The sequence below is a fragment of the Anomalospiza imberbis genome, chromosome 3, assembly GCF_031753505.1.
Source record: "Anomalospiza imberbis isolate Cuckoo-Finch-1a 21T00152 chromosome 3, ASM3175350v1, whole genome shotgun sequence".
In the NCBI taxonomy this organism is placed as follows: Eukaryota; Metazoa; Chordata; class Aves; order Passeriformes; family Viduidae; genus Anomalospiza; species Anomalospiza imberbis.
In genome coordinates, this window is record NC_089683.1 from 45,145,734 (window position 1) to 45,271,727 (window position 125,994).

Here is a 125,994-nt window from a genome sequence, read left to right on the forward strand (position 1 = left end):
TTTAGGGATCAGAAGTCAAGAGTGCAGCCCAACCCATCCAGAATGCTCTTATTATCAACTCTACCTCCTGACTCACCACTCTCCTACTTTTAACAACTGCAGACTTTCACTATGAGTTGTTCAGTCATCTTAGCATTCCCCTTGCCTACTTGCCTAAGGAAGAGTCATCAGACTCTTATCATTTCTCTCACCAGCACAGTATTTGGCTCAAAAGACTATGTACAACAACTAGGGGTTTTGTGTTGCTATTTCTCTGCTGTATCTTGCAAGTTAGAACTGAAGTTATAAGGCATCAAGTGTACAAGCCATTTAATTTAAACCTAGCCTTCATTCTCAAGTTTGAACACCTGACTCTGCTTATGGTTTACAAGTTTTTTCTGCACAACGTGCACTTCAGAAGTACTTTGAAAAATACCATAATCTCATTAGAACACCTTCAAATTTTATTTGCATCTATTGTAATTGCAAAGAATATAACAATATAAATTTTTATTGAAAGTGACAACCCTTTCTAACAAACAAGGTAGCAGATTAGTGTGCACCTATTCTGACTTTGGGCAATTTTTAAGTTTTCCTGCATGAAAATTTGTCACATTTTACAGCATTGTATTTTCATAGTTCAATACATAGGAACAGAAATGCATCTATTCCTACTTGCAGAACACTCATAAGTATTTCTGAAGTATAGAAATGCAACATTTAATTTATTGAGAGGAAGAAAAGGAAGAATCCACCCATGTTTTTTGTCAAGTCTCACAGAATACACTAACAGCCCTGATGCTCTCCTCCCTAAATTTATTCTCTAATTATTATGATTTTTTTTTCTTTAAAAGGGTAGGAACAGAATCACTACCTTGTTTACAACCTTGCAGAACACTAGGGTAGGAAAAAAAATCAAAACAACAAACCAACAACCTCAGACAAAGATGCACACTATTACAAATGCAAACAGCCATCAAATTGTCCAGTTTATTGATGGGAATTCAAAACTGATACAAAACATGCCCTCTCTGCATGTTGTACTTTACCCTTAAAATGTTTCTGATGGTGTCAGGTAGAATTAGAATTAAGAATATACTTCGGCTTTCAGCATCTACCTTTTATAAAGGTATTACACAAAAGCCACTAGCTTACATAACATGTGGTCCCAAAATTACTTACAGACATTCTGTTTATCAAAAGACTCAGATCTCCTGTTGATCTGATGAAATAAAGGCTTAAAAATGTTTTAAGCCATTAATAAGTATCCTATGGCAGAGTCAAGAAAGTTTGTGATTTCCATTATAATCTCGGGCATAAAAAGGCAAAAAGTCCTAAAAAAAGCAGCCCTCCGGAATATATGGAATGTGGCAATGGATATGATGCCAATTTGTAATGATCAAGTTAAGTAAAACAGATTCTTAAAGCTATGAATGATGTGAGCAGTATCACAGCAAAATAGTCAATGAATACCACAGAACCAATCAAGTTTGAAAGTTGAGCAAATGTTGCTTCAATCAACAGATATTTGTAATGTCAAATATACCAAAACATTTTCTAAAATAAATTCCTAATGCAGAAAAATTGATTGAAAGTTTGCTCCTAGCTAACAGTACTTTTTATTTAAATTGGACCCTAAACTGATCAGACAATACATAGCCCACACTTTTGGACATTTATAATAAAAAAGCTTTTATTTTCAATTGAAACAAATGCACCATCCTGCACTTTGAAGGCTATGAGCCATAAGCATATTCCAAGGTGTATCAATGGCAACAGATTTGTTTCACCTCCACTGAGAAGTTACATAATGCACTCTTAATTGGTAAAGAAAATTTAAACTCAGCCTTCTCAAAGCTTCTGTACTGTGTTTCTTGGTTAAGTGTACAAGTTCCACAGTCAGACCAAGAGCTTGCACTGTGTGCAGATATTGTAGTCAATCAACGGTATGTTTAATCATCATCTTCCTCTTCTTCCTCTTCCTCCTCAAAACTGTCTTCAAAGCCCTCACTGTCTTCCTGGTCCTCATCACCTTCTATTGCTGTATCCCACTGTGGATGATTTTCTGGCACTGGTTTTGCTTCGTGAACTTCTAGCTGTAATTGGATAAAGAAAGAGAAGAGAGGGAAAAAAAAAGTTACGGCAATTTGGGAAAACAAACAAATTCACACACACAAAACAAACAAGTAACCCTTAAAAGAACAGTTAAAAAAACTACTAAATAACAAAACAAATCCCATCCCACTCCCCAAACCAAAAACAAAACCAAGAACTGCTCCCAGAAGTAAGGCATGCCAGATTTTTCCCACTAACTGGATTAATCTAGGACTAAGGAAGGGCAGGGAAATTGCATGGCAAACCTCAAGGTATAAAAGGCCACAGCCAACCATACTGCAGAAACTGAATAAACACATGCATGGCAAAGCATCTTGAATTTTAGTCCTGTTTAATCCATCATAAAACTACCACTGTACATTAGGCAGAAACCATTTCCAAGTCCATCCTTCCCACTTGTTTAAAATTAGGACGGGTTGAATTCTTATAAACAGGACTTCTGGTGTTTTAATGACCATTAAGAAGTAGCTTTCAATGTAATACAAGTATATAACAAACATCACCTTCAATGGTTTAATCTGGTCCAATCCCATATATGAATCTGATCTTAAATAAACTGTGTACTGATAATTTCCAGGTTTGCCTGGTGCTGGGAACTTCAGCTCTACCTACAAAAGAGATTTCATACCATAAAGTTCTTACTGCTTTCAAATGACACATTGAAACAAGTACCTGAGTCCTCCAATGAACAATGAACATTACTACAGAATAAGAGAAAGTTTTAGTTTCTTACTAGGGACACTTCTTTGAATATATCTGTGTAATAACATACCTGCAGAAAAGAGCAACAATACCCAAATACAGTATCTGCCATGAAAGCTGAATCATCATTGAGTCACTCAAGCAGTGATTTTTTTCCGAATTAGGCCAAGTAACTACATTAAGTACACAATCTCACCCTGCTGTATGCTAACCCTCAAAAACCCAAACAGGTTAAAATATTTAGTCTGCTTAAAATTTTATCTTAACTCTGCTGTTATTTGAAATTGAATGTAACATCTAATTTGGAAGAACAAACACATTAGGTCTTCATTTTTCAGAAAAGCGTCACCAAGAACACAGCCAAAGGTTACAGGTTCATCAAAGTTTATATGAGCCAAAGCTAATTAATTTGTCACAGTCTCTGCTGTACAGAAAGAGAACACTTAATATTTCTAACAATTTGAATAAATTTAGGAATTTCACTGCATATGAATACTGCTTTTCATCATCTTTTGATATCAAGGAAAAAATAAACCCAACATATTCCAAAAGAAATTTCAAAGTCGTCTTAAATTACTTTTTCTTTCTCCACTATCAATTTTCATAGTTAAAAGGCACTTCTCCCCTTTTATCAAGAGACTAAAATTTGTTTTCCATCTTAAGAGATAAGTATAAAAAGATTGAAATCTACATGTATTTGCATACCACAGACACTTCAACAGAGTTTTGTAATACCCCAGAAAGAAAACTCTCCAAGTACTTTACCTCTTCTTTATCTTTTAGTGTACAAACGTGGTATGGCATACATATTAACATCTGCTCCTTCCGATCTGCAATATACAGCCACCACCATTCTTGTTTTTCCTTTCATAAAGGGGAAAAAAAATGAACAGTAAAAAACCACCAGCATTACAGAAGTCATAGAACAAGATGCCCCTACACTTTTAAACAGGCAATTAGGATTCACTGGTTTTTGTAATACAGACAGAAAGGAAAGTTTGTCTGGTGGCTTTTTTAAACTCTTGGATGAGCATGAATAAAATACATGGTGTACACTGCACACTGAAAGCAAACAGGTTATGACAAACTGCTGGTCTCCAAAGGCTTCATTCCATGTATTCAACTTCAGCTACCGTGTGAGACATAGAACCAGCCCAAAGAATTATGTCCACTGAGGATTAACAAGCAACTTCATGCAATATAAAACAACATTAGGTCCTTCAACAGAAATCCAATCTGGAGAAAAAGCTGAGCACACAAAGCTATGAAAATATAAAGACAGATAAAGAACACTTAGCAGAAAAGTCTTTTTTAGACAAGTGTGATCTGTCCCACTGCTTCCCCCTCCAAAAAGTGAAATGACATTTGAACACACTGAGATCTCCCTTTAACGAAATGACTCTGTATCAATCAATATTGAATGTATATTTGTAAAGGATGCCCAACAACTGCTCCCTATCACACACAGGTTTCCAAATAGCTGCAGGTCTCAAGGTTTTGCCATCACAGATGCTACAGCACAGTTCCCAAATTAAATTAAATTAGTGTGGTCCTTCCTACAAGACAGCAACACTGTACAAAAAATAGTGGGCTTTTCCTTCAACTGAAGTTATAATTTTAAGACTGTGGTGCAGTTCCACAGCACAGACACAACCATTCTCAAATGGTAAAGACAGTTCTTTAACATTAAGTGCTCTTCATTTAAACACTACACCTTTTAGGCTAAAGCTCTGGCACTTGTTTTGGGCAAAATCCACTTTGTTTGAATAGAAGCTGAAACCTTTTTATTGTTAAAAAAAAAAAAAAAGTTTAGTACTGCAAAGCAAGTTCCTGTTCCTATACCTCCTTAAGCCTTTGTTTAAAATATGCGAGAATAGTGAGGGACAAGGGGGAAGACTTCCACATGGGAATGAAGAAGTATTTTAGTAGACCGATAATAGTCACAACAGCATAATCTTATCCTTTAGGGGAAAAAAGGGGGAATACACACATTCTTTTTAGACAACCCAAATGTTGAACTGTCTTCCAAACCAACTTTTACCCACCCCTGACAGTTTAGTAACTCATCATGTTCATAACAGACTGGAGTCCTAAAAAGTGCACTTATTACAGTTACAAGTCCAAGCTCCAAACCAGGGAGCCAATTTTTATACATATACACCAAAAACAATCAGGCAGTTGCGTCAGTGTCCCATAAAAAGTGGTTGTTTTGTTTTCTTTTTAATCTAACAGCATTAGAAGGACTGAAAGAAAGGATGCAGTGGACGTTGAACACCACCAGTGAGCAACTTCTGAATTCCACACTTGGGAAGCAAATGCTGTTAATATGTAGAATTTGAAGAATTTTTGTCTCTACCAGAAGAGTTTAAAGTTCAGTACTTTTAGATTTTTTAACACTTCAAAAGCCAGTGTTTCGTGAGCTGAGATTTAAATCATGCATGTTGAAAAATTGCAAAAGCTAAATTAACTCGTTTTTTCTTTTGAAGTGACTAATTGTTATACTAACGATCACAATCTCACTGAAATATTCAACCATTTCCCACAGCAAGACACTCACACCAACAACTAAAAACACCTATTAGCACTCCTGAGTCCCAGAACAGAGAAATGTAAAATTAACTCAACATGTTAAATACCCATTTTGTAGTGTATAAAAGCAAAAGCATCACAGTGAAGCATCAGCACTCTCTCGTGTTTTTGGAACAGGCACAGAGAATAGGACAAAAACCTATTCATATGCTATTTAACGCCAGAATGTGTAGAATTCTAAATCCTTCTTATGACTATTCCAAGTGATTTTCTTTAGGAAAAACCATCCCACGTGATTACAAGGCATAAGTTATTTTATCTGTAAGTTTCAATAGTAAATATATTGTCAATCTTCTTGACAGCTGAAGAAGACAGCAAAGAAGACTCTTAGGCAGTCAAAGTGTTTATTTCCTAGCCAAGAGGCCTCTAGGAATAGAAATATGAACAGTATAAATAGTACAGATGAACAAGAGCTACAGAAGCAAGATCCATTACAGAAATGGCTAATCCATTTTGGGCCTATGAGGACTGTGACCATAACAAAAAGGACCTGCAGTTGTCTCAATGTTATTTTTGATTTTACCAAAACATTGTGCTTACTATACATTGTTCTTCAAAAAAAAAAAAAAATTTCCGTGCCATTGAGAGTGATGAAAACAGACAATGATCAAAACATCAAATGGCTTTTCACAAAAACTAGTAAAAATAACAGCCAAGTGAGGAAAAAATAGCCCAGTATAGAATATCCAGTGCAAATGGCAACCACTGATCTAAAGCTCAAAGGACTCTATAGAGTAAATTTTTTGGAAGTAAAGCTCCTGACCCTGAAGTGCCATCACTTTTTTACAGAAAGGACAACTGTGCAGGACTGTGATTTTCCTCTTGCTTATTGGGTGGAATTTAAAGTTTATGCCTGTGAGAATCTGGCAAACTAACAGGCAAGTGGGCAAAACGCCCTTTAACAGATGGGTGCAAGGTTTGGCATGCCAGGGAACCAGTATGTTCATAAAATTGGAACACCAAGGCCAGTTTCTACCTAAAAAATGTCAAAACTACAATCTGTGCAGTTTCTGGACCCATGGATGCAGAAGCAGAAGATAATTCTTTAGGAACCTGCATAGATTAAAGACACATCTCTGGCAGAGTAATCAACTGCCCCAAAGCTTGGATGAAACAGCATTAAGGCTGCCTCCTGAGAACAAGTATTATTATGCTCAGCTACTACTCAAGCATCTTTAAAATGTGGAACACAGCATTTTATCTCTAATTTTTTATCTCTGAACTGGCCATGACCACAGTACAAATAATACTCTAAATAACAGATGAGAAAAAAAAAAGCAGAGTATGATGGTTTTTGTTCTTCAGATGTTGCAGATCAACTCTATCTGAACCTGCTCCAACCGCAGCTACAGCACAAAGTACAGCTGCATTCAACCTTCATGAAATCAGTGAAGTTGGAAAATTTACAACTGCAGTACCATGAGAGGATATGTGTATATTTTTTAAGTTCAAGCATTCTGATCAGCCCTAGATTTCTTTATAGCAGCAAGCTGTATTTAGGTTTTTTAAATCACAAAACCCATATGTAACTCAGTTACACACAGCTGAAGCTTATGCAGCTCTATATAGAGTAAGCATAAGCAAAGTCTCTGAAAGGACCCTCACTTCAGTAAAAGAGAAACACAAACAGTCAGCACCCCTGAGGCACTGGGCATGACACTTAACTGTCTGTGAGCTTCAACTGATGACCAAAGCCAGCTGCCTTCACAGCAATGAGGTATTAAGACTCTGCAGCACATTTGACATGATCTAAGGCAGCCAGAAGAGCAGAATGCTAGTACACCTTTTTACATTATGCTGGTGTACTGGTGGAAGCTGTACTGAGAGATGGGAGTGCACCCACTGTCAGGAAAATACAGCTTCAAGTTCAGCCATTACAAAAGTAGGTGTCAGCTAAGGCCTTCAGGAAGACAATTTATTCACCTTATGTCCTCTCTGGGTCCTCAGCAACAAGTCTTGCTTCCCACAATTAGCTTTTTAATGCTGCTAGCAGGTAAAACCAGCAGAACAATGTGATCACAAGTATGTGGACAATGGCATATGCTTGCACATGCAACAAGCTGTACAGGGTACAGGCATAAAAAGCCCTGGGGACTGAGGAAAGGGAGCAAATATACACAGTGTCTTCCTTTTCATTCATGTTTTACTCTTCTTTCCCATCTTAGTTGTCTTCTTTAAACCAAAAGAGGAAGCATAAGCCCTGCATCCCACCCCCGTTATTTGAGATAGCACAACAAGAGAGAACAGATCCTAAATTAGTTCCTTAGTCAGACTGCAAGGAAGCAAAGGAAACCTCTGAACCACTGGTCAGGAAAGAAAATGTGGCCAAATACTCCCTCCTGGTTCCAATCAGGTCACCCCAAGGACCTAACTTATCTGCTCAGAACACAAACCCTCCATTTGGAAAAATGTCCTCTTTTTCAAGGTTCCACTGCTGTTAAGGGCTTCTCAAACAAATACTGAGTGGCTAGCTGTTAGTGCAAGTAACAACTGATATATCAAGTAATACTTTCAACACTAAAGGCTGCTGTAAACACATCTCAGGCTATACTGAGTCACCACTCTCAAATACATAATTTCCTCTAACACTCATCCACACTAGAACTTGTATTTTTGAGCTCTGTAGTAAAGATTGTTACATATTTGGTTTCTGCCGCTTCCAGACTACACTGTGGTGAAAAGAGGCAGCTTTGCCAACCAACCCCGTCTTCCATCACTGCACACTGTGCTGCCACTACATTGCTGCATTGAGACTTGAAGTCAACCAGTAAGCCAAAACTACCTGCTGATCCAAATGACCCCCAAACTCTCCTGTGATTAGTCATAACGTAGGAGGGGTCAGGACCACCCCAGGTACAGGCACTTGCAGTTAGATGTAGAGTTAAAAACACCCAAATGTTTCACCTTAAGTTTTATACAGGTTTGCAAGTCTCTGGGAACTGAGTAGAAAGAATAATGAAGAAAAATATTTTAGAAAAGTATCTGAAAGTGTTTAATTTTTTAAGTTAAGATTTTATAAAATTAATACTAATTAATTGGGCTTTTTAAAAAGCCCAATATTTACAGTAAAACATATGAATTAATCAATTCATTTATATGATTATTAATTTTCATGTTTCACAACTGTAATGTTTTTTATTACTGACCTCAGGAAAAAAAAGACTGTAAACAGGATGCGTTATCTTTGACTTCGTTTCAAGAAGGGCTCGCTCCTTTCTCTGTATACTTTGCTGTAATTCTTGCCACTCCTGCCAAAGATAAGGTTAAAGAATTACTGTGCCCTAATCATCTTTTTCATTAAAAAGACAGAAAATGGTACATGTGACTAGATCTCGTGCAATACTAAACATTATAAAGGGAAAAAGCAGATCTGTGGGGTTTGCACACATTCTTCAAAACTCAATTCTACAACACTACCTCTAAACACTCTCTACCTCAGCCATAGGAGTCCTGATTACAAGTTTGATGATTCCTTTCCCATTAGAAGCTTAATCTCGCCCTGTATGGGCCATTCACCTGTCACTCAAGTCTTTTATTTTAAGACCTCTGGTGCAGAAATCATCTACCACCACAATGTTTCACTCTCTATTACACTACTACAGTTTCAGACACATAACCTGGCAGTTACCAGAGTTTAGTGAGCACATGTACAAGTTTGTTCAACTACTGCATGCTTAATATGCACTTTGCAGCATGCAACAGCCACTACCTGTAAAGAACACATTTCAAAGGAGAGACTTTAAGTCACAAATCTGCAGCTGATAGTAATCAAATTAAGCTGAAAAATATTTTTTCTCCTGAAGTTAAGCCATGTTTCTCATGTCATTTCTATGTTTTCTGACCATGTTGAAAAGACTCTCTGATACTCACTCTGAAGAAAACTTGCAATGACAAAGTTCTTATACCAGAATGAGGTCTGAAAACCTCTGGAGAACCAGTATTACTCCTTCATCGTAGTGTTGCCTAGCCTGAGGGGATGCTAGAGGATTAAAATGCATTTTCTCTCAACCCCAGAGGCAACATTACCCTTCAAGAACAAGTAAAGCTTACAGCTTCATCATCTTTGTTTTGCTTCTCGTCTTGTTCTCTGTCAGAGTCTCTGTCACTTCCATCATCTTTTTCACTTTGAGAGTCCCTGTTTGTTTCTTCTTCTTCAGATTCACTTCCTTTATCAGAGACCTCCTCCTCCTCTTCCTTCACAATAACTTCCTAATGGGAAAGAAAAACAGAAACCCAACACCTCTAACTTAGTTTGCCTGCATTACTGTAGTACACAGAATTCACCGTGCCTGCCTTAAGTTGGGCCACACGATCTACACTCTTCTTGTGTCACAGAATTATGTCTACAGTGAAGATTAATCCTTTCCACCTCATTCGCTAAGAGAAGCATGGAAGCCATTTTCCTTCTCCATATGGCTCTCACAACAGGAATAGGAAAAAACAGTACTTGATTCCCAGACGGATGTCCCATCTCTGCAAGTGTTCAAGGCCAGACTGGAGGGGGCCCTGGGAAAACTCAGCTAGTGAGTGGCACCCCCACCCGTGGCAGAGGGGTTGGAACTAAATGCTCTTTAAGCCAAATGATCTTTCAACCCAAACCAATTTATGACTCCGGGACTGTATTTCATAAAGTCTTAAGAAAACTACAGAGAACTTAAAAAAGTACCTACAACATAGCCCATGAGGTGGAGAAAACACCATGCAGTGGGAGCATAAAGTTACTAAAGCTACTTAATCTACCAGAACAAAATCTCATTTCAGTTTTTATCTTTAAAGAAGAAGTTACAGAACAATTCACCTCCAAGAAGGCAGCATAACAAGAACAAGTAGTAAGAAGGGACTATGAAGCCCAGTTTTTAAAACAATTGAGCAGAACTTTCAGTGGCCACTGCAAACATTACCATGGTGGCTCCCTGATTACTTCACTAGTAATTGTTAAATGCAGAGAAAATAAATGCTATTTTAGAAGACACACTTCACAAAAGCATAAACTGAAACGTGAGAGACAGATACCAAACCTCCCATCAGATTACAAGTGATAAACTGAATAAAATTATAAATATAATTGAATCTATGAGCTACCCCATTAGCTTGTTTTTGCTTCTGCTGTTTCTGTGGTTGCAATGAAGGTGGCACAGGTTTCTTTTTCAATGGCTTCTTTTTCTTTGATTTTGAAGCTTTCTTGGTTCCTTTATTCTTTTGTTGCCATCCTTTGCTCTTAGCTTTGCTGGCATCTCCTTGCTGCAGGAAAGCAGTATTAAAATATTTATTCTGTTCATAAAATTTCAGTCATTCAACTGTATTTTAAACGTTTTAAGCTGAGATCCAAAATTACAAAGCACAGTTCAAAGGACACTTCCGTAGGCATTTCTGAAAAAAATGCTTGAGAAGTGCACAATTAGCAATTCAAGATCTGAAACAAAGTTCTCTTTAATTAGCAATAGGAACATTCACTCTTCACTTACCCCATCTTCTGTTGGTTGCTCTTCTGCTGCACATATAGACTGCTCCTTTTCAAACACTTCCTGGTTAGAGAAAAATGGGAAAACTACTAATGCCTCTCTGTACCAAGAGCAAATTATTATTTTATATTTGAACTTAAACTAGATCACCTTAATCAGGTCTGAATATTTTACTCATGGCAAATTCTTTTATCAGTGACAGACACGACAGGGGATTAACAGATCAAAATTAAACACAAGCTCAAACATTCAGTCTCAGATTTTTCCATCACTAGTATTATAAAGAAATTTAATGGCAACATGTCACCTTGTTCCTAAGAATCTACTTGTTTTATAAAGCACAGAAATCCCGTATCACAAAAGCAAGCAGTAGTAAAATGCTAATTCTGCTCCAGTTGTCAGAGCATTAAAAACTTCAACAGTTGCTCTGCTACTCAGGGACACAGAACAACAAATCAAACCAGAAATGTGAAATGTTAACACATAACACAATGTTTGTATGCTGTAGACTGGGACATCTCTCTGTAAATGGATTTTTTAATGTGTTTCTTTCTTCAAAATACACTATATGCCATTAAAAAAAAACACCACCCAAACAAAATAGTCACAAGGAGCTGTCATATATAAAGATGGCAAAGAAGAAATACCACCACAAAAAATATGCATCAGACAAAAAGCTAGCTCTTGTTTTAGAGTCATGTGTTTCTATGCCAGACTGCCTAGTGGAGGTTACACAGGAAATATCTTAAATGAATTTTCTATATGCTGTTAGACATTTTAGTTTCTAAGTACAGTTCAATGTCCTCATAATTTTCAGTTTCCTTTATTCTGCAATTCCAGTATAGTGATAGTGCTTTTACTTTCTACCTACTGCACCCTTGGCTACCACAGCATGAGTACATGGAGTTTATATATACAGACTTTCTCCTGAACTGGCTTCCATAGTCTGATCTCATCTGTAATACTCAGGCTTGTGTGCCTTACCTCAGAGGTGTAACTCAGACCTTCTGTTTACTTAGACAATTATGTCATTAGTACAGATGCAAAAATTGACACTGTATTCTTTGACAGTCAAAGCTTGTTTAGGTTCTGTGTATTATTTGTTAAAAGAAAGCCATTAATGCATTTTAAGCTAGAAAATAAGCACAAGTCAGAAGTTTTACTACTAAGGTATAGTATTGGTTTGGTTATGCTACACTGTTTCCTACACAGCAGTCCACACTCTTCATGTGACACTGGTTTACCTCCTTTATATTAAGTTCTGCATATTCTGCATTCTGCTAGATTGTGTTTCTTTCAAAAAAGTGTCTAAAACACCCAAGAGATTTGTAACATTATGAGCCCACATAAAACAAAAGCAAACACTATCCTGAGGACTTGAGTGAATATTTTATTTTAGTTCAAGAACCAAGTTTCTGAAAGTCTCTTTTCCTGTTGTTTACAAACCTCAGAGCAGTATTACTTGCCATATTATTTTACTGTTCCCTAGACAACTGCAATGGGTCAGACTGAACTTTGATTTTATTCCAGGAAAACTTTCTTATTCAGAAACAAGACCATAAGGATGGATTAAGAGCACAAGTTCTCAATTTCAAATCTTAACCTCACAGTTATGTTTACAAAACAACCAGAAACGCCTTTTTACTAGTGTACACCCACAGTTACCACGAAAAAACAGGAATTCTTAGTACTTACTGCCATGGTCTGTCTTGTTAGTGTGACCAGAACAGTTACAAGAGAACCTACTGTGATGTTGTTGCTGTCTTCATCATCCAAAACTAGTGCAAAAAGAAAAACAACACATCTATCAGACTTCTTTAAAGCCTTTTTCTCCATTAAACATTGCTTCTGCTACTTTTAAATGTAAGCATTCAAATTCCAGAATTTTTAACAAAAAATAATTTCAAAGTATTATTTAATAAGTCCCTTACAACTTCAAATATACTATCAGAATGAGAGCTGGCAATTCGGCAACCTATTAAACTGCAACAATGAGTTTGAAATTTTAATTGCATGAAAGTTAGAAAATTCGAGGTTATAGCTGCTGTGGGAACCATAACCCTGTAATATTGCACATTATATATTAAAGCATAAAACTTCAGAAACATGAAATATCACACATGACCAGAGGGACCCTGTTATATTTGTTCTGGGAATCATAATTTTCATTTTCCTGACTTTCATATTATTAACAACTCAATTTCAGTGCCACATTAACAATCATGCATTTAATTATTTTTTAAGGAGAAGGCAAAGGAAAATAAAAGAACAGCAATCATTAGTTTAACTGAAACATCAAACAAGCCCCCCAGGGGAGCCACTGAGGAGTTTATACCTCCAACCTATAAAATGGAGAATGTCTCACATAGGAGAGGAATAGAGTTTTATTCCAGCGTAGACATTTTATTTATTCCCCTCCAGTTCCTCCCTGTGAAAGCAGTTTTACTATTCACTTGTCTTACATATATATTTTATATAATGTCAATACCAAGCTAAACAGAAAAGCATCTGCATGGTTTAATCCTCCACACCACATTTGAGTGCAGCCGTGTGACAAATGAAGACTACAGGCAGGAAAACGTTTGTCAAAATATGGGCAGGTACTTCAAGACTGAATTTTAAGCAGATTAACAAGACTGCATACAATCCTAAGCTACAAGAACATAAAATTTTCTGTTTGTTTAAAAAAAAAAACACAACAAAACAACACAAAAAACATTCAAAAACACCAAAATTACCAGACATTTGCTTCCTTAACAAATATTTCTTCTAACATTTGCTTCTCACAGGGGATTACACATGAGCCAAATTACAATCAGGCTCCCCAAACAAAGCATATCACATTTTGAATGCGATCATTGCTATCACAATGAAAATATAAACTAGAAATAAGAATTAGAACAAACTTTCAAATATCACACATTTACTAGCACTGATCTTCTACAAAGAAAAGGAGACCACAGAACCAATTCAGTTCCCACTGCAAAGCTTTCTAACAGGAACTGCTTACAATATACCTAATCTTCAGAGAGGGAGAGCATTATACAGTCACTGAAATAGTGCACACAAAATGCAGCTAAGCATAGTTTGGACAAATTCTGCCAGATATAAACACTACACCAGGATTACCACAAAGGAGCCCCAAAGGAACCTCACAAATTACTCTGCATGCTGAAGAAAGCTGAGCATAAATTCTGGAGTAAGTGTAACTGTTTCAGATAGCTAATAAAAGTGGTATTTGAACCAAAATTCCACATTTCTCATGAAATATTAAAACTGAAAGATGAAACTTCAGGTAAGCTCATGTATGAGAAACTATTGCTGGCTTGGGAATACATGGAATGTTTCAATGTACTTTATCTCCTCAGACTGTAGCTCTCATGTACAAGAACCCACCACTCCAAAGTAATATGTAACTTCCAGGTCACATAGATAGCAGTAAATTGTGTTTCAGCATCCTCCAAAAGCTTACTGCCAGCAGACTATCAAGATGTCAGAAGAGAGACATACACAGAACAAAAGGACCTCCCACTCACCCTGTGGTTTTATATCCATAGTGACATGTGGAAAGCTGCCAAGGACAGCCATAACTTCTTCATATTTCTTATCTTCTAGGAAGTGCAGTAAATTGCGACGATCTGAGCCTTTCAAACTCACCAAATCCTGAATACTTTTGATTTTATACTGAAATAAAAAAAGAAGAAAGGAAGTCTCATGGTAGAACAGAACACAGTCCACAAATAAACTCTTCATAATACATAACTGGTGTCCCCACGATACTAATACATACACACCATTACATTTGTTCTTATAAAAAACCCCACACTTCAGGAAACTAGCAAGCATATATTTTGAGAAACAACAAACTAAAGAGGTTGCACTCAAACCTACTAAACAGAACTCCTTTGAACATTGATGTGTTCCATAGTATGTCACACCTTAGAAATGGCTCTTTATAGTTTCTTATAAAATTGTTATTTCAGCCAGGTTTTTCAGAAAGTTGAGCTAAGAAATCTTCTTAATAGGGGTTTTTATTTAGATAGAATACTTCGGTGCTTTCAGATTTACATTAGCAGAAACAACCAAGTACGAGTTTAGGGGTTTTTTGTACTGAACTACAAACAAATCTAAATCCCCTCCTTCTAAGATTTGCAGAACAGAGCTAAAAGGATAAAACAAAGACAGACTTGATTACCTCACCATTATAAAAACATATACTTTATTAAAAATTATTTCATGCATCCAGGTAGACTGATCATACTCCCAATCTAGAGCACTGTATCTCTGAAGAACTCAATGCATGTGATCCTGTGAAAATAGCCTAAAAAACTGGGTTTTTTTCCCCTCTTTTACAGCAAACAGAGGTGGGATTATAACATAACCAAATTATTTGGTTTTTTACTTTGTTAAAATCCACATGTCAAAAAAATACATCTAAAATTGCTTATTTTCTCATATGTTCCCTGTAGTTTAAGACTGGATTTAAGAAGTCAGTCTTTAATGATACCTGTAAGAGAATCTTTTACTTTATCCAAAGGATATGACTACTTGAATATTTCATGAACAAGCATCTTCAGAGAGGATTTAAAAAATGCAGTACCTAAGAATTCTTAGTCTTGACACTAACACATAAGCATTTAATCACCTCCTAAGGCTGTAGTTAAAGTGAAACAAAAATTCCATCAGATAAAAATAATATTTTCAAGATTCATCCAAATTAACCAACGTGATAAAATTATCAAAGTCAACAGCTTCTAGTAAAAGCAAAAGGCTGTTTCTAACCAGGCATTCCCAGAAGACACACGAGACTCAAACTAACAAGCAGGTTTAAATGCAGAGACGATTGGTGACACAGATGCAGGTATTCAGACAAGACTATTCTTTTTTATCCTTAAACTCTTCAAATCCCAACACTTACCCAACCACAGTTACACAGCAAAAGCTTTATAAGACACACTCTTTCACACAAAGGATCACAAAACCTGAAATGCTTCCCACAGTAACTGCTATTTTTTCTTTTACGAACTCCTCTGTGTAAGCTTCCAAACATATTTTCTATCAAAGTACATTAAGAACAATATAAAGCCAAACAAGCCCACCCACCCATCCCCAGAAAAAATGTCCCAGTATGATAGTACAGACACATTCTTTAAGAATATTAAATAGGAGATAGTACATTTTAATAAGAAAGAAACTGTTTCTGTTGTTTCTTAGGTCAGAACACAGACTGATCTTTCACACTTATTTACACTTAACAGACCTCTGATCTGAATTCCCACCCTTTTTTCCTTAAAAATAAATCTATTTTTATTCTCTTAGTTAATTCATCACCTTACTTCCTTAGCCACAAATAGGTAAAAGAAGTAGCAGATAGCATTTCAAGAGGTTACCAAGTATCATGTGTATTTTTATACCTTTTTATGATTGGAAACTCTCCTCAGATTGTCCTCTTCAATGTGAGGCAGCTGTAAAAGGGGAGACTTGAACTGCTGAAGTCCCTGGACTGTCATCTGGGAAAGCTTCATACAGTTTTCCAAAGATCCCAAAGATGGAGCACGGAACTCCCTTTCTTGGGGAGAATGAAACAAATGACATAGTTTTAAATTTTTTTCTTCTTATACTTTTCCAATGTACACTTGTATTACAGAAAAACCTTGTTTCCAGTCCACCAAGCAAAAGAAAGAGACATCTTAAAATGTTCAGTATAATTAACTAGGCAGACTTTTTACTCTCACTCCAGCCACACAGACCAGCAGACATTTTCCTCCCTCTACTTAGGATATCACAGCTGAACACTAACATTGTCTGAGGGAACAACTGCACAATGTATCTATGGAATTATTATAGACAAAAATTTCACCATTCAGTTAAAAAAAATGCAGCATCAAAACAAACTTATTTTATATTTGTATGTTTTACGCATGTGTGTGTATAACATGTCTACTGTATCATTTATTATAGTTTATCATGAAACATTAATATTTTACAATATAATACATTATTTATAATATTTCTATCTTGAGAAATGAACATATAGGTGGCAGCCTATCACATGCAAGAAGAAAACTATAATTGAAGCTAAGCAGAGCATATTATGTCAGAAGGCAGTAAGAAGAGCTGCAAAAATATCAAATGCATGACTTTTATAAATAAACTTACTGGTTAAAAGGGGTGTCTATTTGACTTTTCTTATAGAATTACCTATAATTGTTTTCATATTTTAATGTACAATAAGACCTACACTCAATTAAAATTATTATAAAGTAGACAAGGAGAAATGAGTCTTAGCGAGAACAGAGCAAAAGGAAAAAAAACCAAAAAAACACACTTAGCAATTATTAATCCTCATCACATCTGCAAAGAAATGAAAAAGCAAAGTAGACATAAACTGCAATATAACTTTGTTTGACAACCATTCATTCATAAATAAAACTTCTCATAAACCCTGTTTAGAGGACTCATTTCAGACCTCTTCTTATCTCGCTGCAAATTTCTAAGCAGCTATGAGGGCAGAGTAAGTGTACATGGAAGATCACTGTTCCCTCTGCTTCAGCTGCCCCCCTCCTCTTCAAATGGTCTCTTTCTTCACTAATTACAAAAATATCATCAGCTATCAAATAAAATTACATGGAAGGACATGTGACAATTATATGCAAAAAAGAACTATAACACACAAATGGAACTATCTGGCTAGACACACAGGTAACTAAGAAAGATGTAACTTCGACTTTTAAAACAACGTAGTAATGGAAAGATTAATGTCCCAACCAAGTAATACTATATTTACTTTCCATCTTGCTCAGCTTCTACCTCCCCTGTAATTTTTTTGGCTGCTGCTGCTAAGGAAAGTCACAGGATTTTTTTTTTTAAGTTAAAAAAACACACTGCAAACCAAGTCAATAAAAGAATCCTAAAAAATCTCTGACAAACTGTCTTTTGCAGGAAATTCACCTAGAGCTTTGAGACCACAGAGCACTAGTCAGAGCAGAAAATATTCTCTTTTTTAAAGGACTGACTCATCACCCATATGACAGCAAAAAAATATTTTAAAGTTGGAAAGTATGATCTTGGTTTCCTGAAAAGAACACAGGTCTTTATAGTCCCTGAGAGTGGACTTAAGGACAGCACAGCTTTTAACATCCCCCAAATGTCCCTACCATAAAATTAATGTTATTGGTGCACCTATTTTTACAGCTTCTGACTGTCAAATTGCACAATACAAGATGACCTTTAATGTTATTAAATTGACCAAAAATATAGAATCATAAAATAGTTTGTGCTCACCTCAGATATCCTCTGGTTCCAACTCCCTGCCTTGGGTAAGGACACCCTCCACTAGACCAAGTTGCTCAAAGTCTCATCCAAACTAGCCCTGAACACTTCCAAGGATGGGGCATCCACAGCTTCTCTGGCAACCCGTGCCAGTGCCTCCCCACCCTCACCAGCAAAGAATTTCTTATCTAAAACCACCCTCTTTCAGTTTAAACCCAACATATGACATTAAATTAGTCAAATCCAAATTTAAATGCAGATTTTAGTTGCTTGGCAAGGACCGGCATACACCTGGGTCAAGCCACAATCTCTTCATCACACTGCCAGCTTCCAACCTGAATTAAGGAATGTGCTTTGACTGGACAGCTGAATGCATGCCTAACTTCTGCAGGCACTTACTGGAGCACATCCCATGTTTTTGGCAGCAAACATCTCACTTGGCAAGGCAGCTATCTACTTATCATATTTAAGGATGATCTCAAGGAAGCCATGAAAATAATTTACACCTGCTGGTTCTCAGGTATCAGCTAAATAGCCACAGAACAATGGATGCAAGCAAGGGATGCCACAAAGCAAAGCTAAATGCCAAGATCGAGAAGACTCATATCAAGTGTCTTTCTCCAAAAGACCTGATTACAAGGTAAGCATAAATTGCTGCAGACATTTTTAAGCTTCTAATAGTAGCAAAAACATTTCAGAATATTTGAAAGACAGGAATGCAACACAAAATGAGACTTCTCATCCCACTATCAATTTAGGTTTCACAAAGTATGATTTGTCCTCAAAATATTTCTTTAGATATTAACACATGCCATTACCTCTGTACATTCATAGAGCCAGTACTGCTGAAAATCTATGACTAATTGTAGCACGTGATCCTTTTATGTACTGTGTCAGGGTTGATTTAAATGAAAATTAGAATTAGCCCAAAAACCAACTGCAGTTAAGTTTTAAGCCACTTAAAATTATGGTGACAAATACAAACTTAAACAAAGCACTCTCTTAAAAATTTCAATACCTAATTTCAATTTTATTCAACTTAAAAAAACACAAACAACACAAAACCAAACCAATGCCACCTTTACAATTTCCAGTTGTTTCCCAGGGCAACACAGTTCTCTCTACATGCAGAGTCATCAAAAACAGGGTCAATGCACTACATTTGCTAAATAAATAGTAAATAGTAAAACCAGTGACTTCACTTTAGACCAAAGACCAAAATTCTGAAACTATTTACCTTGAAATCTGCAATTTCATTACTCTTAATGGGCAACTGTTGGGTACCACCTTTTCTTTAACACCCTGTGCTGACAGCACTGGCATGGAAGCAAGAGGATATGTTTGGTTGTTTGGTACAAATTTCTGGCTACTGCCACTTCCAAACTTTGGAAATAATTTTAAGAAAAGCGGTTAGAGAAACACCAAACAAGTCCTCAACTATACCTATGATACATACCTACTTTTTTCCAAATCTAGGGAAGTCATACATAATGACAGCTATAAATTCTCTTCTGCTTTCACAAAATGATTGAGGCTGGAAAAGATAATGATAATTTCTGGAAATTGTTAGTGGTAGAGGTTGTTCAGATTTGGTTTATAAATAACCATTTCACAGGCTAATAGAAAATTAGCTTACACCACCATATTTCAAAATACTGTCTCCTTTTATTTTAATTTCAGTTAAAATCTAAAGCCCTGGGAACTTCAAAGCAATTTATTAAGAACAATGCATCTATAAATATTTATTTTACTGTCAAATTAAGAAAGTATCTCTGTATATTCAGAAGTAGAGGAAAAGAACATAGTTACCTGAAGGTCATGTAAGTTGCAAAGTATATCATGCACTCTGTTCAGTATCTTATTTCAGCTTTTACAAGAAGAACTATAGGTGTTTCTCATTTTTCAAAGACTTCCAGTTCTCTTGCATAAAAAAAGCTTCTGCCTATGTTATTTTGGTTTCATTTTGCACAAGAGAAAACAACTATTTGCTAGTTGACTATACATATACATAGGCCATCTAAAAATGTATTTTTCAGAGCCTTGAAGTACTTTACAGTATCTCAGAGGTTCAGGTATTTTTTAAAAAACACTATCCAAATTTAAAGGAAAAATAATCTTAGCTAGCACACATCCTTATCTGTTCACATCCCCTCTCACACTTTATTTTGTTATGGAGCACAATTTCCAGCACCACTTGTAATAGTTCTGGGAAATATCTTTCCCAAACCCATTCTTACCAGGAGGCTATCAGTGCTCATTAAAGGAGTTTTGGTCTAGTGAAGATCAACCAGTAAGTATTGTTTGACAGCAAAAAAATGGTGACCAGTTTGACATAAAAAAATGCCTTGACTATGTTTGGTGCAAAAAAGGAATGATAACCAAGTCTTTGCTTCCTTACACTGCAAGGAACCATCTTCTGAGTAATTGCCTGTTTACAGTGGAAAAAATACAACTTCAGAATAAAAGTACATAGCAGGCTAAAGAGCACAGAATTCTGATATGGAGAAATATGAGCAAAATACACGGAAATAATGGCAAAGAAATTATCTAAAACACAAGAGGCACTCATAACAGGAGAGAAAAAATTGTAGAAGTGCAAATGGAAAGAACACAAGTCTTATGCTAAATTCTTTGCTACTGAAAATAAACCATGCTTTCAAGAAAAGGTTTTCAATTGCAGTTAAGAAAAAACTTTATTGCAAAAATTACAAGCAGGACACTTATAGTCAGGATTTCAGAGCAGAGCTTAGCAGCAGCAGCATTTCAATCCTCAAAATAGAGAACTCTCTCATTACAGTAAAAAGTGTCAAAGTGCATTTAGGCATTTCTAAATATCACAGGTTAAGTTTACCACAAGAACCAAAGACTTCATGAAGTATCACAGTGAAGAAACATTTACTGGTTTTAATTATACAGTTTCTTTTCTTACCTTCCCTGCTTCGAGCCATTATTATTAGTTGGCAGATCACATTAATCATTTCTTGAAGTAGTGCAGGACTCTTCTTAAGGATAAACTGCTGATCTGCAAGATACAACTGGCTGCAATTATGCTGCACTACTTTTAGGAAAAACAGTCAGTTACATGAACGGGACCTTTAATGGCATGGTCTTTACTTCTATTCATTCTTGTATTACCAAAAATGCCACTTTATTCTCATCGACATATCCATCTGTAACATTTCTTAAATAAAACAGGAAAATGAAAGTGGTAAGAGGAAACAAATTTTGTATACCAGCTTCCACACCAAATGAAACAATATGTATTAGATCCATCTAAAAAGAAGCAACAGGATGGCACGGACAATTTACCAGTCATAATAAAATCATTAGGAATTCTTTAGGTAATCACAGGTTAAAACCAGGATTTTTAATCTTAAGTGAAACACCAGTTTTGCAAAAAACATTATTTGCAAGGTATCAACTTCTTTCAAATGCAGTTCTGTGAAGTTCTAAGCACAAACAGTAAAGGAAAGATGAGATATTTTTCATGACTTTTTAAAATTGACTATTTTTCTTGTGAAAGGAACTAAAAAAATTGAAGCAAAGCATTTTCCCTGGTTTGTGTTTGTTTTTTTTATTTCCATTAAAATGTAGAACTTTACTGGTCATTCTAAAACTTGGATTTCATGGCAGAAACTTAGGAAATGCATTTAGAAACATCTTGGTTTGAATATTTAAAAGTATTAAAAATTCCAAAACACACACCAAATTCACAGGTAACTGATATTTAAAGCTCTAATCTTGTCATCTTTACTTCACATAGTGGGCTAAAATCCTCCAAAAATAAATACACATGGAAATGCTATAGAGAGCAGCATTATGCTGACCTTGGATTTCTTTGCTCTGAAAAGCAAATATACTTCACGTTTAGCTTTTTATTCTATTACAAAAATCAAAAACAATTTATCTAGGCCATATTTACAGCCAAAAGCTTTAAAAAGTAAAATATCAGTATTGCAGGGCTGTCAGGAGATTGAGGAAATGCTAAGTAATTGCTCTAAAGGTTCATTAAAGTTGAAAAACTAAGCAGCTTGCATAGAGACTATTGAGCAGAGATCCATTCAACTCTTTATAAGACAAGAATCAGATGTACTGTAGCATGCAGCATCTTGCTCTGTTTCCAGTTAGGGGAGAAGCCATTACCTTCTTCAAGGACCTCAGGAACTTGCATCCGGGCAAGATGAGTCAACAGCAGAACTCTGGCTTTCAAACTGTAAGGGTAGGTGAGAGGAGGCTCATTCTTTTTTAAATTTATGCCACCAATTTCTCTGATTAGCTAAAAAAAAAAAAAAACCACAGTTAAGTAGCTATTTTATTGCAAAATACAAGTGAACACAGGAGAAGAGTTCACAAGGAAAAAAAAAAAAAGCATGTTCACAAAAACAAGAGTTTAAGTAACTTTTCCTTGGAAATTTCTGCAGAGATGAATAATTAGCCATTTTTATTCAAAACCCAACTCCAAAAAGTTAAAAAGTGTCTTTATATACCTTTTTTCAATATGTGAACGGGTGGGTTGCAAAGATTTGCATGCAAGAAACTTGTCTTATGGAGTGTTAAATAAATTTGTATTGACAGAGAAATATTTTTAATATCTGATTTTACTGCCAAGATTCACTAGATTCAACCATATTTCTAAGGCATTTACATTGAACTTAATATGCACAAGCAACAGCATCACCTTGAGACCTTTCACCCATCTAAGACACGGCAAACTTCCCTAGGAATAATATCAGGTAAAATAGGAAGGAGGTTTATAAGCCTGAAATCCCTGGTAGGCTGAAGATTTTAACTTCTTTATAAACCACACCAACTTGGAAAAAGCATGGTGTTCTTTACTCAGGATGACCTTTCCTGTTCCCCACCGGACCAAGACCTACAGTTCAAACAGGTCTGAGTAACAGTAGCTCAGATAAAGTAGCATTAGTACATGGCCCAGAAGCTTCACTTTTTAAGCTCAAAAATTCCAAAATCTTAAAAAGAAAAAGAGAACTTCGGGTATCAACAGCTAAGCTACACCAACCAGTCTTTCACCACACTTGAAAAAAGATCTTCTGACTCTGTGCTTATAAGAAACTTATAAGAAGTTTCTTATAAGAACATCCTGGTGCAACCCCAGATCAAGAGCAGTAAAACCTAGAAAAGAGAATTTTGTGAAAAATGGGAACATTGATCATGGCCCCAAAACCAGAATACACTAGCAGAAGTTATTAGCAATACCATTCTGTGTTGATGCTTCAGTTAATTGTTCTGCCATATAGTCAGAAAAAACCACAGATGACACTGAATAGTGGACCTTTAGAAAAGTAACAAAATCTGTTATAAAATGCAAAGTCATGCACTTGTATACTAACAAGAACAGCAGCTCAAAGATGGGAACCTCTTAGCTGGAAAACAGAGATATCTAAGATGGGGAAATTCTGAAAAGTTACTGATCCCACTCTAGTTGTACTAAACTCCCATATAAAACAGCTGTGGAAAAGAGTATGCTGAAAGTCATTCCCTGCAGAAATACAGGAACAGTAGTGCCACCAACTAAGGCACTGTTAAGACTTAACATAGAATACTGTGGACAATTCTAAGCAGATAAAAAAATAATGTAAAATTTAGAAATCTATTAACTGGGAACAGTACCCTGTTCAGCACACAGCAGGAGGAGCAAAATGAGCCTTTTGGAAAAGAGAGGAATGAAAGACAGCAGTTTTTCTAGTTTAGCAAAACAAAGACAAAAAGATGACTAATGGGTTATTGCTTCTGTCTACAGATACATAAGGATATACACAGCAAGAATAGTTTAGACCCCAGAATGGTGATGATAAAAACCAAGGAAATAAATTGGTCACAAACAAGACTCCTAATCACTAGAACAGCAAGTTCTGGAACAGCTTCTCAGCAGGATATGGTTACAGAAGGCTTGACTGCTTTTTAAATAATGAATGATTAAATGTAAAAGGCCTTGCAGAATGCCAATGCTGGCAGCAGCATGGGTAAAGAATCACTGATCAAAGTCTTTTCCAGCCTTTTGCTCCCATGGCTGAAAACCCCACTTTACTGCAATTCCATCTTCTACTCAAAGTCCACAACAAGATAAAGAATTTTTAAAAGAGACAAAGACAATTAAGTAAAAGAAAACAGTCTGAGATACCTCTTATTTTTACATCACGTTTAAAACATGAGAATTCAACTGTGTGCATGCAAAGGTTATATCTGTGAGACTATTTCCCCCTCTTTTTGCCAACTCACAACATTTTCATTGGAGCATTTTGTATACTGTGCTTTAAAACTTCTTAAATCAAAGCCTTAGTTTCTGATAAGTAAGATTTTCTAAAACTCTGCTAGTAAAAATTGTTTGCCACAGTACGCATTTACAGCATCTCTGATGCCATCGGAAACACTGAATGGAAATGAATATAAAAGGCAATCAGAGGGGAACAGATATTCATGGAGGAATCTTCATGATATTTAAAGACATTACTAATTCAGACATTGGACAGTAAATTTATTTTACTGGTAACGCACTCAACCAGATTTGTGTTAACAATTTAAAAGAACATCAAATGGTGATCACCCCCTTATGTAAATTCTCAAAATTTTAAAGAATTAACACTCTAATTTCCTATTTACTTTACCCCTCCCCAAAAGTCAAATACAGCAGCCTATATACTAAACCAATTCTATTTAAAATAAGCATTAGTACCATTAATGCTATATTTTCTTTTTAAAAAGTTTAAATCAAGTCTAGCTTCTAACTCCTATTTCTGAAGGGATACAGTTGCCTCACTACAAAGTTAATGCCTGAAGAACTTGAATTCTGTCAGCTGGTCACCCAGAAGCATCACCTCCCTCTTCCCTTGAAGGGGTCAATTAGAAAACCTTTGGACATGACTGACCTGAGGTATCTGGATGTTGTCTGCTGGTCTGCTCGTTGCATCTTTATTGTACTGAGGATCAAATTCAGATGCCCCTGCTAAAACCATGATAAGCCCTGCAAAGATAATAGGAGTCAGACAAAGAAAAGGTCAACATCCTAAGACACCAACTGATTTCTTCAGAACCTTCAGCCATAAAACTTATTCCCATTCCTCCCCCAACAACCATGAATATCCATGTCCTTTATTTAATGGATCAGTTACTACTGCCACAGGGCAAAGGAGGCAGGAATCAATGTTTGGCACAAAACAAAAGAGATGATTCAAGGCTCAATTTTGCATGGTATGAAGTCCAGCATTTGACACTTTATGTCTTGAAAAAAACATAATTGGACTTCGTTAGGACAAGCAGACATCACTGCACAGCAGTTTGACTACTTCTGCATGCTCACAGAACCATTCCTCTCAGCAACTCATGTGCCTGCAGCAGTACCACAATGTGTATGGAAGAGGGAGGCAGGATGGATAAAATTTCAGCTCCATTTTCTGCTCAGTCAGCATTGAAAATTCACCAAAAAAATTACTGTAATTATGACATAAGCAGTCTAATAAATAATCCTACAAACAAATTGCACAAAGATGATGGACCACTCTTTTCTTAATGTGATTAGGAAAATCCATATGACCACAAAACATTCTGAAGTGTAATTAAATTGAAAGCCCTAGACAACTGGATATTTTAGTCCCATTGTGAGCTTCCTGCTCATGAACATACCAGACCCCTCAGCCACAGACAATCAGAGAGAGCTCACACAATCATTTGCTCCAGTTAAAATAACTTTTTCAGCAGTAGTTACTCAAGCTTCCTCCTTATATTTTGAGCAAGTGCTCTTAGGAGCAAGTCGAAGTTATTTTTGCCTACCTGCAGTGTCCAGTGAATTCAAACTAGTAACAATGAGTCAAGTTCCCTGAGCATCAATTTCCATTTCCATGCTCAATTATCTATTCACTTCCTCAGCACAGCATATTGAAGACTTTCAGATGACTATAAATATCTTCCCATTATTTAAGATCAACAACTGAAAATCTCCAGGAAAGGAGATTCTGAAAGTTTGTTTGTCCTGAAGCTTGAAAAAATACCTTAAAACAAGGCAAGTCATGCAGATGTAGCTCATCATTTTCCTAGCCTGCTTTGATTACATTTGCTGACACTGATATACCACACTACAGTGGAATTCACAACCAAGCAAAAGCCTTACCTGATCACTGTGTGGTTGGTCTAAGCCACCTCAGCTGCACCTCAGTTTTCATTCAGACTGCACAACAGACCTCAGTATAAAAAACTGACCTGCCTCTGAACACTTTTAGGTAGTTCCAGGATAAGTCCTTAAATAAGGCCATTTAAACCTAGAGTTCACTTTTTAATCAATCTTTAGGTGAGACAAGGCAAGCTTCAAAGCTGGGTTCTGAGCTAGGTTCAATATGAAACAAATTACTGTAAAGAACAAGTCTGAAGAAAGAAAGTGATCTCCCTAAACTTCTGAAGTCTCACCTACTCTCTCTTTTCTCACCTAGCTGGAGATAGGAAAAAGCATAAGAGTATGACAAAAGAGTATAAAATGGCCTGAACTAATCCCACACACAACCCCATGTGTCCTGTGAATAAAAGGGTAACATCTTTCCATACTCTCATTCCCTACACCATTTGGATCATCTGTGAAACATTTCTGCTCTGTAGGAAAAGGATGGATCAAGAGCAGATTTCAGCAATCTTCCAGCAAATTTAAAGCTGAAAAACAGTGCAATTCAAAGGAGTAAGAAAATATATTTATGAATCCTTTTTTAGAAGGTTTTGGGGATTCTTCTATTCTGCTTTTCAATTAATCTGGGCATGCAATTTAGTTAAATCCAATCTAGAACTAAGTAGTACTGTGCCAATTCTTCAGTCTTATTCCATCCCCCAAACTGTAAGATACAATTTTGCACCACCAAAATACATCTACAGTTTTCCCCAGAAAAATTGGGGGGGGGGGGGGGGGAAGGGGGGGTGTTTCCTTTAAAATCAGGGAGTAAACAAGAAAAGTAAGTATATTGAAAGCTACAAATAAGTAATAAAATAACATAAAATTGATAGCAATTTTTAAACAGAAATTTAGCTCTCTATTCTAAAATCGAAAACCAAGAAATGCTATTTCATTCTTTATGCATACAAAAATTTTATGAAGCCCCTAAATTGTTTTTTTTATACCAACAGAAGAAAACACACAGAGGTTGGCTCCTACTGGCCACATAGATAGAGGTTGGCTCCTACTGGCAACTGAGGGCTACAGGCAGGTCAGCATGTTTTTCCCAAGACACAATACCCCTCTTTTTTTTTTTTTTTTTCATGTATAGATAGACAAATATAGAACTACACAATTCCCTCTCCCAAACATTTACTTCTTACAGAGTATTCTTCACCTGCAACGGAATTAAGTTTTAAAAACACTCTAAAGGAACCAGAAGCATTACTTTAATCTAATTAAGGCCTATAAAATAGAAGTGTTTTTATGTCAGCAGACTGAAACTTCCAGAGGAACACATCTACAGTTCAAGATGGCTTTTACTTACGTTTCATGTCCATGTTCCGGGTTTTATAGACAAAATATGTATATATTTGAGTTGTCCGAATGAGAATCTGATCTCCGCTGTATCGTATTGATCGATACCACCAGGAACCCTGAAATATTCAACAAGAACAGACTGAGGCCAGCTACAAGGAAGCATCAAAACAGCCATACTGCATGACCTCATGTCTGTCAACAACCAGGTAAACTCAGCCCAGCTGATATTATATATGTTGAGGTGAACTGAATTTCAGAAAGGAGAGGGAAACAAAAATGTATTTGCTGACACAAACTTTAAAAGCACACTGATAAATTCATCTGAGAGAATCTAATTTTAAACATTTTTAAATTACCTCTAGCCTAGAGAAATTTTCCCCAGCACATACACCTGCACACATATACATTGCTTGGTTTATTTCTGGTGTTGTTTTAATAAATCTACTAAACACTAAATTCACTAAATTTACCACTTGGTATATATGATGTGGTAACTCTTTACAGTGCAACTCAGCATTCAAATCTAGTTTAGGCAGGTCAAGACCAAACCAAGAACAGAGACTTCCTTCACTATGAGAAAATTTGCAAAATTGTGATTAAATCACCTGACCACAAAATGCTTTTCAGAAGAGGAATCTGGAGGTGGCATGGGGCCCTCGCTGTAAATTTTCAAAATCAAGCCATACACCTTCAGGTTGGCAGAAGAAGAGCAACACTCTCATAATTATCTAATTAGCATTACACCAGTCATTCAGATTACAGAACTCACTCTACAGTGGTTGTACTCTCCAATATATTTTCAGAAAAACAGTGTGCTGGGTTATAAACTGCAATCTGTTCATTAAACTCCTCCCTGTAAGCAAAGCTCATTTAACATAAGAAAACACATCAAGATACTCCTCAATCTACTGTGAAATTTACTATCAGTGAAGAGCATCAAGCAGTCAAGTAGTAAATGATGCTTACTACTATTAGTTTAATAATAGTGAATTCCCCCATTATGGAAAGAATTCTGCAATCTACTTAATTATTTGGGAAATACTCAAGGACTGGCTTCAACAAATTTTTTAATTAATTAGGTTTGATTCTTCCATGAATAGATGAATGCTGACACAAAATAGTACACAAATTTCTACAATGTTTTTCTGCATAAAAAAATTCATTATAGTCCCACAGCTATCAAATATTTGTACAAGTACAGGTATTGGAAGAAAAATGTACCTAGCCAGTCCAAATCTACATGAAAAAGGCTGCCCTAACTGCTTCTGCAGATACAGCTCCTGTCTCTTGCCTCATGTACAGGACATTACTTAGGTCAGTGGAAGTGTGGAATGAACTACTTATCAGTATTGTCCTTTTTCATTAATCTGGATTCAAAGGGTGGAAGTAGCCTTACTTTATTTTAGATACCCATCAAACATAGGATGACTACACTGCAGTTAAGTTTTCCTTCTTTATTGATTAATGAAAGAGAAACAGACCTATTAAAGGCATGAATTATCTTGTATGTCTACTTTCAAATGAAATGATAAAATAACTTGCTTCCATAAAAATGACTATTCCTCTTCACTGACTTAAAAAAAAAAATTTACAGTGACAAGTCTGAACATACAAGTCTACATTTGGTATGGGGCAAGAAGAGGCAGAACACTTTTTCTGTGCTCAGAAAATTTGTTTATACCAACAGCAAGATTGTTTTCCTTTCACTTGAGCTATGATAAACCTGGTGTAAATCACTAAAAGTATGTGTATACAAAAAAGCATCAACTGAATCCGAAAAGAAAAGGCATGAAAATTTTTTGCATCCTGGATTTTAGACTTTTTATTCAACCATTTGTTGAAGTCCACACATTTAATCTAAACTAAATTTTCATTTACACAGAAAGACTCAAAGGGAAGGAATAATGTCTCTCTGAGTCTCTGCACACACTGATGCAAGCAGCTGCCAAGACCTCAGGACACTTTTTCAAATTAAAATCTTCTTTTCAAGAACATAAGGGCCTTTTGGTGTCAGTTTTCTGAGTCTTGCTTCATGCCACACCCTAAATGCACAATCACTGGGTAAGAAAATTGTTCAAAAGCAACACTGTAGGGCAAACCCAAGCCCTGAAATAACACTCACCTACCAATTTATTCCTCACACAAAGCAATGTCAAGGGCAGACATCTCATGGTGTACAGAAGATCAATAAAAACTGAAGTTATTTAAACAAAGGCAGTCAGAAAAAACCAAATAACCACCTCCTTTACCTGCAGTATTCATTCTACCACCATCAGCTAGAGACATCTCAGTCTTTACTATTACACCACTGAACATCCTCTTGAGCTCATCACCTCAATAATTTTCTTGAGAAAGAAGCTACAAGACAAATTACATAACTTAATAATTCTTGTGGTATCCAGTGTTTTCCCCGGAGTCCTCTCTCTGTCATGGCACTGCATTTTTCTGGAAACTCTATAGCAGTTACACTTTTTTCACAACAAAAGAAAACACCACCTTTTAAAAAACACCTCACTTGCACTCTCTATGAAAGGTAAGAATGAAAACTCTAGGACAGCTTGGTTTACAACTTGGTTACAGAGAGTAGAATATCAGATACTACTTACCACAACAACTGGAAGAATAACCATAAATGCTAATCCATATACAAACAACACCTACAGAAAAAATACAAAACATACTTTATTAGATACTGTGGCTACTTAATACCACTTTTGTTTAATATTTATTCTAAAATAGTCAAGTAGTATTACCACAAGCTTACTAAAAATTGTCACAAGCTTATAACAGTGTCATTATTTCTGAGGAGCAACTTACAAGTAATATAACTAGGTATGGCTTAAATAAGGAGTGTCAGTTTAGTGTGATTCACATATGAATCAGTTTAAATGATTCACACACTGTCACAGGTCAGTTTCTTTAATAAATAAAAAGTTGGCAGCAAGACTGTGATGCAGCAGACAAACGATGAAAAGAAATCAAGTGGTTAAGAAAAAACACCTTGCAGCAACAAATACAACAGGAAGAACATTTAGATACATTTAGATTAGAGCATCACTAGCAAATCAAATGGAACTAGAGAAGCCCAGCATGCAGCTCTGTGTTTCCCTGCAAGAGGGAACACACACTTTGTAGCAAAGGTGACCACAGCAGAACCTCATTGGCATTGGAATGAGATCCACCCAAACATACTCACACTTTACTTTCAAAAGTTAGATTTAAGCTACTCTAACACTCACAACTCCAGAAATTTGCTTCAAAGATGTGCACTTGAACCAAAGTACTGCTGTGTTTTCACTAAAAATGTGCAGTAATAAGCAAATTTTTTTTTTCAAAATCACTTGAAAGTTCACCTTAATATCTTGAGCTAAGTAAGCTGACTCACCAAAATTGAATTTTTCTGATCTACAATCCAAGCTGGCAAAGCTATACCAAAGCTTGTAGCTGCAGGATGAAAGAAATAAGTTCACTATAAAATATTGAGAAACATTTTTGAAGTTACATTATGTCTAACAAAAAAACAAAACCACCAAACCACAAAAAACCCGCTTGTGTTTATTACTTCAATAAGCAAAATTTTAACAAATACAGCAAAATCAAGCAACAAATTAGAAATATGCCAAGTATGCAATAACAGGACTTAAATCCAACACCTGAAATACCAAATATTTTAGCTTAACATATTGCAGTGAAATAGATGGGCAAGACTTATTTTTATAAAAATTTGGAAGATTTGCGAGTTTTACATTGCAGAGATTTCAGCAGTTTAAATACATACTTTTAAGTAAGCAAATCAACTGCAGGAAAATGGTCTGAGCAAATTATTTCTATGGGATTATTTCTATTGGTTTGTCCCGCTAAGAAAATGTTCTAAGCTGTAAGCTGTAGGCACAAAACCCTCTGTCAGTTCAAATTTCTGTGTGATTGCTAAAAAAGAAAGAGGAACACTCTTCAATTCAAAAGAAGTTAGGCTACAGAAAACAGAAGATGTGGTTCTCTAACATCTCCACTATACAGATCTGAAGAGATAGTAGCATAAAATAGCTTTTCAGACACAGGTGGTAATAAATTAAATTTTGCAAACACTATCCATCCCAATACTAAGAGTTCCATGAAACCAACAGGGGAAAGAAAAGAAAGTAAGACTTTATAGATTTCTAGGGCCTGCTCAAAAGAAAAACAACAGGTTTTCCTTAGTACTAGCAGTACTTCTTTGTCTATACAGAACTAGAAGACTAGAGCACATAGCTTGGGTACATGTTTTTACACCACACATATATACATACAGAGAAGATGAATTTCACTACATTAGAAAGTCCCTCACACTTTAATGTGGAACAATGTTAGAGAACAGAAGAGAGAGAGAAAACTTCAGGGACTTCTCCCACTCTTCAGATGTCTCAAACAATAATGAGAGGTATAGAAATAAAGCAGAGAATTGTAATTCCACTGGAGACTGAGGCAGAGTTTCCAGAAGAGCAGCAGGCTTAAGGCTCACAGTGAAAACTGCCAGCCTGCCAAAAAATAATTTCATTTTCCCTTCTGGGAATCCAAAGTCCCTTAGGTTTGTGAATACAATCACTAAGCCAACCAAGGATCTTTGTGCCTTCTCAAGTTTTGGCTGAATTTCCTTTTGAAGTCACAGCTTCAGGTCCATTCAAGGACACTGACACAACTGCCTAACCTCAAATCCTATGCCTTGTCAACACTGAGTAGCTTATGGATGTGAAAAACAATTTAGCATCCAAAAAGGTCCTAGCAAAGCTATTAAAATTTACTATACCATTTTGCTGATATTGTGACAGCATTTCTGAAGAAAGATTTTATCTGTATTTTGTAGCAAGAGGGATAGAAACCTCTTACTTGCCAAGCATAGGAAGTACTAGAAGCTAGGAGCTGATAGAAATCTGTTATGCTATAAAACACAGCGATTAAAGAAGCTGATCCACCTCCTTAGTCCATCAGAAATGCCTTTGTCAGACTGCGATACAGTTGGCAAAGATGTTATTTTGAAGGAAGAGGGAAGATTTTTTTTATTTCTTTGAAACACCAGTTCAGGGCTGGGGTTGGTTTTTTTAACTTTAAAAATTAATGTCCTATTGGGTGGATATAATTCAGAAGAATTCACAGCACAGATGACAGAGTACCCTGATGTCATCCTGTAACTTCAGAATTAAGCTACAAATTCCATTTATTATTTCCAGTCTGGCTGTAACTCATTCTATATGGATATGTTGTATAACTTGCCTTAACAAATGGCAGGTTTCCATTTTGCCTGTAATGAGTATCAGCTAGAAACATGCAACATTTTTCCTTAGTAGGCCACTTAAACAATCACAAAGGTGTTTTACAAGCAATTCACACAACTGCAAGTAAGGAAAAAATATTAGCTTTCAGACTTAAATTCATTTACTTTGGATCACCTACTGTAAAACTTTAACACACCATCACCAGGATTATTTTCATGTAGCAACCTGCCCAGAAACAATATCCCCATGTGCATCCTTTCAAAGTGTGCTTATTGCACTATAGCTAGTTGTTAATTTTTCAATATATACATCTCTAGTATTTGATCATAAATACCAAGAAATGTTTAAAATTGACAAGTTTCTGATAAGCAGTATTCTATTTTTTGCTTATACCTCCATTAATATTGGCAAGTCTCCCTAGATACTTACTGAAGCTGACCAATTTAAAAAATTCTTCTCTTTTTACCATAATAAAAAGTTTGAGAAGCAAACTCTTTCTTGCCTTTCCCTGCCACCACCACCAGAGCCAGTTTCATGAGCAAAGAATTGGTCAGATGTGTTGCTTTAATCCCAGGAGAAAGTTATTATATAAGTGCTTCTTGACTGATCAGATATTACACATCTCAGTGTGCAGCAATTACAGAACCTGTGTCATACATAATTTTTACCTTGTGGTCCATCTGGATTACCAAATTCTTCCCAGTTTTTTCGTGACTCTTCATCAGTTAAGCTAGTTACAAGAAGAGATATTAAGTTAACACAGAAGACATTTCTCTAAACAATTAACAAACAAAAACTGTAAAATGTGGCAGTCACACTATCCTTTAGAGATGGTTTGGAAAGCTAAACAGCTTCTGGTGTTTTTTTTGTACAAAATCTAACAGGAAACAATACTGCTGTATTCCTCCTTGATACACAAGCAAATTCTTTAAGGACTCTGACAGGAAATCAGACACAGAAGATGCACATGCAGGAGATGGCAAAATCACATCTCCCTTTCATGACAGTGACTGCATACCCATCAGCTCACAATATTTCTTGATGCCAGGTTACAGCACAGAAAATTTTGAAAGAAAGAGTTTGAAATTTATCTTATTTTTTGGAAGGAAGGTAAATATGGAAGACTGATCAGAAGTAGTACATATGGGCCTTTATCTTATTCTAGACCTTTAGCCTTTGACAGCCTGTGTTTGGTTGTTGTTGGGTTTTTTCCCTGGAACTACCAAGTTTCATAATTTAATCCTCTCTTATTAAATAAGACACCACCTCCTAAATTATTAAATAAGGCACCTACTGTGCCTGTTCAGTAACAACAGTTTTTTGGCAGTTGTATGGAACCTTGACAGAATCCCTGTTACTAGAAGGAAGAATACTGCTTTAGAAAACAGAATACCTGGCTTTCGCTGTATGAAAGATTTTACCTCACGTAAGAAACCCAGTGTAGAAGTCGGGCCTCTCCTGATAATTTCTAAGTCTCCCATTTATTGACAAGCAGACTCGCCAAATGGACAGCTTTTATAATCTTTTAAGACAGCATGGCTAAGCAACTTCACCATCATTTACCTCACAATATACCTCTGCCACAGCCTGTGCACTAGTGTTTGAAGTATCAAACTGCAGCACCAAGCATTTGAGTACTGGCTTGCAAAGGAAATAATTTACATGTTTCAAGAGTTCAAAAAGGCATACCAGAATTTCCTACTGAAAAGATTTTCAAAGTGATATAGATGTGTTTAAGCAAAAAGTATGATTTCCAAACTGCTCAAGTGATCATGGTGTTGGTTCTCCTTCCCACCTCTTCCCAAACAGGACTCTCCCTCATTAAGGTTAACCGCACACACAACTGACTTCAAGGCAAAAATCACCAACTTCCTAGGTTCTCTGATGATGTGACTGACCCAATAAACCCAATAACTGATGAAGTCTCAGAGGCAATGGGCAAGAGTGACATGCTGTGACCACAGTGACTCAGCACAGCTGCTGCAGAGAAGCTGACTCCACCTCAACACAAAGAGGACACAAAGGTGGCCTTTGTTTTACATAAAAAACCTATCAACAGCTGAGGGGATCAACTGGTGTTATAAACATTTATTTTTGAGTGCATAAAAAACCTAAGAATGTCTCAAGTTTGAGACACCAGCATGGGGGGAGTAAATACCTGGCTCAGTCCACCACAGCATAAAAACCAGACAACTAGAATTTTGTAGAGAACAATGGGCTCCAGCTGGCATCAAGCCACACGTGCCATCCCATCAGCATCGTGACAGTGAGTGTATTAGAGACACCAGTAATGGGAATCCCACTGGTATTGTGATTGAACTGTGTTATCTAAATTCCTGTGTTTTGATTTCCTTTATACCAAATTCTCATATTAGACATCTCTCACATAGTAAAAAAATAAAATTGCTTTAAGAGATAAGACCAAAAATACTCTAGAGTAAAAGCAGATTCAAGGACTCAGCTTCTAAGAGCTATACAGGAATTCTGAAACAGTCACAAGGTAAAAAATCAGGACTACATGGCAAGCATAACTGGAAAGAGATAAGGGCAAGTTGAGAGAAAACAGATCCAGAATGAAAACATCCTTTTCACTGGATAGAACAGTTAAAGCACGGTCTTTTACTCTTTGGCTTTACCATCACGTGAAATGAACAGTAAATATATTTTCTAAGCATCACTTCAAAACTGCTGTAACAGAGTCAGTTGGTTAAAAACCACACCACCCATTTTGTTCTTTGTCATCTTTAAGATTTAATATGTGTTATACTGGAAACACTTTTCCTAGCTGACATGCAAGTTAACACAAAGAACTAACACCTTAGAGTATTCTGACAGGTACAAAACAAATTATCCTTCCTAACTTGTACAAAGCAAATACACATTGCAGGAAGACATATTTTGACTTTCGTTACATATCTGAACACGTTTCTTCCTGCCTGCTTAGGCCATCCTTGCTATTACTGTAAAGGCTGTTCTCCCCATAATATTATGATTCCCTTTTTTCATAGGCAAAAAAGAAACTTACGCTGCATAGGCCTTAGCAATCCTCATGAACATAACTTCATCTCCTCCTTTATCTGGATGGTATTTTAGGGATAGTGCACGGTACTGTTTCTTTATTTCCGATATACTTGCTCCCTTCAAAAGGAAAAGTTTGCATTTACTATTAAATACCTTACATAAAATTCATTCTCATATATAATCCTAATACACATTGTGTAGTATTTTTCTGAACCATTCACTGAAGAATTATAACATAGGATCATGAAACTATATTTCATTAAAACATTATTATTTTTCTGATAACATTCTTACAACCATTATGTTTTTAAATGAAGACAGAAATTCAGAGTCTAACTAAAAGACACTCATATGACTGAATACTGGGCTTTATCTGGATTATTTTGCTTATCTATCCATAGGAACAAAAAAAAAAAAAAAAAAGGAAGGATTTCTTATCTGTTTGGTGAAACTTAAACATATTCATGAATACTAGGAATTCTCACTTGCAATATTCTTCTATTTAACCATACTTCATAGATCAAGTATGATGGTCCACTTGCAGTTTGTATGCAGAAGTAAATCTGTCAGTCACCAGGAACAGCAGATTTCCCTGCCACTTAAAAACGTCTTTGACTAGAATCATCCTACCAATAAATTATTTCAAACTTCTTGAACAAAGGGAATACATTACCTATACCTGAGAAAGATTGATTTTTATTCTACTCCAGCATGTTGTTAAATGCCACCAACACAATTCCCTGTGCATTAACTTCCAGCTTGGACTGTGAACTTCACTATTCAAGAAAACCAACAAAACTTTATAGTAAGTTCAGCTAAAGTTTTTTCTATATGTTATCTGCTAAGTTTCACACAACAATTACCACAAGACTTTTCAATGTTTGTACCAGAGAAGCCTAGCATGCTGACTTTAACTGCATAATAAAAATAATTTAGTTATAGATGATGGTACTCTTTCAATAAATTTAAACCAGAAATTAAACTACCCTGAGACTTCACTTGCTGTTACCTTATCTTACTTTATACAGTATGTCATATTCCAAAACTGATTTCCAACAGCATGCCTCATTTAATGCACAGGATGGATTTACTCCATTATAAATTAGATTTCAACTAAAAGCAGGTGTTTCAAGACTAGATGAAGAATGTCAGACAGGGAGCAAAAACTAGAAAGTAGGGGGAAAAGAACAAAGGGAAGGGAAAAAAACCCCAAGCTGTTCGAATAGAGATGTGTTTTCATGGCTGACATGAATGCTGCCTGTAAAAAAACAAAACTAATTTTTTCTCTCTGACACAGAGGGTGCACCCAATCCCAGACAAGTTGACAAGTTTTCCATCTACATTAATTTCTTACTCCTCATTTTCCAAAGTTAGGCTACAGAGGTTAGGCCTGACTTACAGAAATGCTTAGTAGCCTTGGACAGCTGGTGTCAGTCTCCTTGGAACACAGAGCATGCCTGTATATAACCACTTCTGAGATTCATCTTTATGCCTTGGATCCCATCTTTAAAACTGCAGTACAGATACTTATTAAATAAATCATTAATAATTGAGCACCTTATACGTTAGTGAATTCCAGTGCTATGCTTCATAAAGAGCTATTCTGTGTTCAAAACACAGTGCTGATATTGCATATAAAATCTGGTGTAAGTCCATTATCTGGACTTTGTTGGTGCTGTGATTCCTATCTGGAGAAGAAAAGCCTCTTGTTATAAATTGATGTGCTAATATAAAATACAAAAATTATCTTGACTAGAGTGTGAATGCAAAGAAGAAGTGAATTACTGTGCATCAAAACTTTGAAGTGCTTGCATCTGCAACCATTTTATTTTTTTTAAGTGGGGGGGGGTGTTGCTGGTGTTTTAGGGTTTTTTTTTAACAACAATAACAGTTCCATTATCTAACTACACTTCAGTATCTGTATCACTTCATCAGCAGGACTGGCTACAACTCTCAAGGTTCCACTTGAATGGAAACAGAAGAAATCTGTTGATTCTTCACATAGTCCAAACTGAAAATCTTTCAAGAGATTTAACCGAAGTTGCCTGATAGCGAGAAACGCACTCAGATTTTGAGCCCTACTTCAACTATCTATCTTCACAACCATCTTTTTTATCTTCACATCCTCCTTTTAAAATCTCTGGCTTTCATCCAGCTTGTCCTTATAACAAACATGCTCCATCCCTCAGTTCTTGAGGCATTCCAGAACTGGTTTCTTTGCCTGGGTAAGTTGCACATGCCTTGAGCACGTGTACAAGTTTTCATCAATAAACACAAAGCTATAATTCACTACATGCATTCCTTTCTTTCTCCTCTGGGTTGCTACTTGTAGAAATTTCCCAAAGATAACAAAGGAAAATACTCTGCTGACCTAATCCCTAGCCTGATTTGTTTAATCAAGGTTAACCCAGTTATATGAACATTAAAACTGCATGGGTCCAATAGATACCATTTAACAGTAAAAACTTGTATTGCTCCTTCCTGTGCATCAGTGAGAGAACTCAAGTCAGCAATCAGCGAGTCACAGAGGAGCTGAGCAGCAGCTGAATTGCAGTAACTTGGCTCCAGACATGACAGGCAGGTGTTCTACCTGTCTAGCTAGAAACAGGCTAGAGACTTCTCACCTTTGCTGACAAGTCAACATCATTTAAAGGCAAGAGATGTGTTTGCTAAAGTTCACATACGTATTATGCTCTCTCACACTAACAACATACATCACATTTAATCAAAACAGGTACATTCAAAGCTCATTCATGTTCTTGTGCTGAGCTGGATCCACAGTGTATTTCTTCAGACTTGAGAGTGAAACATGCCTCAGACTCCAGAACTGGAAAGATGACTCTACTGTTATTCAAAAGAGGAGCCTTGGATCCAGAAATAATTAACATAAGCAGACAATCTGCTTGAGGTATTGTGGTTAAGATGAAGAGTTTAAAAGAAGTTGAGAAAGTCTATCCTTGGCATATGTAATTTTTTTCATCCATTTTTAATCAGTCCTTCAGTATAAACAAAGCACTGCACCTATTTTCTAGATAGGCACTATACCTTTTTTTTTAATCCCAGTTTAATAAAGCTATTGGCTGGGATCACTGTTTAGAATTTGTTGTTTGCATTCACAGATATTCACAAGATTCAAGCTAGCCTGCATTATGTCAAAATGTGCATCACCAACACTATTCAGTGAAACCTCTCATTTACAAATACTGCTCTGTACAGAAACGGTAAATCAAATGAATTCACATTCTTGTTTATACAGTTTCTTCAGCATTCCTAGAAGTTCCTATTGAGAAGATTTACACAGGACATACAAAATAGATTTTTTTTGTTGTTTTCCTGTACACAGAGAAGAAAACAACATCAGAATAGGATTTTAAAACACCCACATCACTACATTACTAGAATTTTGAAGGAGCTAGATATAGAAGTTAAAAATTGGTACAGACACAGGCAAAAAACACATAAACAACTGACTTTATAACATGCAGCAATAATTTTTACGTCAAAAAAAAAACCCAAAAACACTACACAGATTCACTAAACTTACTTGGTTTGAAAAACCAAGTCTAAGATTAGAAATCTACACACAGAATATACAGTTACAGTAGTACAGGCTAGTGAAAGATGTTATTACTTACAGGATCCAAATGTAGCACTTCATAAGGGTTGTATTCTTGATACTCTCTGTCTGTTTTGGAAACTTTGTATGCAAGGAACAAAAATAATGCCCAGCCAGCAAGGAGGACTATTTTCCTGTTTGTAAGAAAAATAATTTTTAAAATACACAAATACACTAGCTCAAGCACCATTCTAATAACATTAAAAGCCATCTCATATCACTCTTCAAGAAACAGTATTAAAAGAGCAAGAAACACTAAAGCAGGTATTAGTATTTCAGTTTTAATACCACTTTTTCTCCTAGTTTTTAACAATGACAATCCACTACTACCAAGTCTCCATTTTTAACTGTCTCTCCTCAGCAGATATACATTATTATTTCCTATTTTTAAAGGATGGTTTTAACTAGATCCTAGACAACGTGTTAAAAAAAAAAAAAAAAAAAAACAACACAAAAAGCTGACACAGATGCATAACAGACAGCAAAATATTTTGAGGGTGGGAGTAACAAGGAACTGATAAAGCATTCACCTTCAAACATACAAAGTTATTATTCTTTTATATTTGACTATGTTTCAGTATATGTTCATATACTAAATATTTAAATCAAAAGATTGCACTAGCACTACCAATTTCAGTGAGGGAGAATTAGTTTTTTCAACAAATAAATGCATTGTTTACTTTTTCTACAGCTGAGGCTCACTGGTCTCATTCCTCAGGTATTTTATATAGGACAAACAGCATGCATCTTGATTTCAAGCCCTACTAGACAATAATGATTACCTATTAATTATTCAAATATTGCAGATTGCAAATATCTTAGTGATGCAAAAGTCACTAATTCCTGCTTTGATTACAAACTGATGTATTTCTATATTAAAAAAATAAGAATTGCTTTAATGGAAAGCCATGCAAATGAAACGTACGTACTTCACTGTAGGAATTATGTTCTGCTGTGGTTTTAGCAGTCGCAAGCGGTACCACAAACACCTTCCATATACGTTCCTTATATTCTTTAATCGAATTTGTTCTATAAAAATAGAGAGATTGTGATTAACCAAGCTGACAAAACACAGAACAACAAACACACTCATCTCACCCGAGCAGGCAGTACAAGGTCAGCTGGAGGACTAACATAAGATTCAGCATTACCAGAGGAAAGAATGCTTTCTATCCATTTAAGTGATGCTGTACATGCATAAACATAAGTTGGTCAAATTACTCTCTCTACCTAAAAAGAATCCATTCTATTTCCTATATGCCACATAGTAACCATCACATGTGAACCCAGCCTTTGCCTAACATGCACCTGCAAACTTTGCTTCTGACACTCAACTCCAAAAGTTTCCCGTTTCAGTATGTCAGCCATCGCATGCAGGAAAAACAAACAGAATGCAACCCACAGGCAAACTGGTGTTTGTATACAACTAAAGAGTACAGCAGGAGCAACAGCTCCTTCCTCAATTCAAAATATGATGCATTTTCTTCCTCTTTGTGACATCTGCTTTTATAAGCTGCCTTCATTTATGTTTTTCTCCTGAAGGGTAAAAGGAAGGAAGATTAAGATAAAAAGTGACTTGTAAGCCATGCAGCTCAGCAATAGATGCCTTCAGCAAGGGAGTTTTCACATTAACAACAGTCAAGATTTCTTCCCATGGCCCTTTTAGGACAGGATGGGGCTGGAAGGAAATTGTACTTACACTGTCAAACTCACCATGATGAGGCATGGAAGCTCTGTTAAGAGAGTTTTAATTGTATTGCAGAGCTGATCAGGACTAACTTAGTCTTGGTCAAGGAATTCTTTTATACTATGAAAAGTACAGTGGAAAGCAAATAGCTGGTACAGAAATTTTATGTTATAATTAAACTCCTCTTTAAGTAACTTGTCCATAAACTATGCAGTCTGACCAGTAACACTTCTGAAGTTAGGATGTCACTGTCATTAACTTACTTGCAAAAGAGTAACATCACTCGGCCCTTTTCAGACTAAAGGAAAAAGAATCAAGACAAAACAAAATTTATCCTGTGTCAATACACTTAGATATTGCTGGTAAACAAAATTTAAAAGACAATCATGAATTATATAAACACAGGAATTGTACTAACAACTTTGATCCAAAGCACGTATCAGTCATATCCTCCTAAGTCTTAAATCTCAACTTAGCACTTTTGACCAGGTGATGCCCGCACAGAATCACAGGATGATTTAGGTTGGAAGGGACCTTAAATATCCTCCAGTTCCAACCACCCAGCTATGGGCAGGGATGCCACACACTAGACCAGGTTGCTCAGAGCCCCACCCAGCCTGGCACTGAACTCAATTAAAATAGCAGTTATGATACACGAAGACATTTTTATCTGGCTGATTTCTAAAAGGTAATAGTGGAAGACAGTGACAACCTCTGTTTAGTTATTCTAAGGTGTTGGAAGGTGGGATATGGTGTTGATCTACTCAAATTTCTAAGCAAGCACACAATTCAGATGAAACATGTAGAATACAATTAGCAATCACCAAACCCTTTGAGGCCAGAGAAACATGACCATTCGCTCCACATCAACCATGAGTTCAGATTTAAGGCAGATTAGATGTGAGCACTGGATGGTATTTCAAACTCTGGCTGATTTAGCAGAAATAGAGTGGGGACACATATGACATGTGGCCACCCATGAGCTAGTAAAGCAGACAACTATTAAAGCTTGCACAGACAAGGTACCAGTACCAGAAAAAAAGCCTATCAGCTTACTCTGAACTACCTAGTTCTATAGAGTATAGCTTACCCAAAACTGGATATGACATTAAACATTTTGATGCAATTCCTGTGAACATTATATTGGTAGTACCATCACCCCCAAAGACAGATAGGGACAACCAAGGATAATTCAATCCCCTGCATCTCATTCAACTCTTGCCATGCTTCAAAATAAGCTTCCATATGTCTGTTCTGTGCAACAGATAAACCACACAAGTATTTTGCAGCTCTCCTGATCAGCAAAGATTGTTCACATACCTAAAACACAAAACTTACTAAACAAAAAAGAATATGACTAAAACTTGGTTAAGCAAGCCCCCGCTTAGTTTTACTTATGTAAGGCTTGAGAAAGCACTGTGAAGGAAAAATTCAGCAGACAATGAAAACACTGAAAATGCAACACTCACTCCCTACCGGTAGAATATAAATTAATTTGGCATTTTGTCTTTGCTTTTTTATTTTAAGACAACAATTCTAGGAGATCTCTCTTGGTTCAAAACTGGATTCACTTCAACCAGAAGCTAACTGTTACTTAAAATTAAACTACAAACTTAAAGCAAACTAAAGAGACAGAACTAAACAAAGAATTGGCATTTCAAAAAAAAAAAAAAAAACAGAATCAAACTTGATGCCATTAAAGACTACACTGACAATGAGGTCATGAGGATGGAAAAGCTTTGCAACAGAAAGAGGGAAGAAAGTGTTCCAAAGGTTTTAAATGGTCACTGCACAGCTGTGAGCCATACTGTGATGCTTTTATGAAAAAGTTACTGAATATACTTGAATAAATCAGGCATCAGAAGACTCACAGAAGACACATGTGCTTAAGCCTAAATCACTTATTTAAAATACTGTCATCAATTCAGCTGTTTGGTGCTGAAGCAAGATGAAACCAACTGTTCATCAGTTCAACCACATCGACCCACATGAGCACCTGAGCCTCTTAGTGCTTTTGCTAGGATTTTGATTTTTAACAAGCTGCTGTGCCTTGACTTCAAAGACCTATGCCACAATGCCCCACTTCTCAAACCTGCCAACTGTCCAGCCCTCTAATGACCAGATGACACTCTCTTTTCCCTGCTCTGCATCCTCCCTGCAAGAATTGCCAGTACCTTCTACCTCACCATGCCAAAAACCTTCCAAAAATGCCTTAGAGGAGATAAGCTGAAGAGCTGGCAAAAAGTCAAATAAAAATTGACCACTAAATGTGGTTTACAATAATCACTGAATTGAGGTCTTGGAACAGCTTTCCAGTAACAGCTGCAGAAGACAAGTTTTGTGATCAGTCTAACAATAGCATCAAAAAAAAAAAAAACCACCAAAAAAAAAAAAAAACACACCAGCAACCTGTGCCATGCAGTGTGAGCAAAAATTAAGCTTTTTGAATACTTGGTAAATGGAGTCCTGGAACTGCTATGCTGCACAAGGGGGACCTCTTCACCCAAGCATCAAATTAAGGCGCAATGCTATGTAGCCACTGCATTTTTTACACATGCATCTGAACAACTCTGGATCAAATATAATTACAGCTGATTAAACAATATCAAAGCAAAAGCAAAAGCATCTTATTAATGTTCTCTCTGAACTTAGGATGGCAATGGTCTCATTTGACTAACAATCCCAAAAGGAAACAGGGCACTAAAAAGATGAATTATTATTTACAGTTATCTGTTCAGAACATACAAAATCAAATCCTACCCAAATTGAAGCTGAAGTCCAGACTACTCAAATTATTTAAATTATTTGGAGCTATCCTGAGGCACTTCCTGTGTCATATGTCATCATTAACACATGTTAATTTGTGGAATTCAAAAACAGGCACCTACTTGGGAAAAAGAAGGAGCAATACAGACAGCATAACTCCCAGTTTAGGCAGAAAGCCACTGGCAAAATACCATACTAAGAAAGCTATATTCCTACTGTATCCAGGAAAAGCAGGCTTCCTGTTTATTTACAGACAAAGCCTGCAATTTCACTAGAGAAAATACTTCTCATATTGGGAAGACAATGGTTGCAGGAAAAGGAAAAAAGAAAAAGAGAAGGGAAAAAAGGAGAGAGGAAAGGGAAAGGGAAACTTTTAAAGAAAATTACAGAATGAAGAAAATTTTAAAAAACAATAGGAAAGACAAACAAAAAAAAGGCTTGCAAAGGCCAGAATACCAGATAATTCTGGTGCTTAACAAAAGCAGCAACTTATTACTAATGAGCAAGTTGTGGATAAATCAATTTTTTTTTTGCTTTGCCTCTGTCTGACTAAAGGAGCTTCCTTTTTACACAAGTGAATTTACCATGCCACAGAACTGACACACTGCCCTGCAATATCCTGCAGACCCTGATCACACTGGAGTGAACACCTTACACAAGGTGTAAGGTAAAGCTTTGCAGTGAAATATGAATTGTACTTTCTCTGGAATCCATATTCTGTCAGGGAAAGCGGTTCAGAGTTTTAAAAGCAGACAAGTAGAGTTCTGCTGTTTCTTCTCAGTCCAGATTATGGCTTTTCATTACTGTGTAAGAGCACTTCAGACAACATCCTTTGATATGGGATTACAGGGAGACAAGTGTGTGGGGGGTGGGAGGAAATGCTTTTCCTCCAGTCAAAACCACTTCTCATTCGATGGGCAAAATCCTTCACAATAGTGAATCTCTCCTACGGTTTTAGGAATAGGTATTAAAGAGCCTTGGAAAGCAAAGACATAATGCACCCGTGGGCTTTTGAGTTAATCTCACTAACACTAACATCAAGATGCTGTTAAAGCACCCCCTCACAAGAGAATGTAGACTGCCACTTTATTTCTGTAAATAATCTGGGGAAGCATCCCATGCTTGCTTTCTTTTCCTCCACATTGTTCTCGATGCATCCAAAGTTCCTGAGATTCACAAGTAGATTTTCCCCAATACAAATCTTACTCACAATGGTTCTCACAAGTGCATATCATAGTAACTTTAAAAATGTATGTGAATATCCAGCCAAAACTACATCTTAACATAGTTTTCAAGTTCAAGAAATATAACTAGTACTGATACAAAAGAAAACCTGAGTGCCATCTCTTTTGTGACTTTGTCAGAGGCCTTACAGAAGTTTAGGTAGATGACACAGGTTGGTCTTCCCTTGATGACTGTTGCAGTCACTTCTATTGTATTCCGGGCATCAAAACAGGTACTAGTAGAGAGTGTTTAAGTAAACACTCTATTTCTCTTAACCAGAACTTGATCTTGACATCTCTTGATCAGAACTTCTACAAACCTCTTGAATATCCAATTCTTTAAGCCAGAGGCACCTGCTTCTTCTGCATGAGTAACACAGGCCCCACAGTTCTTGGGTAAAACAGAACAACCTAATGGGCTGGAAAGGGTGGAAAAGAAAGGGTGATCAGGAGATCACCTAATCCAACCCTGCTGCTAAGAGGAGAGTCAAAAAAGCAGCTGCTCAAGGTCTGGCTGTAGGCCTTTGGTGTGACTTCAAAGACAGAGCTCACTGTGCCTCTGAACAACCTATTCTACAGTTTGACCATCCTCATGGGGCAAAAATTTCTCATATCCATCTCAACCTTTGTTCTGATTTAGCAGTCACACAATGGGCGACGACACAGGACACACAGACACAGAAGAAAGCTAATTACAGGTTGGATTTCCAATTTTCAGAGATTACATTCAACCTGTGTTTACAATTCAGCCATGTCTGGCTTAAGTTTGGTTTTGTAGTTCACCCATCTTTACATACTTGTCTCCAAAGAAATAGGAGGATACACCCAATCCTCAGGAATGCTTGACAAATGATCCCTACCTAGACCTAATGTTTTTGTTTCAGGTTCTGGAGGTTCCAAAAAGTGCTTAAAAAAAAGAAAAAAGGGGGAGATTATTTTTCATCCTTCTGAGAAAAAAGAGATGATTGCACATTTATTGTTATTGAACACAGGCAATTCTAGGAGAGAGAAGGGAAAGAGGTACAGCTGCAATTATACTGAGAAGTTTTAATCTCCAGAATCTTGTTTCGGCTGCAACAAACAAAGGTCAGTTTTAGGAAAAAAAACCACAAGTAAGACTACTGGCATCAGTATTTACATCTAAAGCGTATAAAAGTTTCAAAGTATCAGTCAAATTTTACGACAGCCAAAAGCTAGCAAAAAGCTAATATCCAGTATATATGGAAGCCACCAGTTTTCCATTATTCTACCTCAAACTGCAGGAAAGGACAGAAATATGTCCCAGCCTCCTGTGTTCTTTCTACCTTCAGGCTGCTAGGAAAAGCAAAATCACATAGTCCAGAATACAGTTCCAGTGGACTCTGTCAGAAAAAGAAATAGGAGGTGCACATGAAATATTCTGCCCACCAGCTGCAGACAATTCATCCAAAGGAGAATGGTTTTGAAAGAAAATTACTTCTTTCAGTAAGGAACACAGAGCGACACAGTTCTGCAGCCCTAGGAAATGCCAAGATCACTTTAAAGCCAGACTTTCACTGCAAGTGAAAGAACTCATTTGTAGTGTGTCATCCTCTCCACACCTGAATGGAAAACCTGTACCCGTGGAAAGCATCAAGAGGTGCAAGTAATACACACAGCATGCAAGTCTTGAGTAAAGGTCACAGCGCAGGGGTACCATGGCTCTAAGCACTGTATCTGTTCTGTCAAAACTGAGGGCAACAGGCTCAGTCGAATCACCTGAGAGCTCCCAGGTTTCCTGGATTTTACTCAGAGTTCTACAGTTTTAATCCTCTAAACTGTACACTAAAGTAGGCTCCTATTTACTTTCAAAAGTTACATATATATGCAAAATCTGAACTCCTGGGCTTGTTTCTACTTCAATAGTAACAGAAATCAAATAATTGTATGAACAACTTACTTACTGAGGTCTTGAACTGACCTGTAAAAATTTCTCTGTAAAAATTTATTTTCTTAAGCACTTAACCATTCCTTAGATAACAGATGAAGTAGGAAAAGGCTACCCTACTGTTTCACTAGGCTATCTATGCTTAACTATGTTGACATTTTCCTTGATAATTATTACAGAAAAAAAGACTCCACATGGCTATAGTATGTTACCTGAGAATAATTTTAAAAGTCACAGGATGATGAAAAAAACCCACACACTTACTTTCAAAAAAGACAATGACAAACACTTTAAACTATGTTATAAAAGCAGTAGCCCATCTTTGCAAGCAACTAAGAGACAGGACTGAAACTCACAGCAAACTTACAAAGTCAGCAACTCCTCTTAAGTACTGAGCAATTTCAACTTTATTATAATAGGATTGACTCCTACTGTAAAATCCCAAATTAAGAGGCATGAAGCATATTAAATTGATTTTAAAGTGTTCTAAAACACTGTTGCTTAAATGCAAAAGTCTTCAAATAAGCACTAGTGTTCCCACTGGATTACTTTAAAAAAAATTAATTTAAAATGGAAAGCATGTTTCAGGACTTTGAATGGACCATAGCAGTCAAGAATTAAACCATCTGATAGACCCTTTCTAACTTTAATGTCTATCATTATAAGAATTGTCCTCATTACCCTCATTATTTATCTATAAAGAGGTCATGTCCAGGTCAGCCTCTTAACTAAAACATTTACAGCTGAATAATCTCACCCTAGTTGTTTTCAAAGACATTTTTCTCTCTAGTAAATATTCATAGAAATAAGCCCAAAAAATCATGTGTTTTGAGTAACATTTTAAGTATTAAAACCCCAAGCAGTTCATTAACTACAAAGAGACCTGCGAAATACTTACCAGCAAAGCTGCTTTTTTCCAGAGCATGTTTTGCAGCAGCTAGATAAAACCCAAAAGGAACAAAAAGTAACCTAACTTTCCATTCCCACAATTCCACACGTTTGCTGACCAAAAGATAGCATTTGTTACTAACAGCTTTAAACAACAGCAACATAAGATGATTCAATATCCTGAAAGTTAACTTCTTTTCAGAGTTTACTTACAGTCAGCTGGGCACAGTTCTACATTACACTATTTCTAATCAAGCCATTCCCAAACATTGCCCCTCCTATTAGTGCACTGTCTCATTTGCACTGACAAAACAGTCAGTGGAACTAACTATAATAACATTTAGGCTCTATCACCTAAATTATAAAATTTATAGCAGGGCTGGACCTACAGCTGCATTGCAAAACTTGAACAGAATCTGAGAGAAATCAGAAAACTGGACATTTTACTGTGGAACAACACCCTCATGAGTCAAGGTTAACAATTTTAGATGAAGCCAACAACAATGCTGGGCTCCAAGATTACACACTCTTAACTATTAGCTGAATTTTATCAGTTTGGTGTGGGGAGGAAACCAGAACACATTCAATCCAAAATAAATGTAAACAAAGTCACTTAACCTATCACCAATCATTAAAAATACTTGTAGTCAGTATTGTTCTGATGCAAACCCTGAAGAAACTCTAATAAAGGATAGAATTAGTGGACACAAGGATAAGTACTATACATCCATTTAGCATCAGCAGAGAATTTGGTAAAGTCCTCTCAAGGAAGTAAACATACAGAACTGATCCTGCTGGTACAGTGTGATTTCCAAAAGGCTTTTGAAAGGTTCTTTTTACAAGTCTTTCAGGACAACCATCTAACTATCACAAAAATAAATATGTGACTAGAAGATAGAGTGAATAGCCAATTCTCCCAACAGAAGGAAATCGCCAGGAGCTCTGCAGGAATCTGTATTGAAACTACACGACATTTCATTAATAAGTAATCTGACTAAAAGGGTGAGCAGTAAAATAAAGCTTCTGGATGATATGAACTTATTCTGGGTAACAAGGACAAGGGCATCCTGAAGAATCGTAAAGATCAAGCAAGTGCACTTCTGAATGGCACATGAAATTGAGGGTATGAAAACAAAGTCCAGTGGGGGTTATCCTAATTCTATGTATACAAGGATGAGCTCAAGGCTGATTATTACCTCTCAGATTGCAATCTTGGTGTTTTGAGAAACTGTTCTATGTAAAACTCAGCTGAATGCTTATTATTAATAAAAATCAGAGCATGTGTTAAGAGCATTCCTATGAGAAAAGGAAGGGATTATTACTCCACCACATAAGCTGGAGGTATGTCCAACCTTGAGGCTGTACATACCTCAAGTGTGATGCAGAGTCCTAGTTCCCACCTCTTAAAGAGGGGCAACCAGAAAACATTCAATTAAGGTGAACAAGGGCCATCAAATGTATAAGAAGACTTATGAGCAAAATATAATCTACAAATCTTCCAGCTAAGAGAGTAAAGTGCAAGGAGAGGCAATGGAAGGCTGTAAAAAACCTAAGTGACAGCCAGGACTGAACACTTACTTCTTCTTTCAGTAGAGCAAACAAGGATTGTTAAGCAATATCAGAAGCAGCTGCGAAACAAAGGCAATTATTTGTGGTGAGGGCAGCAGATATGGCACCCTCCCTCACATAGGATGGTACAGATGCTATAACAAAAGTTACTGTACTCAAAACCACTGGAAACAGAGAATATGCAAAGGAAGCACCATTTATGCTTGTCCTGTTATTCCTTCCTTAAGCATCCACTTCTGTAATACTACATAAAAAAACCCACTTGATCTGACCCAGTATGTCCATGCTTTTGTTTCTAAAGAAAAAAGGGTATTTGGAACTATATTGGCAAGGTAAGCCTTTGTAGAAGCCACAATGCTTACAAATATCCCAGTTTCAAACAGTTCATCCAGCCAACCATGATAAAGCAATCTTCTGAATTTAAAATGCCTGTAAGCAATTTCCTGTAAAAGAGAAATACTAGGTGAAAATCTGAAAATGCCTCTTAAATTTTTGTAATTGTATACTTATTTAAAAACTGGTGCACACTAATCTTTTTGCTCAGGAAAGAAATTAGGTACCTGTTTTGTGCTCTTGTACCTGTACCCTGCTCTTAATATTTCTAGCCAGCACAACCCTCCTCACCATGAAATAGAGATACATGTCAGGTCCTGGCTAGTAACTGAGGGAAAGGCCTATAAACCCCACAATGGGAGAAAGCAGCACCACAGGGGGCAAGGATGCAGCATCAGCCCCAGTCAAGACTTGCTCAAATTGCTGCAGATCTGAACCCTTCTTCACAAGCACGAATTTGAAACACAAATAAAAAAAAATCACAACCAACAAATCATAAAAAAAAAAAACAACCAAACTATGGAATCACTATTGATTCAATTTCCTGTCATTTACCTTGCTTCTCTCTCAAATTTCCTGCTCCTTCTCCAGAACAGTTTAGCTGCCCATGAAACCATAACTGAATCTAATTCTCTAATACATAGCCTGTATATCCTGGTAGTTTAGTGTCATCTCTGTGAGTAGCCAAGACAACCTTGCAGCAACTACTAAATGAACAAGGCGTGTAATAAAACCTTCAGTACAATGTTTTCATAAGCTTCCATAACATAGGATGAATTTTTAAAAATACTGAAGATAATAATAAAAATAATAAAGAAACTACTTTACTTTTATGTACACTTAATGAAAGATAAAGTTCTTGTAATGGCTTGATCTTTGACTTGCCACAAAATAGCTTTTCAGCATTTTGTATTCTGGACAGTCTTGAAGCTACTCAACTAATCTCTAATACAGTGCTATTAATTTTATTTTACTGCTAGGAAGCTATAGTGGTTATAGTAAGACTACAATACTTTTTGAAAATTCCATGTAAAGACTAGCATTTTTTTCCAAATAACAGAGTAATTTGGATAACTCTGTGCAAATGCTTTGTTTTGAAAAATATTTTTAGAGGTAATTTAGACATTACTAGTGGAATCTCATGATGTTTGCCCCTTCTTCAAAAGTTTCTCTAAAAAACCCTACTGTTTAAAACCAGCAAAATAGTGGAAAAAAATTAACAAAACAAATTTAAGTATCACCATTACATTATATTCTGCCTTTAAACAGTCACCTAAGAAACTGTATTTTTTGGAACTTGAAATGGTTACATCAACCATAGTATACTCAATCTCTCAAAAAGCTCAATTTCTAGGTAATAACAGTCCTTAGATGCATAACTGAGTTTCACTGACTCTCCACCCACTTCCTGACACAATGATGAAAGGTTATATTAACAGGAAAGGATAAGCACACACATATGGGCAAAAAATGTTTATATTCACAGATACCAAGTTTTCACACACATGCTTACCCACCACATTAGCAATGAGCATGGCATACTGTGGTTTTATCCTGTCCTTTACCAGCATCCTGTACTTTATCCTGCATAACCAAATACCAAAATGCTGTGAAATACTTTGGAGTAAGGTTAATGAGATTTCAGTGAGCTGTGGGCAAGGACAGGCATCACAGTTAACCCACTCCAACCAGTCTTATCTCACACCAGAGGATTAGGAGCATCACAGAAGATTTTTACCCAGAGTGGGGGCAGCAGCAATGCTGCTTCCTCTCCCTCAGTTTCTGTGAGGTACAAGTGCTCATTACTCCCTAACAGATAAAACTGAAAAAGTGCTGCCTGCAGTCTCTACACTGGCTTGAGTCACATCCAGGTTGTGCACTCACTGTCCTCAGACAAATAAACTTCACAGCCTCAGTTCCCCTACCTGCATCTTAAAGCAGGGGATTAATATGAGAATCTTAAGTCAGCCTCAACATACACAGATGAAAAACACAACAAAAAAAGTACAGAGAAACCTTCATTATTGACACTACTACACTGAAATATCCAGTATAGTGGGCAGATATACAGAGAAGTATGGTTCCTAAGACAGCAAACCTTTACAGAACAACTTTTTCGGGACTTCTGATCAAGGCTTTGAATGTGAGCGTGAACTACTACCTACAGAAGTATACAAAAAGCCCTACTGCTTCAAAGTAGCAGTAAAGTAAAAAATAAACAAAATAATATCAAGTATCAACATGGTATTACATTCTCCCTTTTAACAGTCACCAAGTAAGCAGTCATTTTTAAATATTTTTGTTTATTTGTCCAGCCTCAATTTAAAAAAGGCTGCAATAGTTTTAGGGTTCTCTAACTGCCTATGCTACTTCCTACAGGCATGGCAACTTCAAGGATTAGCAGGAAATTGCCTTCTTTAACCAGATATTTTAAAGTTTTTCTTTGCATTAGCCCAGTGTTCTTCAAGAAAGCTTTAGCTATATCTTACACAGAAACATTTGAGAGGGGAGGGTGCAAAGGAAAAGTGTTAGTACAGCCAGACTGGGGAGCAGCAACAAGAACAAAAAATACAAACAAACAAAAGCCAAACAAATTAAAAAAAAAACGCCACAGATTTTGTATGGATTTTTATTATAATGAAAGTTAATTAAATAGCTTTTATCTATTTCATATCAATACTTTTTTCTAGATACAAAATGCAGCCATTCATCTGGTTTTCTTCCCTTCCCTACAGAAGGTTTTTATGCTCTTAAACTTCAAGAAGGAAGATCTACAGTCCAAACAGAATAGTTCCTACAGCCTCTTTTCTCTCAGAGAAGAGACTGCTAACTTCTATTAGCATTATTTTTGCATTCACAGCTGTTATTCTTTGGGGTTTTTGAAATGTTTTCAACATCTTGTTTTGTTCAACTTACTGTAAAAAAAACTCAGGACAGATACTTCTATTCTTTCCAACAGCTTTGTAACAAATTATGAATACCCAATGCCCTAAAACAGGATAATTTATTTAATGTAGACCTAAATAAACTAAAAAAAGATGAAATAGCAAGCTTCCATACTACAAAGCACATCACAATCTATGACCATCTGTTTCAGCACAGCTTTATAATTGTGTGCCTCAATCCAGCAGCACAGGTATAAGTCAAAAAGTACACAAAGTTCAGCAAACACATCAGCATTGTGCAACAACTGCCATATTATCCAACTAAATTAATTTACCCCTTGCTCTCCATTTCCTTTCTAGATGCTGACGTTTAATCTACACACGCTTACACTGAAACTTCAAAGCAAGTCCAACAACGGGAAGATATCTTGATGGACACTCCTCCAACCCTAAATGCAGAGGAAAAATAAAGGAAAATCTTTTTCTTCAACTCTCACGATTAATTTTTTGAAAAATAACTTGAAAATTCCCATTGCAGAAAATATCTTTTTAGTTAAGAATGAATCTGCACCAGAATAACTTTTTAGCAAACACATTTTTTGTTCCAAGAGCAGTCCTTGCAATGGTTTTACTCACAGTAATTAGGCTAAATTAATACCAGTATTTCCCCAAAACAAGGTAACCTAGAAAAAGTATGACTTTTTTTAGTAATAAAACATATATACTCACATATGTTTTAAAGAAACAAGTCAAGGACAAACAACATAGCCTGAAGCCATATTCACCATCACCAACACTGAAGGAATCAGTCTTCTTTCCCTCAGTCACATCCTGTACTATCCCAGGCACACACAAATCTTACACAGAAACGAATACACATTAAAAGACAGAAGAAAGAAAAGGAAAAAAGGGATAAAAATTAATTTTAGCTGAAATTACTTTCTTCCACTCCCATACACTGGTACTCTATTTGGCACAAGGGATGGAGAGAAATACAAGACTTAACTCTGTTAGAACACTGCTACCTCAATGCAATTATGAACCTTCAGTCCAAGACACAAAGCTGAACACTTAAGCTTCTATGAAGGCTTTATTAGCTCTGGAGTGAACACCAAGGAGGTAAAGTCATTTGGACAAATCTGGTTTACCAAGTCAATTACCTGCTTGTTTGGTTTATCAAAGCTGAGGTAATGAAATTATGGGACAGTTCACAGGGTGTCTAGCATACCAGAGCAAAATCCTCACAAATGTTAGCATCAACCCCTACCACAGGCTGCAGCAACTCTTCATAGGGACTCTTTCAGAATGCCTGGAAAAAGCAGGTTTAGACACTCAGGAAAAAAAAAAAAAGCAGCTCAAATTTTTCTCAGTACTTTAGAGACATAAGTTACATCAAGCTGTTCTTCCAGACAGTAGTATTGAAAGGCTTTCCAAAAGCTTATTATAGGAAGAACTAAAACCAAAATGTTAATGGCTTGCCAATAAACTATTTTACTACAAATCTGACATTAGGTAACAAATTTTGAGTTTCCTTGAAGTAGTAAAGCAATATAGACCCAGTCTTACTTTCCAACCTTCACTATGGCAAAAAAACCACTGAGTTTTGAGGGGGTTTATTTAGTCTATGAGCATTTACTACACAACTACAGCACAGAACAAATCCTAAAATATTACAGGCCATCAGCAATTCCCAGATGTTTGCTGTACTTCTCCCTCCACTGGCACTCTGTACTGTATCACATACCAGCAATCCATGGCAGCACATCTGTAGATGGAAGCAGCAGGCACCAGTGGTGTGATCTTCCTGCAGTGAGCATTTCACCCTTGCGAAATGCTAGCTCTAGTCTGCTCTTACAACACAACGATGTGGCTGAAGCTCCTCTTCCAACGGTTTTTACAAAAAAAGGAATCTGCTCTGTGTCTTTTGGATGCTCTGGTTTGCATTGCAAAGGGGTCTTGAAGTGAGGAGGACAAGCACCTGATTTGCCTCAAAAGCTCCCCATGATCTGGTCTTCTTCACTCCTGCTGCTGGGGCTGAAAGAGCTTGCCAGTACAACTGTACCTCACCAAGTCCACTAGGGGTGACAAGGGCTGGGTTCTCTAACACAGGTAGGGCAAAACACAGCTCCAGAACAAAATAGCTACGTGGTCCTACACACAGAGGGCAGAGGTCTTGGCAGAGCTTATTCTCTTTGGCCCAATACTCCTCAGTACCGGAAACTCCACTCTAAACTAGCATCAAAATAACATCTCATATCAACATCCAGATATTTCTACTCATCAAAGGAAGCAGGAGTTAATAGTGCAGGAAGATTTCTCTTCTGAAGACACAGGCTTTCTCTTTGCTTCTGAAATAGGTGGTTTTACTGTTTCTTTTAAACTAGCGAATTACACTGAAAACAAGAAGCAAGGTGGCTAAACAAGTAGTATTTTTCATCATCACTAGGTTTTAATTTATTCCTGAAATCTTGTTCAAATGCTGGAACATGCATGGTTGAATACATACAAAAAACTGTGAGAAAAATACTGAGAGGATTTTGCTGGAAATTACTTGCCTAAGATCCATACACTTAAACAACTTGAACATCAAAATGTTCTACTACTTAGCAGATTTACTTCATAAGAACTTACTTAGTAGATTAGCATTAGTCCCAAATTTTGATCTGCATGACACCTCAACTATTTGTTTAAACAGTGCTTGCAGAACAGAACTTGATCAAGAGACTGCAGGCATGCCATTAGTGCATACGCTAAAAACTGGACTGCATTCACATTTTAAAATCCATTAAGACAATTATAAGGCAGAAATCATGCCTCCATCTCCCTTCATTTCCACTGGTGATTTTCACTTAGTTGACTCATTTCTTTGCACCAACAGCATGACAAAATCTACCTTTTGTTTTGGAAAATATGGTTTGACACAGCTTTGCAATAATCTAGCACTGAATGCAGAACAATATGCAGCAGGTCCTTTATATACTGGACAATGCTGGCCAGACAGACAGAAATTAGTAATAAATTTATTGGCAGGCCTATTTGGAAACTGGGTGAAATCCATACAGCCATATTCCAAAGTCGGGTTTTCATTTTCTGCCATCCTGTTAGGATAGCTGACAATCAACTATGTAAGGCTGGTAAAATGCTTCAAGTTTGATAGCATTTCTTCAGCTTTTCCTGTTTCTGTCAGCCCTCTGAAACTGATGCTAACATCAGAGTGTCCTTGTTGGCCATACCATTCTGCACAGCATCTCAGGCAAGTCACAATCATTTTCCCAAGAAGCAGCTTTTAAGAACTACGGAGGAAGTAAAGCATTATTCAAGAGAAAAAGTGATTTTCTCCCCCACTGCCTCCCACCCTTCACCAGAACAAAAATAAAACAAAATTCTGAGGTTTGGAAAAAGGTTACAGAAGTATTATTTTCTCTCCGATTCCCTGAACCCAAAGATTACAAAACATCTTCAGAAACAGTAACGCCTCCCTCTTCTCCCTCTTGCAACAGACAGGATGCAGAAAGAGGAGGCAGAGAAACCTTTCCTTTTAGCAGAGAGAACTAACTCCTCAGCTGTACAACAGACAGCAAGTACCTGGAGGGCAGAGACCAATCCTCCAAAGAGGCTCTCCAAACTGGGCCCTGCCAGTGGCCACCACCACGTCTGGCAGCAACCAAGACTGTGAACAGCTGTGATTTAGCACCAAAACAACGCTTGTTCCATCTTACTCCTTACTAGAAGGTACAGGATTAAGATTTCATTGCTAGGTATTTCTTTTACATATAAAACTAAGTTAAGCAGAACCTGGCAAGCCATTTAAAGTGGCATCAAAGCCACTAAGTAACCACCAGATACTGAATTTAAAAAGATGCAAGAAACAAAAGGGATTCTTATCGGATTGCAAAGCACAAGTGTTCTTAAGAGGGCAGCAAGTTTCTGCAATGGGAACAAGTATTAAGCATCCTTGTTTTACTAAGCACTTACCACTCAGCCTTTAAACATAATTTCTATAGCCTTTTTAATCTCAGAACTGCAGTTAAAAATGTGTTCCTGTGCAGCCTGTATACCAAAACGCCTTCTCCTTCCAAGAATAGAGTGATGCAGAAAAGACAAAGTGGAAAATTACTTAGGAAATGAGATTCTGAACTAGTCAAAGAAACTTTATAACACCGTTCAGGGACACAAAGCATCGCCCCGAAGAGTGAAACAGAAATGTAGCCCTTCGGATATTTAACTGTGATTTGCAATGGGGGAGAGGGGGGAATCCCCAATTTCGCACCCGCTGTGACCTTACAGCACATAAAAGCTGAACACGGCAACTTTTCCTCTTTGTCCCCAACTCAATAGCTTGTTCTTCCCCCACGATCAAAATTTAGGTCATCCACCCTGAAACGCTCCGTGAAGACAAGGGAAAACCCAAACCCCAAACAAAGCCCCGGACCCCGGCGCAGCGATGACTCTGCAGGAGCCGCGGCGCGGAGCCGGTCGCGCTCGGGGGGCGGCGGCCCCGGGACCCTTTCGCCGGCCCAGGTACCGCTAAATGGCCGCCGGCGAGCGCAGCGCGGCGCCGCCGCCCCTCCAGGCGGCCCCGGGGGCGCGGGCAGGGCCGGACGGGCGCCCCGAGCGCGGCGGCTCCGCGGCGGGCCCGGCCCGGCCCCGCTGTGTCGCGGCGCAGAAGCCGGCCGTGCCCGGCGTTGGGCCGCTCACCGGCGTGCTGGTCCCGCGGCCACAGGTAGTAGGTGGCGGGGATGACGATGAGCCCCACGAAGCTGGTGAGGAAGTAGAAGAACGTGTTGCCGCTGTCGTCGTACTGGAACTGCTGCCCCGCCATGGCCGCGCCGGCTGCCCGTCCCCGCTGCCGCCGGCGGCCCCCGGTACCGCCGCCCCGGGATCCCGCGAGATCGCAGGCTCGCCCGCCCGCCCCTCGCCAGGCAGGGAGACGTGTCACTACTCAGCCACCATAGCCCGAGTGGCGTCACGGGCGTGCCCGCCCACAGCGCCCCCCGGCCGCCGATTGGCTCGGGCCCAGGCCCCGCCCCTCAGGAATCACTAGACCCCGGGATCTGGGGGCCAGGGGATCGCGGCGTGGGCCGGGCTGGGCCGGGCCCGCGCGGTGTTCCCTCGCTGGTGTAGTTTCCCTGCTAAAGCAGGGTTGGGTCAGAGCACGCTAGAATCACCAGAGCGCAGAATCACAGGTTTTTTAAGGCTGAAAGAAATTTCTGGATCTCGTCCAAACCTCCCTGCCAAGGAGTAGGTGACAGCACCTAAAGCAGGGCACACAGGAACCCGCCCACGCGGGTTTGGAATATCTCCAGAGAGAGAATTCACGACCTGCCCGGGCAGCCTGTTCCAGTGCTCTGCGACCGTCCCATGTAAAGTTCTTCCTCATGTTGTGGAACTTCTTGTGTCTTAGTTTGTGGCTATCCTCACCCTGTCACGGTGCACCACCAAAAAGTGTCTGGCACCATCCTCTTGACAAATGCCCTCGAGTGATTTATATGCGTTGATGAGATCCACTCTCAGTCTTCTCTTCTCCAGACTAAACAAGCCCGGCTCCCTCAGCTTCTCATAAGAGAGATGCTCGACCCCTCATCATCTCTGCTGGACCATCTTCAGTAGCTCTTTGTCTCTCTGGTACTGAGAAACCCGAAACTGGACACAGCACTCCAGATGTGGCCTCACTAGGGATGAGTAGAGAGGAAGGACCACCTCCCTCGACTTGTTGGCCACACTCTTCCCAATGCACCCCAGGGTACCACTGGCCCTCCTGGCCACAGGGCGCTGCCAGCCATGGTCAGCTTGTCATCCACCAAGAGTCCCAGGTCCTTCTCCTGAGAGCTGCTCTCTAGCACATCTGTCCCAGCCTGTACTGGCACCTGAGGTTATTCCTCCCCAGGTGCAGTATCCTCCACTTGTCCTTGTTGAACCTCATTAGGTTTCTCTCCACCTAATTCTCCAGCCTATCAAGGTCCTGAATCCATTCAGCAGGATAGGATTGCATCCATATGGTTCTTGATGCATCTCCAGTGAGGGAAACTCCATGGCCTCTCTGGGCAACCTGTTCCGGTGCTCAGTCACCCGCACGTAAAGACGTTCTGACTCACGTATGCATGGAACTTCCTGTGCTTCAGTTTCTGCCTGTTGCCTCTTGTTCTGTTCTCATCTAGAAGAGCCTGGGAACAGGAAAGTATTTCAGACATAACAGAGTTCTCAGAATCTGGAGGGTGGACCCTCAGCAAACATGTGAGAGCAACAATTTAAAATGTGTCTAATTCCAAATTTAGCTGCAGACATGATCATGCTCTGCAAAGGGATGTGACCCTAAAGGTGTGAAATCAAAAGTAAGGTACTGTGATGATCCTATTCACACCATTAATGGCAACTTACCTCTTTGAGGGAGAAAATATTCTTAACCATGCCTATTTGTGGGAATATACTCATCTCTACAGATTCACATGTACAGCCACTCATAACCAATCCTATAAAAATCTCACATCTTGAGTTCTTATAAGTTCAGGTTATAGGAAACTGTGACACAGAAATGGTGATGGCATCCCATGCACGAGAAGCATTAGGAATACCTTAGAAAGAAGTTCTGTCCCAACATTAGTGAAGACTGATGTGGGAAGTGGAGAGAAAGGTAACATAATGCCGCAACCAGTGAGTTGAGCACTAAATGTCCTGCTGCCTTGATGTGGTAATCTGTGAATGGATGAAATCTCTGGCTTTCCTTGGAAATTATTTTATGTTAATTAATTTTTTAAATAAAATATTCTATTTTTTTCATTGATACACTCTGTAATTGCCTCTGGTTAGATCCTTGTAGGTTCATAGACAAAGTTTAAGGTATTTCCTTCTATGTCTTTTGCTATATACCCTGAGTGTTGTACATTCCCTGCAGCGATGGCAGCTCTTGCAGTAGATGTTTTGGAAGATCCCTGAATGCATTAAAATTCATCTCCCTCTGGGTTTTTAGTCCTTAATGTTTTACAGCGAGGCAGTGAAAAGCTGCTGAGCATAGTAAAGAAGACATGACAGGTAAAAACCTACACATGTAATCAGACCCGTTTTGTAAGCAGAGGAAATGCTTTTCCTCCAGCTGTGTTCATTTGCTGAGTTTGCTTATTGAGGCAGATAAAGGGACAGAGCTTTCACAGACAATTATGTTCCTGCAGGTTTTGTGAAAGCAGCCTCTTAGATGAGGAAGGCTTGTGCGGGCACCATCTTGAAGGATGAGCAGTGGGTGAGCCAAGATCTTACAAGGCACTGTAAAATCCACACTGGAAGCAGCATAAGTAAGTACCCTGTAGAAAATCTCTGGTCAATGTATTCAGCAGATCACAGGAGTCAGATCAGGAGGAAAGCAGGCACTGCTTCTGTTGCAGATCATCAGATAGTTTCTTAATGCCATAGCTTCGCTACCCAGTTACAGATTTTCTGTCTGTTGTTGGCAACATCACTCCTTTGCCCCGTTGGTGTGTGAGGGGATTGGTTGCCTGTGGCATTAACTGACCTAGTAAGGGAATCATAAGGGGCTGCTTTCAGCCTTATCCTCTTTCTGCTTTCTTCCTGCCAGCCTGTTCCAGGTATTAGCCAGGAGCCACTGGAAAATTGGGCCAGAGAAAAATAATTCCTACCATCAGCTCTGATATGCAGGTTTCCTCAGCCAGAAGGAGGGATGCTCCTTAACTGAACAGCAGTAAGCAGAGACCATTCTAACCTAAACCCCTATGATTTATTTGAGTGCCATTCCTTACATACTCAATTTCCCTATAAGTGACATGATCCCTTGCTTCCCAGGAAAAAGGAAAAAGCAATATTTTTTTTTTTCACTCATGGCCTGTCTGAAAGGTCGCCCGGGTGAAAACAACCCCACCTCCTTGGCTTTGAGAAGCAATGTGGTCCACTGCAGGTGAAGATACAATTATGGGATACCTTGATTAGATAACTATTTGTAACCTAGAGGAATCTGATCCTCCTAAAATGCTCTCAAATACTTTGAGGACCTGTTATGTCAATTCACCAAAGTGCCCCTTTTTTGCAACACAGCCCCGTCATGCTACTAGCAGTTGTCATGAGCCCTTCCACAGGGCTGCACAGGTGGATTCTGCAGCCGTGGGGGCTGCCCCCGGCATCTCACAGTGCACTTCTGCCATCCACCTGGCTTTCCTGCAGCACCCTACAGTAGGTGCAAATTACTCAGTGTTGCACATGTGGTCATTTGCACAGTGGTTTCACAGTCACTGGCACCTCTCCTGCATATCCCCTGCTGGTGTTTCTGATCTCGTGGGAGATTGTCAGCTGCTGGTTGCCTCTACCACACCTTCAGGCTTTTATCAGGCTTAGTTACAAAACTGCAGCTGACTGAGTTCAATCCTTCCTTAATCCCTAATCGTATGAGCCAGGGACCCAAATTACTGGCAGAAGAAAGTGTGCTTTGACAAGGTCCCCAGATCTCTGTGGAAGAAAAGCAGTGACAAACCTGGTATGGTGCCAAAGATGACAATTGGACTGGTTTAGTGAGTAGGAATGGTGAAACTTGGAACAATGCAGCTGTAACAGATACGTACTTTCCAAACAGAACAGAAGATTCTATGACTGTAAAATGGAAATTAAAACCTAGAAGATATGTTGTACACTGTGGGAATTTGTGAACCACATGTCACGACCGTCATGATCTGTGAGGTGATGGACTGCTTTCCCACAGCTGACAGTCTGGAGAGCAGGGATCTCAGGAGGTAATGCCTGGCCGGCAGATGGTGCTGTGGAAATTATGCATAGCAGACACCATAACAGGGTTCGGCTCAAGGCTTAGGCGGAATCAGTAAGTCGAAAATAGACTCTTCTATGAAGTCCTTTTTATTAGCAGTGCTCCAGATCAGACTAGGCACCTCCGAAGATGGTGATGGGAAACAAAGAAACCCCTTGGCAGCTGTACCTTTACAATCGAGTTCACCACTCATGTGACAGCTAGGACCAATGGTAATATTGGAGTCTGGGGTCTTCTTACTTTTTGTTGATTTTCTTGCTGTTTAGTTAGTAGACAGTTCTAAGTGGGCATCTCCTTAGACAATATACAGTGGTTCTGTATCCTGTTGCACATCCTCTTAGGTTGTTTTCTTCTGGTTCTGTAGTTAGCTACTCGGCATGCTGTAATATGGATGTCACAGCACATATACCACAATCTACAGGCTTTGCATAGTCTAGCTATTAATGTTTAAGCTGCAAATGCTAAGTTGAAACTAACATCCTCTACAACAGTCTTCCCTTTGTTTTTAAAAACATTGCTCTTACATGGGAGCAGAATACCCTAAGGTGTTGAGTAAAGCAAGTGTTATCACATTTAATACAAACAAACATTATTTCAAAGATCATAATAAAAATGAATAACCTATAAAGAATTCATTTTGCCCAAGCTCCTACTCTGGTACCCAGGAGGTGAGTCAATATTTTTTGCTGAAGTATTGGTGAATAAGTGAATTCATAAGTGAATTGGTGAATAAGTATGAATTCTATATTTCTTGGAATCCTGCTGAAATATTGTCCTATTATATTTTTTGCATTAATTTTATTTGTTCCCACAACTTTGGACATTGGCTGAATTCCTTCCACTCTGGTCAATGTACATGCAACAACTGGTATTACTAATTGTGCATGTCTCCCCTTGTGAATGTAAGAAAATTAGGCTGCTATCACTAGCGAGTGTTTATATCCACATGCTGCAGCCATGTCCGTATAATCTATTTGCAAGCTTTGGACTGGGAAAAAATGCTCACGGTTGATTTCACAAATCAATTTTTTAGGTAATAATTTATGACAGATGGGACAGGTATTAGTAACTCTTTTTGCAGCTGCTTAGAACCCAGATCTGCCCATACTTGTTGTACTTGATTAGCCACTGCTTCCATTTTTCCCTGAGCTTCATCATGGAACCACTCAGTTATCAGTTATTTCTTCAGTAAGACAGGTTTTCCCCCTATTGTTCATATTCCATCTTCAGTCTTGCACTGCTTCCAACTTTTTCCACAGTTCCTTTTCTTCACTTGTCACACCTGATTGGTCATAATCCTTCTGGATGGTCAACATCAGGCCATGAGCTCTTATCTGAAGTAACTGCCATGATGTTCGCTGCAGGTTGATGAACTGTGGCCTTTGCTGCTGCATCAGTTAGGACATTCTCTTGGCTGATTATGGTAGTGTCCCCTGTACAGAATGGACAGCAAACCACAGGAATTTCTTTGGGAAGTTGAATTGTGTCCAACAAGTCCCAAATTTCTGTTCCTTTAGCCACACCTTTTCCCGAGGAGGTGGGACACCCCCATTCTTTCCACAATATTGCATGGCATATGCCAAAAGCACACTTAGAATCTGTATAAATGCTCACTTTCTGCTTCCCAGACATTGCTGCTCAGGCTAAGGCAATTAACTCTGCCCCTTAAGCACTAACTGTTGCTGGAAGGGCTCTGGCATCTGCAACCTGCCGCTGTTCCACAACTGTGTAGCCAGGCTTTTGCTGCCTTTGCAAACAGTAGGATGATCCATCTGTGAATAAAACAAGACCTGGGTTTTGTCTGTCTGTGATCTGCTCATGCCTCACTCATAGTCTGGATTACATGTCATGTCAGTGGAGCTTTTCGCCTTCTCCTGGTACTGGTAATAGTGTTGCCAGGTAGAATCACACATTTACATTTAAAAGAGTTAGTGTGAATTTATGTGCACATTGGGAAGGCACGTACTTGTGAAGTAATTCAACTCCATGTGGCATGTAGATTGTAACTGGGTGCCCTAATACTAAAGATGGAGTTTTTTCCCTATTGCAGCTGCCATGGATCTAATGTATGTTGGAGCTCCAGCTGCCACCAGATCCAGTTAGACAAAATAAAATGTCTTAGGTCTTCGATGAGGTCCTAATTTCTGCATAAATACTCCACTACCCACTTTGTTTTTTTGGGTTTTTTTGTTTTGTTTTGTTTTGTTTTTTTTTTTTTTAATGTATATACAGACCAAAAGACTTTGTGTATTCTGGAAGTCATAAAGCTGGAGCCAAAACCAAGGGCCCTTTTATAGCTCTGAAGGCTTTTTCCCATTCTGGCCCCCATGTAATGGGTTCTATTTCTTCATTTTTTGTTGTTTCTGCCAGAGATTGCATTAGTTCCACTAATCCTGGTATCCACAGTTGGCAAAACCCAGCTGCACCTAAGAATCCTCATAGCTGGTTGTGGTTTTTTTTTTAAACTAGCCAAAGAATTTAAACTATAACCTTTACTCTTTCTGTATCTATTACTTGCTGTCCTTCCTTTAAAACAAATTGCAGATATTTTACTCCCATTTGACACAGCTGGAGCTTGGATAGAGATATGCCCTTGGTTGCTAAGGTAGTACATAAATGTTTAATATCTTTCAAACAGTCATTGCAATTTCTACTAGGTGTTAGAAATAAATTATCTACACATTGTACTAAAATTAATCCACCAGGTAACTCAATATCCTTTAAATCTTCTTTTAATATCTGAGAAAATATGGTGAAAGACCCATTAAACCCCTCTCAAAGACAAGATCACATCAGCTGAAGTCTCTTCCAAGTAAATGCAAACAAGGGATGGCTTTCTTCATCTGTGGGGCTACTGAAGAGCACTGCAGTCAGATCAGTCACAACAAAACATGTAGCCCAATGCATGAATTGCAAGAGTGCAGGAGAGGAATCTGGCACTGAGCGGTGGGAGACATGCTGGTTCGTTGCTCTCAAATCTGGAATAAATTGAAACTCAGGATGCCCATGTTAATCCAATCTGGTTTTTTCCAGCTGGTAACAGTGGGGTTTTATATGGGAATTCAGCCACTTCCAAGCTTCCCTGGACAGGATGCCGATCTTGGTTACTTTTCCTGCTTCCGGGGGATGGGATGCTGCTCACAGCAGAGGGCGCGCCTCCCTTTGTTTTCAGGCGTATTTCGGCAGTTCCCGACTGACTCCGCATTTCCTTGGGCACCGCTTCCAGGGGCTTAGGGATCCCCAGGACGGGCTCCTGAGCTTCAGATGTTACACATACCCCCGTGACTGTCAAATCAGGACTCCGAATGATAGCTGTAATTGTATATCTAGGGTTTGGGGGCGACCTCTTCCTAACAAAAAAGACAGGCACGCTTCTCCTAATAAAAATCTTCTCCACATCCCTTTATTCCTATTTCTTACAGTAATTTCCACATCCCATAAGCTCAGATTTCCAGTTCCAGCTATAATGAGTTCTTGCCTTCAGTCATTGCAGATTACTTCATGATTCCTGTCTTACATCTCCCATGACCACATGACCATCTCCCCCTGATGTCCCCTGTCATTTTCTTTGCCAGTGACCCAGTTTCCCACAGTAATGGGAATGGGAATGACACTTTCCCTCCCATTTCATTACAAATCTTCTCCTTTTTTTTTTTTTTTTTTTTTTTTTTTTTTTTTTTTTTTTTTCCCAAATATGCTATCTGTCCTACCTCTGCCCTCCCTTCAAGGGGGAAATCCTTTCCTTCACCCTCTTAGTTGTAAACTCTTTGCCAGTACTGCCACTAAAAGACTAGCCTCTTGTTGCTTTTCCTGTTGTTTTTCCTTTGCAAGTTCAGCTCTATGTGTGTTTCTTCCCATCCATCAAACATAAACATGTAACATAAACATAACCATAAAACTTGGGGGTTTATGTAATGTCCCTCCTTGCAACCCACCTATATGTTCTTTAAAATATTTCTGTATATCCAGGGTGATCAAAAAATACTCTTGCCACTAGCTCATTGTTCCGTGTGGTCATTCCTCTGTGTTTTGATAAATCCCACCATGATCATCCCCAATATCACTAAGGTGTTCCTGTACCCTCTGCCTTCATTCCTGTACTTTGGTCCAGTTCACTCCAGATCCTCCACAAGCTCTAATAGCTTCCACTAAATTATACCTCAGTTCAGGGTGTCCCTTTCACCATGCTGGGTACATTCCCCATACCTGTATGCCAAATTTGTGTGTCTTACTCTGATCAAACCATGCACACCTCTCCTACCATGCTTTTGAACCCAGTTGAAGCCAGAATATCCAGAATGTAGTGGTGGAATTTTAGCACTCATCAGTCAGTGTCTGCTGTCCCCAAGTTCTCATGTGATGCCAGCAGCTGGGCATTTGGAAACTAGAGCTTCCAACATCTAGGCTGGATGCCTAGAGTCCCACTGGGTCCCCAAACTGCTATGGAAATTACACACAGCAGCCACCACAGCAGGGTTCAACTCTGAGCTTTCACCAAATCAATAAACTGAAAAGAGATTTTTCTACACAGTCCTTTTTATTAATACTACTACAGCTCGAACTGGGTGCCTCTGAAGAGGGACCCTGAACAGAGAGATCCCTGGGCAATTATTTCCTTACAATCTAAATTCCCTATCCCTCATGCAACAATTCCATAATATTGAGGTCTAGGATCTGCTGGTATTGCATTGGTTTGACTTTCTTGCTGTTTCAGTACTAAATGGTCATCTTATCCAGTAAATGGTGCTTCTACATCCCATTTAACCTCCTCTTAAGGATGTTTTGGCCAATTCTGTAGTTTTGCCCAATTCTGTAGTTAGCTATTTGGCATGTTGTAATATGGTTGTCATAGTTCATGTGCCACAGTTTATAGGCTTTGTGCACTCTAGCTATTAATGTTTAAGCTGCTAGTGCTGTATTTCTACAAACTTCTTCTACAACAATGGCAATCCAACACAATGCTGGCATATTCTCCAGCTCATGCTGCTGCCAAACAAGTGTAATGAGAAGGTGATGAATTTTCAATTATTTTCCAGTTTTGTAGGTATACTAGTTCCCAGTAAAATGCAATGTGGCATTGAATAAGCCTAGCATATCTGGGCCATCAAAGCAACAAAAAAAGAAGGCTCTTAGTGTGTTTAAGTGAGAAAGAGAAAAGATAACAGGTTTACATGGCATATTTCATTGAAATGGGCATTACTAACAAAACAGCTCTTTGTGAGGGCTTCAGAAGAACCTGTCACCATGGAAAAGCTGCAGACACCAGAAAGGCACCAGGATCTGCCCTCTGTGTGTCTGGGATCCACCTCAGGCTGCCCCGCCATGTTGGGTGGGCTCACAGTCCCTGTTTTGGTTCTGCTCCTGATCCACACTGCAGGCAGTGTCGCACAGGAGTCTTTGTGTCTGGCCCAACTATTTTAGAAATATTCTTTCTCTGTGTCTATCCTGTGACACAAAATGGTCCATTCTTCCAATTACTTCCAGTCAAGAGTTTAGTGTGACCACCCTGAAGAGCCACGAACCCTGTTGTTTTTGATGGGAATAAAACTAGTGTTGTCCAGAGCCACAGAGGTGTTCTAACATGACCATACAAAGAAGAAAGGTCCCGTGTTTTAACCTCTTCTTGGACTGCCTACTGGAGTGTAGGTCCCTCTTGGCATTGCCCCATTCTTGCACACCTCAATGTCCAATTTGCTTCCCAACAGGGGTAAGAAAATATTTTTTTATTTCCTTGGCACACTTCCTAATGTTTTTGTGCAATTTCCACAAATATCCCCATAGATCCACTCCTGGCTAGGCACAAATATTGTGCCACATCAATAGGAAGGGGATGGGGAAAGTGAAGGAGAAGAGCTGAAGGGCAGGGGCATGGAAGTCTGTAGGATGGATGCCATGGTTTAACCTCAGCTGGCTGCTGAAGGACAAGGTGAATCTAATTGGTTTGCAGAGGGGAAAGATATGCACCTGGCTTTATGTATTGCACAGTGAGATTCCTTATATAAACTGAGGGGCACTGCCTGTGGTCTGGCTAGGCATCAGTCAGAAGGTGGTGAGCAATTGCTATATAATACTGTGTGTCATCACTGCTGTGGTTGCTCTGAGCATGTTAACCCCATTACTGTAAAAATTACCCAGGACAAGCACATCAGTGATGGAACAAGGGCTGGTTTCAGCTGGCAACTCTGTCCCATGCAGCTACTCCCTCACTCTCTCCTGGTACTATGGGGAGGAGAATCAAGAGAGTAGAAGGGAGAAAATCCATGGGATAAAGACAGTTTAACAGGTAAAGCAAAAGCCACACATGCAAGCAAAACAAAACAAGGAATTCATTCATAGTTTCCTATGGGCAGGCAAGTGTTCAGCCGCTCCCAGGAGAGCAGGGCTCCATCACACTTAACAGTGACTTGGGAAGACAAACACCATCACTTCAAATATCCTCTCCTTTCTCCTTCTTCCCAGCTTTATATGCTGAGTGTGACACATGGGCGATCCCTTGGACATGGGATCCCATATGACATGGGCAATCCCTTTGGTCAGTTGAGGTCAGTTGTCTGGGCTGTGTATTCTCCCAACTCCTTGTGCAGGCCCATCTTTGGTGGGTGACAGGCAGAAAAGGCTTTGACTGTACAAGTGCTGCTCAGCAGAACTAAAATATCCCTGAGTTATCAGCTCTGTTTCCAGCACAAATCGAATCATATCCTCCTCATACCAGCTACTGTGAAGAAAGTTAACTGTATTCAAGGGAAAACCATGACAATGGGAAAAGGGAGCTTTCTTGGGCAGTGTGCTGAATACTGCAGAACTTCATCCAGTGGGTAGTTTCAGAGGAGAGTAAATTGTGGTGTATTCCTGCTGAGAGGTATCAAATTCAGGAAAAAGGTCCTAGGGCAAAGTGCTGGCAGCTTGTATCTCAGTAGTGCAGAGGTTAGTGGCAACTCAAAACCCCACAGTGCTCCTGAATAAAGTGCAGTGCCGGAAGAGCCAGTTAAGGGGGAAGATAAGAGCTTAAGCACCTTATATGCTCATCTGTAACATTTGGGCTGTGACTTTCTGGAGTTTTACCCTTAGCAGAAATCCAGTGGTTGAGTTCCATCAGGAATCAATTTGGTTGGCATTTTGGCCTACTTTGTTCTTTGCTGTTGCTTGCTAGGGAGTAACTGTGAGGATGCAATACTGAAGCTGAGCAGTGCTTTAGAAGCTGAGGGTTTCCCACTGACCTAGGGCCAATACCCTCCCTCCCTCCCTTCCTTCCTTCCTTCCTTCCTTCCTTCCTTCCTTCCTTCCTTCCTTCCTTCCTTCCTTCCTTCCTTCCTTCCTTCCTTCCTTCCTTCCTTCCTTCCTTCCTTCTTTCCTTCTTTCCTTCTTTCCTTCTTTCCTTCTTCCCTCCCTCCCTCCCTCCCTCCCTCGAGGAGGTGCAGGCTTTGCCACAGGGCTTCACAGGGCGCTAATACCAGGAATATTAGCAATGAAAGCTGGAGCACGGCTGCTGCTTCTCTGGAAGTTAGTAAGTGTTACAGCTAAATCCAGCAACTGGGACTCAGGGGTATTATGAGGATAGGCACAACAAAGATGCAGTAAGTGGATTATCTGAAAAGTCTGCACACCCCCCCCCGCCTCCCTTTTCCCCCTCTGAGTTTCCCATTTTTGTTTAAATTAACTATTTTATGCCATATTGTTAAACATGACCTAAAAATGTTGCAATAGCACTGTCTTAGAAACAGAAAGTCATTTGTAAATTATGCCCACTGCTTGTGACTCAAAGGTCTCCAAACTATATCTGTTTTGATAGTTGACCTTGCAAACTCAGGAAGACAGAAGTAAGTCACAAAGATTCCTGTGGGTTAAACTATTTTCCAAGCTGATTATGAAGCTTAGAGCTCAAATGGTCTTTGCACAGAAACTCACAAAATACCTTTTCTTTTTCAAGGGTTATCACCACCTAATTCATTTTACCTCTGATTTCGCATTAGAGGTATTGCTTTCTCCTCTGCTGCTCAGAAATTGCTTGGGAAGTGTGATATTATGGTCCTCCCCCCAAGTCTGCTCCAATATACAGCAGCCATCTGTTCACCATGGCTGGGCTTTTTTAACAGATGTTGTTTGAATGTTTAAAAGAGGCTTTCCTTTACATTTTATTTATTATGATCACAATCGTGCTGCCAGTGTGATCAGTGCCAGTGATCAGGAAAAATTCACATTGACACCATTGCTTGGCTGCTACCTGTGCAAGATTTGTCCAAGAAATTGTTGTAAAACCTTGAACGTAATAAATCATAAATAGAACCAGACAATGTCCTGAGTTGGAGGGGACCCACAAGGATCATAGACTCCAGCTTGTGGCCCTGCACTGGACAGCCCCAAGAATCCCACCATGTGCCTGATAGGGTTGTCCAAACACTTCTTGAACTCTGTCAGGCTGGTGCTGTGATCACTTCCCTGGGGAGCCCATTCCAGTGCCTAGCCATCCTCTGGGTGAAGAACCTTTTCCTGATATCTAAACTAATCCTCCTCGACACAACTTCAGGCCATTCCCTCATGTCCTGTTACTGGTCACCAATACTATGCACAGAGGCTTGCACTGATTTCCAGAGAGTTTTTATCAGCTTTCATTTATGATTTTTAATTAACTACCATTCTCTGATTTACTTTGTTCATTGCTTTGTTTTAAGGGGCAACATTATCTGGGTTTAGATGAACATTTCAGAAGGCAAAGGATGAAAATTATTTTTCATCAAGATTGAATTCTATTAGATATCATGGCAAAAATAAAAAAGACTTTGAAAATTGTTCCTGCTGGCTGAACTAATCTACACTTTTCACTGGTGGCTGCAGCAGACGCCTATTGACATATACCCTTGTATATAGAACTAGAGGAAAAGGCAGCTGAAATGATCAAGGAGATCATCTGAAGATCATCTTACGGGGAGCAAGGAGGCAGGCTGGGGTTCTGCAGAGGACGTGGCTGAGAAAGGACATACAAAGGTTTACAAAGCTTTGGCAACAACAGCCAATGGAAGAGCGACTCACAAATATTGCATCAGCAAACATCAGTATGGGGGAGACTGGAGGAAAGAAGAAGGAGCTTGGTTTAGAAAAGACATTTGTTAGGCTGATGGCAGTGAACCTCTGTTGCTGGCAGCTGCATAAACCTGGGGGAGTCAAATGGTGTCAGCAAGTTAACTAAAGAATTAGATGGACAATAATAGATCCATGGGTGGATGCTAAAAGGGCTAGGCTAGGACATAGCCCTGAACATCCCTAGCACAGTAGCACTAGATAGATAACAGCAGAGAAAGGGCCAATGGACTGCAGAAGGTGGCAAGGCTCATGTGCTCTCTTCTAATAGCCTCTGCCCAGTGAAAGCACCAACGTGTGCTTATATTCATGTGTACCCACTGACTTCAGTCCACTTCTCATTGAGAGGTTTCTTTGCTTCAAAAAATTACTTTTTTTTTTTTTTTTTTTCCATGAACAGGCTTCTTGGCTGCAGTGTAATCAACAACTGCTTGAAGACACTTCGATTTTTCTGCTTCTGTATCAGAAATGTCCAGCCCCAGCCCCATCTTCCCCAGCCAAGGTAATTTCCACTTGGTCTCAACCATTCCAGATGAGATCTTTCATACAACAGGAATTTGCCGTGGGATCAGTCTGGCTACACAGTTCTGTGACACTCACTTCAATGCTGCCCATGGTAAAAGATGGGAAGTCTGCAATAAATGAAGGGGGTGAGGCCTCTTTTGTAAGGCCTTTCGTGCTGGACTCTGGTCCTCTGCTTGCCGAGCTAAAATAATGGTCATGGGCATTTCAGGCACAGGAGGCAGGGAGTGCAGGGAGAAGTTTGAATCAGAGGGATTTAGCCCATCCTTGCAGGGATGGGGACATGCACATCTTTGCTATGAATAAAACCAGGCCACCACTCCAGGTGGTCCTCACCACAGAGTGAGTCACATCAGGCCAGTAAATACACAGTGGCTCCAGCCCAGCCAAACACAGCTCTCTCAGGTGCAGCAGGGAAGGCATGCCCACAGTGGGCAGCCTTGCTGCTCAGTGGGAGGGGGCATTTAAAAGCTTTTTGGGTTTTCCACTATGACTCTGTCAATCTGTATGAAGCAAAAACTGATAAAAATACCATTATGTGTTTTTCATATTTATTTTTTCTTCACTGATTTCCATCTTTTTTCACTTTTTTTTTGTCCCCCTCTGTAGCTATTAGTCTGACAAAACCAGAGCTGTTTTGTATTCTCCATCTTATATGTCAGGCACCAGGTAATAAAGATCTGTAAACCAGATGCAAAGGCTGTGCAAGTATAATGAAAGGAATAATGCAATTCTGTAGAGCTTTTATTCTCGTTCCTCATGAAAGCACAGCTCTTTGTGACAAAAATCTGCCACCTCAACCTTTTCAAACATGGGCTGCTATAGAGTTATTACTTTGGTGAGGTGAGGATGGTAAGATTGATTTGTACAATGTCATCACACCATGATGACATTGATTCCATTACCAGTATTTATTTTCTAAGCTTTTCCATGTACAGGTCATTTACCTCTTTAAACTACCATAGCAAATGGAAGGGCCGTGTTCAGTGCCACATCCACAGCTGTACTTGGACTCCCCCTGTCCCCAGTGTGACACACATCCCCTGCCCAAACTGCACCCAGAGTTTTGCATTATTCTTTCACATGTGCAGTGCTCTGCATTTTGCTACAATTTTCTGATGCAGTAAGGAAAAAAGGATAACATAGGAACAAATGGTTTTTTAGGCTCCTAAAACCTACTTTAAATTGATTGAGCAGATTTTTAAAGACAAATACAAGGACTTTATGCTCTTCTCCAATTCTGACAAAGGATTAACAGAGACCAACACCAGGCTGAGAATTTGTATGTTGTTATGTTGACTTTTTTTTCACAGCTGAGCTTTATATCTCGAAATACCAGTGTTTCTAATGCAAATGCTACAGCCCTTCACTGTAGCAACTTAGAGGAGCAATGCTATGATTTTAATAAAGCTGTCAGATTAAGTGACTGCATGGTTACACCATGATATTAATACATGTTCTTAACTGTCAATTAGTTAACTGGCTAATAAAAAGAGCCAAGCTTATAGGATTTCACTAATGAATATAATGCTTTGTTTCTGGGCAAAACATATGCTTTGGATATATAATTAGAAAAAAGCCCCCCTCTCTCTCCCCCATCGAGAGAGCATGTGCAGCTGAATAAAGGAGCTCATTATACCTGCGAGGGGTCAAAGTCTGTGGATCTGTAGCTTATGGTATTATGACAGATTACAAAATCACTCTATTATGTTAGTCAATCTGTTTCCAAGCACAAACTAGCAGGGAGCAGGGCACTAGAGCCTCCCGAGCAGGGCACACTTTGGCTGTTCCCGGCAGTCTTATGATGGGTCAGCTGGCAGTGACACCACCTCTGACAGCTCACATGCCAGACCTTCCCTGCCTGACTTCTGCCTTTGTAACCGCAGAGCCTCTTCACAGGCAATCAATCCCTGCTTCAGGCTGCAAAGAGCTCCCAGTAAGAGCTGAAACAAATTTGAAATCCATGTGTAGCCATCACTTGTGCTAATGAAAGGGAAAAGCAGAGCACTTATGCTCCAGCTGACCTCTCTCAGGCTCTCACCTTAAAAAAAAAAAATAAAAAAAAATAAAATAAAATAAAAGGTAAATAAAAAGTTTTAGAGAGGGGAGCAGTTAAACAGCAACAGCTGGGAATAAAAGCATTGAGTTCAGCTTTGGTGCATGCATCAGTTTAAGAGGGAAAAGGTAATTCATATGTAGGATAAAGAGATTTCAGACATGATGGAGATCCTAAGAAATGTTTGACTTTCCTAATCTTTCAGGGAAATTATTCTGCTGGAAAGTCTTATTCAGTCAACTCAGCATAAAACTCCGTGGTACTAAGGAGAAAGAAAATCCTCTTGTATTTGAGAAACACAGTAGTAGTCAGCACATGCATTTCTGACAGACCACAACTTTCTGAGATTCTACTGAAGAGAAGTGGTTCCACCAGTGCCTTGAGCTGGTTACTTTGCCTTCTCACCAGTCTGGCAGCTGTGCCAAGACCAAGAGGGCTCAGGGCTCCCAGTGTGGCACAGAAAGAATGGAGAGTAAAGCAGAACCAGCAGGCTGGCTTAGGTAGTCCTTAAGGACTGGAACTAACAAAGCCACATTTGAGCCCCATGATCAATTGATTGTAGTGCCCAGGAAGATGCAAAATCAGGCTGTAGCTTTCCCTACAGCTGGGGCTTCTACAGGCTCTGTCCTGTGGAATTTTGTCATGGCTAACCAATGGTGGGGTCAGGCTGCCACCTCTTTGAGGGATAATTTCTGGTTGATTTATTTCCTCTCCTCAGCAGCCCTTATCATGAAACTTGTAGAAACTCCTGTCTCTTTGTATGTTCTCCTTCAAGTCCAGTTTGACCAAGATTTGCCAAGAGATTGCAAATGCAGGAGGTCATAATCTGCATTCAAACCCCTTAAGACACAAGCTTGCTTTCCCCAGGAAGCCAAACTCAGAATGTGCTTGTCCTATTATGCATTGAGAGCTTTTTTTCTTGAAATATCATGTAGAGAACACAATTTTAACCATCCCTTGTTTACAATAGCCACTTGAGTGTCACTCAGCAGCAATGGCAGCAGCAGCTTCTTGCATGGTTAATAAGGGATGGAGCTTAGGGCTGGTCCCAGAATGAAGGAATGTCCAATGCTCACCCTGCATTGGGGTTAACGAGCATTTAAGGAGCTATTTGGCTCTCCCTGAAGCAGACACAGGGTCCCAGCCCCTGCACAGTGGACTGCTCAAACCTCCAGGGATCACAGCAGCAGCTTTGACACCAAACCCACAAAATGTCCTTCCGGGACACACCTGTGCATGATGCCAGGTGCCACAGGAAATACAGTGCAGAGAGCCTCAGCATCAGGAGGAGTCACAGCCCCTAGAGGACAAAGACTGGCCAAAAAGAGGTTTTTGTAGGATTACACTGGACAACATCCTGGCCCAGCAAGGAGCTGGGCATGGGATCTAACACCCAGCAGTCCTTTCTCAGCCCCTTTCTAGAGCTGCTGGGGTCATTTTCAGAGGCATCCCTGCAAAAACAGGTAACTGGGAAGCTCAGCATAGACTCACCTTGAGGCAACTGTGTCTGGGTGGTCCTGCATGAGCAGAGGGATCATACAAGAGGTTCCCTTCCACTCTCAGGTATTCTGTGGTATTTTGATCAGGACAAGTATGTATTTGACAAGTATAACACTACTGAGATGTGGATTAATTTCATAGCCTGCATGAGGTAAGGGTGATGATTCTGGAATCAAATAACCACTGGAGTGATGACAGATAAATCTTCAAAGCCACTCTGGGTGTTCACAGGTGAACATGGACATGGCTGAAATGCTGCAAGGAAGCACTAGAGGGAAAAACTGAGGATTTATGTGAAAAGCAAGCAGAGGGAGCTGCTTACAGGACCCAGTGAGGAGGACCAGATTCCAGGAGCTGTGTCAGCTGTCCTGTCCTGAGTGAAACACTGCTGAGACACCCAATCCTGAATGAACCATGCACCTCTAGGAGTCCCTGCTTCCCCTCCACGTGCCTGCCCATTTCAGCAGTCATTTCCTTGGCATTGCAGCTCCCTGGGCTACCCAGTGGTTCCTGGTCAGTGAACCCCTGACCTGGCAGGGCCAGTGACCCAGTAAGTCACTGTGGGTGTTCTGGGACCTGTAAACTTGTCGATGTTAACCTCCCTCATCAACAACTTCTTGCTGCACCCTTCCTTGGCCTGCTTGGTGTTTACCAAGTGATCATGATCCACCTGTTTGTGGATATAAACTTCACCGCAGTTACAAAGCACTCTCATAATTTTAATTTTTTTCATTTTCAGTACCTTTCCAAATTAGCAGGAAAAGTTCAGAAGGGGGAAATATTAAAGTAGGAAACCTGTTCTTTTCTCTTTGAACCATCAGCTCAGGTAAAGAGATGGAAAGTTTCCCATAACTGAGTTTTGCTGTTATTATAACAAAACCAGAAGAGAACTTCTCCTTTATTGGGAAGTAACCTTTCCTGGCAAACACCAGGAAATCAAAGCTGATGTATTTGGAACAACGTGTCATTTTCAATAAAAACTCCCAAGTTTTTAGAAAAAAATATGTGGTTTCTTTTCTTAGTCGTCGCCTCAAAGACAGACAGCCTGTCAGTCTCTTTCTCTTGGAGATCTGCTCTACTTCAAGAGCTAGCTTCTCAAATTCACCCACAGGTTTTCATACACATTTACCCATTTCAGTAGAGAACATACAGTGTTACCAGTCATGCAAACACCCTGTTAATCCCTGGAGGCTGCATCCAGGCATGGCAGGAGTCAGTTCATGTCCTTGGAGACTGACAGAGCAACATTAGTTTACACTGGGCAATGCTCTGATGTACTGGCTAGCAGCCAAGGAGTTCATGACTTTTATATGTTTCAACAAAAGGCGTTGAAAAGAGCTTTTGATATGGTTATTTGGTAAAAGAGATCAAACATTTCCCCTTTGCATTAATCTGTTTCATGTTTTCAGTATATAAACTAACTTTTAGAAATCTCATCTTGCAGGTGTTTGAGCACATGGTTTGACAAACAGTTATTTGGGGTATATGTGCTACTGGCAGAACTGCAGAAAAGAAACAGCAAAGGTTTAGGAAAACCCAGCGGCATAGAAAACATGAACAAAAAATGATGGGTCCTACCCACAGTGCCAGAGCTGGCAGGCACAGTGGAGACAGGCTCCTGGACTAGAGATGACCCACTACAGCAGCTCTTATGTTCTCCAGTGGGCACTGCTCATAGGCAGTTGTCACCCCAAAGCCTGTGCCAGGAAACTACAGATGCCTGGGCTCTCTGTTCCAGCAACACAAGAAATGCACGGGAGAAGCCCCATGGTGCTCCTGCGTTGTGCCAGGCTGCTCCCCCAGCCAGGACCTGCCTGCCTGCGCCCCTGCCAGGCTCAGGCAGCTGCCACTGGGTGCAGGGAGCCGGCACAGGCTCCTGCTTCCACGTGGGCAGGAGGGTTTGCCCACGGGTCATGAGAGGCTGAGTTCATTTCCACACCACTCAGCACTTGTTTTCTGATCTCTGCAGCCCCTTTGTGAGCCCTGACCCACACTTGTTTGTATGAGCCTGGCTATTGTACGTGAGCCAGGCTTTCCTGTTCTTCTTAAAAGCTGTCCCCAAAATGAGATTTACTTCTAAGAAATAACAAAGCCCAGGCAGGCAGTCATACCTTCTTCATCATTCCTGGGGTTTTGATTTCTTTTTAAATGACCTCTAAAATATTTTCTCATTAAAGCAAGGTCGATTTTTAAGATACCAATGTCATTTAATTAGTCATTTTGCACAAGAGGCACATCTGACTGGAATTTATGCTCCTTTTATCCCTTTTCAGCAGATATGCATTTTTTCCTAAGAGTGAGTAAGATGGGGTCTCTTAGTCTCTCAATCTCTATTTTTTTCCCCTTTTACTTCATCTCCCCTCTCAGATGCTGGAAGCGAGAACAGTAGAGTCTGTGCACCTCTGTTTCACAGATTGTCTGACTCATGGCACAGGAACTAGGAGGTAATGCACTCTGAAATCAGGACGATGCACTTAAAAGGAAAAAAATATATATTTAAAATCTATTTTAGACACTTTCATCTGTTACTTCTATTTCTGTCCACATTGTCTTATGCTTATTGTCCCCTCGGAATGAGTTCCCAGTGTAAAAATATGAGAGTTTCATAATGTCAGACCATGAAGATAGCTCACAGGTTAATTCCTGCCCCAATCACGTAAAGGATGGTGCTGCTTCTTTTACTGAGCTGTTGCAGCTGTGTGAGCATAAATCTTCAGGGGAAAAAATGCAAATCTTGAATCAAAATGGTCTGAAATAGAAACCAGAACAGGGAAGAAAACATGGGTTTGCCAAGTTTAAGTGCCTTCAAGATCTTATGGCTGATTCAGAAGAGTTGGTTGAAGCACAGAGCACATGGGTCACATCTGGCATCCTTGTGCTGAGAGGCCATGTATCCAAATCCCTGATGTGTCATTTTTCCTTACAAACTTCTGGACATGGCAGCAGCAAAAACATTGAGAAGGTGAGAGATCAGGCAGAACACATCTGTGTCTGCTTTGCTTTTTCCTTGAGGTTGCCTACCTGTATGTAAGACTGCTGACTGCTGCAGTCAGCAGCAAGGTGTGCAGGGCAGGGCAGCCATCCCATCTGGGGATAAACCCCTAAGCCCGAGGGGGAAGCCTAGTCCTTGTCACAGATCTGTAGTCCCTCTGCATGCTTTTCAGAAAGCGTGGGACATGTGGTTTTACTTCTGACCTCTTATGCTACAGAGAGTTACTTTCACTTGAACAGAAGTAAGTGGGCACCTATATGTGTAAGAGGCAGAAATCTGCCCCTGTCACTGGAGATCAGCTTGTGCACACAGTCTCCTCAGGAAAGTGAGAGAGAAGCCCTATAAAGAAACTAGGCCCCTTCACCTGCTTGATTTTTGGAGTGGTTCCTCACTACACAACCATTTGTGAGACAGCCACATGCTCCCCAACAAGGCTGGCACACACACAGCTGCCGGGCCAAAGCAGCCTCTGCTACATGACCCGTGGAGGATGCAAGTAAATATCACAGATAAGAACAGGCAAGCTTGCTTTGAGCGTGCCAGCCAAGAGGCAAGTGAAAAGCCAATGAAATTGTTCCAGGAAAAAGAAAGAAAAGAGAAGCTTAATCTTAGTAAAAATATAGTCCCTGAGCACTGGCGGGGTCAGGGTCAGGTTGGGTTACGCGTTGTATAAGTCCCCATTATACAAGCCAAGGCAGGGCAGAGGCTTTCCCAGGACTATTCAATCCTCCTTTCTCCTGCTCAGTTTCCCTGTTTTTCCCTCATTCCTTCCTTCTCACTATCCCTTCTTCTGATGCTTGCTTGGATATCAAACAAGTCAGTCCAAGTGCTTCCATTGCTGTGAATTACAAGATCACACACATCACTTCCTCTTTGAATAAAATATGACTGTGGGAGCTTATGAGTGGGCCTGAAGTTGCTCATGTGAATGGCTACAATAAAGGCAGCTGCTTGTCTGTGTAGCAGAAAAAATAAGCGTATTATGCAGTAGGAACTGAGCCTGCTGTAACACAGAATGACCAGAGCCCAGGGGCTAAATGCAAGCATCACTTACATCTGTGCAGTTTGTAGAGCAACAGCAAACAGTCCTGAGGGGGCTCCTGATAACTGAGAAAAAACACAAAAGTTTTCCACAGAAACATGACTGTTACTATTCCTCCATTTTAAACCAGCTGCTGAGGACAGTGTTTTCCCCTTGAAACATGCATGTTCCTCTCAGGGCACTCCATCATATTCACCTTCAGATTCTGTTCTTCCATGGACAAATGTCATATCAGTGGAAAATTAATATCTTTGCCAACACTCACAAGCCCTTTTTTTGCATCCCAGCACCCACCCTTCAGGCAGATGTTGTGAAAGCATCTTCAGGTTTGTTTGTTTGTTTAAATGGAGCAATGCAAAGTAAGGATGCTTCCCCTAACAGACTTCCAGAGTGCATTTGCTCCAGAAACAGCTTCCTTCAATCCCTCAACTCTCTTATTACCAGATCACTTTTGATTCCATGTTCTGATCACCTGGGCAAAAGCAGCATTCACCAGAAATAACATACACTTTCTGGAGCGAGAACCACCACCTGCATTTGAAAACCTGCTCCAGCACAGTGTAAATACACTATATTTTTTTATAATTTCTACATGTTTAGGTAATTGCTCTCGACTCAGCATGCATTTGCAATACTTTGAACCATATTTCTCTGGGTTTGATATTCTAAGTTTGACTCCAAAACCCCAAAAAGCTGCTGAAACTTGTTGGCAACTCATCATAATCTTCTAAAGAAAAAGAAGCAAAACATTGTACTGCAAACAGAAAATTCATTGCAGTTTTGAGAACTAGGGAGAATATACAGATGACCCAACAAATACAATTTGCTTCCTAATCAACAAGAAGTGAAGGTAATTATCTAAAACAGCATTTTCGTGACACAGGGAAACAAAACAGTAATCAAAACCCAGTTGAAGTTTGCCACTATAGGAGGAAGAGAACACACAGTTTTATCTGGAAACTGGAGAGCCTAAACTTTTCAGACCTGCCCAGTATTATGCAAAAGAACAGACTTTCTATTATACATTACACAATACTGGACAGGTGTGAATAGCTGTACTTTTACTTCCCTGTCTCCTTCTACAGACTCCTTTGAAAACCTTCTGTCTTTCCCACATCTATCTTGGGACTCTTCCTTGCAAAGCCAAGATGCTTGCTCCTTGCAATCTGTTTTTTTATGCAGAATAGCAATGTAAATTGCTATTCTTTGAAATGCTTGAAAAAAGGTTTTTGAATGAAGTCCAAAGGAAATTCTGAGTGCCAGTGGCCGTTCTCTCTGTCTTAACCTAGATCAGTTTGACATAAGCCATTTATTTCTTAGTTAACCCCAGAAAAATCCTGAAGGGAGTATAAGTTTGTGCATTAATCCTGTTCACTGGTTTGGTTCCACTTAGTTTTGGGTGAAGGAGGTGCCATGTTGCAACCCTCTAACCCACATTTACCTTTTCAAATGCTTTACCCAAACACCATTTGAGAAGCCTTCTGTGACTCTCACACAAACTCCTTGTTGCAGAGGAGAGAAAGTCACACCACTGTAAGTGCTGAGCATTACAATGAAATATAAAGCAGCACCAAAGTTGCTCTGTGCTTAATGTGGCGGTTTAAGCAGCTAATCTGGTTTCGGTTGAATGGCATGTTCATTACAGCAAATAATCAGTAACGTGTGGGATTATTGAAGAGGAAAGACACACTAAACCAGTTTAGGGCATCATATTGATTTTCCAATTTTTTTTTTTTTTTTTAGTGTCCGATTTAGCTTGGCGTTTTTCAACAGTCAGTTCTAATAAATGCTTGTATAGCACAGATTAGGCAGGTGGGAACACTGCCCAGAAAGAGTATTATGAATAACTTAATGCACTGGTTTAATTGCAGCAATCCATGATACTTACTGTGCTGGCACCAGAGGAGAATTTTCAGTATTAAAAGTTAAAAATTCAACTGAGCTACTAGCAAGTATCTTTCTTTTAATAATTATTTGGAAAAAAAATCCATTATTTTCACCTCAGATGGGAGCAGAGGAAGATCAGAGCTGATGTAACTACTTAACTTATTTCTTCCACAACTAATTAAGAAATTGTTAAAAAATAATTAGCATTTACTTGACACAACTTTGCCTCTCTGACACAGCAAAACATTGCAGCAGTGTCCCTGCTGTCTTTGTGCTCACTCAGCCCTATTCTGCTCAATCCCCTTTGCAAACAGGATGCACAGAAGTGAAAAAGCCCAAACCTAGCTCATATTTCAAGCACCAGGCTCCTTTCAAAGCTATAACTCTAAAGTATCCCCATATTCCTTCCCCACAGCACCAGCTTCTTGGCACTGTCCTTGCCACAGTTCAGAGCAGATGCAGGAGGAAACCCGTTTGGAGCAGCAGCAACTTCCCAGCAGAGCAAAGCATTGGAGCTGCTGCCATCACAGAAGAAGCTGCTGGTCTGACAGCTCCCTAAGCCCACACCCAGTCCTGGGTACAGACCATGCCAGGAACACTCTGGAAGGCCAGCAAAGATGCTGGTAACCTCTTCCAAGTGCAGGTGTTTGATACAGACATACATAACTGTGATTGTGGTCACTGATCACATCTCTAGTTTTCTTCCTTTCCATGTTATTTTTGTCATAGATTAGATTAGAATCTCCAAGACAGAAACTGCACTTCCAACTCTCGGTACAACACAAGGCACAGAAATCACCCTGGCTGCCTCCAGCAAGCAACAACAGGCACCCATCACAACGCTGGGAGAAGTAACACTCCAGAGAAGTTGCAGAATTTACTGGCTTCGCTCTTCCAGTGTAACTTTTCACTTTGGCAAAGATACAGAATGCACATCCTGCACAAGCTTAATGAAGGTCAGGCTAAAAATGCTTACATCAGTCCCAGAGGTAAAATTCACAATGAAATAAGAACAAAAATTGATAAGTTACCCATACATTCTGATTAGGAGTACAGTAATTTTGCTAATCACAGAGCTTATCATTCCAGAGGAACTCTATATTCAGGGCATGAAAACTAAGGTAGAAATTAGCAAAAACACAAGATTTGATGGTACTTGATTAACTGGGCAGAAAGCACCAGAAACAAAACATTAGGAAGCTGAAGCCATTTTGTGATTATGGCAGATATTTAATGAATATGCAGAAAGCAGCCATTACACACACACACAAAAATCTGTGTTTAGTTTTTTTTTAAAGAAGTCCCTTGTTTAGTGATAAACAGGAGTCATCACTCAGCTCAAAATAAAATAAGGAGCTTTAAGGAAGCTTTGAATTTGGATTATTTCAACATTATCACACCATCTAGGTACCCTCCCAGAATAAAGTTGCTTTTAATTCAGAAGCAAGTCTCTGTTGTCATCCTACTACTCACTCCCAGTTCTGACCTGTGCAGGCCCCCCACCACAGACCAGCGCAGGGCTCAAGCTCAGCTGCACTGCACGCAGCAGTCCCCAGCCTCGCTTCCACCAAGAGGCCAGAGCATCCCCCTTCCAGCTCAGGTGCCATCAGGGTCCCGTTCATACCCTCTTTTCTCAGCATCTTTCAACGACCTGTGCACTTTAGCAGCCTCCCCCGTGTGTGCTTACTGACCCCCATTTCTGAACCTCTGCTCCACCCATCAATTAAATCCTCTATTCTTCCCACTTGCCCTTCTCCTATGCAGATTCAAGTTTCTCTCCCGAGCATACAAGCAGCTAGAACCACACCGACATTGCAATTCCCCCCGCCTTCCTGGACGTCCCTTGCAAGGGACAAGACTTAAATCTGCCTTTGCAAATCGCAGCACTAGAGCACAAGGCTCCTGCCATCAGGCGAGACAGCCGACTCTCTCCATGGTGAGGCACTGTGCTGCTGCTTTTTAAACCCTGCAGCCCAGCAGCGATCCAGCATCGTGCCTGCTGAAGCTCTAAGGGGCTGGTGCAGGCAGCCAAAAGCCTCCCCACAAAGACAGCAAGTTATCCCCACCAGCCTCACTTCTGCACAGCTGCAGCTAACACGAGCCTTTCCATAGACTTCAGGAGGCTTTGACAGGGCTGAAACGCCACCCTCTCAGCAGTTGCTGTTCTGTAATTCAGCACAGCACTGCTTTGAAAAAATCTTCTCTGGTGCTGTTGTCCTGCAAACAGCATAATGAAGAATAATAAGCAGGTGCTTCTGAACACAAGCCCAGAACAGAAGGAGTATAAAACTACTATCAATGAAGCAATTAAGTAACCACACTATTCACTGTTTAGTGACAATCTTTATTAGACCTGACTTTGCACATTTTGGGGCTTCCTAGTAAGTATAAATATCAAAGTGCTGCCCCCCCCACCCCGCAGTAAGAAATCTTTAATTCTACCAAAAAACCCCCACAGTATTTCAAAGTTTATGCTTTTTAATACATATAATATGAAAAGGGCAAAAAATAAACAAAGATGAAAGACTAGCAGCAAAAAAAATTCTGTTTCTCTTTCAACAGTCTTTGCTTCCACATTTTTCTAGCAAATAGAGTATAAAGATAATTAAATCAATTTATCTATTAAATATCCTACCAAAAATATAACACTGTGTAAAGAAAGTTTACAGTAGAAAGTTGGGGGGGAGGAGGGAAAAAAAAAAGGAGAAAATAGTAGATTTAACATTAAAAATCTCAAGTGTAAACTTTGCTGCTGCTTTAAAATCAAAACCAACAAAAGTCACATGAGTATTTCCGTTTGGCTTAGGATCCAGGAAAATAAGAAAAGCTGATTTTTTTTTAAAGTGCTTAACCACCATATCCAAAAGTAATGACTTTCAGACCTACTTAACATGAATGTGCTCAAAAAGCCACCGCTTACAGTATAAAAGCTGTCATTCTGAAATGCTGCACATACAAACTGGCTTTATCTGCACGAATGAAAGATTCCTTTGAACAGCTCTCAATCATATGATGTCCCAAATCAATGTAATGCTATTAGAGCAGGCAGCTGAATAAGTACCAGAAAGTTGAAGTTTAAGAATAATAGATAAAAAAATACTTTTTTTCTTAAAAGGCAGCATGCCTCTCCCAGCCGAATGAAGGTACTGTTACACAAGAGAAACACAGTTTTATATCACTGTTGTAAACTACCTAAAACAAAGTGACTGCTGATCTAGTAATTCACATGTTACACAGAGGAAGACAGATACTGCTTTCTGATGAAACACAGAAAGGCAATCATGTGGGTGGGACCAGTTGCTAACACGGTATTTTACTTAATATTAAATATATTGTTTAATAAACTTGTTAAACTTGACTTCAAAGCCAATAGCATGTCCTAACAGAAGAAAAATAACAAATAAAAATAAAATTATTAATAAAACAAATTATTTGAAGAGCTTTAGAACTGTTTTTGTTACACTGTTATTTATTTGAGCCTTAGTGCAAAGGAAAAATCAACATTCTAGGCTCCAAAGTAAATCAAATATAACTATTTCATGAGGCATTTTGACAGACACCAGACACAGATTCCAAGAGAAATTTAATTTTTTTTTAGCTGTAATAACCATTCTTTTTTATCTCCAGGTTAGAAAATACATTGAACAATTGCAGCAAAGGCTCTGGCATTCCTTAACCTCAGGTAAAGTTATAAATAATTTAAACACTACCACTCTCCCAAATCAGAAATACAATAAACAAACTGAACTGCCACTATTGCTGCAGCCATCAAATTGTGCCCACAATTTGGTGCTGACAGCAGCACCACCCATCCCCGCAGTTATTGCACAAGTTTCTCCATCAGCTTTGGAGTTCTCCAAGTCTGAATTTGTTTACATCCATCTACTTAACAGGAATAATATTTTAAAACTATTTCTTGAAAGTCACCAATTCCCAACAGTATATTTATGTTCTTCAGAAGAGTTTTTAAGTAAGAGAACCTGCTGGTTCACTTACTGCTAAAACAGATACCTAGAAAATACAATTTTTACCCCACAACGTTCCTGTAAACACCTCTGTATTAAGCCACAGCAAGCTCTACACCAGTAAATTCAGCATCTCCAGTGACTTGACTTTACCTCACTTCTCTACAAAAACAAAAAACCACTAAAATGTTAGAATTAAAAAGGAAAGGAAATGGCATAGTAAACAGAGAGTGAAACTTTGTTACCCAAGCAGGTATGTAAAACTAGCTTCTGAAAATGTAAGATTTGAAAAGCAACGATTTTAGTGGCTAAAGTGTGCAAAAGACTAAATATGCCACCAGTTTAAGGGAAAACAGAATACTGTAGCCATCAATAATTACTATTCAAGTCCAGCACTGGCAGTTGTGCTGCTTTTGTTGCCATTTTAGACACTATATATTACCACTTTCTCTGCATATTTCATGCCTTTTTTTAACAGTTGCCAGCAGCATGACTTTTCAGTGGTATAGGAAAGATGGGAACTTTTTTAAAGGGTTCCTTCCATCCTAAGTCTGAATATTATGAGGAATTAAAAATAATGTTTTAAGCAGAAACATAAAACATGATTTGAAATTTTGTCTATCAAAATCCCCTCAAAAAGATTCAAAATCTCAGGTTTTTGTGAAACAAATATAGGAAAATACCATGCAAGGAAAGTGTAGCTGTTCTACTGATGTGAAGTACAAAAGCTTAGGAACAGAAAAACACAGCTTCAGCCCGAGACTGAAAAAAAACCCCACATATTTTTCAAAACCAGAGTCCATACAGTGTCACACAGCCCTGCCTTGTCATGTTTGTTAATATCCTCGCTTAGAAGTCAGACAGCATTTTGTTTAACTTGTGTTGCTCTGTATCATTACACTAAACCATAATTAACTCCTCTTTTGTGCCGGCCTCATTCCAACACAATTGTACCCACTGTATACCAGCAGCAGCTCTCAGGTTTTGTTTTGCAGCTCAGCTGTATTTTTCTTGGATGTTCACAAGATTGGCATTTGACTGGATGCGCTTGGCTAGAAAGGGAAAAATTATATGAAAATTAAACACAAAGAATTCCACAAAACTAGTCTCTCCACTCCCTCTATTTATCCGACACAGACTTGCAAACAGCTTTCTGTTCACATCCAGAAACTTTAATGAAAAGATATGGCTGAAGCTCTTTACTACCCTTCTTCAGGGGACAGCAGCAGACTAATAGTTGCTATTAGCGCCGTCAGCACAGCTGCAGGCAGATCTGGCTGGGCCTCCTCTCCCACAAGAGCCAAGCAAATCCCTGGCACCTCCCAATCCAACAGTGAAATGCCAACACCACCACTTACGCAAAATGAGTATCCGTTTCTTCTGCTTCGAGTGAAGGAAGCTACTAAGATAAAAAACAATAGGTAGGAAGAGAATAAAGGATGAAACTGCAATCACTGGGACTGTATCACTGCAGGGAAAAGAACAGTTGAAAGTCCTGCTCCAAAGCTTCCGAGTGATGTTCATCTAAAAGGAAAACAGAAGCAAACCATGAAAGCAAGCACATGTATTTTTTCTGTGCAGCATGGCATGGCAAACACTCTGGCCTCAAGACATGCAAGTGTTCAGGTATCACCTCAGAAAATTGCACTTGAACAGATCTCCCCTCAAAAGCAAGCAAATAGCTGGAAATGTTGAAACAAACTATTTAGATAGAGCCAAAATTTCACATCAAAACTTTTATAAGCTTCAAAAACATAACTGTACTCAGATACATGTTGACACTGCTGCATGCCTGTTTCCCAGAGAGCTCACTGTTAATCTGTGGGGACAGGGCTAATCCCATACTTTTGAGGAGCACTCCTTCAGCCCAGCCAGTTTAACCCCACAATATACCAAAGCTTTTTCCAAACATATGTCCTCAATGCTGAGGATCCCTAGAAACAGCTACTGTAATAAGGAATCAATTAACATACCAGCTAGAACAATAGCAGTAAAGCCTCACATTAAAAGCCAGAAGATTAAGAGATTTATTTTTTTTAAATCCATCTCCTTCACAGTAAAAAGAAATGAAGTGCAGCTACTCAAACTGGGATGGGCTCAGGAGATCAGGAGCTTCAAGTCACACTCCTGCGGCACTGCCCAAGGACAGGACCTCGCAGGACAGCCCCACCCAGCACCTCCAAACCATGGGACAACAGCCTGCTAAAGGCACTGCTGCCCCTACTGCCCCCTGCACAAAGGAAAAAGCAATCCTAGTATGAAAAGCACAAATGGCTGAGATTAATAAGGGGTATTAACAAACACTTACTGCATCTTCCACATCAATACACAAGTGTGCAGAGTGCGCAGATTCACCACCTTGCCTGTTCATCCTCTGCAGGTGGTTATACAGGTCATTCAATTTTGTGTAGGTTTCATTGCAGTTTTTGCACACTTCTGTGTAGTTATTCGGTGACAGATTGATGCCTTGCCCCTAGGGTTATAAAACTCCAAATGAATGACAGTTCAAGGCATTAAACAAAAAATTGGTTTGATTTGCTACTGCTGACATTGACAGGGACAGACTCTGCCATGCCAAGCAATTCTTTCCATCTGTGGCCTTCACCACTCCATGAATGCAATACAGGACACTTGAAAACAAAACTACAATCTCTGAAGCTATTTCAACCCAATAATGTCTGTACCAGCTACCCACTGACCACTGGGTTAAGCTCTAGTTTAATCACTTGAAGTTTTCAACAGGCCAGTCCACGCTGCTCCTGAACAAGGCCTATAAAGGCACATTTCCTAGAACACATTACCAAAGAAGCAGACAGTTTCCTCAAAGATTGTCCCATGCCCATTGAAGTAAACTCATTTCACTACTGAATGATCCTGAAATCTGGCCAGCTTCTGACTGAAATGGAATATGCAGTTTCTTAGGCTATATATGGCAATTTCTCTGAAGACAATTACCACATTTATTTTACTAAGGAAGTTATATTGTCTTTGCAATATGGCCAACCTTTAACTACAAGTAATTTTAACAGTCAAAAGAAATGATACAAGAACTAAAGGTGTCTGGTCCTTCTGAGCTAGTCCATATTATCGAAAGGATATTTAAAGACTGAATTTCTACATAAAAAAGACAACAATTCTACAAAGCAAGAGCATGCAGACATGCTGGTTTTTACTATGTAATTATCAACTATTGTGAATTCAGAAATTTTGATGTGAAGTAGCATTGCAATTACAGACAAAATGAAGTCAAGGTGAGTATCAATTAGAATTAATTTCAGGCACTCAGTCTGTAAACAACTGCATTTTACCATCATGGATTTATCTGCCTACAATTCACAAACTCAGCAGCAGTTTATTTGCCTAGTCTGCATCTATAGTTTATTCAGCATAAATAAATTTTGGTAGCAGTTAGAGGATTTAGTGTTTCTCCTAAATACACAGCTTAAATACCTGAAGGTTATGTTCAAAACATGTCAGAGATTTATTGAATAAATCCAGGAATTCTTCAGTAGAATTTGATAATCCCTCACTGTTATTCTTTAAACAATCTGTGTAAAAGAGAGAAAAAACATTGGGATATTTTAATTTCTAACATTTCTGCAGCCAGCAAGTCCCAGACACTCTACTCCTGCAAAAAGAGCTCTCAACCATAAAGGATTGGTCTAGTCAACACTGCAGTTTCCTCATCTGCCTGCCACTGATATCTCAGACCTGCTGACCTAATGCTTCATCGAGAACACATTTCAGAATTAATTGGCCTTGATTAAGTGAAAGATGAAGACTATCATCAAGAGCTTTCTGAAGAGGGGGACTGAATTATCTTTGGACTTCAAGATAAAACAAGACATTACTTTTATTTCCCAGCCCACAAATCCGGCTTAGCCCAGAAACAGTAACAGCCATTTTGTGGAAGCAGAAGCACCAGCAGCAGAGATGAAATGGAGAGCACCCAGGAAACAGCTAGACCATGAACACAATAGTAGAAATCACAGTGTAATTATTATTCTTTAAGAAAAGAGCTGAGCTTTTTACCAGATTTGACAGAAGCTCTGAGGCTTTCCTTCTAGTCATGGGCTCAACCCTATGTTACTGCTTCCATCCATGCTAGCCTACTTCAGGTGCTCTAATCAGCCAGACCTTTAAAAATAACATTATTTGAGGAATTTAAGAGTTCAGCAACAGCACCATGAAAGCAAGCCAACATCCTAGAAAACTCTCCTGAAAGTAGTAAGCATCATCAGTAGTTTTCTGACAGACTACTGCCCTCAGATTTTGGTCCTTACAAGAGAAAACACTCTTGGAGTGGCTATAGTTCAGGATTTGTATGTTATCTACTGGCTGCATTCAAATAAACACACACAATTCTGATCTGCGCAAATTTTAGGGGCTACGTCATCACAGAAGCAGGAGAGCTACAGAATGAGTCACGTACTTGCACAGTTGGCTGCCTCCCAGGTTTCATTGAAGAACTCCGAAAGGGTCACAACTATCTGCAGCCTGTCTGAGGTCAAGATGCTTTTGGCACAATTGTGGCTCTCAGAGGAATTCTAGAAATAAAAGGAAACAAGAAAGGAAGCAAACAAGTGTTAAAAATACAAAGGGGAATTTCTGAAATGTATTTTACACAAGCACATCTAAAACAATCACAACACATCACATCGATATTTCTGGAAAAGGCAGAGCAGAAGTGATAGAACAAAAATATTTTGATTCTCCAATTCATACTGTAAGCAACACAGCTTACTGCACACAATCCCTGCAGGTCTAGCAGGGCTGCATGCGAGTCAGTCAAAAATACACAAAAAAAAAAAAAGCAACATAAACACACAGACAAGACCTTCTCTGCCAGGTGGCTCACATTCATCCATTCCTGGGCCACAGTCCCAGGAGCCAGCTCAAGGCATGTACAGTCAGAGAAGAGGACAGGGTTTTTCTCATTAGACAAAAGGAATAGTTGAGGCAGCTGAACCAGCGGACTGGCCTCAAACAAACCAAGCCCAAACAGAAACAGCCTCCAAAGCTGCTGCACCAGCAGCAAACTTGCCCCAGTGCAGCAACACCAGGAAGAGTCCTCTGTGGAGCAGTGCCTGTGCTCACCCACCCAAGCATATGTCCAGGCCAAGCTCTCACCCTCCCCAAACACAGGTACCAAGCTCATCTGTCCTAGTGAGCACCCCCACTCTCAAAGCAGGCTCTGCCACAACTCTTACCACAACTTATTCTCTGGACCAAGCTCATAAAAACACACAGCGACTGTAAAAGCAGTTGCAGAATAAACAGGAAGTATTCTGATCAGAATTCAGATAGAGAAGCGTGACCTCCAGTCAGCTGACTCCTGTGCTCTAGCTCCTGGTGTCTGGCTGCTAAATTGACTTAAGCACTTCTCAAAATTGCCAAGGCTGCCAAAAGCCTCTTTGATAAGTGATGTGGGACACAGAAAAAAATAATCTCTTTAATGAGAAATTTGTTCCTTACAGTGCTTTACAAGAGATCCAGTTTTTGCCTCTCTTTGTTAAAATGGGAAGGGGAGGTTAAATAAGAACTTTCCCCTGGAGGCTCAATTGCAGAAGTCAAGTATTGCCACATCTGGTAACTCCCACACTTGCCCGCTTTCATTTCTACTAAATTACAGATAAGCAAGAATGTTGTTTATGCAGGAAACTCTGGTTGCTTCACAAAGGCTGTGAAGCTTCCACACCACCTGGGCTCATGAGTAGGAAAAAGCACTTTACCAAAACTGAATCACACAGACCTAAATCATTCCTTAAATAAAGTTTGCCTAATTGATTCTTTCATTAGCCTGGTGAGAAGGATTTTATATTTCAGAGATGTCCAAAACTCAAACCGACCTGCTCCTGTCACACTGCACCCTTAACTACTGTTAAGATAGAAACATCAGATACCTGATTAATTGTAATCAGGGGCTGAGGTTGCAAGAGGCCACCTCCTTTATTCACCTCCTTTATTCACCTAGTTAGTTAATCCACACACAGAAGGAAAGCCAACAAAAGTGCCTTCCAGACCACACAGTGGACATGTCTTCCCAGGCTGCTAGTACACAAGCACAGCAGCTGCAATGAGTTCATACGTATTCTAAGTACCACAACACATCTGGCTACTTAATCCTAGCCAAAATACCATGGTAAAAGTACTCAAGAGAATTACACATTAAATTTCTCACTTTCACACTACCTAGTCACTGGTGTGAAACAGCTTCCAGAAAAGAAACAAACAGACCACAAGTTTGCAAACTAAATCAAGAGACCACTGGCTACATATTTGCCCTGGAGAGGACAATTACCAAGGGAAATGCACGCACCATTCCAATACAAGCACTGGCGTGGTGAGGGGAAATAGGAAAACAATCCAAAACACTATCCCAAAGCAACCCTAATACTTCTCTAATGACAGCAAACTGTGCAGTGAAGTGGTTCACAGGCCACTGTGGCACCTACGTATCACCTGGGCATAAAGAGCAACAGATTTTTCTCATCAATGGCAATTCTAAATCTTGGAATTCAGAAATCCCAAGACTGAAAGCACAATCCAGGGTACATACTCCATATTAACTTGCTCTCTGTCTGTTCTCTTACCAGGGCACCCACTTTTAGCCATCATCACAGAACAAAGGCCCTTTTGTCCGATTCACTAATGTCATCCTCACATTATCCCAGGAACTAACTTTTACAAATGGATCAGCTCGATGGAGGATGTAAACAGAAAACCCAGCTTCAAAGTTCTCCCAGCAGCAGGGTGCACTGACCCCCGCCAGTGCTCAGGCTTTCTACACTCTCTCCCATCAGCTTTGGAGCCGAGAACACTGTGACACGGCTCCTCACAAGATGATGCGCCTCACTCGCCACAGCTTCACAGACTATCCATTTCCCGGGAAGTGCCAGGCAGCTGAGCTCTAGTAGTGCTCCCCATTAGGGCCCATACAACCCATGAGCCAGAGCACTGCTTTAGCCATTGCTACATCAGCAAGAACAACTCAAGTGTTTCCACTCGCGCCGCTTTCTCTGCGGGTGGAGCCACTTGCCCCCAGCCACGCAGGAGCGAGCGGCACGGCCCGTGCCACAACAGAGCAAAAGGAGGTGGCCGTCTCTGGCAGCGGCGCTTCCCAGACACCCCCAGCCTCTGCCAAACTGCCCTGCGGACCCCAGCGAGGCTTTCAGCCTGCCTTCCCGAGGATCCCACCGCCACCTGGCGTGCTCCGGCACCGCTCTCACAGGTCCGGAAGCCTCAAGGAAAGGGGCCAGGCCCCCAGCCCGCCCCGGCAGCCACGCACCCCCCTCGGCCCCACGGACGCACCCCGACGGCGCGGGCGATGCTGCCGTACTGTGCGAGCAGGCGGCGGTAGTGGCCGTGGCAGCCCTGGCACAGCCGCACCGGGCGGGCGCGCCGGCCCAGGCAGCCCGTCAGCGCCGCGCTGCCCTCCGCGAAGGCGGCCAGGAGGCTGCGACACTCGGGCTCCAGCTCGGGCAGGTCGCCGGGCAGCCCCGCGTCCCACAGCTCCTCCGCCAGCTCCTGCGCCAGCTCCAGCGCCGGGGTCTGGCGCGGCCCCGCGGCGGCGGCGAGGCCGAGCAGGGCGAGGGCGAGCGCCAGCGCCGGCAGCAGCGCCCGGCAGGGACACCACGGCGGCGCCATGGCGGCCGCGCCGAGGAACCGGAAGCGCCGCGCCGGGAAAGAGCCGGCCCTCGCCCCGGGGCGCCGCCGCTGATTGGCCGATGGGAGGCGGGGCGGGGAAAGGGGCGGGGAAGGGGGCGTGGCCCAGACGGGGATCCCCGGGGCGGCGCGGGAGCTCATCCCGGGCTCATCCCGGGCTCATCCCGGGACACGGCGCTGGGGTGTCCCCAGGGCCCGGAGTGTGTGCAAGCTGTGCTTGTGCCCGCGGGATGTACCTGCTTCGGACGCATCCTCCTCCGCGGGGAGCGCGGTTTCTGTGCCATGCGTTTTATCCAGGCCATACTCTCTTCACCCGAGGAGGGATTTTAAGGGTATCTGTCGTATGGGAAGTGACTTTAAAATATGCTCAAATACAGCAACAATTTAAGGGTAGAAAATCCCCCAAACAGAGAAAGAAATTATGACGGAGAAATAAACTGCAACTTTCTGCAAACAAGTTATTTCCCACGTTTTGTCTGAAGTTGGACACATTTGCTGGTACCTGGCTCCAAACTTCCCGTGGCAGACTTTGAATAAAACCACAGCCACCAAAGGAAAACTCTTTGCGGAGCGGGAGGGGTGAGCAGAGCAGGGGGTAGCCCCTCCCGGGGGTTGAAGTGCCAGGCTATCCGATAACTCTGTCTGGCAGCACCTTGACCCCGTGCCCGTTCCTTCGGCCTCAAGCTCTTTTCAGCCGCTTCCTCGGTCTTCTCACCGAGTCTGGGGTTTGCAGCGCTTTGGTAAGGCACACATCAGAGAAATGAAGGAGAGCCCGCGATTCCATAGCATGGTGCCTTCGGGAATAACGGAGCCAAGCAGGAATGGCCCCTGCTCGGGGCCATTTTTTTGCAGCCGTGGGGGCACACAGTGCTGGCCGACAGTGCCGTGACAGTTTTGGCAGCTGCTGGGAGCTCAGGACTGTTTGAAGTGGCTCCCAGAGCAGCCAGTTGCACCCAGCGCCACCAGCACCGTGTCACCTGGCCCACCTGGCGCTGGCTTGCGCCAGTCATGCAGTAAACGTCACGGCATGGAAATATCCAAGACAGATTTGTGAAAACACAGAAGTAAAAGGTGGTGATACAGATGTTATCAACAGGCAGGGAGCACACCACAGAGAGTTGTCCTTCTCTGAGTGTCCTGAATGCCTCAGCTTTGAAGAACTGGCTTTTAAAGTAATGAATGAAACAAATGAAAACCACGTCATGAGTATGACACACACAAACGTGGCGGTGTGGTCAAAAATGTACCACGCTGTCTGTACTTCCAGATGACCAGGGCAAGGGCCCTGGTTTGGGTGCCAGACCTTTCCTGAGCCTTGCTGCCCAGGCTCAAGGCAAGTCCCGCCGAGGTCTTCTCCAAGGCCAGGCAATACCTTCCCGCACAGCGCCTGCTGGTTTGGGCACCGCATCTAGCAAGTGGAAGCCTGAGGCTGCGTAGCAGGACGCGTGTGCCCAGGTGGCCCCGGCGACAGAAGATTGTCACCTTTCCGCGGCTCCCAAACAGAGGTGCAGCCAAAGCACCGAGAAGCCCTGGGGCGGCGGCGCTGCCGGCACCAAGCCGGCTCCCGCAGCCCTGAGACGGGGATAGGAGCTGCTTGCCGCCCCTAAGCCACCCTCGGGTCTGCCGGAGTCCAGAGAGCCCCGTTTGCCCGAGCCGGGAGCGGGGTGTCCCCGCAGAGAGGGGTGTCCCCGGAGAGAGAGGTGTCCCCGCACAGAGAGGTGTCCCCGCACAGAGAGGTGTCCCCGCAGAGAGAAGTATCCCCGCAGAGAGAAGTATCCCCGCACAGAGGGGTGTCCCCGCACAGAGAGGTGTCCCCGCACAGAGGGGTGTCCCCGCAGAGAGAGGTGTCCCCGCACAGAGGGGTGTCCCCGCACAGAGAGGTGTCCCCGCACAGAGGGGTGTCCCCGCACAGAGGGGTGTCCCCGCACAGAGAGGTGTCCCCGCACAGAGGGGTGTCCCCGCACAAAGGGGTGTCCCCGCACAGAGGGGTGTCCCCGCACAAAGGGGTGTCCCCGCACAGAGGGGTGCCTGCCCGGGGCTGGGCGGGGGCGGCACGGCCGGGCTGTCCGCATCCCCCGGGAGAGGGCAGCAGCACTCCCGCGCATCTCCCCACCGAGGGGCCGCGGGGCTGCAAAGGGACCTCGGCCTGTCCCACACCGCCCCGACAGCAGCTGCACCCCGGGGGAGCGGTGCAAACACGCCCCAGGCCAGCTCTCGGCATCCTCACCGGGGCTGTCCCTGGCGTGGGTCTGCGGGCACCGGGAGGGACCGGCTGGCGGGGGCAGAGCTGCGCCTTCATCTCGCAGATCGAGGGGGATGCGCTTTCCCACGTCTTAGGAGACTTCCATATTCTGCTGTGAGATAATATGTTCTTCCTGCGTGTGAAAACTAGACTCGGAGGGTGTGGAGAGGGAAAAAAAAATGAAGGGAAAATGGAGAAATAAAAATTTTGAAAAAGAAAAAGGGAAGGGGGGAGAATAAAGAAAAAAAAAGTTCAAGAGTTTCAGATGAGATCTCTGAGGCGTAACCAGTTGCTGCAGATCAATAAGGAAGATGTTTGGTCACTAAGTGCTTCTCCTTTTTATCAAAAATAAACGTGACACTACAAAGCAAAAAATTAAAAAGTCACTAATTTTTTCAGCTGTGGTTCAGAACTGGGCTTGAAGAAGGCGTGGTCCTCTGATAATAGATAAATTTTGCTACCAAGCAGAAACAGGCATTTACACTGAGAACTTGGCTGTCAAGCTCATTCGGTTAATTTTGTTATAGACTTGGTGCCATTACCTTTCTGCTCGACCTCATCAAAGGGGTTGCACTCACAAGCAGGATTCGGCCTTGGCCAGCAAATCTCAGAAATATTGAAGAATACCAAAAATCTTGTGTGGGTATACCCAATTATTTTTGAAAACACATCCAAGTGTTTCAATACCTGCCCTGACTACAGGCAAGAGCATTATTCTGCAGAAGGAAAAAATCTTACCTTTAAAGTGCAGAAACAGAACAGAGAAAATGAGTATTGATTTCCTATGCCATCTTGCTGGATCTGAGGAGATGGCAGTGTAAGCCAGGCAAAATGAACAGTTTGAAGGTGTGAACCTGTTTTTTCTCCCTCTGATTATCAGTCTCCCTGTTTCCTTCAGTGCTCTTTCACCTGAGTTATGCCACTGTGAGCTGAAAAACAAGCTCTTTTTTCAAGTTTTCTTGTTATCTTTGAAGGATGATGGTTTGGATAAAACCTTTACACCAGAGGGCTGGAAAAAGAGGAACAGACCATAAATGTCAAGGCAGTGCCAGAAAATTAAGTGATGACTAAGAGTGAAAGGAGTCAGGGTTGACTGGAAGGCTGGGTGCTTGGCGAGTGCAATGGCCTCTGTAAGGGAAACTGGGGCAGGCAGCAGCTCAGAGGGAAGGAAGAAAGGGGGAAAAGGGCTCTGCCTCCTAGGCCAGAACTGCTGCACAGGAGACAGACTACCCATCTTCTGAAATAAGGGCTGGAGGTGTGAGGGTTGTCCACAGAGAGGTGTTTCTGGCATTGCAGAAATGAAAATATTTTTAAATCTTGGCTAATTTCACTGAAAATATTATAAAAGATTACAAAGCTCAACGTGAAAACAGGATCAGTGTATTACATCTATTCCCTGCCTACAGAAAGCTTTTCCTCTTGCTCTCCATCACAGTCATGCACCTCCCTTCTAATTCATGGGGCCATTGTCGGCTCCTTCATGTCCTGGTTGTGGCTGATGCCAAAGCCTAACTGTGGGTCATCTGATTAAATTACTGTTTTCCGGATTCTACAGAGAATCAGAAAGCGGTTCAGGAAACAGTAGCACATATGTGATTAATAAAGGGCACATGCACATCTTCATCACACCCTTGACAATGAACTTGTGAGGAAATAAATATGTTAAATGTACTGTCAGCCTGTTGAGGCATTTTTTGGTTAGCTGCAAGTCAAAATCACCCTGGCAATACTGTAGAGTTGGTATGAGCCAATTCCTATTTTCAAAAGATTGTGTGAGCTTTGTTTAAAAGAGATTGACAAAGACTTTTCTATCTGCACTATTTCTGACCAGCCTGAGCCACTGCGCTTGCTAGCACTGTCCATTTGGTGCATTATTTTTCTATGTGGATTGCAAAGAATATGAAAACCTTCTCACTCAGAGCAAGAAGATAGAGTCACACCTGCACTAAACCATGAAAAATGAGCAAAAGGACTCAAAAGTCAGGAAAACAAAAAGCAGTTGATTCACAATAATTTCAGTCCTTAATTCAGAAATTCCCAAAATCTATCCATGTCTTTGCAAATCAGATGCCAAATCCTGTCTGGAGGTTTTAGGACCAATAATGTTGCATCAGCCCCTTGGAAGTCAGGGAAGATCAGATACTGGAAAAGTGAAGACACACTCAGGATCATTCTCTGGGTAAAGACAAGAAAGAATCACCAACTATAACTTCTTCAAAGTTATACTTACAGAAAATGTGTATCAGTGCCTCATACAGAATGTGTTTTTAGGAATGTTCTGCAAATTGGTTTATTCTCTGAATTGCTAAATGAAATAAGGGAACACTCCTAGCACCGCAATTTTTCAAAGAGCTCTGGCTAGGTCTATGGTGCCAGGCTGTCCAACTCAACTGCAATGTGTCTGCCTTGGGCAATTCTATGGAAAATTATGAAACAGGCTCTTAGCTCACCTAAGCCAAATCACCACATTCTCAATTTGGAGAATCACGAATCTACTCCATGTTAGAGTAAGGTTTAGGGTTGGATGCTACCTAGTTCTCCCTCCTTTTTGCTAGCTGTTCACTTCAGGAGGGGCTGGACCCACTCTTGACATCCTCAATGGACCAACAGTTATTTTTCTGACTATCACTGTCCACAGAGACCTGCCCAGGACCCATTTTCCATATCCTCCTGCTCCCGAAGTCTCTTGTTGTAGCCTCTGGTGGGTACTCAAGCCACCTTCAGCTGGAACTAGCTGGGTGGAGGAGCTCTGGACATTCTTCTGTCCCTGGGACTGTGGTATTGGAAGGCACTGCAGTGACCTGTGATGATAAGCCAGAAAGCCAGCAGTAGTTTTCCCATTTCCAAACAAATATAGAGGAAACATCGAGACAGGCCATCCATCAGCTACCCCTCTTCCCTATTTAGCACCAGCACACTTCTGAAGAGAGAAAGCTACCCCACCTCTTTGTGTGAAGGCTTTTTTTTTTTTTTCTGTAGGCATATAACAGCATAATAGCTTCAGAAATCATATGTAGTGCTGTATGATCTTTGTTTAGACCTTAAATGTTTGCATATAATCCTCTCTATGAATCCAATGCACAGAGAAATGTCATTTCCATGCACCTGTCAGAGTTTTTACTGTGGAAAGAGAAAAAAAAAAGGGTACATTGTATTTTTAGAATAATGACTAGAAAAACAATAATTGTCAGTGGCAATCATGCCAGCCTGTAAAGATACAGTTAGAACTAAGTTGATGGAATTTTTTTTTTGTTTGGATTGTTTTTTTCCAAGATTCTGCACTTGAGCAACTGAATGATACCACGTTTAAGGTCCTGTGTGGCATTGCCATTTTCTTACTCATATGCATCTAATTAAGTCTTAATTGTGCAGTTCGTTATGAAATGAAAGAAGAGCTGTTAGACTGGATATTTTTCATGTCAGTAAAACAGGATGATACCGATGAAATAGCTAATGTATAGAAAAATAAAGTATGAAAAAAGACATCTGAAGACAATGTTTAAAACCCAGCAGAAATATCTGAAGCAGCATAATAACAAAATTGCCACGAATAACTTCTTGATCAACACAAATAATATGAAAGCTATATTCTTTTCATAGCTCACTGCAGTTTGGATGACTGTCCATGCTCAGAGGTACCCAGTGAGCCAAGTTTTGCTTAGTTACCCTGGGGTCAGTGTGGTGTCATCCCGCTCTCTTCTCCAGCAGGAAGAAAACCAAAACTCTTCTTCCCTTTTGCACAGACTGTTTCCTGCTTCTTGTATATCTCTATTGAATTTCATCAAGTTCCCAAAGCACAAGCCTAAAACATTTATCATAAGGGAAAGTGGCTGGGCTTTGACAGGCTTTGGATCTGCTTGTACACCTGTCAAGTTTCACTCCTTGTGTTTCAGCCCTTCTGGGATGAGCCAGTGGAGGACACCCTCCAGAAGCAGGAGTCCTTCCCTCCTGTACTTATGTGGCCAGGATTGAAGCAGTGCTGCAGGAGCTAACATGAACATCTGAACTGATCAGCTAAGGGAGAAAGAATATTTTTACAAGTGTCTCCATATACATTTGTCCTGGTGAGTTTTCTGCTTTACACCTCTTCTTTGAATTGTACCTCGGTACTTCCTATTACACATGGTAGTAGAAAATTATCTATTCACTAATATAATTTTGTAGAAAAGGTATCCCTTTCTTCTCTGGGTAAAGGATTACAGCAAGATGAGCACTAACAGAAGATAGCATAAACATGGTAGGTTATTTCAGTAATGTATCAAATGCAAGCATTTATTATCCTACAGAGTTCCAATCTTACCTGAAGTACTCCGCATCTATGTTAATTCTGAGAAAGGGGGAAATAAAGAGTATTCAGCACAGTTTTAGGTTATTGTAACAACAAGGTGGCTTCTGGCAGAGGGTTGGCAGAGACACCTGAGGAGGGAAAGTCCACTGTGGCTGCATCCCACCGGGCCTCTGCCAGCTACAGCCACACTGCTGTGAGATGTGAGGAACTCAGGAAGAGCCAAGCACTGTTCCCACCTGGGGTGTGTCACCAGCATTGCTCCATTGTGGTTTCCATAAAGACCCAAATTTTCTTATTTGTGAATTTTCAAGTCTGTTCAACAAAGTTCACCAGGGTTGTATGCCTGTGAGAAAGGAAGTGTGCTTTGGTCAAGAAGGTGTAAACATAATGCTGAGTACCAGATGCATAGCGGACACCAACAGGCACTTTCAAAAAGCTACAGGCAGCTGAAGACTGGATGAAATTTTGTAAACAGTTGCCTTCACACCTTGCAGTGTTCATCACCATATTTCTGTTCCAGCTTGCTGCTGTGACCTGAAAGTAATTTCCCTTCTTCCAAGGATTCACACAGAATTCATATTAAAGAAAATAATAAAAAAAACCCAACAAATACTGTCACAGTCGTAAATATCACATGTAGTGAATGCAATGTAAGTGTTGGGAGGAAATTTATGGATGTTTTATTTGTAATAGCTTCTTTTCAAAATTATTTTGTCCATTTAGAGTGTTTTTATTTTAAAAAATTGTCATTCCACCCCCTTACCCCTCCCCCCAAAAAACACCTAAACAACTAACCAACAACAATAACAGGTAAAAAACTCACAACCCATTTCCAGTCTTAAAACTGATCTAATACTGTGTACTCAACCTTTCTCTGTGAGGAGGGACTGTGCAAACCTCGCTGCAGGGACAGTGCAGGCAGCCTGGCCATCCTGGCCACACCAGGACCATGAAATCTCTGGCTGGCAGAATTTAACTCCAGTCCATATTCAAGGGGACATTTACACTGACTCCTTCCAGGGGCAAGGGACCCCAAGTAAATTTTCCAGAAGGGAAGTTTCAGTGGCAGAGGAGAGGTTAGGCTGTGAGAATCTATCAAATAATAGAATTTGACTTTCTTACCTTTCTACACTGTATTAATTGAAGTGTTTGAAATAGAGGAGTTAATTATTCAACGTGAACCAGTCAATTCTTCAGCAGCTTGGCCAAGCCTTTCTGAGCAGCACGGGTTTGTGGATGTCTGGGACTGTCTTGGGTGAACCGATGTCTCACCGTCTTCCAGCTATTTAGAGCCTGCTTACCTTTGTCCACAAATGACTTTAAGAAAATAAGGAACGGGTTATCCCGGGAATTTCCCCCGGGATTTTTAACATGTTCACTCGCGGTGAAAGCGGGGACACACACACACACACACACACACACACACACACACACACACAGAGACACCGGAGAGTCCCCAGCACCGACTGGGGCCAGCTCTGAGAGCTCCGTCCAGCAGCCGGGCACCCGCGGCAGGAACTCTCCCTGCCCGTTCCGTGTGCCGAGGTGCTGGGCCCCGGCGTCGCGCGTGGAGCCCCCGCCCGTGGGGCTCTCCCCAGCAGCCCTCCCGCGCGCTTGGGGGCACCGTGGGGCAGGCGGTGGTGGGGAGGATACATGAATGTCCAGACGGGTGGACAGATGGATGGACAGACTTCAGGGTGCTGGAGCAACCCCCGGAGCTCACTCCCACGCAGATCTCTGGAGAGCAGCTGTGATTTTTTTTTTTTTTTTTTTTTTCCTCCTTCGGAGCGCAGAAACGGAGACCAGATCTGGGGCTTTTTTCCCAAGCCAGGTGTTCCCTTACTCACAACTCCTGAAGTGGCCATAGGGCAGGCTTACACAACTCAGCAGAGGAAAGGACAAGAGCCGGTGAAACCCAGCACACACCCGGGGGTACACGGGACCCCTCCACAGCCTCACGCACACGGGAGCCGGGCACACTGCCCCTGTCACAGGTGAGGTGGGCGCCGAGGGGAGTGGGGCTCAGCGGCAGCCGCAACCTGTTGACAACAGCGACCGGACAGGCAACACTCCCGGGGCCGGGGACGGCCTCCCACTCACCCCAAAACCTCCCAGCCTTTTCTCCTGGGCAGGGTAGGGCTGCGGGCAGCCGCTGGGGAAAGCTCGCTCGATGCTGCGTCGAGGATCCCGGGATATGCCCAGGCTGTCCTGCGCCCCTTGGGTAGGGGGCTTGAGGGGGACGGGGATCCGAGAGTCCGATACAAGCCGTGCTTTTTTGGCATGGTGAAGGCGTTGTTTTGGGCAGCGGCCGTGGCTGCAGCCCCGGTGGTGGCTTTGGGAGCGATGCTGCCCTCCCGCCCCGTTTTCCCGGGCCTCCTGGCCCTGCCGCCCCCAGCCCCCCGGCCCGCCCCGCCGCCGCCGCCGGGGTCGCCTCCCCTGCCCGGGGCCGCTTTGGGACTCGGCTTTTTGTTATTTTCACGGAGAAGATATTAATTAAAAGAAATACATGATTAAAAAGTAATGAGTTGAATAAAAATTATCTCCGCTCATTTTCTGATTATGTTAATTGTTAAAAACCCTTCAATCACGCTGTTGCAGTCAATGGGTTTTAATGTGAAATTAGTGGGCTCTTGATAACTTACAGTCCAGAATAATCCTGGAGGTTTAGTCATCATTCCTAATAACGAGATGTTACTGAGAACGGAGATTTTACATGATTTTGCCACATTCGGCCCTTCCCCCATGGAACGGTCTGTCTTTGTGGCACACAACTTCAATTTTCATGCCTACGACTACTTTGTTAGTCTTCCCCTGTGTACTGCTCCATTATACGCCAATTACATATTTTATGTGCCTGTGTGTCGTCTGAATATTTAGAAAAAAAACACCATGTGTCCGATATAAGAAAAAAAAAATGTCCCTTCTGTATCTCTAATTTTATTTTATCCGTCCAACCCATCTTGGGTATTGCAACTCTTCCTTCGCTGTGATTAATTATCTTCCTAAGAGATAAGAACAGGTTTATACTGAAAATATTCAAAGTAATTAAACTCCTCAGGGGGGATGTATTTTCTGCAGGCGCTGGTATTCTACAGGCTTAAAGACTACGAGTTGAAATAAATACGGAGAATTTCTCCCATGGGTGATCGCAAAGAGCCGGGGATTTGTTAACTTCAGCCCCGAGGTTCGGAAATGCCGTGAAATCTGCCACTCAGAGAGGGACGAAATGACGGCCCCCAGACCACTCGTTACAGCCAAAGTGTTTCTGCCCTAAAAATTGATTTAAGAGGGGTTTCGTTTTCATGCAGGAAACTAAATGTATCCTTTTCTGTTCGACAGCCTTGAAAATTGTCACCTAAAAGCCTCTCCTCGCACGCACCTAATAATTTCGCTAAAATCTCGGGCACTGACAGCAAACTGACTCCTCGCTGGAAGGAAAGAAGGAAGTAAGGAAAGGAGCGGGGCGGAACAGAGGAGCGGCTGCGGAGCAGCGATCCGTGCTGCCAGCCCGGGATGTGCCCGAATTCCTTCGCAGGGGCGAGGGAACGCGCCTCGGGCTACGAGCCGCCCGGGCCGCCGGGGAGCGGGCTCTGAGAGCCCTGGGAACCCACGGGCAGCCGCCGGGCCCGATCAGTGCCACTCCTTGAGATTCAAAAAGGGGAGGGGGAAGAAAGAAAGCGGCGGGGGGGGGGGGGGGGGGGGGGGAAGGAAAGACGGGGAGGAAAAGGCAGCAACAAAATTGGCGCTCTCTGTTTTGTGCCTGTGTGTGTGTGTGTGTGCACGCATACCCACGTATTCCTTCCCCCTGAGACAAAGTGCTGGTGCAGTGCATCCCTCTGTCACTGCAAGGATATCTAATTATTGCTGACAGATAAGAAAAGACGTTTTCGGGCAGACGGAGCGGGCTGGCGAGGGGGCGGCGGAGTGAGGGGCGTAGTCCCGGCCAGCCCTGCACAGATCAGGCTGTGGAAAAGTCTCCGCCACGGCGACTTGGGCTAACGCTGCTTTAATATTGATCCCCTATTACCGCCAGCGAGGAGAGGGTGTTTGCTGACCTTGCGGGGAGGAGGGGGTTAGGGCCGGGTCCTGCACATTGCTTCTGGCTCCTTTGGGGTGGGGGGAGGCCGGCCAGGATCGGGCCCTTCGTGTCCTCCCTCCACGGGATGCCGCGGGCCAGGGCCACGTTCCCGTCTCCCACCCGTGCCTGCCCTCTCCCCGCCCCCGCCCCGAGGCAGCTCCCGAGGGCGTCGGGCCTCGGGGAGGAGGGGGAAGGTTATGTCCTAGTTTGTTGTGAAGGGGAGAGCTTGGGAGATTGTGATTTGGTTTGTTGTTGTTTTGGTTTGGGTGGCAGGGGTTTTTTTGGTTGTTTTTTTGGATTTTTTTTTTTTTTTTTTTTTTTTACTTGAGCTTCTGGTAAAAAAAGAGCTATTTGTTTACAAAGCCCCACTGCCCCCATCTGAGCCCACCCGGCGGGGCTCCATCAAGGAGCGGGGGGGATCCCTCCGTGCAGGGCCCCTTCGCCGGTTCATTTCCCTATTTGCATCCGCAGTTAGCTGAAGATCATTTTAATAAATAACAATGAAAGAGGAGCGCATCTAGAGGGCTTGTCGGCAACATTCAAAAGCCAATAGAGTTTATAATTTTACTCTATCATTTCTTATTGATTAGAGTAATCAAGATAAAAAGCTAGCCGGGCTCCGAGAAGTTCAGCGGCATATCATTAAAGATAAGAGTCAGTTAATTCTGGCGCAGGGGTAATGGTGCCGGCGATGAAGAGTTCATTTGCATGAGATGCTGAGCCCCGTAACAAGAGGACAAAAATCACTAATTAGGACTGCAGAGTGTCTCGAGTTCTTCAAGCACCCTTTAGAGATGAGGGATGATGCAAAGCGACCACACTTTTATGTAAATTCGGGCTAGGACACTGCGACCGGGGTGCTGCTCCCGGGCAAGGATTGCCGAGCAGGGACGGGTCCCCGGGGCCGCTCCCGGCTCCAGCGTGCGCGGCCGCCGCAGCACCGAGCCTACCGGGCGCCCGCAGCCCCAGGCAGCCCGGGCAACTCGGAGGAAACACGGCCGCAGCGAGTGGAGGGTTTGTACTGAAATCTGCGGGGTGGGAGAACAGGACAAGAAGGAGAAAAAAAAATTAAAACAAAACCAAACCCTTTGGTGAAAGGTTTATTCGTTGGTTGAAAAAAAAATAGAGTGAAAAAATAAGCCTCACACCAATGAAAAATAGCAAGTCTGCACTAAGGTACCCGTGAGCCTGAGGATTGCTAAAAACTAGGGAGAGAGCTTCGCGGCAAGCTGCGAGCAGAGCCCTCATCTCTGCGGGAAATGGGGAGCGCCCGTCGCCCCCCACCTTCCGAGAGGCGAGCTTGGGGTCAGCCACTCCCTCCCGCTGCCCGCGGGCTCCCGGACACCTCCTTCCCCACGGAGCGCGAGTGGGGCCATGGCCCCCTCCTTTCACGAGGGCTGTTCTCTTCCTTCTTGTCTCGCGTCCTCTCTGATGGCACAGACAGACCCAAAGCCGAGCAAAGCCCCTCAGCTTCGGGCAGCCCTCCGGGGAGGAAGGACACCACAGCCGTGGGGCTTTGGGGAAGCTCCCCGCAAAACCCGGGGGGCCAGCAGCAGGCTGGTGGCTATCGAGTTGTTTACTTGCCCGAAAGGTATCAGCCGCGGGAGGCTTGGCAGCTGGCTGTCAGCACTAACTTTGCCCCTCGCTTGGCCGGGGAGTAAAGGATTCACGGCCTTCTTTGGGCTAATTGTAGGTGTCAGCGTGGAAAGCGGCAATGTTTGCCGCCTCTCAAAAGTCTCACTGTGTCTCTCATCCCCCAGCAGCTCCCGGCCGGCCTCGCCGCCCACCGCCCTGCGCGCAGGACCAGGTGTCCCGGCTGCACGCAGCGCTCACAGCCACCTCCCGCTCTCTCCCGTGTTCACACCTTTCCCTCTCCACACGTGTCCCTCCTCACCCGCCCCCGCGGCGCGCACGCCTCCCGCGCACGCCCGCGAACCATGACCTCGCATCCCCGGGCGGACACCCCTCTCCCCCTCCGTTCCGTGCAAACTTGAGAGCCAGCGCTCACACCCGCGCGTCGCCGTCTCCAGTGCACGGATTCCTCGCATTCCCAAAATCCCTTCTCGCACACGTGCACCTCTCGGCACCCCAGCACACTCATATATGCACATGCCCCCACCTTCCCTGCAAGCTCACCTGCTCACACGCTCTCAGACAGACAGACAGACAGGCACCCCGCTCCACAAACCTCCCCCCGCCCCCGACACCCCCTGTCCCCTCGCACAGCCCTGAGCCGGGGCCCGGGGCCGGTGCGGAGGAGGGTGGCCGTGCTCCTCCCGCCTCGCCTCCCCGGTCCCCGGCTCTTTGGACTTTTGTCTGGCTATGTGGCTGAAGGCTCCTTTCCCCTTGTTCTTCCCATAGAGAATAAAGTCAGTCTGTATTTAATGGTTATGGCGGATGTGAGGAGGATTTGGCAAATGAAGAGGCCTTTTGCTCTAAAATATTGTTCCTTACGTCGTGTGAGTCTACCAACCCACCACGACCCCATATTCTTCTCTGGGTGTCTGACTCGAATGACAAACGAGCTGATTTTTTCAGTACATCGCTGGGAAATGTAGTGAGTGATAATAGAGATTTCTCTTTCATTTTTTACGCTTGACTTGGTTATTGTTGCTTTTCTTTTCCCGTGATTCCTTCTGAGGATTAGCTCTGACTTCCCCACTATTGGCGGTCAAAGTGGCCCAAACTCTGGATGACAATTGATGGGGATCAGGGGATTGCCCATTCTGTGCCTGTAAGAACTGATTTGTGCCAGAGAAACTCATCAAGTATAGGCGAAGAATAAAAAGCATTTGGGGGTAAATGTATTCATTGAGAAGGGTTCTTCCAAATTGCTTCTAAGTTTTCTTAATGAAAAGTAACGCTTGCAGCAATCAACGGCTTTTTGACGGATTACAAACCTGGGTAGGACTATGGGGCTGCATTTAAAAGTGCCCTAGCCTTAGCATGAGGGCAACTTGCTCACAAAAGTGTAGGAACGAGGGTCAGGCCGCAAAATACAAAGCTGAGGTTTGATGCGTGTAGGAGTAATGAAAGGTGCATTAATTTATTAACATGGTGCGCACAGGAAAAGTGAAAGAACAGCCCGGTGTAAGAAGAATCATTAACTCTCTACCCCAGGGACTCACCCAAGCCTCGTAATTTACATCAAAATAGTTATTGTATCTTTAGAGAGATAAAAAAAATCCCTCTGCAGCAACAGTCCATGTAAAAGGTGGAGGAAAGAGGAAAGAGGAAAGAGGAAAGAGGAAAGAGGAAAGAGGAAAGAGGAAAGAGGAAAGAGGAAAGAGGAAAGAGGAAAGAGGAAAGAGGAAAGAGGAAAGAGGAAAGAGGAAAGAGGAAAGGAAAGGAAAGGAAAGGAAAGGAAAGGAAAGGAAAGGAAAGGAAAGGAAAGGAAAGGAAAGGAAAGGAAAGGAAAGGAAAGGAAAGGAAAGGAAAGGAAAGGAAAGGAAAGGAAAGGAAAATGAGGGAAGAAGGAGGAGAAGGATGTGGTGTGAGCGGAGGTACAGAACCGACGAGAAGGTGCGAGGGCGCGACAGCCCGGCCCCGGCCCCGGCCCCGTCGCGGCCCCGCCGAGCCCCTCTGCCCCCGCTGCCGCCGGTCTCCCCGGGGCGGTGGGCGCGGGGCGGGCGGGGCCGGTCCCGCTGCGGGGCTTTGGGCAGCAGCGGAGGGGCCCCGGGGCCCCGCACCCTTGGTGCCCCTCCCCCGAAGTGTGGCTTCGGGCGTTTAAACATGGATTTTGTTGATTAGTCTAATCATTAGGGGACGGGGACAGCGCCTGGCGAGGGGACTGGGCTGGAGGCGGCATCTGTGAGAGGCGCGGGCTTTGTCCCGGGTCGGGTCAGCGCTCGGCCGGCCCGGCCCGGACCGGGCTGCTTTTCGCGAGGCTTTTATTTTATTTTATTTTATTTTTTTCTGTCGTGTTTTTCTTAGCGCAGTCGAAGGACACAATGAGAACGACCCAGAAGTGAAAAGGGTAAGGCCGGGAAGGGGAGCCGGGAGGAGTCTTCAGTCCTTTCCCGCATTCCCTTCAAACCCGAAAGGCCGGAATATTAACTTTTTTCCCCCTGCATCTTGTCAATGCTATCATGGCTTTGATGGGAGGGTCTTCAAGGTGGCACATTTCTGAACTTAACCCCTTTTCAAACTAACTCTCTACCTCCCTTGTTAGTGCCCAGCTCTGAACTTCTGAAGAGTATTTTTGTGTGAGTCAGGGTTCATTCACTCGGGGGCTTTTGTAGGACTTTCTTCCTTTCAGCCCTCAGTGTGTTACACCAATTAAAGGACGACGTGCTGTAAATGTAATGGGCCGAGCAGTGATTGTTTTTGACAAGCAACAAAACACATAGATCCACCCCTTAGATTAGGCCGTTGAAGGGAGGTTCATGCCGGTCAGTTTACTGAATAGTTCATGAACTGTAATTCTGAGGGCTTGTGTGAAAGAAAATGTCTCTCTCCCTTTCTTTTCTTTCTTTTTTTTTTCTTTTTTTTTCTTTTCCCCTCTAAAAGAAGAAACACCAAGCATCTAGGGGGAAGGGGATGGCTTGGGAGGGTGAGGGGAATTGGAGGAGAGCAGAGGTGGCTTTGTCTTGTCATTTAGCAAGAAAAAAAAAAAGAAGCTAACAGTCAAGCCACTTTATGTCACTAAACATGCCAGCCTCCTTTGCAGAGATGCTCCTCACTGTACCTCTTTATAGGCAGCCTCAATCTTATAACCAGCTACCCGCTCCCATCCACTCAGTATTTTTATCTTGTTCAGAGCTCCCTCAAAGCTGAATCAGAAGCATTTCGCAGGTGGATTAAAGTTAAACCTTTGAGAAGCATAAAACACAAGAAAAATTTTATCATATCATGGGCCTGATCCTGTTCCTCTTCAACTCGGTGGATGGAGAGGTGGGAGAAAAGGGAAAATTCTCCATAACCTGTAGAGAACCTGAGTCAAAGTGGTTTGGAAAATGGAAAATGATCCTTTCTCAAATAGCCAAGGGGGTGCTTGACTTATTTATTTAAGTCAAAGCAACTTGGATAGTATCAGGGAAGGGGTAGACACACTCACTGGCTGAGGAAAGAGTGGGAATAATGAGATGGATGCTTCTTCTTGAAAAGAAGAGTATTTCTTCTGCCTTTCCTATGAAAGATTATCCTGGGTATGTCACATTCTCTTTAATCCCAGAGGCATCTGCAGTCCTGCAGCTGCATGGGTACCACGTGTGGGTTTGTGAAGGGAACCACAATAGCTCAAATCTGGAGACGGGTTGGGAGCAGATACAGCAAAAAAATGCCATCAGAGCCCTTTGAGAAGGGACATGCCTCTGCATGTGACTCCAAAAGTCAGCCTGTGGGATGAACCCTGAAAAGTAGTCTACCTTGGGGATTCCTGTTGAAGAAACACATGATCTGCTCTCCACTTTTGCCTCGGCATCATTTCACCCCCACATTGATAAATTAAATAAATAATCCTTCTTGCATTCAGATATGTTGTTTCTCCAGGCATTTTTTAGTGACTCCCATGCTTTGCTAAATCCCTTGGTTAATTCCTGTGGAGCCCCAGCAAAACCCAATGACATTTGTGGAAATTATGTGGGCAGCTCTCGCTCCAAGATCCAGAATTACTGCCATGCAATAACCAGATCAGAGCCATCTGAGCCTAGGTAGCAGTGCACAGCATTTTTTTCTAACCCTTCCTTCCTTCAGTTCAGTACAATGGGACCTAATTCCTGCAACACTTTTTTTGGATGCAGCAAGTTGTTTACACTGGTAATAAGCTCACTGTATATGCTGTAAAATTTGTACTTGTTACTGCGGGAGATTAATGAATATGTGAATCACAGCTGAGGAGTTTAACTCTCATTGACTTCATTATGCAGAAGGTATCAGGAAACAAAAAGACACGTGTGCTAACTCATAAACAGAAGTGCATCTCTAATTCCAGTCTGCAGGCCCCACTAGAGCAGACTTTACATCTGCTCCCCCAAAAGAACAGTGTGCTGCTCATGCTGGCACACAGACCACAGTCATTTAAGGCCACAAATGCCATAGGAGATGGGCAGGCTGTGTGGATGATGGGCACATATCAAAGGGGAGATGCCTGTTTTGGAGGTGTGGGAACTGTTCCTGACAGAGGTGGATCAGTATAGGATGGAGGCCAGTAAGCGCCTTGGCAAAGGATAAGATCACCATCTGATCTGTGTGTTTGATTAATGACAGTGCAAAATACTATAGCATACACAGAAATAGGTAAAGAAGGCCCCTCCTCTATTTCCCATCCTTCTCAGCAATAGCGGGAGAAAGCTGCACCTGATAAAATTAGGCGGAGGTATTTCTGCAGACAGAGGCTTCCTGGAGAATGTATTCTTCTTATTCCTTTTCAACTAAGTCTTCTGAAAGACTTAGCTCAGGAAAGCTAAGAAAATGTTCTTTTTCAGGCTGGGACATAATATTCCATGTAGCCAAGCAAAACAAGTTATAAATTTGTAAACATTTCTGTCATGCAAATGGCCTGTTCTGGTTGCAGTAGGGCAATTCTCATTTGGGAGAGAAAGCATAACCTGCACAGGGGTTGCCAGTTGTACGTAATGTAGCCGTCCTAAGCCCGTGCCAAACAACCTTTCTGCTATGCCAAACCATCCCAGATTTTGTGTAAATTTATTACACCAAGCACACAGCAGCTGTTTAATTGCAGAGAATTTAGGACAGGAAGTGAAGAATAAATCTGCATCCAATTGAATCCGCAGCATGTAATTATCTGGAGCACAAATGGGTAAATAACTAAAACTAATGTGTCTAGGAAAATAAAAGCACACATATAGACACATATTTGTGTGGAGAATGGAAGTGTGTTTCATTCAAGTAAAATGACTCACTTGCAGTGTTCCCTTGATCTGGCTCCAAGTGTTTACAGTGTGCCTCCAATTCTCTCCTGAAGAGTGCTACATGACTTCAAAGTGCAGTAACTTTTTTTCCAGGTGTTACAGAGTATTTTACAGCAGCAGATCTCATGACCTGATGGCTCAGAACTGGAGGCAGGAAGAAATCAGCCTGTAAAAATTCATCATGGAAATTAACAGAGATTTGTGTTGTACGAGGCTGGCTGTACTCTCTTCCAAGGGAGGAAGAAGAATGAGAAAAAAACACCTACTTTCACCAGTGAAGACAGGATTGTTTATGCCTTCCACAGAACCAGAGAAAAGGAGGACTGGGAGGCATTAATTTTTATTTATCTCTTCTCAGACAGAAGTGCAGTATTTTTCAGTCTTTTTGCAATTCTGTACTTTTCCCAAGGAGAACAAAGAAGAAGGATTGTGGGTGTGTTTTTTCTGAACAGGTTTTAATTTTTGCTGATTGCTGTGAAAATTCATATTGGAAAATGAACCAGCAGAAAATATACGTTCAATGAAGGTGGACAGGCTGCAGTAAGCTGCCCCCTTCCCCCCCATCCCAAAACGTGGTGAAAGTTTTCTGTCTTGTAGAGAGATGATTGACAAGTAATGTAATCTCCTGGGGAGATGGTTTTCAGATCTCCTCCCAGAATAGATGTCGAAAGCACCATCCTGCTTATCCACGTTAATACGTTGTGAATACAGCACTGGGTAGCTGCATGCAGCAGGACGGCTGCAGTCTGAAAAAATCTGTAACCCACATTTACTCATAAATATGGTATCCAGAAAGAAAATGTGCCTACTAATCCGCTCCCTGCATTTTCCCTCTTCTCCTCTATGTAATTTTTTGTGTCTTGCATAACCACTGGACACTCATGTTAATGCAGTATACCCATTCCTGAAGCTTGGAGCCACTTTTGCAATCTTATTAGCTCTCAGGATTTCTCAAACAACCCAGTGCAAGGGGGAAAGAAAATCCACTGAACTAATAATATACATTCCTTTGGGTGGAATAATTTATTAATGATTTTTAATTTTTTTAAATGGAGATTTTTTTTTTTGGAGATGAAGCAAACAGAGAGGATCAAAGCAATTTTTCATTACTGGGTGGCTGAATGATGGTTAGTGAGACTAGAGGAGATTGACTGTTTTGTAAGAGAGATTAGCAGAATTCACATTGCCGCTGAATGAAAGGTGGAGGAGGCAGAAACCCTAAACAAGTGAATTCAATTACTTATGAAAGGAATAGGGTAAATGAGGATTCTCTTTTTGGGTTTGCTCCAGGAAATATTTTTGAAAAGTTTGTTGAAGAATACCAGTCATCCAAACCCTAATTTTGCTATTATGTAAAAACTCGTTGCTCCGTGGCAGCTTGTGATTTGGAAACGCTTCCCTTGTTTTGTGTATGCTGTTGGCACGTCACCTCTTCATTTAATTTCTTTCTCAAATTACACCACCCAGTGCAACTTGTTTGCACATGTGGTAAGGATTTCAAAAGGAATATGAACCTGATCCCAAGCCCACCAGAGTTAAAGAACACATCCTCCTCAGCTTCCCTGGATAACAACCCCGGCGGATGGAGCAGTGAGCCACCACCTTCACAGGCTGTGGGTGTGATCGCTTCAGGGAGGTTTGCTGTGGTCTGAGCTCTGGCGTGCCCTGGCACAGCCTGAGACAGCCTGGAGTTCATGACCTGGGAAGTTTAGAATTTCAGCTTATCTGCTATGTGGCAACACTGTAAGCAATATGGCACGATAGGAAGCAGCATTTGTTCCACGGGCTGTTCAAGCAAGGTCTGTTGATAAAGAAGCAGCAAGTTCTCAGTGCAAGCCTCTATCTCTTTTGGGCCTCCCTGAAGCAGGACAGCCCTCCTAGGTATGCAACACTCTCCCGTCTCCCCAGTACATTTGAGGGGTCCCAGCTCCCCTAGGACCTCCAGGAACTTCAGATGAAGGACTAAGAGCTGAGGCAGTAAGTCCTGCAGGACTAGGTAAGGAGAAGGTCTCCCAGTGGTACTACTTCCCCCATCCTGATGGACCAGAAGACATTGCTGAACAGACTCAGAGTGGAGAGACATTGATGTTCCTGCAGATGTTCCTTCCAAGCAGAGATTTCTCCTTTCCATACCAGCTGGGCCCCTGCCATCCCCAGAATTGTCTCTTACTATTACAAATGTGACATAACCTCATTGCCTTCCTACCTCCCACCCTGCCTCAGTCTTTATCTACCAACTTCAGTTCCCTCCCCTGTGGGTGCCTCTGCCCCTCCAAAATTTCCCCAGCTCAAGGGACACAGTTCCATATCTTTGGCCTATCAAACACCCCTCCATAGTTTTAGATGCCATAGAAAAGCCCCACAGTCTCTCAGGAGTCAGTGTTATTGGGCAAGGTGCTGTACAGGATGCAGGGGACAAACTGGTCTCTGCCTTTCTTTGTCTTCTACATCATGTTCTCAGTTTATCCTGTCCCCTCCCAGTCTTTCCTCTCATCCATTCCCACTGCAGCAGGTGGGGTTACATTTTATTCACTCTATTCATAAGTGTATTTTGTCTATGTCATCTGGAAGTTTAGACAGGGACTTAGATTGATAAGATCAAGGTAACTTTTGAGGATCCATCTCATTTTTTTTTTTCACTAGCTGGAAAAGCAAACAAAATTTTCTTCTTCCAGAGAGTGATATGAAGGTCTTACACACACTGCAGAGCTGGCGGAAGTCATGAGGACAGATCCCTCTCTGAAGCAGAGTAAGAGAATCACCCCAACCAAATATGCTGGGTTCTCCTCAGGTGCAGGAGAAGCTGGCAAAGGGTGGCTGTGTAAGGAGTTATCTTTTCAACTATTTCCAAGGTCCACCCTTGGAGGATGCACTTGGTCTTCTCCCAGTGCTCACAGCAAAAAGCAACACACAGAAAACAAAGTTGCTGGGAAAAACTGTTGCCTTAATGGAGCAGAAGAGCACAGAGGGGGTGAATCTGCAGCTGGGGGGAGTGGGTGCTGTTCCATGAAAGTAAATGAAGCTGTGCTTCTCTCTTCCAGCTGATGATGTGACCTACAGTCCTCAGCTGTACAATACATGCCACGTACAACATGTAACAGACTGTCTTCCTCACTGGGGATGTTCCTGTTTGCAGGAGAAGTTCAGGAGATTTAAACAGTCATGGGCTCTCTTTCTGCATCCCTTCCCTAATAAATTGTCAGCCAGCTTCTTCCTTACTCTGTATGTCTATTCCATCCCAACAACCTAATTATTGCAAGGAGTTCATTTCTTGCCCAATTTCTTATGCTTTTTACTGGTATTTTACTGATCACAAATCCTCTAATAGTTTGTCCATTTTTTTTTTTTTTTTGCATTCTCCAAATGTCTGGCAGTTTCAAAATTCACATATAACTCAGGACTGAGCTGTGAGATATTTAGGATCATCAGCTTGTACCACAATAATTTCTGGAAAAGTTTTCCCACCTTTTACATACTTTCCTCTTTAATGAGACAATGACAGTTTTGACAGTGACAATTCTCCAGTACTCAAGGATGACAGCATTTGCCAATAAATTTGCTAGTTCCTCAACACATTACATCCAAAGCAGAGTCTTTGGGATGTATCTATATTTCTCCAGCATATCTGATCTTAGAGTAGTTTTCAAGATGCACACTGGAAAACTTTGAACCATGTTATGGAAGTCAAGGAACTATCTTCTCTTCTACAGTGCTTCTCCTGAGTAACCTGGCTCAGGGAAACATTTGAAAGTGACTTCTAGTAGGCAGCTGGGACAAGTTGTCTGTAGCACCTTACTTATTCCAGGGAGTAGGTGTGACCATATATGCCACTACTTCTCCCACTTGTAGGCAACCTTCCCTCCTGAACTCCTCTTTGTTAAAGCTCTCAAGTACTTAGACCAACATTGATACTAGATCTTTAACTTTATACATTAAATATAAATCTTCAAATTGATATAACCTACATATTTTTTTCTTTCAGAGCAGCTTCCCATCTGCAGAGACTTGCATCTGAGTCCAGAGTGGCCCAGAAAAAAACCCGCTATGGGGTTTTAAAATTGGATCTGCCAAGAAAAAGGAAACCCTAAATCTGAAGTGGTTAAATCTCTCATGCCACTGCAGTTGGTGCTTTCTTACCCAGTTTATAAAGTGAGTCTGCAATATTGGCAAACTCACAAATGAGGTCTTCGTAGTAAATTCAGAGTCCCACAAAACTCTGCACATCTGTGACTGCCTGGGAAATCGCCCAGTCCTGTGCACAGCCATATTTTTCCTTTTGCTAGATAAAACTCTCTCTTGCCAGGTTGCGTGTCCATGAGAAGGAGCCCCTTTTCAGAGCAACTCTCATTTCAGGAAGCTCAAGTTCAGTGGTAGCCTTGATCTGATCCCAGGCTAGTTGTAAATGCAGCCTTTCTTACCAGCAGTCTCTGAGTGTGCCCTGAGCCATCTCGGCAGAGCAGACAGGCTGAGAGGGACCTATTTTGCAGTGACTGCTTCCAAGATCCCTCAGTGTCAGCCAGAAGCCGGCACTTTCAAGTGCTGCTTACTGACGCAGTAGAAATGCTGTCTCCTGCCCTTCACCCCTGCTCTTTGCTTCCACTGCCACTTGCCAACTCTTCTTAAAACTAAGTATGGAAAGCAGACTGCAATATTCAAGGTGTTATTCTCTCACGGCAGTGGCCACACCTACAATGGTGTTACTTCTTTTAGCGCGTTTTACTTTGTCCCAGGGCATGGAGTACCACCTCCCCTCACCAGACATGTGGATGACATCCAAGTTACTGCTGAAGGCACCTTTAGGTCTTCAGTGGTCTGTACAATGCCTTCTCCCCAGACAGTGTGGGGCAGTTTAATGGGTCATTGCCTCTAAAGATGAGCCTTGAGTCTTCATTATGAAGTAGAACAAGTGACTTCAGGACACAGAAGAGCTATCCTTGATCCCTTACCAGAGGCAGAGCTTCACAGTTTTTTCATTAACTAGTGTCATTAAAAAGACATCTGACCCAGCACTCACACTCTCTCTGTTTGCTGCCCATAAATCACAACTGCACAATCACCATATGTTCTGGCTCTGTTGGTGTTAGCAAGAATTTTGGCTCAACGGAGGACTGCAACAATTATTGGCCTCCAAATCTGCACCGCCTGCAGCCTGGGGGATTTTCTTTCATATAACATTTAGCCAGCTTCTCTCTGGCCCAAACAGCCCACCCCACAAGTGTTGCTGCCCAAGTGGTGTTCTCTGATAGGAGATGAACTTGTGAGCACTTCAGGGGCTCTGTGACAGAGCCAGTCTGCAGCAAGTGAGGATCATCACAGCATTAGCTTCAAACCTGCACTTCTGCTCCAGAGCAACCTGCCTATGCAGGCACCACCCCTGATGCACAGCAGGATTCACTGCCAGGGTTTCCCAGATCTCAAGATGCATCTTGGATCCTCCTCAACTATTTTTTTTACAATCTCTGACCCTTCTACTTCCTTGTACTTTCAGGTCAATAAGCTGCACCTTTTCCCCTTCAAAGCTGGGCAAGGGCTTTCACTGGGTACCACCAGTTACTCCATTTTGGCCACACTCCAGGCTGTAGTTATTGTGGTATTTCTCTACCTGTTCCCCTTAAATGAGCAGTTAACAGGGCTCACCAAACATTTTCCCCTTTGCACAAACCACCTTTATCCTTCCTTCTAATCACTCAGAAATGCCACAAGGAGGATCCCCATCCCATGTGCAGACTCTTGCCCATATTCCTGGTGTCTGCAGCACTGAGCTCCTCTCTCTCTGCCCCGCAGCAATGTCCCTTTTCAGCACACAGCTGCAGCTGAGCCCCGTGACAAATTCCAGCACCTTTCAGAATGGCTCTGGCCTCCTTTTGCTGGTCTTTGCAGGCCAGGCCAAGTCCAGCTGAGTCCCTCTAAACTGGTCCATTGCCAAAGCATCTTGGCAGACTTTGCTGGAGGTGTGCCAGAAGGGAAGGTTCCTCAGGTTCTTCCTAGCTTGGGTAGATTCTCCCCTTCTTTTCCCTGAGACCCCAGTGAGCTCACCTACTGGGATGGTTTCTGGCTTTGGAATGTGTGCCCCAGTTTGGAAACTAAGGTGTTGGTGGTGTTTTTTAGTGGTTTTTTGGTTTTTTTTTTACCCTGCAGGTAATGTTTCAGACCAATTTGGTTCCTGGGAAACACTGTTGCTGTCCATCTTCTCTGACACAAGAGTTCTGGGCATGCCTTCTCAGATCATTCACTGCAATTTTTTAGCCAGTTTCTTATGTATTGGTACACTTTGACTTCTTTCTTTCCTGTTTCTGCAGTTGTGACAGTGTTATAAAGCTAGGCAGTAGAAGTCCTTTGACAAACTTAATTCCACATTAGGTTTCTGACTTTTGCAACTTTTTGATTTCCTTGTGCTGTTGGTATTTTTAGCTTTTTTTATCCTCACTGCTGTCCTGCTCAGTTAGTAACCTCCAAGCTTGCCAAAGATTCCTTGGCCTCCTCTGTCCCCGGAAAAGCTGCTGGTCCTCAGCCATCTGGTTACTGGTTCCTTATTCATTTGTTTTGAACTTGTTCCAGCTTCTGCTGCCCCTAAAAAAATTTACCTCCAGTCTCAGGCCATCTCCTAAGCCTTTCAGCAAAGCCTTCAGATGTTGCTTTAATCCCTTCTGCAAGGTCTCATGCTCTTTTCTTGGGTCTTTAGACCTTATTTTAGTCACTTGTGATAGCCTCCATTTCTGCAGGTTTTGTTCATAGAATTCCACAGGAAGTCTCAGTGCATGGCAGAGCACAGCATTCCTGTTTTCCTTTCTCTTCTGGAAACAGCTCATTTGATATAAACTGGAATTGCATTTGCCTGCTTGGCAACCCTATAACTTTGGAGTCTCATGGTCAGAGTGTGGTGAGTAAGAGAAGGAGGTACTTTTTCCCCCCCTTTTTGTATTTCTATGTAATGAACTCCTAGCTTCAAGCAGAAATGCTTGCGATCTTTAAAAGCATTTTGCACAATTACAAACCATATCCTTTTTATTTATTTATACATTTTATCTATTTATATTCTGTTCCTGAATAGTCCTGTCCTACTCTTTGTAGCTGATACTGCTCTATTTTTCATCCATCCATCTATTTATTAAAAATATAAATAATCTTGAAATATTCCGGGAGTTAAATTCGCTTCCAACATAGCCCCAGCATAGCCAACTGTCTTCTCTTCTCTAGCCAGCTCCTTTTCCACCAGTGGCTCTGCAGTGGTCCTTCATTCCCCCCACAAGTTGTTATATTCGGGAGTCCCTTGACAAGAAAATGCTTCTGCTTTAGATGAAGCACTCAGTTTCAAGAATGAGCCTAACTCAGATGAATTCTCCATATCCTTTTTATACTCCAAGGAGGGCAGTAGGCATGTTCAGGGCACAGTTCATCTTATCTTGACATGGGAGGCTGAAACAGGTCAAAATAGTGGGATTTACAAGTGGTCCCCTTGCCCACTGTGAATAGAAAAAGACACTCAGGACACGAAAACAGGAGCAGATCACTATAGTTAACGGGGATTATCTACCTTCTAGATACTCAGACTTTCCCCAAAATACCTTCCATGATGCTTTTAAAGATGGCAGGGGGTGAAACTGCACAAGTAGCCAAAACCAGGCTCTAGAGAACTTCCATCAGTTTTGACTGGTCTTCTGTTGACTTGTCTCCTGTAACTGGTTCCATCCTGTGCCACTTTAAGAAATTTGAGTTAAAAAACCTCAAAGCCAGTGACTTGTCACTTTTAAGTGTTGCTATATAGAATATAGCTTAAAAAGCAGTATGTGTGCATCTTTTACCAGCCTTTTCAAAGCTGTATTAACTGAAATAACTGTAAAATTGTGTTTGCTGTGACTTTTGTTTGCTTTGCTCCTAGTCACAGCTGCCAAGAGGAAAAAAAAAATCACATGAAAAATACAGTAAAACTCCATACCAAGTATACAAATTTGGTCTGCAACTCCAGGACCATCAGCTGAGAAAAAAAATCATCTCTAAGTCATCATAATTTCTTGCTTGGTATGTTTCTTATAGCTGTAGGTACAATAAGCTTCTCCTACACTTGAGATTTGATCCTGCTCATACACCTGCATTAGTAATGCACTGATTACCAGGGGTTTTGTACAAATGCTGTTCCATAGTGCCATAAAATTCATTGCAGGAATGTCAAAGTTAACACTGACATGAGCACTCCATAGGGAAGGTGTAGTGGCATGAAAACATATCTATGCAACAGAGACCCTGTGTTGCCCTACCCAGAATGATTTCCAAAGCCTCCCAGGGATGCCACCTTAAATTTAGGAACCTGCCTCTAGTTGGAATCCAAGGCTCTCAAAGCCACAGGACTGCTACTAGAAGACAAAAGGAAGTAGGAAAACATACAAAAATCCAGTGTAACTCTCGAACAACCTCTGCCACTCTTTAATAAAAGAATAATAGTGTGTGGCCCTCTTACAACACTTTATCTGGGGATCTCAGTGGTTACACAATGGGTGAGTCAGTTTGTCTCTTAGCCTAAACCAGAAAAATGTCCAAAACAGAGCTGTGGGAACACAGTGCCTCTCCAGTTTAAATCACAAGTCTCTGGGAGCCCTTCAACACATGGAGAAAGCCTTGCTCATGGAATATACATTGTTCCATCTCCATGGCATGGTTTAGTTCCAGCTGGCAACCAGTACCAGGCAGCCACTCACCCACACACACACCCATCCCAGTGGCATGGGGAGGAGAATAGGAAAAAAAGATAAAACCCATGAGCTGAGATAAGAACAGTTTACTATTGAAAATAAAATAATAATGATAGTAATAATTAAAACAATAGTAGTAATGAAAAGGAAGACAACAAAAAGAGAGAGATAAAGCCCAAGAGAGGTGCATTATACTCAACAAGATTGCTCACTGCGCACTGACCAATGCCCAGCCCGTTCCCAAAGCACAGTCAGCCCCTCCCAGACTACTCCCCCAGTTTATATACTGAGCATGATCTTTTATGGCATGGAATATCCCTTTGGCTAGTTTGGGTCAGCTGTCCTGGCTACGCTCCCTCCTGTCTTCTTCTGTGACTCCTTGCTGGCAGAGCATAAGAAACTGGAAAGTCCTTGATTTTGGGTAAGCACTACTTAGCAGCAACTAAAACATCAGTGTGATACCAACATTGCTCTCAGGCTGAATCCAAACCACAGCGCTGTACAAGATACTAGGAAGAAAACTAACTCTGTCCCAGCTCAGACCAGGACTCCCTTTAGGCACAGGAAGCATGCAGAAAAACTGAGGATCACAGGGAGCATACCAGAAGCAGCACAGCCTTTCTTTGCTACTGTCTCTGTGCTGATACTTATGATACTAATGATACTATGATACTTATCTTCTGCATTCTAAAAACACAAACTTGAATTATCTGATAAAAGAGCTTGAATTATAATACACATATGTTGTATATACATATAAATAATACATTGTATAGAAATATCTAATTAATGAGGCAGATGTGTGCCCTGTAAATATAAAAACTTGCTTTTTCTTGGTATTTTACATGCAAATTCTTTTTGGTAGAGAAATTCATGCTAACATGAAGAAAATTTTTACCAGAATTTGAGATGCAAGAATAAGTGCAAGATATTTTCAATAGCATGCTGGTCTTTAACGGCCCAGCATTGTGCTTAATTTATCCTGAACACCAGTCAGTTAAAGTATTATTCTTTAGTATAATTAATCATATTTAATATAATAGTTTTATTTTTTAAATCTTTCTAAGACATCATGTGCCACATGCTGCACAGGATATAGACCTCTAGTTATCAAAACAGCTCTTGGTTCCTCATGTTTAAAACCCTCAAACCAATGGCTCCAGGCAATAGTTTCCCATACATTAGAGCTAGGACAGCATTGTTTAAATGTAAACATCCTAGATTGCAGTGGTCCTTGTCTTTGCCTTCCTCCCCTGGAAAGCAATGGCTTTCCATGTCCAAACAAAACACTTCTTCAATGCTAGGTCACTTTCTTGGTCTCAACACTGAACAGGTTGGACTCGCTGCAGCCACTGTCCTTGACACAGCTTCCTTCAACATGTAGGGAAAGTTGCCACAACTAAACCGGTAAAAACTCCAGCTAGCCAGTTCTCCCAGCAGGTTAAAAAATATACATGTTAAAATTCCAGGACTGTCCAACATTTCACTTGAAATTCTCCGTAGCAACACCAATTTGGTACTGTAGTTGCAAAAAACAATATGAAAAAATCCAAGATCTACAAAAAAGGCCCTTCAACTTTAAAGTGAGCGTATTCTTGGAGAAGTGAAGGGTCTGTTGTGCAGATGGCTGTTTGCTCTCATCGCTGGGAGCAGACACTCTTCAGTGAGGAGGAGAGGGGAGTCAGATAGCGTATTACCATGCAAAAGCAGCGAGCTCTGCCTATGATGACTGCAATATTAACTCCCAGGGCTTCCTGCGGCTGAGAGGCAGCGGCGGCAGCGGCAGCAGCGAGTTTCACTTGCCCCCTGCCCCCCACCCCCAAGCTTCCAGGTTCAATAAAGATTACATCATGGAATAAGTATGCCATGTAAGCCTGAGAATCAAAGCCGTCACAATTGGTGGCTGTTTAACTGTAATGTCGCTGAAACACACACTCCCCCTATGTGCGCACACTTTCCCCCGCACCCCTCCCGGCCCATCCCGAACCCTCCGCGGCTCCTACGATTAAGGGTAGTGTTACTGGGGAGAGGAAAATCTGATCAAAACTGTCGACGGCAAACTGACAATTTTCTATGGATTCAATAAAGGCCACCTTAACGATTTCCCTAATTAATGGATGACATCTTTGGCTGGAGGAGAGGCGCTGTATTCTACTCTGCCTTAGTCTTTGTTAACCTTCTAATTAACTTTCGTAGGTCACCCAGGTCTCCCAAACCTAAAAGTGAAGAGAGCCATTGTGCTAGAAGCAGTAAACTTACTTTTTCTGCCTGGGTACTTAAAAGGGAGAACGATTATAGGCAGGGAAAAATAACTCCATTTAAACTCTTTGTGACTGTGCAGAATGCATAGGTCCCTGCCTTAGAAAATAATTGAAACACCTTTTATACCAATATTTGCATGCATAATAAACCAAATTAGCAAATATACATCTAAATTCAGCTGCAGTTCCAAATTGATTAGAGATTTGGAGGGGTTTTTGGTTGTTGTTTTTTGGGGGTTTGTTATGGTTTTGTTTTTTTTTTTTTTTTTTTTTTTTTAATGAGAACTTCAACGGGTCAATCCTTCCTTCAAAAGGAATTGGATTTCTTGAGCAAATTGCAACTGCAACAACCACCAGCTTTTACACGGCATGATCTCCAGCAAAGAGCCTGGGCTAATAGTATACACACACACACACACACATTCTAACACTATAATATTAGGCCAGATTAATCCCTGTGGTAAGACCATTGAAGTCAATGGAATTGTATCAGAGATAAATTTGGTTCACTGCCTTTTGTGGAATGTAATATGAATTGACCATTGAGCTGGAGGCATCAAAGATGATAAATGCAGCCTTCTTTCAGACAGTCTGATGCAACCCAAAAAAAGGGCAGGCAGAAGGCATTTAGGATGGGTGGCCTTTTCTTCTGTCTACAGCTTTCTCAGGGAAATTCTGCCCTCATTCACGCCCATTGACTGAAGTCAATTAAATTATTTTAATAAATTGTAATTAAAATTCACAGTGTACAATGAAAGACTGAAACTTCATAGCATAACTTGACTAATAAACCTGAAGTTAATTGCTTCTTGAAAGTAAAGATTTAGAGTGCTTCTTTGGCTTACAGAAGAGACATGAAATTAATTGTTCCGAGTTTTTTCTACTCAGCAGAGAACAACAGAGAGAAGTAGAAGAGAGTAATAATTGTTCCCCAATATAAACATACAAATGTACATCCCTGCACAAATATCTGACTATGTAACCAATATTCTTGGACAGAATGAACTGAGCTTAACATTTACATTGACAAAAAGCCTGAAACAGTATGGTTTGGAGAATTTTAATGATTAACTGAGGAAGAAGCCTCATATAGTAATTAAAACAGGCCTGAAAATCAGGCTATCTCCAGACTTATCCTTCACTGCCATTGGTTCACAGTGGAATACGTCAGCTTTGACCTTGAAGCAGTTTCTCCCTCTTTAGAGAAGTTATGTGCCAGTGAAGTAGCATTAAAATAAAATCCAAAAGGGCTTGAGCTAATCAGGTGTGAAAGCTGCGGCCATGCAAAATGCAACATGCCTGACCAAGAGTCAGAGTTCTTGAAATTCTTATTTTGATGGTTTGATTCTGCACCATGTACATATTTTCTAGTAGAATAATTGGCAAGTACATTGACATCTACAGCTCTTTACTCTCCAAAGAAGTGGCGCAAAGTATATTAATGATCCTCCCAAGGGTCCCTTGATTGCTCTAGAAAAGTCTTGGCTGTGGATAAGCAAGACCCAAATCTCTGGGATTTGAATCATGCCACCTATCAAAAATATCCTCAGTTGGACACATCTTGTATGTTTCCGCCTGCAATGTCCTGAAGGATGTTTGGCATCATGTGGGACTGATTGATGGGGAAAACTAATCAAGTTACAGGTATAGGATCAATATACAGAAAATAAGAAATTCACTCTCCCTCCCTCTGGAAGTCTCATCTCTGGACAGCTGGAGGACTAATGGAGGCACAGGTCTCTACCTTGCCCCCACTGAACACCACGAGGCAACGATTTTCCTGGTCATTCAGAGGAGAGACAAGCGATCCCACATGAGTCGTTATGTATTGCCTTTTATAGCTTATGAAAACTTCCACGGTCCCCAGCATCAGTCTCTCCCTCAGAAGTAGTACTGGTACTAAAGGCAGGGGTTTTCAGAGAAGGGCATCACTGTTAAATTCTCAGGTAAACTGGGCTCCTTCTCAGATACCAAGACAAACCTCCCATGTGACATGGAGCCAGGTGGATTCATCTCACCTGACCTTTAATATCCATGTGATGTTTTCTGCACCTGAGCCTTGTGAGACTGAATGCCTTGAGAGTCAATGGAAGGTAAGACATCATACAACTACTAACCGAGAAGTTCTTGTTTTGGATGTCTGGTACAGCAAGAATGGACTGTGCTACAGGAGAGTTTTCCCATGATTCACTATGAAAAATCCACATACAAAACTAGAACATTTACAGCTAGTAATGCAAATGCCTGTCTGAGGGCAGATGAATCCCACCTTCAGTCCCTCTACACCTTGATTTCCCATTTGTAAGGAGATGATGATTTTTCCATTCTTCCATTTTCTGCTCTTTATTTCCTCTTAAATGGAAAGGCCCTCAATGACCTGTCTAGAATTCACCTGACAGGAAGTGGACAGTTACTTTTAGGCCATCTATTAAACTGGTATTTTTATGAAGTAATTAATCCAAATTCAAAATCTAAAATAGATCTGAGAAGCGCATCACAATACATATTTTTTTTCTCAGCAAAAAGGGGGTGAATATAACCAAGTCTGCAATTTGGACTTTTAAAATCTAGTAAAATTAATCTCCTCTGTTTATACAGTACCAATCACAACAGAGGGCTCTGATAAAAATAGTTTTGATTTCTTGTAATACTCATTTAACTGCTCTTTGCATCTTAAGTAATCCAATGACTAAATAATTGGGAATACCTAGTTAATACTCAGTAGAATAAAATGTAAAACATTTTTCTGAGTGTCACAGTTTAACCCCAGCTGGCAACCGCATAGCTGCTTTCACATGCACCTCCCACCAGTGGGGTTGGGAAGCAGAATCAGAAAGAAGTTAAAACCCATGGGTTGAGGTAAGAGCAGTTTAATGATTGAAATAAAATATAATAATAACACTATGATAATAATTGTAAAGAAAAGGGAAACAATGAAGAGAGAAAAAGCTAAAACCCAAGAAAGACAAGTGATGTACAATACAATTGTTTACTCCTGTTGACTGAATCCCAGCCCATTCTCGAACTACTAACAGCCCCTCCCAGACAATTCCTCCCAGTTTGTATACTGAGCATGACGTTCTATTACATGGAATATCCCTTTGGCTGGTCCAAGTCCCCTGTCCTGGCTGTGCTCCCTCCTGGCTTCTAGTGCATCTCCTCTTGGCAGAGCATGAGAAACTGAAAAGTCCTTGACTTTGGGTAAACACTACTTAGCAACAACTAAAACATCAGTGTGTTATCGACATTATTCTCAAACTGAATCCAAAACACAGCACTGTACCAGCTACTAGGGAGAAAATTAACTCTGTAACAGCCAAAACCAGGGCACTCAGTAATGAACATAACAATTTAAAACTTGCTATTTCAAACTAAATGAATGATCAGCAGAAATCTTTCACAGCAGCTAGGACACTCATTATTTACCTTCTTGACACAACATACTGGATTGCTTGACATCAAAGTAATGTTTCACAGTTTGTGAAAGATGCCTCCTTGCAGTTCATTTTCCAGAGGAAATCAATTATTTTTACCGCATAGTGTAGATCCTGGTAGTGTGCAGTTAAATTAAATTATGCTCAGGTGTCATCTAGAAATAACAATGTCATACAAATAACCATAAAAAGGTTTTATGGACAGAGAGTGTAAACCAGGGCACCTAAAATGCATTTAATTTTCTTGTCACAACAGAAACATGATACTTTTTAGGTCAAACTGGAGTGAGGTCCAGCCCAGCTCATTGAATGCACTGCCTTGGCAGGACTGGAGTTGGACCTGAGATACTGTAAATGTTCCAACTCCAGTACTATTACCTGAGCTAGAAATTCCACCTTGCCCCCTTCTCAGCCCTGAGGGGTGTGATGAGCTGGCTTCACAGCCCAGGAGGCCTGTATAGGCTTTCTCCATCCTCTGAATTTTTCTGTGGGTGAGAAGCCCATGGACTCAACAGAAAGAGAGATGTCAGTCTTTGTCCTTTGAAATTTTAGAGTGAGCTCAGCTCTCAAATGTGACCTTACTCAAAGCACAGCAAGGCTGTACATTTGCTGCTTCTTGGTGGTTTTCATACCAAATATGTTTCATTTGCAGGAAGAATATAGTGTTTCTTTCATTGCTTGGTGCTCTGGCAGAAGCAGCCTGGGCTCTGAGAGACAGAAGACTTGAAAAAGGTATGAAAAATCAACTCTACCTTGTTGCCTAACTTATGCCAGCAAAGATAGTGCCCATGCACAGATCACCCTTGTAAAGTTTCAATACAATAGGTCTGCTTCTCTTAGAAGCCCAAAACCAGCTATACAGCTATAAAGTTAGAAAAAAGCACAACTCTACTTTTTATTTCTCCAGAGACCCATGTATAGTGTCAGAACTTTGTTCATGAGCTGCACTAGACTTACAGTCTGAGACACAGGAAGGGTGACTGAGCTGCTCAGCATTGTCCCATAGTAGACAGGAAGAAAAAGTAAATACTTTATCCCCAAAATAATGTTATTTGAGTACCTCCTGGTTGATATAGGCACCTGTATGTTGATCTTGGGCACTGAAGAGAAAATGTGGAGTGAAAGGAAAGCACTTTGTTCAGCCCTAGTGCCATTGCTGAACGCTAGACTCTCTAGATAGGAAGCAAAAATGACAGGCTCGGAAGACAGATCCATCTGTCCAAGATCCAAATCCAAATACCTGACAAGTTCTGGCGGTTCCAAGGGGTTTATATGGATGAAAAATTAAAAAAAGGAATCCATAGATTCTTCCCTATATACTGTTGTTTCATTTTAAGAGCATCCTTTATACTTCCCAACTGAATACCAACTGAATCAGGGCTATGGGCTTTGAAAACCTTTATGGCCATGCCTCAAACTAGATTAATATGTCAAAATCCCTTGTACATAACAGCACTGCTGTGTCCCCAGCTCTCCTTGCCTCACTGTGGCCTCCATTATGTCTGCCAGCTGTGGTGCCAGTTCCTTTCTCCTGTTCTTTTATCTGCTGCCTTACAGTGTGATCCTGGTAACCATTCCTTTTCATCTTCGCTGTCACTGATTTGGTTTCCCTTGCTGATTTTTGCAGCTTTAGTCCAATATTTAGAACTCCAGTTTCAGCTGCCAGCTCAGCAAAGAGTCACTGACCTCACTGCAAAGCCATTTCCGCCTTTTACACCTTGTGCATTGTCCAGTTACTTTTTGGCTACTCTGATTGTCTTTTTTTCCCCCTCCTTTTTGTCACTCCTGGTGATAGTTAGCCCCAGCTCTTCTCTTAGCTTCCATTGTTGCCCTTTCCCATGCATTAACTGCTAACTCTTCCAGCCTCTATCCTGCCCTATTTCATCCAGGCATGTGGTCTGGTGAATTTCTCTGGACCCTTGTGCTCGTCCTCTGC

General features: G+C 41.3%; 2 protein-coding genes and 1 long non-coding RNA gene across 3 annotated transcripts; all 3 read right to left on the bottom strand.

Annotated features, from left to right (window-relative positions):
• Positions 1-947: 947 nt before the first annotated feature.
• Positions 948-57,629, bottom strand: SEC63 (SEC63 homolog, protein translocation regulator). Its single transcript, XM_068184198.1, has 21 exons — positions 57,430-57,629; positions 40,404-40,503; positions 39,494-39,608; positions 35,863-35,975; positions 33,506-33,567; positions 30,974-31,032; positions 30,195-30,245; positions 27,596-27,704; positions 25,007-25,101; positions 22,263-22,395; positions 21,049-21,141; positions 16,262-16,416; positions 14,384-14,531; positions 12,543-12,625; positions 10,851-10,910; positions 10,468-10,626; positions 9,436-9,594; positions 8,532-8,633; positions 3,562-3,660; positions 2,598-2,702; positions 948-2,075 (listed from the first exon to the last, which is right to left on the bottom strand). Exons 1-21 carry the CDS (start codon positions 57,551-57,553, stop codon positions 1,932-1,934), a joined length of 2,268 nt encoding a protein of 755 aa, XP_068040299.1. The 5' UTR covers positions 57,554-57,629; the 3' UTR covers positions 948-1,931.
• Positions 57,630-85,289: 27,660 nt separating this feature from the next.
• Positions 85,290-92,193, bottom strand: OSTM1 (osteoclastogenesis associated transmembrane protein 1). The gene is made up of 6 exons (XM_068184199.1): positions 91,843-92,193; positions 88,964-89,078; positions 87,982-88,079; positions 86,840-87,004; positions 85,890-86,055; positions 85,290-85,583 (listed from the first exon to the last, which is right to left on the bottom strand). The coding sequence occupies exons 1-6, from the start codon at positions 92,176-92,178 to the stop codon at positions 85,528-85,530; spliced, it is 936 nt and encodes a 311-aa protein (XP_068040300.1). The 5' UTR covers positions 92,179-92,193; the 3' UTR covers positions 85,290-85,527.
• Positions 92,194-116,735: 24,542 nt separating this feature from the next.
• On the bottom strand, positions 116,736-118,822 carry LOC137470639 (uncharacterized). Its single transcript, XR_010997169.1, has 2 exons — positions 117,242-118,822; positions 116,736-117,092 (listed from the first exon to the last, which is right to left on the bottom strand). It is a non-coding gene; the product is annotated as an uncharacterized lncRNA (long non-coding RNA).
• Positions 118,823-125,994: the final 7,172 nt, after the last annotated feature.

Bases quoted from the DNA above. Each gene is read 5' to 3' on its own strand.
- SEC63 (XM_068184198.1), bottom strand. From the start codon at position 57,553: ATGGCGGGGCAGCAGTTCCAGTACGACGACAGCGGCAACACGTTCTTC. The intron at 30,246-30,973 runs GTGAGTCAGCTT...TTTTTTCTGTAG, and splicing joins ATCAGAAAAATTCAATTTTG to GTGTTGTTTGTATATGGATT. The intron at 2,703-3,561 runs GTAAAGTACTTG...TCTCTTTTGTAG, and splicing joins CACTAAAAGATAAAGAAGAG to GTAGAGCTGAAGTTCCCAGC.
- OSTM1 (XM_068184199.1), bottom strand. From the start codon at position 92,178: ATGGCGCCGCCGTGGTGTCCCTGCCGGGCGCTGCTGCCGGCGCTGGCG. The intron at 89,079-91,842 runs GTGCGTCCGTGG...TTTTATTTCTAG, and splicing joins GCATCGCCCGCGCCGTCGGG to AATTCCTCTGAGAGCCACAA. The intron at 88,080-88,963 runs GTACGTGACTCA...TCTTTTACACAG, and splicing joins GGAGGCAGCCAACTGTGCAA to ATTGTTTAAAGAATAACAGT.